Source organism: Anastrepha obliqua, chromosome 5, assembly GCF_027943255.1.
Source record: "Anastrepha obliqua isolate idAnaObli1 chromosome 5, idAnaObli1_1.0, whole genome shotgun sequence".
NCBI lineage: Eukaryota > Metazoa > Arthropoda > Insecta > Diptera > Tephritidae > Anastrepha > Anastrepha obliqua.
In genome coordinates, this window is record NC_072896.1 from 107,606,509 (window position 1) to 107,750,687 (window position 144,179).

The 144,179-nt window shown below is 38.5% G+C and overlaps 12 non-coding genes across 12 annotated transcripts; all 12 read right to left on the bottom strand.

Annotated features, from left to right (window-relative positions):
• Positions 1-24,779: 24,779 nt before the first annotated feature.
• Positions 24,780-24,850, bottom strand: Trnag-gcc (transfer RNA glycine (anticodon GCC)). The gene has a single exon. It is a non-coding gene; the product is annotated as a tRNA-Gly (tRNA).
• Positions 24,851-35,686: 10,836 nt separating this feature from the next.
• Positions 35,687-35,757, bottom strand: Trnag-gcc (transfer RNA glycine (anticodon GCC)). The gene has a single exon. It is a non-coding gene; the product is annotated as a tRNA-Gly (tRNA).
• Positions 35,758-36,854: 1,097 nt separating this feature from the next.
• On the bottom strand, positions 36,855-36,925 carry Trnag-gcc (transfer RNA glycine (anticodon GCC)). The gene has a single exon. It is a non-coding gene; the product is annotated as a tRNA-Gly (tRNA).
• A 259-nt stretch (positions 36,926-37,184) lies between these two features.
• On the bottom strand, positions 37,185-37,255 carry Trnag-gcc (transfer RNA glycine (anticodon GCC)). The gene has a single exon. It is a non-coding gene; the product is annotated as a tRNA-Gly (tRNA).
• Positions 37,256-37,554: 299 nt separating this feature from the next.
• Trnag-gcc (transfer RNA glycine (anticodon GCC)) lies at positions 37,555-37,625 on the bottom strand. The gene has a single exon. It is a non-coding gene; the product is annotated as a tRNA-Gly (tRNA).
• An 8,666-nt stretch (positions 37,626-46,291) lies between these two features.
• Positions 46,292-46,362, bottom strand: Trnag-gcc (transfer RNA glycine (anticodon GCC)). The gene has a single exon. It is a non-coding gene; the product is annotated as a tRNA-Gly (tRNA).
• Positions 46,363-47,054: 692 nt separating this feature from the next.
• On the bottom strand, positions 47,055-47,125 carry Trnag-gcc (transfer RNA glycine (anticodon GCC)). Its single transcript has one exon. It is a non-coding gene; the product is annotated as a tRNA-Gly (tRNA).
• A 3,877-nt stretch (positions 47,126-51,002) lies between these two features.
• Positions 51,003-51,073, bottom strand: Trnag-gcc (transfer RNA glycine (anticodon GCC)). Its single transcript has one exon. It is a non-coding gene; the product is annotated as a tRNA-Gly (tRNA).
• An 11,531-nt stretch (positions 51,074-62,604) lies between these two features.
• Trnag-gcc (transfer RNA glycine (anticodon GCC)) lies at positions 62,605-62,675 on the bottom strand. The gene has a single exon. It is a non-coding gene; the product is annotated as a tRNA-Gly (tRNA).
• A 244-nt stretch (positions 62,676-62,919) lies between these two features.
• On the bottom strand, positions 62,920-62,990 carry Trnag-gcc (transfer RNA glycine (anticodon GCC)). The gene has a single exon. It is a non-coding gene; the product is annotated as a tRNA-Gly (tRNA).
• Positions 62,991-67,357: 4,367 nt separating this feature from the next.
• Positions 67,358-67,428, bottom strand: Trnag-gcc (transfer RNA glycine (anticodon GCC)). Its single transcript has one exon. It is a non-coding gene; the product is annotated as a tRNA-Gly (tRNA).
• Positions 67,429-67,677: 249 nt separating this feature from the next.
• On the bottom strand, positions 67,678-67,748 carry Trnag-gcc (transfer RNA glycine (anticodon GCC)). The gene has a single exon. It is a non-coding gene; the product is annotated as a tRNA-Gly (tRNA).
• Positions 67,749-144,179: the final 76,431 nt, after the last annotated feature.

Consider the following 144,179-nt stretch of genomic DNA (forward strand, 5'->3'; position numbering starts at 1 on the left):
TCTTTAACTTTTAGTTGAATTTTCAAGCTTTAATTTGATATAAGTCTTAATGCGGTGCTCAGCGGTGCAATATATTTTCTAGTCCTTTGAAAATGATAAATGTTCATTTTTTTGGGCTGTATATATGCTACATGCAACTTTTTTCCATTTTTTAGGAATTTATTTTTTTTGTCATTTTTAATAAAGAAAAATGGTTTTTACGAATTGCATTTTTAGAAATGTTGTGTGATGTTTCATATGTAAATAACAAGCATTCAAATATAGCACTTTGAACTCCCATATTTCAAGTATGTTGTCATACCTTAACTTTGACATACTGTGTAAAGAAAAATAATAAAGATTATGGTCTAAAATTTTAAAACAACAATTCTTAATTAGTTGTTAATAAATTTTGAAAATTTTATGCAAATCGAACGATGTGAAAAAAATTGATTTATGGCCGCAGTCTACATGAAAAGTTCCCACTGTGCGACGTATCGAATGTGTCCCATAAATAGTAAGTAGTAACACCGTATTTCAGCATAAAATTATCTCTAAAGCTAAATGGCTGTTTCAGAAAATGTCGGCTGTGACCCTTGTAAATGGTTTAATTACGTTGTAGTTGTTTTAGCAGATTAAATTTGCAACTTCTTGTGTTTTCGATTTCTGGCAAAAATTTGTGTACAACACTTTTCTAATTCATAAAAATCGTAAACATCGCTTTGTTTTCTGACTAAAAACGACGTGGTGTTCTTGTCTTGGTTCATTCGGAGCTCCCCACTCACTCGCCTGATGTCTGGATTGCGTGTCGTACTCATAAACCTACGCCTCGCCTCCAGTAATGATGCGGTTGATAAATGTTGGGCCAAATTCAGACTTAGAAATCATGTCTTTGGCGTAATAAACACGGTCCCTTTTTTGCGTGAAATTCAGGTCCTTTGCTAGTTTTGCAGCAACACGGTGCCAGCCCAAATCATTAATTACAATATCCTGAACGGATCCATGAGCAATGTTCAAGCCCACTGGCAGCTCTCTGTTGGTCAGTTTGCGCTTATTGATCAACTTTTCTTTCACTGTATTGATGTTCTCATCAGTTTTCGATGGCGACGACCTGACACGTCGTTGGTCATTTTCGGTGGACTCAAGTTTTCTCCTGAAGCGTACAACTCGTAAACGACTGTTTTCTTTAGAGCATCAATGGGAGGCTAACCATAGGAAATAAAACAATAGAAAGAGTAAAAAACTTCAAATGCTTAGGTGTCTAGCTGAACCACCAATGGGGAAATGTTAATGAAATATGCGGTAGAATAGAAAATGCTAGAACGGTCTTCATAAAGATTAGTAAAATTCTAACGCGCCGGAACTTACCAACTAAGTTAAGAACACGATTTTTAAAAAATCTACATAAGTAGACAAGCATGCCCACGTTTATATGGATGCGAAGCCTGGACGATAAAAACTTGAAGCATACACCGACTACGAGGGGTGCCTTTTATATTTCGGGATTTGGCAACCCTGGTGTTGCAATCTGGCAACTGACAGCTGTATCGCAAAGTTTGACATTTTTTGGCTTTTACGTACTCAGAACGTTTTGAAATACCAGCGCTATTTGTGTTGTTTATAGTAACTTAAAAGATTCATCTGGGTCCAAAAATGGAATTAAATCGTGAACATTTTCGTGCGATTATTTTTTACAACTTTCGACGTGGATTAACTCAGAAACATTGCATGGATGAACTTAATTCATTTTTTGGCGATGAAGCTCCATCAAGGACCAGTGTTTATCGATGGTATGGTGAATTCAATCGTGGTTGTAGTTCACTCCAAGACGAATTTCGTGAAGGTCGTCCAAAATCAGTTGTTGTTCCGAAAACCATTTATGCTGTGCGCGAACTGATATTGCAAGATCGTCATGTGACCTATCGTGAGATTGAGACAATCTTAGGCATTAGTGGGACCAGCATACATTCAATATAGCATAAACATTTGACTGTCAAAAAAATTTTTTCGCGTTGGATCCCACACAATTTGTCAATCGCTCGTGTCGATTGGTCGAAGGAAATGCTCAAAAAATACGATCGCGGTGCGTCGAAACACGTCTATGACATCGTGACCGGTGATGAATCATGGATTTACGCGTATGAGCCCGAAAGTAAACAGCAGTCGACTGTATGGGTGTTTCAAGATGAGCCAAATCCAACAAAATTTGTTCGCGCACGAAGCACTTCCAAGCAAATAGTCGCCTGTTTTTTCGGAAAAACTGGGCATGTCGCAACCGTACCACTAGAACAACGCAGAATAGTAAATTCTGAGTGGTACACAACCATTAGTTTGCCAGTTGTCTTCCAAGAAATTAGGAAAACCAATCGCCAAAAACGGATCACTCTTCACCAGGACAATGCGAGCTCTCACACATCGGCTCAAACAACTGCATTTTAGAGCACCCAAAGCATCGAATTAATGGGTCATCCGCCGTATAGTCCTGACTTGGCACCGAATGACTTCTTTTAATTCCCGTACGTAAAAAACAAACTGAGAGGTCAACGTTTTTCGACACCTGAAGAAGCGGTTGCGGCATTCAGAATGCATGTTTCGGAGGTACCTCATTCAGAGTGGCAAAAGTGCTTCGACAATTGGTTCAAATGCATGCAAAAGTGTATAGATCTTCATGGAGAATATTTTGAAAAACAATAAAGTGATTTTCGGTGATTAAAATTTGTTTTTGTTCTCTAATCCCGACATATAAAAGGCACCCCTCGTAGAAGCCTTCGAAATGTGGTGCTATTGAAAAATGAAGACAGTAAGCTAGACTGTTAAAATATCAAATGACATTATGCTAAGTAGGATGCAAACTTCAAGGAATATAAAGAGAAAAAAGACGCTCATTTCGGACATATTAAAAGAGCTACCAAAAACGATTTTTTACCACTGCTATTACGAGCAAAAATTGTAGTACCAAGGAGAATTGGCAAGAAAAAGAAAATGACTTGTTTGGGCAACAACGAAGAGTGGACAGATCTCAAAACAATTTAGAACTAACAGAGCAAGCGAGAAATAGACACAAATTTAAATTCCCTTGACAGCCGGTTCTACGTTACCGAAGTCACCTGACTTCATGTATATCCGTCGAAGGAGTGTAACTCCAGCAGCATTCCCCAATATTTAGGGACAATGTTTATGCTTTTACAACAACAACAAGCCACAATTTGAATGATATCGTTAATAATATGACCTTACAAGCGTATGACGAAGATCAAATTAACTTTAATATGCAAAGTCAAACATCCGGCATGGATACGGCGACCAAGAAGAAGAATATTCAGAATATAATGGCATATTTTAGGCGCTTAAAATAAGTGTTTAAGAGCATAATTTGGGCTAGATCATTCCTATTAGTTGTGATAACTTGGAAATTGTGAAGCACTTTCAATCATCATAAACGTCATTCGCGACAGCCAACAGGTGCTTCTTGATAACAACAGGCAATTGAAAGACAAATTCACTCTTCTGTTATGAAATGTATCGTCAAATTAAGTCTATAAGTGAAATGTGGCAGCAAACGCAGCCCAATCGATGATTTTCTTGGTAAGAAAAGTGAAGGGGCAGTATTCAATGCTGGCAATTGTTGATTGCTTTGTTGGTCAGGTTGCTAGGTGCATGCGTATGAGGTGTTGCATTTGTTGTCTGCGCAGTTTGTGAAACTCATTATGGCAGCAATATATTTTTGCTGCAAAACTCCCTACGACTTGCAGCTTGCTGCTGCAAGCACCACCGACTTCATTTCAAATTAACCTCTGCAGCCTTTCAACAATTGGCCCTAAAACGCGCCTCACCAACCGCTGCATTGCCTGCCACCAGTTAGTTGTTGGTTGCTTGGCTGATTGTCTTTGCAGGCTGCCAGCTGAAGGTGCCTAATGCCCGAAGGTTCTCAAAGTTCATCATTAATTTCGTCTGCGTAGCGTCGGCATTAAAAAAAAACACAAAACAGAATAAAGTATAAAAGAGTGTTTAAGTGTGTAAATGTGTATGTTTATGTGTATGTGTGTGTGTGGGTATGTGAAGTGAAAAGCCTGCTATCATTCTGGGACTTGGACTGCTGCACACTTTTGACAGATTTGTACAGCAGACTTTTGGCGCCTACAGTGTAATAATTCTTATAAGGTTTTTGTTAACCTTTTTTTATAACTTATTTTGTATGCCGTAGTTGTTATGCTCGTCTGTATGATATTTGTTGTTTTATAGTTTGTTGTCGTGTTGAATTTTTTATATACAATTTAATTATATTTTACATACTGACGATGTAAGTTCGTGTGTTTGAAATATTTTAACATAACCGCATATGCGGGCATGTATGTACTTAGGTATTATTGTGGATATGTATGGGTACGTGTTATGTATGGGACGTACTTGACTTTTGCGCATGCGCAGCTTTTACTGTCCTTTGGGGCATACATCTTTTGACAGCGTTCTTAAAATATTTTCAACAGTCTATCTGTTGGGCAGTTAAATGCCTAAAAAGTTGGGTATTGATGTACCTTCTGCTCAAATATGAACGAGACGTTATCAATAAAACGGTCCGCGGATGACATATGGCAAAAATAAATTTTTTATTTTTTTGTAGGACTGTTATAAGCTTACATGGCAAATTTCAGCGTGATATGTCACATAGTTTGTTTTCTGTGCTACTGTAAACAAGTCAAGCTCGAGTGTGTTCTTCGAATTTAACGATGGAAATTCAAGTTGAACAAAGAATTTGTTTGAAATTTTGTTATTCCAATAAAATTTCGGCTTCAGACGCCTTAAAAATGTTGCAGACAACCTATGGGGACTCTTCTCTATCACGTGCACGTGTTTTCCAGTGGTACAAATCGTTCAAAGAGGGCCGTACATCAACCCAAAAAACCACGCCAAAGTCGCTCAAAAATTAAGGGGTTAGGTGGGTTTCAGAGGTTGAAAAAAGAAGATTTTGACTATTTTTTTTTTTAGTATATAAAATCATATATTTTATTTAAGCAATTCACTGTATCTAAGATACATATATAAACAGTATTTTGTGAAATTTTTATTTAAAAATTTCGAAAACTCAGCCGTTGGTACCTCATCTTCCTTGACGTCTCAAAAAAAAAAAAAATGCTCTTGCCGTGGACAGCATAGCTCATTATTGGTTCATCTATAATCAGAAAACCAAACGGATTTCGTTAGTACACGGATAAATCTCGTTGTTGTACGAAGGAAAAAAAAATTAAAATTTGAATTTATGACAGGCTTTGAACCAAAAAACACATTTTTTAGTGAAATTTTCGACATACATTGGCTAAAAAAAAATTGTTGTAATTAACAAAAAAAAAATCCTTCGTTCAATAACTAGATAATGTTATTTCAAAGATTTGTATAAAATTTGAACTAAATCGCTTGATAACTTTTCGAGATATCGTGTCCACCGACTTAAAAAATGGAGTTTTGAGATAAACACGTGTACGAGCGAAGCGCTCAACTAACGTGGTCTAATGGGCGGAACTTCTGAAGGGTCTATCTATTAGAATTTTACTCGGATTGACTTAAAATTTTAGGAGAGTATTTTAAACATACTGTACTATTTAATGAGACAAAAAAACAAAATTCGATTTTTTGAAATTTTCAAACCCACCTAACCCCTTAAGGTTATGCTGAGTGTTTTTTTCGATTACGAAGGTGTGGTGCACTCGGAGTTCCTTCCGCAAGGCCGATCGGTTAACGCTGAATATTATTTAGACGTTTTAAAGCGTTTGCGCGAGAACATTCGTCTTAAAAGGAAGGAATTGTGGGACAACAAGTCATGGTTCTTGCATCACGATAATGCAATAGCTCACACATAACGTTTTGTTCGCGATTATTTGAACAAAAATAATGTTAATATCGTGCCGCAAGCACCGTATTCGCCTGATATGGCTCCATGTGACTTTTTCCTGTTTCCCAAGCTCAAGTTGCCGCTCCGTGGAAAACATTTTGAGACAATTGAAGTCATAAAAGAGAATTCGAAGAACACACTCGAGCTTGACTTGTTTACAGTAGCACAGAAAACAAACTATGTGGCATATCACGCTGAAATTTGCGATGTAAGCTTATAACAGTCCTACCAAAAAACAAAAAATTTATTTTTCCCATATGTCATCCGCGGACCGTTTTATTGATAACGTCTCGTTCATATTTGAGCAAAAGGTCTTTGTGGCTGTTGTGTGAATTCACACATACATGCATAGATGTGGATGTAAGCACAGATATATTTTTCTCCAATTTACGGCTGAAGGTGTTAAGAAATTACGGATACAGTTAAGCGCTTTGAAATGGTCGTTTCGCATGCACTTCAGTAAAGAGATATTTAGAAAAAGAGTTTATTTAAAATAATTAACCGGCCAGTGACTTACAAAAGTGTTCACAAAAACTCGTATTTTTCACAATGCTTATTTTTTATTTACGGAAAACAAAAGAGAGAAAACTCTTTTTTGTATAATTTTTAACTTCCAAATTCTCTAGTGGGGTTGGGATCCATTAGTTTGCGTGGTGAAAAGATTTCAGTGGTCTAGCCGAGATCATACCGTTAACCGGCTCTCACCGAATTTGAAAGAATAAAAAAAAAGAAAAATATCAACGCAGCTGTTCCTCCGTGGCCGTTTGAACAATGACTGATTAGACAAGTGTGTAAATACATGTGAAATGAGCGGTAAGAACTCTGCTGCCGAGCCCCTGGTAACGTGACAACCGAAGTTACTAGGTTGTTCAATCAGTCTTGCGCTTCAATAAGAAAGCAGAATTTTATGGTTTGAAATACACTTTATTATTCAGTATAGTCTTCATGAACATCAATACACTTCTGCCAACGAGATTCCAATTTATGTATTCCATCTCTGAAGTGAGAATCTGAAAGGGCTGCAAAATACGCCTCCACAGCTTTTATGACCTCTTAATTTGATGAAAAACTCTTTCCATGTATGAAATTTTTAGGGTTGGAAGTAGTTGGAAGTTGCTAGGGGCCAAATTTGGTGAATACAATGGATGCTCCAACAATTCGAACTTTAATTCATGGATTTTAGCCATTGTCAAAATGCTCTTGTGACACGGTGCATTGTCCTGATGAAAAATAAATTTGCAAACTGGGTATTTTTTCACGAATTTTTTCCTTCAGCTGGTCTAAAAGATTACATTAATATTCAGAATTTATTGTTTTACCAGTTTGCAAGTAATCCACAAACTAAATTCGTTTCGCATCCCACCTTCTTGATCGACTTCTGGACACGAACTCGTTTGAGAGTCGAAGAATCTGGTTCACACCACTCCTTAGCCTCTTGTTTGATTTAGTATCATTGTGATAGACCGAAATCTCATCCATATTAATGGATCGATGCACAAAATCCATTGCATCCTTTCCAGAATGCTCTAAATGTTGCTGCATAAGTCGCTGCCGAATGTGGTTTTGTTCCATTGTTAGCGAATGCGGCATCCATTGCGCACACAGCTTTCTGAAACCCAATACTTCAGTCAAAATATTGCTTACAATGTCCCATGAGATGCCTAGAGCTTCTACTAAATCTCCTTCAATTACTCGACGGTTTTCCAATACGATATCCTGTATTTTCTCTACAACTTCTGGTGTTGTTGCTGTTTTGAACGTCCTTGACGTGGACCGTCTTCAAGGCTTGTACGACTACGTTTAGTCCTTATACACTTGCAACATTCGTTCATAAAATTTCTTTGCTTTTAAACCTTCCAAAAATAAAAATTCAATTACGGCAGGATACTTGATTTTTTCCATTGTAGAAAATACTATGTCACGTCGACACTAATTGGCTTGTAAACAAAGAGCGAATTGACAAATTGAAACAAAACTTCACATACGTTTCATAACAAAACAAAAATGCATGCTATTAACACACCTTCTCTTATCGAACCGCAAAATTTATTGAACAACCTAGTACTCTCGCAATTTTGTTTTTCACCATAGCTGATGGCCTAACTTGGTAATCTATCATCCTTGATTAATTTGGACTCATACTCAGAATACGCAACCAAATATGCGATATCAGAGATATAGACTTAAGCTCAAGGTCTACTGAGTTTGTTATGACAACTAAAATAAGAAGAAGAATACTTAACATAATTTTGCTCAAAAGATTTGTCCTCGATAGTATGAAAACGTTGTATTGAAGTGTTGTTTAATATTCTTCTTTAATAAAATTATTGCATAATATTTTGCCTAGCCAAATCTTAGTATTATTTCCTAGAGGCGCTCTCAGCATTATCGCGGATAAGTTCAATACTTCAATGTCCAAACAATGTCTCAGAACAAGCTGTCAATTTCACTTCGAAGGTATACAACCTCTTCTAAATTGAAAGATCTTTTTTTTGCCTTGTATATTTATGGAGTTACACCCGACATCTTGAGGATCTGAACTTCGCCGATGAGGTCTGCCTCCTTTCGCACAAACTCACTGGCATACAACCGAAGGCCTGGTGGAATTTGTCGAGGCTTCTGCTACCTCCGTTGCACTATTACGGCAGACGGCGAAGCAGATTATGTCAACTGCCGGCTGAACAAAGCAAGGGCGGCGTTCGAGTTCACAAATCTCCAGGCGCAGTACACTGCGAATATTCAGCTCATGTGTGGTTGTGTGGTCATCTGTGAATATTCTGAATATTCTGGCCGAACACCATCAGCAACAACGCGCTGTGGAGGTTAACGAATTAGGACCCCACCCTATGGCAAATCAAACGCAGAAAGTGGCGATGGGTAGCTCACACGCTTAGCAGGTTGAGAGAGGCTGCAGGTGAACAAAACTGTTGCTACCTGTCATATCCAACCGACTGTTGCAGATCCTCCAGTCATTAAGCGCGGAAGGGACTGCAGACAGCTGGTTGGACTGTTGACGGGCCACTTTCTGTAGGCGAAGCACATGGAAAAGTTGGGCATCTCAGACAGTGCACTCTGCTCAGCATGTGGGAGGAGGATGAGACGGCCTTCGCGTCTGTGCGTCTGGCCGGCCTTCGCTCGAATTAGGCTTCTTGAGGTCTTTGGCACTTACGTGTTAAGAAGCGACCTGCTTGGCTCCTGGGCTCCTTGGCACCACAAGATCTACTCAGATTTCTTCGGAGGTCGGGTAGATTTAAAGAAAATTAATAAGTGAGCCCGAGTGCAGTACAATGGACTTAATGTTGGCTGAGTGCTGTACTTGCTAGTTTGGGCCGACAAAAAAAAATAATAGCATCACGAGAATGGCAGTGGACTGGAACCCACAAGCGAGCAGAGGACGCTGTCGGCCAAAGAATACTTGGAAAAAGTCGCTGCTGCGCGAGCTGAGATGCCGTCATCACACGGAACGGAGCAAAAATAATAGCCCAGAACCGTGTACGATGGAAGAGTCTTGTCGAGGCCCTATGCTTCCGAACGGAGAGAACAAGGAAAAGAAATATAAATAAAATATTATAACCATCATTAAATGGCATTTAAATTTCATAGAGGCAGTGATTTCCCATCCAAAGAGATTTCAATGTAAGTACGCATTCAAAAATTATATCCAAAGTCTATTCGTATTTCTCTCGCAGCAAATGTAAATATTTTATGTCCTCCATCATAATTACGCCTTCCCGCTAAACAATTCCGGTAGCATTTATTATCGCACGGAAAATTACTTTGTAGCTCTGCTACTGTGCAAATATGAGTACACTTAACGCGCTTGTGACTTTATATGGTCTCGAGAGCTCGTCTGTCGCAAATCATCTCCATCAAAGTGCCTACTGTTATCTTCCCATACAAAGTAATAAAATGCGTTGCCTTTTCAGGGCTACCCGCTTACAACGACGCAGCCATTATCGTTTCTGTTGCACACACATACACACACACACTAATGCCGTTCAAATAATGATTGGCCGCTATGAAGCGAAGTAGTGAGCATCGCCATTTGGCTTTCCACTTCCCTGCTTTTTGCGCATGCGTACACGTTCTAAGTAAGCACTCCTTTGCTGTCGTTTTCTCCTTTTTTGTTGTTGCTATTAAATGAGCTGGCTGGCTTGTGGTGAAGCTTCTGTGCCGCATCTGATGCATTAGCAGCCGTGTGACAGTGGCAATTGTAGCCTGCCTCATGGCCGTAATATGGTCATAATATCTCAAAGTAGCCATAAATGGCACACACACACAAACCGCACAAATTCTCTATGCCGCGCGCAACCATATTTAGTTTGAGTTATGTTAGAAGAATGCTTTATAGTTAAAATGTTGCCTAGAAAGAGACCCAAGAATTAGTAGTTGGTAAAGTTATTTATTTTACAACAAATGCAATTAAGGAATTTCCTTAATAAGTTTGATTGGAAATGTTGTGATTTGGTTAGAACAATGAGAGCCATTAAAAGCCAAATCCATAAGCTGCAAGCTGGGTTTATTCACTACAATGTGTAATGCGGCTTATATTTGTAGGGATAGAGAAAAAATGTGGCACAATCCCGATCCACTGTTTCAATTGTAAATCTCATAACAAATTTTGCCATTACATTCCTAAAGATCTACTTATAGACTGTTAAGACGTGGGTACTTACTCGTTTTTTTTTTGTCTGGCCAAACAACAAGTACAAATTATGTTCATTGTACTGCACTCGGGTTCACTTATTAATTTTCTTTAAATCTACCCGACCTCCGAAGAAATCTGAGTAGATCTTGTGGTGCCAAGGAGCCAAGTAGGTCGCTTCTTAACACGTAAGTGCCAAAGACCTCAAGAGGCCTGATTCGAGCAAAGGCCGGGCAGACGCACAGAAAGTGGTACGCCATCTCATCCTCCTCCCACATACTGAGCAGAGTGCACTGTCTGAGATGCCTACCTTTTCCATGTGCTTCGCCCATAGAGAGTGGCCTGTCATCAGTCCAACCAGCTGTCTGCAGTCCCTTCCGCGCTTAAGGGGGACCCTCATTTATCGGGTCAAAAAAATCGATTTTTTGGAAATAATTTTAATCTATTCTACAACTATTTAAGAATATACTTTCAAAATTTCAAGTCGATATCTGTATTTTTGAAGGAGTGACAAAATTTTTAACAGGACGCGACGGGTGGCCTGATCGCCTGTATGCAAAACTTTAAACGCGTTTTTCTCGAAACATCATTTTTCGATTTTGTGTACACAATTGAGAACGCTGTATTGAACCAATCAGGCTTTACAATAGCTCATTTTAAAGATAATTAAATTGTTTTCAATGTGACATTAAGTGTTTTTTTAAAAAAAAAGATTTTCATATTTTTTTGTAATTTTAAAGTCAATTTTTATGCATGAAAAATCACTTTTAATATAAAACTGGGTAAAAAATATCAATTTCGACATTTTTTTTAAATCAAAATGTCACATCGAAGGTATTATCCTAAAGTTTTAAAAAAAATTTGGTTTTTTTATTTCAGAAAAAAATTCAGAGCGCTAGAATGTACACAGATAGAATGAGGTGCCATGGACGAGGTGTATATTTCCATACTTAAAATGTTTTTTTTCTTCTCCGAAAATTTTTGTAGACAGTCAAGACATTTATTAAAGTACTTTATGAATTACAAAACGTTTGAAGTTATTTTACCTGAGAAAAAAATTCCCAAAAATGATGCATTTTTCGAACGTCTAAATGAGGGTCCCCCCTTAATGACAGGAGGATCTGCGACAGTCGGTTGGATATGACAGGTAGCAACAGTTTTGTTCACCTGCAGCCTCTCTCAGCCTGCCAAGCTCGCTTGTGGGTTGAAGTAACCTGTTTGCTAACCGTGACAGAAGTGAGGCCAACTTCCTTGGTTCGGAGCCCATTCTAGCTAAAGAGCCAGAGGTCTCGTTTCCCGCGTTACCAACGTGCCCCGGGACCCATGGACCCATGTTATTGCTCGTACTAACTACGCTTTCGTTTCATCAGCGGTTCAATGGGCGGTCGTATGAACCGAGATTTGGTCGATTTATATGTATGTGAGCCACCTTGTTTGCAGCTCAAAGCTTGGATGAGTGTCCCGAGCTAGTCAGCTAAGAAAGGAATAATAGTAGCATTTAGATAATATGGCGCAACTATTCGCCATGTGGCCCTATGTTTCAACTGGGAACTCTAGGAATCGATGATGATGATGAACTATCCGCTTTAAAAAAAGAATATTCTCTATAATTTGAAGTTCAATACCGCATCGAACTCGCTTATGTTATGATCCCTAAAAATAGTGTTCATCCAAGTCTTATATATATCGTACCCAGGCTTGTCCTTCACAAAAAAATCTACTAATGTTTCCAAAACAAGCATTTGGTCGATTTCTGCGGTCTTCAGGTTATCGTTAATATAGGGACATGATTCCCATCTGAGTCATACCTGGTTTTTCGAGTCGAGGTACTCTTTTTCTCAAGACAGGAGTTTGTAATGAATACATTCAAGCTTTACTTAGCTAGTCTAGAAGTATAAAATGTCGCTAAAAGATGAGAATGCACCTAAAGCATTACAGAGATACACTCTTCACAAGAACTATCCGCTGTTTGCGTAGGCGATGGGTTTTAAGTTTTATACATTATATCGACATTACCGATAAAACTACGATAGAAGCACCAAGTTCAGGCATCCGTGGGCATGAGAAGAATAAGTTAGGTTAGACGAGCTGCTCTTAAAAATAATTCACTTGGTATCCACAAAGGCGTATTGTGGTGCCCTAGAGAGTTGTCGCAAATTCCATCCGAATACATCTCCAAACCATCCCGATAATCTCCTCTAGTGAGACTATGCCTTCTTCATATTTTCGAAGAAGTGATTTTCCACAAGCACACAGGAAGTGCTGAAAGGATTCTCGCTCTTTCTCTTTACGTAGCTCCAAACTTAACATTCATTTGGCCAATAGTCTACCGCCGCGTTTACACTCTTGTGAGAAGTTGCATATTCGTTTCTTGCCGGGGATAAGTTTTGGGTTCTCTGTTTATTGCGTTTTGCCAAAGTTAACGCGATACTGATTGCCATATTAGTATAGTTACCTATTGTTTCAGCCTTGCCCTCAACTTGTGAAAACCGATTGCTCAATAGTGCTTATATGCTTGACGTTGATTCCTCAAGTCCTACCTCGCACACTCATCTGCTTCCTCATTTCGTTAAATTTCTTTCCATGGCCGGAACCCAGTTCACATTGGCGCTGTATTGTATCGAAGAGATTGCAGTGATCTTCGAAATTTTTGAATACATTTCAAATTAGTCATTGCCTAGAGGGGGAGGGGTTTGAAGGACCGATGCCAACCATGCCAATTATCTATACAATAGGCTTGAAGACACGTTGCGGTAATCTTAAATTTTTTTAAAAGCTGCTCTCAACAATTTTTGTTAGGAGAAATCGCCAGATCCTATTCCGCTGCCCCTTTCCGAACTGTCTTTGAAGATAAATCTCGTAATTTCTTGGAACGATTGAGAACTTTTCTTGATCGAAGTTGTGATCTAAGGTCAATCTCCGTAAGCTGTTAGCCTCAGCATTTACCTTCCACCCCTGATTTTTTTTAAGACAGTGGCATGGCATGTTTTTTTGAGTTCGTCAAGTCATTTTCTATAGAATTTGGCACTCTAAATCGAAATCTGGCAAAAAACAAACTCGGCCCATCACGTCAAATTTTCGGGAAAGTAGAGGTGGGATTTGTCGAAAGCTTCTGCTACCTCGGCTACACTATCACGGCAGACGGCGAAGCAGATAAAGATGGCAACTGCCGGCTAAACAAAGCAAGGGCGACATTCGGGCGAATGAATACGGCATGGGGGAGTTCGCAAATCTTCAGGCGCACTAAACTGTGAATATTCAGCTCTTGTGTGAAATCAGTATTGTTGTACGGATCTCGCAAGGGAGCAGAGGTCGCGTTCGGCCAAATATCACTTGGCGAAGGTCGATGTTATGAAAGCTAGCAGATTCCACCAACGCATGGGACGGCCCAAAAACAACAGTCCAGAAGCGTGTACGATGGTAGAGTCTTGTCGGAGCACTATGCTCCCGAATGGAGTGAACAAGGATATTAAAAGAAGGGATTGAAGGTCACAAAATTTCACCTTTTTTGGCATTGCTGAAGATAGTCAATATACGAGGCTACGAATTTAATATTTTGCGCCCAATAATTAAAACATAGTAAAATAATATGAAAATGGTTTCATTGTTTTTCGAATATTCTCCTTTGAAGACTGTACACTTCTGCATTCGCTTGAATCAATTTTCAAAGCACTTTTGCCACTCACAAGTGGATACCTCCAAAACGAGCAAAGGTTTCAGCAGCTTCCTCAGGCGTTGAAAAATGTTGATCTCGCATTTTTTTTTTTTGATGTTCGGGAACAAAAAAAAAATCATTGGGTGCCAAATCAGTGCTGTTAGGTGGATAATCCACTCATTCGATATTTTGAGTGCTCAAAAACTCATTTGTGAGAGCCGATAAGTGAGAGCTCGCATTGGCTTGGGGAAGGATGAGTTGTTTTCGGCGGTTGGTTTTCCTTAATTCTCCGAACATTTTTTTAGCAAACATATAATTGTGGAACTCTCAGAATTGACTATTTTAAGTTTCTGTAGTGAACCTAATTTTCCGAAAAAGAGCCGACCATTTGTTTTGAGGTGATACTTTCGCGGAAGCAATGGTTCACCCCGAACTGTGATGCTATGATGATGCACGAACTGAAAGAAACGCATTTAACGCAACGCATTAATAGGTGCGATTTGCTAAAGAAACGACTGAGAACTGGCGACGAAAAATGGGTTGTTTACAACAATATCAAGCGGAAAAGATCGTGGAGCAGGCCAGGTGAACCTACTCAAACAACATCAAAAGCTGATATTGATCAAAAGAAGGTTTTGTTATCAGTTTGGTGGGATTACAAAGGAATTGCCTACTTTGAACTCTTACCACCCAATTGAACGATCATTGAACAACTAACGAAATAAAACAATGCAATTGAATAAAAGTGGCCGCCGTAGCCGAATGGGTTGGTGCGTGACTACCATTCGGAATTCAGTTGAAACACCAAAATGGAGAAAAAGTTTTTTCTAATAGCGGTCGCCCCTCGGCAGGCAATGGCAAACCTCCGAGTGTATTTCTGCCATGAAAAAGCTCCTCATAAAAATATCTGCCGTTCGTAGTCGGCTTGAAACTGTAGGTCCCTCCATTTGTGGAACAACATCAAGACGCACACCACAAATAAGAGGAGGAGCTCGGTCAAACACCCAAAAAGGGTGTACGCGCCAATTATATATATATTAGGCCGGGTCGATTTGTGGGGAGGCAAAAAAATCGCCCATTGCTCTGTGAAAATCATATTCTAGGGATCAAAATAAGAAACTTTGCCGAAGGAACCATACCTCTAAAACGAATTCTGATGTCCCCCAATTTGGGTCGAACTTTTTGTTTCTTTTCTATAACTCACTTAAATTAATTTTTTCATTTACGTATGTTCTGACTAAATAAATTTCTTAAGAGAAAAAATAGATATTATTATAAATAAATAATAAATAGTATTATAAATAAATAAAAATAAAGAAAAAGCATAGCCATTTAGCTGATTTTTTCATGTAAAGGCCAAAAATGGTGATACTCGTATTTTGAAATGGGGCACATCAGAATTCGTTTTAGAGGTATGGTTCCTTCGGCAAAGTTTCTTATTTTGATCCATAGAATACGATTTTCACAGAGCAATGAGCGATTTTTAAATCGACCCGCCCTAATATATATATATATAGTTGAAGAAAAGCGGCACGAATTGACAAATCGAAAAAGTATTGTATTCCACCATGACAATGCAAGACCACACACATCTTTGGCCACAAATTGGCAAAAATTATTGGAGCTTGGTTGGGATGTTTATCCACATCCACCATATAGTCCTGACCTTGCACCATCTCATTACTTTTTGTTTCGATCTTTACAAAACTCCTTGAATGGTAAAAATTTCAATAATGACGATGATGTCAAATCGTACCTGATTCAGTTTTTTGCTAATAAAAAACCAGAAGCTTTATGAGCGTGGGATTATGATGCTGCCTGAAAGATGGCAAAAGATCATTGATCAAAATGGGCAATACATTACATAATAAAGTTATTTAGTTCCATGAAAAAATTGTCTTTGATTTGCTAAAAAAAAAATCGCAATTACTTATTTGCTAATCCAATATAAAAGGCAAACCTTCTATGGACATACCTCGTCGTTTATTTTCAATTTTATTCAAATTTATTTATTTTTTATTTATTTCAAACAACAAGTAAAATTCGTTTTCTGGCGCGCGCCAAGCTGGTTCTGTTATAAGGTTTTTTTTTTTTTGTGTTTTATGAATTTTATATTTCTTGTAAGTTTTGTCTTGTCATTGGAAGCAACGAACATTTTACATGATTTATATTTCTTAACATATTTATATACTCTATACTTTTATCTACAAAAGTCCACTGCGCTTTGAAAGTTATTGCGTTTTCTGTTTTTGCAACTCTCTATATGGTCATAAATTAGCATTTTTATCTAATATGATTTATTAGCAATTTTATGCGTTCAATATAAATGCAAGCAAATTGGTGATGCAAGTTAACTATCCATGTATGCATGTGTGTATATGCACACATACATACGGCTACGGCATATGCCAAAACACCTATGTATTGGCCAAGTGATCAGTCAAACTCTCAATGGCGTTCGGGTAAATGTTTTATGTGCCCATTGCGTTTTGCGTGAAGTCTGGGATTCTGTCAGGCGACTCAATATAATATAATGCAATACATGCACAATACATGCGCACATATTGTATGTGTGCATACGGGTGCATTCATATTTATTACTTAGACGCTCGGTGATAAAAGTTTCTCTCTTTTGTCCATTCAGTTTTATTTTTGCTCAGTTGAGTTTTCGCGTGCTTTCCCCACTTTTCCAACGAGTTTACTTCACTTGCAGAGATGATTTTGCTAAGTGTAAAGTGCTATTAAATTGTCATAATTTCGCTTATAAATTTGTCATGGGAACGCATTTACCCGCGATAGTCATCTGACTATGAAAACATGCTTCCAAATGCTTAGACAAGTGATTAAAAAGATTTATTAGTCAATTTTTTAAACGGCACTCTTGAGACTGACAAACTGACGTTGGGTAAATATTTAAACTGAACAGAAAGTTAAATAAAAAAATTGAAGAATTATAAAATGCTTAAGTTGATCACTTTTTAAGGTTAAGTACAATAGAATAACCGGCAACCGTAAAATGCGAAGGAGCATTTCTTTAAGGGGTTAGGGGTAGTCAGAATTTTCAAAAAATTTATAAAATGTATAATATCTTAAAAATATTGTGTGAAAATTTGAAGTGAATCCGACAAATACTTTTCGCGTTACTCAACAGTTAACAAAGGGCGCTCGGGCCCTCGATAGCAAAACTTTAAATGATTTCTCAAAACTATGTTTTTTGAACTGGTGATCACTGTATAGTATCTCAAAAACCGCTTGGTAGATTTGAATAAAATTCATACTGCTTTTGAAAAATATAAAAAACTCGTGCGTGATCGAAGGATTTTTTTTTCAAAAATTTCGATTTGTTTAATTTTAATTAATAATTAATAATAATAATTTGTTAATTTTAATTAATTGTCGGTTTTTTTCTCGAAAATCTGAAAAATATTTCCTGAGGCCGTTATATATTGGCACAAGATTATCTATTATTAAAACTATTTGCTCTTGTCCGAGTGATTTTAGATGAATCTCCAAGGACTTGTGATAAGCACCGCAAGGGACTTCTGGAGAAACGGGCTCCACATAAACAGCGATAACTTTTACAATTTAATTTTTTTTTTAATTTTGCTTAAGTCAAGTCGAAACATGATGTATTAATGCTATGTTTTTATTTTTGTAAAATAGCAAAAAAATTAAAGCAAAAAAACTTATTGAAAATCATCGTTTTTTCGGACCTCTGCCTACCCCTACCCCTTAAGTAGGAACCTTATAATTATGCATACAACAACCATTTTTGAAGGGCCTTCACGAAATTCATCCTGGAAATGTGGTATTGCAATGCACTTCTCTCTCGATAAGCCACGTCGAAAATCGTAATAAATCATCGCACGAAAATTTTCACGAACTAATTCCATCTTTTGAGCGAGGTGAATTTTTCAACTCACTGAAAAACGAACAAACAAAGCTCGTGAGTGAAAATCGTTTATGTAAGTTTATGCCACAAAATACCAACCTTTGCGATACAAATATCGAATTATAACTCATTACACGTACAGTGACTCACAGCTTATTTGATGCTGTTAATACTTTTTTAGAAAAAACAAACTGACTCGATGTTTATTAAATTTAAATAAAAAAATGTATGTATGTGAATGTACTGTTTACCACTGCAGAAAGAACAATAACAAAAACAAAGCTTGCTGAAAAAATATAGAAACAAATAGTTTTCTCATCAAAATGTCCTCCAGCTTAAATGATGCATATTTTTACATTTTCTCTGAGAATGCAATAACGGTGAAATGTATTTTTTTTTTGTTTAGCTTAGCGTCTTAAGGCGACAGATACCTGTAAACGGCCATAATTTCCCTGATTTTCACTAAAATTATTTAAAATGAAGAAGTCAATTATATTTTTCTCAAAATTGGCATACTGTTTATTTATACATTAAAATAATATAATTTTTTTGTATTTATTTTAATCATTTAAAATGGCGGATGTATACTCAATTCTTCGAAAGTCGCAGCGGGGCTTCTCAATTGGCGGGCATTGTAGCATCGGCGTCAGTGACCTGAATACAGAAAATCAAAAAATTTTTTGTTTATTAATGTCATAATTTCTATATGAATTAAAAATAATTGAAAAAAAGAAATTCGCGGAATAAAATGCTTAAAAAAAATGAATTTTGAGGGTATTTTTTTACTATTTTTGCTTCGAAAAAATTATTTTTTCGAAAAATTTTGGAAAGCTTGAAACACAACGAAAGTTATATCATAAAAAAGATATGTGCAAAATTTCAGGGAGATCTGTCAATAACTTTTCGAGTTATCGTGTACGTCAACTCGAAAAATATAGTTTTGAGAAAAACGCGTCTAAAGTTTGAATGCATGAAAATACCTCTCCCAGCGCTCGAAGGCAAAGAATAGAGTCGTCACGATTGACGATCTATAATATATATTAAGAAATACTTAAATTTACGTTCTAAAAGTTTTTTGACATATTCTTAAAGGATTATATTAAGGGAGGGGTCTAGGGTTTGAGCATTTTTTTTAATGAATTTTTGAGACTTTGCTTTAGAGATATGAATAGTGAAAATGTATTTAAACTTTTTGTACATTATAAAGCATCATTTCAACAATATTGTACTAAATTTTTGTAAGAAAATATCGGGAAATAAGCCGATGAGGTAACTTTTCCGAAAACGCCTTTTCCAAAAGGTGATTTGCGGTGACTATCGTATCTAGTTGTAGAATCACTTGAAATAAAAAAAACAGAATTATTTGGTTAAATTATCACCAAAACCTCCCCCCCACTGGCTCCGATTTTTTTTATTTTTTATTTTTACGTTGCCAGCGCGTTTTTGAAGCAAAAAGTGCGATTTTCACTGATTTTTTCGCTGTATAAGTGGAAACCGCCCTTAATGTAAAACAAAAAAGTGAAAAATCTCTCAGTGGGGGGGGAGGTATTTTATATATAGAAGTTGTATACCAAATTTGAAAAGGATCGGTTAAATATTGTTGAAGTTCTAATAGTCACGGACTTTGAAAAAGTGGTTTCGAGAAAAACGTAACGCTCCGCTCCAAACGCTCGCAGCTGTCGCAGAGGAGTGGGGACAAAAACGTCTATAACTCCAAAAGTTTTGCTCCGATTGAGCTGAAATTTTGGGACAATATTTTTGAGATGATTTACTATAAGAAAAAGCTATTTCCAAAAAATCGATTTTTTGAAAGTGAAACCCTAGACCCCTCCCTTAACATTTTATGAAAAAAAAAATTTTTTTTTCGAAATTTTACAGGTATCTGTCCCCTTAAGTCATTCTCAAAAAATGTATGTAAAGAAGAGTTGAAAAAATTTAAATTTTTTAAAATGGGGAAATAGGGCAAAAGCCAACGTAAAATTGCAGAAATTGTTGCTATTAGTTCCTCAACTGTCCAGCACATTATAGAAAGGTTTCACCATGAAAACAGGATAGACGATAAGGGCAGATCTGCGCCAAATAAAATACTTACTGATGCAGATAAGAAGTCGATTGCTCCCAAAGTTAACGCGATTTAAGCGCTCCAAAATTAACGAAGGAAGTCGAAAAATATGTAGGCAAAATCTGTAACCCTGAAATTGTTCGTAGAGTTCTGCGCGAAGAAAATTTTCATTGAATAAGCCGTTGATTAATGGTCGTAATAGAAAAAATAATAAATAGAGTTTTGCAGACAACATTTGAACAAAGACATTTCGTTCTGGAAGTCTGTTGTTTTTGCGGCTGAAAGCAAATTTAACCTTTTCAGGTCTGATGGTAAGTCCTGCGATGAGGGAAAACCAAACCCCGCACTTCAACCATGTAATTTGCGCTCTACAGTTTAACAGGGCGGGGGCAGTGTGATGGGATGGGGTTGTATCTGGATCTGCTAAAAGATAATTTAGTGTTAAGTGCCGATAAAATTGCCATTAGGTATTCCTTTAGGTTCTACCAAGACAACGATCCCAATCATACGTCTGGTATTGTAAAAACTTGGCTTATCTGGAACTGCCCATATGTGGTACAGACACCTGCACAGAGTCAAGGTCTCAAAATCAAAAGGGATACCCCACTAAGTATCGAAATATTAATGTGTTTATGTTTTTTGGATACTTTTAATTTAGTACTTCATTTAAGCTGGGACCTCAAAACTGTAACTGAATTATTTTAATTTGCCATATCTTTCTTATGAAGAAAATTTTTCTTTTATTTTTGTTAATAAATAAAACATGTTATTTAACAATAAAAAAATATATAAGATTTTTTTGTGTAATGGAAATACCATAAAATATATTTGATACTTTAATCATTTTTTTTGTTTTTGCTGCGTCAAATAAGCTGTGAGTCACTGTGGTGTTGCAAATTGCCATATAAAAATCCTCGTATTAATATTATATATTTAAAATATTAGCAGCAGAACTGCTCCCATAGCAGGCCTGTAAAATTTTTATTTTCTTTTCTGAGGATGTTTTCCCAAAATGTTTCATTCTAACCCAGCAAAGTGTTTTATTTGATGTAACTGCATCGATAATGAAAAATGTAGTACGAGTCCGTATCGCTATCTCTGCCGTCGAGGTTCCTTTTCCATATATCTATAATTTTAATAGCTTTTCGTCACTCCTCAATTAACATTTTCCCGTAATTTGAAGAAAAAAACTTGATTGAGAGAAATCCATTGAATGGTTCGCCATACGCCATCTGCGTATTGCCTGCAGTTAATTGCCCTCTTCCGGTTTATTTCTTATTCTAACCAGTTTCCTGGTTTGTTGCTCCATAACAGCAGTAACCTAATCGAGTTTCGATTAAACCAACTCCCTCCAACTCATCAATATTTCTTTCAAATATTGCTTTTCCATTTATGCATTTTTTTGTGAGCACACGTCCATGCCGTTTTGTCCTTTTCCAGGCAATTCATTAATCTTTTCAAAATCAATATCCATCCATTATCGGCACACAAATTTGGACTTTTACATTCTACTCATTTGCATTTTAATACAAAATTTTTCGCACTTTAAAAGTTATGTTATTTACGTTAAACGCAAAATAGCGAATTATAATTTATTGCCCATAACTCACATAAACTACAACTTAAAAAAAAAAAATGTTTATAATTGACTAGTATTTGTACGGCGATTATTTAAACGCTAAATGTGAGCTTTAATACAGCATTTACAGTGCTGTGAAAAATCTTTGTAACCTTTTGTTCTCTTAGATCCCAGAGATGTACGGATGAATGAAAATGAGGTTTGCACTTCGACTTTATCGTCTTGTTGTGCCCTCAAACTCATCCAAACATAGTTTCCTTAATAAATTTAAGGCAGAGCTGGGTTGGTCTGAGCGTATGTGCCGCTTTTGACCGATATGTCTCAACCTTCTTCGCGCTATAGTGACACATTCCGGAAGAAGTTGTGCTGGAGTCTTCGGGCACTGGTCGCAGAAATCGAATTATTAACTATTCAGTGGACCATATCCCATTCCTCCAATCCTGTGCAGATTACTACGCAATGTGTAGATAGCCAGAGATGGTTTCTTATCGTAGAATTTGCGTAGATGTTTCGAAAATTTAACAGAGACTACTCAAATTCAAGAGTTCGCCGTAAATACAGGACGAGTATTGGATTTGTGTGAATTGTGTAGACTTTGGATTGGAAGAGTGGTTGGATCGATGGTCCATTCGTTGGAAATTTAAAGTTGATACAACTCGCATCAAGTATTCACTTTCGCTAACAAGCAAAAACCCATAAATCTTCCACGAAATCTCGCTCTTGAACTGTAAAAGAGCAGAGAAGATGTTGTAGTCGTACTTTGGTAGTCCGAAGTAGTACTTTTTGATAAGAGATCTTCTCTGTTGGATTTCAAGGTTTACATTATAAGTTGTTGTTGTTATAGCTGCTCACTAAGCCCTGCCAGTGCGGTGTGGTCGCAGATCGTCATCGTCTAACTCATCCAATGGCAGGCCCAGGAAACGTGCTGTTTTGACAAGTTGGATCCAGAGGGAGAGGGGTGTTAGGTGAGTGGGTTTTAGGGGGTATGTGAATAGGTAGTTAGTATTGTGCTACTATATCCCGACCGCAATTGAGTCAAAGTTAACATTCTTGGTGCTTTTTCGTGTTGATTCCCAAGTAAACGAGATCCTCTATTACGTCAAAATTGCAACTGTTAACAGTGGCATTATCGCCAAAGTGTGAATGCATGGACTGTTTGTTTGATGACAGCGGTTATTAGGGGTCCTGTTCTTGTTCGACTCCAACTCCCTCGCTTCGCAGCTTTATCAAGTTTAGAAAAGACAGTACAAACGAAGTAACGCGCTGAGACCGTTGACATTATCGTCGGCGTCCGAAAATAATTGTACGCTCTCGACAGTCGGTTCTACGACACCGGACCGACCCGGCTTTATATCGGACCAAAGGATAGCACTCGAACAGCATACCCTGAGCATGTAGTGGAATGTTTATGCTGCTACAACAATAACAGCAATTACACGCTCTTTCGAAATATGGCATCAGAGCTCATTTTTTCTGCGGCTCATTTAATCTTTTCACTATTTGATTAAATAAGTCATTTTAAGGAGTCACTCTGTGTGAAATTTCGCTTGGCATCAATGAGTTCGGAGAGGTCCTTCACACAAGATGGTGTTCTGTGTGGCATTGCTCAACTAAATTTTCCACAACCGCATTAGTTTTGTGGGGATGCAAAATTCGGAAAGCATGGAATTTGTACCGTAAACTGATTTAAAATTAACAATAAGCCGCTTCGGCTACATCTTTGCGCGCCTTTTCCAAGTGGAGTACTGTGAATGGATTTATTAGCTCTAAAGTTAGCGATATTAAGAGATGGTAGGGTCAACTCTATGGAGAATGGTGCCGTATGTGGAAGTCTACACAAGTAAACTTGAGAGTGGCCAGGACGATTATTCTTATTATTACAGGACACAACCCATGGGATCAGCAAATGACCACCATTGGAATCATTGAGGACCCGATTTGCATTTCTTACTTGGAGAAAGCGGAGAGCATTGAGCTTTTTCTCTGTGAGTGTCCAACATTTGCTAGAGCAAAGCCATGAATTTTGAGTTCGATATCATGAGAATGATTAAAATTCGTTCTCTCAAATTGGAGGATACTTTCAGATTTGCCAAAGAATCTGGAAAATACTGACAGAAACTAGCTAGCTCTGTCTCTCTCTATTCTATCCTATTTTGTCTCTCTGCTACAGCTCTTCTTTCCTCCTGGACTATCAACCCTTTTACTTTCCAGAGCTTCGAATACAATGGGCTTTTTAGCCTAAGTGTTTTAAGAGTTTACCATTATTCTTTTGGTGCTTCTTGGCTCGCCTTTTTTAAATTTCAATTTCAAAACTCTCTAGTACGGCCTTCTGCGGTTTTGCACAATACTGTAAATGCAATGTACCTAATTTATTTGTACTGGACGATTACGTAGTTGTTTTGCGTTTAAGCGCGTGCTTTCTAACCACCACAAAATACATACATACTTGCATACATATTTATAGTATAGTGCAGTATATTAACTGCGTCATTAACATGTTTACCACCATCACAAACATCCATCCTTTACATATTTCGATTGTAACCGCAATTGCTCAAGCTGCTGCAGCCTCTAAAGTGCTTGCGCTTGCCAAGTGGTTAGTCGCTTGATTTGTCTTTAATACAATGTCAGTTAGTTAAGTTGGTCTACTTAGTTGTTGTTATTGGGTTATTGCAACTGCTGTACAGGCTACGAGTCATAGCTGGCTACCAGCCTGTCAGCCCACTTGGCAAAGTGGTTTTAGCTGTTTTCTGTTTGCTGTGGCTTGCATACAAACTGACAATGATTTACGGACATAATCAATGTTAATTTGATCAATTTTCATTGATGCTCGTACATGACATTTTTGTTGTCATTTAACAAAACAAGCGGCGATCGATCGAATGAGTCAGTCTCGTTGTAATGCATATCAAAATGGAATAATTAACATTTAAAAAGGATATTGAATTACTTGCCTCAGGGTGATTTTATGATGGCAGGGTGATAAATGTTGTTGTTTTTTTATTGAACAAAAAAAACAAAAACACTAAAAAATATTAATTGAACAAAAAATATATTGGAGAACTAAAAAAAATTTGCATTGCATCGGCCGGGAATCGAACCCGGGCCGCCCGCGTGGCAGGCGAGCATTCTACCACTGAACCACCGATGCTACATATTTTATATACCGTTATTCAACAGCTGTTAATAAGAGAGTGAGGTAGCAACAAACAATGAGTAGGCAAAAGCAACATATTTAACACACGCACAGTGAAGACGTTGCTGTTGTTGCTAGCAGCTAATCTAAAAATAGATACCTATTTTAATTATCGCTATGGACAGCGCTTATTGCGTGTGAAGAGAGATGGGATTGGCTGTTATTCCTGCGCAGAAATTGTTGGTAGTAATTATGTTATAAGTGTATGTATGTACAGGGTGTCCAGTGACAGCATTAGGTTTACAATTTAAAGTTTCTTCCTAAACGCTGGATGTATGAGCGGGCGAGGATCGCGTTAGCTTTGTTATGAGTGATGAAAAATTAATTGACTTAGTGGAAAATTATCCGTGTTTTTACGACAAAATGCAAATGCTGTCATTAATTTTATTTCAATATCAGCTGTTTAGGGTTACGGCATGACTAATCGACAAATACTGCAATGTTGCGGCTATGGTTATGATAACGGCTATGGCGTTATGGCTGCGGCACCTTGCAGGTTTAGTCACGATGCGGCAGTGAACGGGTGAACAACGAACGTCGCAATCGAAACGTATTTCAAGGCCAATGAGTCGTGGTCAATATTCGACATTAACGTAAAGCCCCAAATGAAAATTTGATTTGTTGATAGGTTCGCAAATTCTGGGCAACAAGCTCGGTGGAAAACAGTCCTGATGTCATCCGGACATCGCACTACAAGTTTGCTCGGAAATCCATGTCAATCCGTGCACAAGTAAGCGGCTGCCTTTGAACATGAAATATTGACGAAAAATCTCAGACTTCACACTTTCAAAATTCAAATCGTGCAAGCGCTTAGGCCTAACGATTACAATTTGCAAAAAAGTTGCTGTGAGACAATGTTGGAGCGATTTCGGACGGTAAACACTATCTTTTGGAGTGTTGAAGCCCATTTTCTTTTAAATGGAAGTGTAAGGAAGCAAAATTACCGTTATTGGGCACCTAAAGGACAGAATCCACTAGTAAAACATCAGCACCCACTTCACAGTGCCTAAATGATGGGTTGGTGAGCATTGTCAAGCAGTGGAATAATTGGACCTTTTCGCTGTTTTGGAAAATCGTGGAGGGCAAGCATTTTCCGTGAACGTTGTCTCTTATTTGCGCATGCTGAACGATTATTTTCTGCCAAATATGAGAAAACATCCATCCTTCAGTACACACATCTTGGTTTCGACCATAGAGACAATGTCGCTACTGCGACATTTCTTCCCTAACAAACTGATAAGCCGTTTCGGTGACATACCCTGGGTGGCCAGGTCGCTTGATCTTACGCCTTTGAACTTTTTTTTTGTGAGCTTACCTCAAAAGTAAAGTCTATGAAACAAACCCAACGACCCTCTCAGCACTAAAATAAAATATCTTTTTCGAGGTTAATGGCATCCCGACATCACTTCTTCAGCGAGTGGCGTAGAGTACAGAGACCAAATTTCTAGAGTGTAACGGACGTAACAATTAACATTTAGAGGAAATAATTGAAAAAAAAACAAAAAATCTGCTCTTGTCTCTTTTATTATAACTACGAGTATTGAAATAAACTCTTATCATTAGTAATTATTTCCAATTTAGCTTTTTATTCCTAATTCTGCCACCGCACACCCTGTACTTCATAGTTATTACAGTTAATGCTAACTTATTGTGGATGTGAATGTGCTTATTATGTTTTTTTTAGTGAAGGGGGAAATACTACTTCTTGTTCTCGTTCACTATTGTTCACATAGCTTCAGTTTTTTATCCAATGGATTTAGGAGTAATGAAGCGATTATTGATTTCTATGGCATCGATATCGTACCTTAGCACACCGAGCTATTTGATTTATAGCGACGATAGTTCGTTGGTGGCTTCGATAACTCTAAGGTGATTTTCATGGTAACAAAAAAAATCAGAAGGTATGGTGAAGATCAGAGCGCTAACCGGCTACCTGCGAGTTTAAAAGAATCGGCTGAATGGCTGACGTCGTCGAGGTCGAAAAAACTGAGATTGCTTTGGTGATATACGAAGAAAGTCAACGTAGCTTTCGCTAATGTTGCCTCGTTGCCATCTGAACAACGACTGGTTGGACGAGTGTGTGAATACGTGTCAACCCTAAAATACCTATCGGGCCGCTACGAGGTTCTAGCGAAAAAAAATGCACGCCAGCGGGCAATGCAAGATACCGCGTGGCCACGAAATGAGATATTAAAAAATATAAAAACAAAAATACTATCGCTTGTCACTCGTTATAACCTACAGGGTGAACGATATGAGGTGTTACCTATTCAAAACACCTTTTTTATGTGTGAAATTAGTTTTTATTGATTTCAAAGACAAAATTGTTCAAAAATTATTACAATTTTAACATATATTCACTTTAGCTCGATATGACCACATTTTGCCTTGACTATAGCCTTCAAACGGTCAAAAAATGTGTTGAATGCTGCACGAATGTGGTCTTGAGTTATTTTGACCCATTCTCGTATAATCCCTTTTTTCAGTGCATCCATACTGGCATATTTTTTAGTCCTCACCTTGCTCTCCAAAATAGACCAGATGGAATAGTCCATCGGATTTGCGTCTGGCGAATTCGAAAGCCATTGTGTGGACGAAATGAAGTGTTGAACATGATTTTTTAACCATTCTTGGTTCACACGAGCTTTAAGAGACGGTGCCGAGTCTTGTTGGAACGTCCATGGTCTACGACCGAAATGTTTGCGTGTCCACGGCTCTAAAGCAGCTTCTAAAATATTTTCCCGATAATAAGTCGCGTTCACTTCGACACCAGGCTCGATAAAAACGATTGGAGAGCGTCCATCAGCGGTCACTGCGGCCCAAACCATTACTTGCGATGGGAAATTGCTTCGAGTGGCCATACGTAGGCTCAAATTCTCGTATGAGCGTTCGGTCAAGTAAACACGATCGTTTTGAGTGTTTATTTTATTATTTTAACTGCTCAATCGGGAAATTTTTTTCATCAGAAAACACAATGTTAGGAAATTCGCCACGTTTGTGCAAGCGCAACAACTCCTTTGCTCTTTTGCACCGAACTTTATTTGCTCGGGTGAAAGATCGTGTGCTTTTTGGAACTTGTAAGCCTTGACCTTGAGCTCATTTTTCAATATGCGTCGAATGCTGTCTTGCGATATTTTCAGTTCTTTGGCCATTTTTCTTCCACTTCGACGTGGATTTCGTTCAAGTCGAGCCTTCACTTTCCGAACCATTTCTGGCGTTGTTGCGATCTTTTTTGGTCCACCTCCATAGCGTTTTGCAATGCTACCAGTATCATTGTAACGTTTTATAGTGCGATATTTTCCAGCCAAATATAACGCAATCACACTATTACGTTTGAATTCCATCACAGAAAAAAAAAATCAACAAAACTGAGACGCAAATGCTTTTGATGGCTTATAAACAATATATTGAACTGTCATTAGAACAATTTTGACGTTGATGTCATGAGCTGTTTTACAGATACAAGCAGTGTGAAGTTGGTAACACTTCATATCGTTCACCCTGTACATTTTTTTTTTAATAAATACATATGTAGATATCTCCAAATTTTACAATTTAGGGAGCGTAAAAACTGCCTTAATTCAAAACTTTCTCTCTTTTATAAAACAAATATAATTCAGGCTAGTCTTGAAAAATATTTTTTTATGAATGACGCCATGAGCTTCTTGTGTGCAAATCTCATTTTTGGCACAAATATCAGTTACGATCTTAGGTTAGGTTGTAATGGTTGCCCAGAGGGTAGGGCCCACTTGGACGAAATAGTTTGGTTCGTCCTTTGTGATACCATTGAAGGACAAAGAGGGGGGAGGAAGGGAAGGGATGGGGAGTGGTGAGTGTTTGTAGACTACGAACGGTGACTAGTCCGCGGTTGTGTTAACCTCATTATGCTGCTGATGTAGTTCATCAGATTTTTGTTATCAACACCTGCTATATCAGCAGGCGCAGAAAAGAAGTGAGAACCAAGATATTTGAATCTTAGTCCCGCGAAGGCTGGGCAGCTTAGGAGCAGGTGCTGAGATGATTCCACCTCATCCTCCATACAGCTGACGCAAAAAGGACTCGTAGTAATTCCGAGTCTCACGGCATGTGTACCTCGCGGACAGTGCCCCGTGATGATGCCCACGAAATTTGAGAGATGACATTTTGTCATCCCCAGGATATCCCTCGAGCGCCTCCTATCCAAACGTGGCCAGAAGGACTTCGCGACCCTACACGTTCGTGTACTTGCCCAGCGTTCGCTAAGTTGGTGCATAGCCCATCCTTCCAGGAGTAGAGCGCAGGTTGTCAAGGGGATCCCGATCCTCTCCAGTTGCCTCACAGGTCCCCTGTCTGGCCAGCTCGTCGGCTTCGCAGTTTCCTGCAATGTCACTGTGACCAGGTACCCAAATTATCTTAATATCGAAGAATTCTGATGCAATCGAGAGTGAGACCAGGTATTCCCTGACCAGCTTCGAATGCACCATAATAGAGCCTAGAGCCCTAATGGCCGCTTGGCTATCGGAGTAAATATTTACCTTTTTAGCAGTTATTACGCAAGTAAGTAGCCAGTTAGCTGCTTCTTTAATTGCGGCCAACTCTGCTTGGAACACACTACAGTGATCCGGTAGCCTGAATTTGAGTTTGATGGGGAGCTCTTTGCAGAATACTCCTCCTCCAACCCTACCATCCAATTTCGAGCCATCCGTGAACAGGTTAACGAGGCCCTGTCCCCAGGTGTTGCCCCCGCTCCACTCCTCCCTTGGTGGAATATAGGTGGAGAAAGTTCCGCTTGGACTTAGCGAAGGCACACACTGGTCCGTCGACGAGGGGATGAACTCAAAGTTTCTGAGGATGCTTGAGTGCCCATATGTGAGGTTGAGCTTATAGCCCAAGCCCCTCAGTCTGATTGCGGTACGAGCAGCGGCAATTCTGCCGGCGATGTCTATGGGTACCACATTTAACATTACATTAAGCGCCAGAGTAGGAGTAGTTCGAAGCGCCCCACTGATTCCAATGAGAGCAGACCTCTGGACTCTCTCTAGCATTTTAACTGATGTCGTCCACTCCAGTGAGTTCCACCAGACAGTGACTCCATATAACAAAATTGGCTTTATTATGGTATTGTAGAGCCAGAATACAACTCTGGGCGAGAGACCCCACCTTTTGCCAATTGCGCCTTTGCACCCATACAAGGCGATTGTTGCCTTCCTTACTCTCTCTTCAATGTTGGGCTTCCACGTCAGCTTGCTGTCAAGTATTAGACCTAGGTACTTCACCTTGTCAGAAAGCACCAGCGGAGCGCCCTCCATCGAGGGGAGTTGAGCTCTGGGTATTTTATATTTCCTCGTAAATAGGACGAGCTCCGTCTTAAGAGGATTCACCGATAAGCCGCAATCTGCTGCCCATCGAACAACTACGTTCAGATATCCCTGCATTAAATCGTACAGGGTATCTATAAACTTTCCTCTAACAATTAATGCCACATCATCCGCGTAGGCAATCACCCTACAGTTACGATGTTTTGCAGTTGAAACGGCGATATGCCTAAAAAATTCCTGTTAATATCTATTACCAGTATTTCTTAGCCGCAAATATATCTTTACTTTTTCTTAGGGCGGCATAGTAAATTCATAACTTTCAAGCCCATTTTCTTGAATTTTTTTTTTAGTTATGACGTTCTTCCGTCAAACGAGCGATGTCATAAAAACATATCGAAAGCAAAATCCCGAGAAAATAAAGCAATCCCGCTTTCGTGCGCATCAATTGCATGTAGAAAACACACACACACCCTTTCTTACAGTCACTCATTGAAAGCTAATGAAAAGGGATTTGAAAATTGCTTAAAAAAAGCAAAATTTAAAATGAACTCACGCAAAAAAAAACAACAACTTCGAAGCAGCTTAAGGTCATAAAAAGCAGATTTTATACGAGTTCCAAATTTTTATGTTTTTTTTTGTATTTTTACTGCCGTGACATTTCCTTTGCCATAAATATGGAAATTAAAATCAAATACTCGTTGTTGTTGCTATCCGCTAAGCGGATTTCTCGTCTACCGCATCAAATAAAAATGTTGGGGCGGATTTCGTTAAACTCATTTTTAATGCGACATTTTATTACTTTATTTAAAGTTTTTTTCTGTCGATTCTTAGTTATGACGCTTAAAAGTTTTTTTGCATAAATACGCAATTAAAAATCAAATTTATTGCTTTCTTCGCTTTGATTTTGTTTAATACTTTTGTGCGCGAATGCTTACTGTACTGTCATAATTTTGATATATTTAGAAAATATTTCGTAATTGGATTACAAAATAAAACAAAAATTAGATAAACTAAAAAAATTAGATAAACTAAATGCAAATCTTTAATATAAAGTTTTTCTTATATGGCAATGCCCTAAAATTGTAAGACATCTAGTGTCAGTCTTTTTTCAAAATCTAAATTTGCATTTTATCATGATGGAAAGAATAATGAGATGGCGCCTATCGTGGTTCCGTTACTTTGCTCTCAGCGAATTTGACAACTAGTTACGTGATTTTAGCTCCAGTATGGCCAGATTACCATTTTCGTAACTTGATTTAGCATTTTCTTTTGTTATTTAGTCTCAGAGTTTTAGTTCTTTCTTCCTGACATTTTTCTAGCCTGTTCTAAATAAAATGTAATGTTTATAATTTTGTAAAATATACATTTTTTTATAATTATTTAAATAATTCACTCAGTTTTATTTAGCTTTACTTTTTTTTAACATCTGGTCCCATTGCCCGCGATTGCAGGTGTGGTTGGTGTTCTTCTGCTTTCGGCAGTCAAATCTCTCTCTCGCTACTGCAGTGTTGCCTAGTTTTGGATATAAAAACGCACCAAAATGCCCATTTAAATAAAATAAAACACCAAATTTTTATTGAATCACTTAAAGAACTTTGTATGCGTAACAAATTGTCTTTAGAATGTTCTTTTTTTTTAATAAATGTGTTATGCCTATGTACAATTTAATTTATGGTTTTTTTTTTTGTTAAGCGAGACTCTTTTGTTAAGAGAACGACTTATTTGCTATATTTGAGGTTATGTAACTAGATAAGGTAAAAAATGTCAGAATGGTTTCATTAGTATTTTATGGTATTTTGTTGCTTATTTTTACAATGAATACACCTCTTGATGCCCTATGCCCCACTAAGGATTGATGGCCGGAAGAAACGATTACACCTCTATGGTTTTAATCCGCGCTCAGTGAATTCAAACGCCTTTTAAAATGTGTAAAAAGGTTTTCAATCTTAAAAAGAGTTGAGAGGAGGGCATTTAATGTTCTTGCATAACCTTAAAAGGAGCAAAAAATTAAATTCACACTTTCAAAATATCAAATTTTATAAGAACCAACTAATTTTCATTAGCACTTTATTGCGAAGAGCAAATGGTTGGCAATACTGCACAACTTGGAAAAACGTGACGTCACGTTCTCTCTGATGGGCGCAATCTTCTTTCTATCATTCTTGAAATTTTATAATAGGATTGCCTTTGCCTATAAAAAGCCTGCGCGCTCTTGGAAAGGACACATTCCGTTTGGTAATCAGCGGTGAGAAGAGCTTAGGTGCTTGCCAATGACTACCTTAGCAGTGTGGACAGCATTGGCTCGCGCAGTTTACTAAACGCATTTGTTTGTTTTAAGTTTTCCGGCGTTTTTATTACGGTTAAAAATACAAGAGTTATATTTTATAATAAATTAAATTTTATTTTATAATGAAATAAATACAACTTTACAATTATTATTTTGACTGTAAATAATATTTTTTCACTCAATATCGATCGCTAAAAAAAATATTGAGAAAAGAATTTAAATAAAATTCTTGCATGCAATATTATATTTATATTTATATAAAAACTTTATCCTATGATTTATTTACAAAAAAAATATAATATTTTTTATAGGAACCCCGAAAACGTCCGAAAATTAAAAAAAATTTAAAACAGAATATTTTTCTCTATTTTCATTTTTGGTATAATTTTTTTAACATTTTTGACGAAATATTAAAAGAGGATATTAAATAATATTGATCTGTAAGCGTTTTATACCAAATTTACGGAAAGGAACATTTTTTCCTTTGCAATTCAAATACCGACCATACAAGGTGAAGTCCAAAATAAACAAGACTGAGCTAAAATAGAAACGATAGAAGCTTTGTTCTGATAACTTCGAGTTTATTTATTCAAAATAGTCCCCTCGAAAAGCTTTTCGAAAGAGTGTTTCAGGTCATTGACCGAAATGTCCTTCAGTATGCCGGTGCAAGCCTTTTGATTGGCATCTATGGACGTAAAACGTTTTCCTTTCATGGCCAAATGCTATTTTCCGAATAGGTAGAAGTTATAGGGAACCATATCAGGCGTATACGGTGAGTGATTGATGGTTAAAATGCGATTTCTAGTCAAAAAATCAGTCACAAGAGTGGATCGATGAGATGATGCATTATCATGCAATAAGCGCCAGCTTCCTCCTTCGCGGTATTCAGGGCGAAGTCGGCGAATGCGATACAATTAGCGCTTCAAAACGCCAAGATAGAAAATTTTATTGACGGTTTGGCTCGTTGGCACGAACTCCTTGTGAACAATTCCCTTGAAATCGTAAAAACAAATGAGCACCGACTGGATTTTTGACTTCTCCAAATGCGATGTTTTGGGTGGTGGCTCGTCTGGGGCCTTTCATTTGGCACTTTGACGCTTAGTTTCAGGTTCATGTTGGAAACACTACATTTTATCACCAGTTACAATTTAACAGTTGTAAGGGGAGTTCTCGTCTTTTCTCGCCTCTTTAATGAGGTCTTTCGAATGCCTGAGCAATTTTTGGGCCTCAGTTCACTTGTGCGGAATGAAACGTGCACAGACCTTTCGTAAGCCTAAATGATAAATTAGAATGCAATAAACCGATGTTTTGGAGATATCCAACTCCGATTCCATGAATTTCGGTTCATTTTTCATAACTTTACAAACAGTTTTGATAGAGTTTTCGCTGATTACTGATTTTGGGCTTCCGTATGTTCATTGTCATTTATATCCTCACAACCATCTCTGAAACTTGCAAACCACTCATGAACTCTGGCACGAGATAGACAATCATCACCATAAACTTTTTTCATCAATTCAAATGTTTCGGCAAAGTTTTACCGATTTTAAAACAAAATTTGATATTAGCTCTTTGTTCGAAACTCATTTTTGTACCGAAGACACAAACCACAAACATACTGACACTTTAGACGCAATAACTTCGCTTTCACTGAACCGAATGTCACCAAGCTTTCACTAGAAGTTATGTTTTAAAACAAATTAAATCATATATTATAAAGGGTGTTTTTTTTAGAGGTTAGGTTTTCAAGATGAAATAAAGCGTATATAATTTAATGTTATGGCCAAGAATTTAGCTTTATTATAAAGATAAGGGTTTGCCATTATGTTTTAAAAATGATTTCGGGCAACTGGCCGCCGCGGCTGGCTCGAATAAATTCCAGCCGAGGGGCCCAATTTTCGACCACTTTTTGCAGCAATTGGGGCCGTATGTCAGCAATAACGCGCCGAATATTCTCTTCCAAGACGTCAATCGTCTCGGGCTTATCTGCGTTGAAAAGCGACTTCACATAGCCCCACAAGAAATAGTCCAGCAGTGTTATATCGCACGATCTTGGAGGCCACGCCACAGGTCCACGGCGCGAGATAGTGCGCTCACCAAAAGTTTCCTTCAATAAATCGATTGTTGCGTTGGCTGTATAGCATGTAGCGCCGTCTTGTTGGAACCAAAGGTCGTCCACATCAACATCGTCCAATTCAGGCACGAAAAAGTCATTAATCATGGCTCTATAGCGCTCTCCATTGACTGTAACATTATGGCCGGCTTCATTTTTAAAGAAATATGGACCAATGATTCCCTCTGCCCATAGAGCACACCAAACAGTGACTTTTTGAGAATGTAACGGCGTCTCAGCAATAGCTTGTGGATTATGTTCACTCCAAATGCGACAATTTTGCTTATTGACATACCCATTCAACCAAAAGTGAGCTTCATCGCTGAACAAAATTTTCTTCGATGCGTCGCGCGAACCGAACCATTATTTTCGTAATAAATTTACACGATTTGCAAACGTTGTTCAGGTGTAAGTCTATTAATTATGAAATGGCAAACCAAACTGAGCATAAATCAAGTGACAGCTGTCAAAAATACCATCTACGAAAAAAGTAGTGCCAACTTGAAAACCTAACCTCTAAAAAAACACCCTTTACATTGACACAAAAAATATAAAGAAGACTTACTTGCACTCTTTGCGAAAACGTTTCGAAAAATTTAAAAAAATGCCATATCTTCGGAGTACTCGAATTCAGGCAGCTCACTGTCGCTCAGTCTTAAATGGGTGTTGCTGGAATCATGTTGCGCGGTGTTTTCACGTCGTCAACTGGGTACTTCTTCCGTGAAATGCAATGCACTTTGTATGGAATTTGACAGCCATTTCACATGCAACGCCAACTTAGCACTATGCTTTAGAAATAAAATCTATCAATGGGCCTCTTTTTTCGCCAACACTTAGCAAGTGGCGAATAGATGACGCAAATTGACATATGTTGGCAACGCGGGAAGAGAACTGCCTTAAATTGCATGTGCTGGTACGGCAGTGCGGCCTAATCAGCTATAGCCATACTCGCTAACGGCGAATCATACACGATTACTTTGTTGTTGCTTTCGCATGCAAATTTTTCGTCACATCGAGCATAGAAATAGCAATCGGAGAAATGATAGAAGAGTCCTACTATATCAATAAATATATCTACTTCGTTAAAATAGAGTTGCATCGGCCGGGAATCGAACCCGGGCCGCCCGCGTGGCAGGCGAGCATTCTACCACTGAACCACCGATGCTTTTTTAAAAACACTATTTTTAAACAAAAAATTTATAATTTGATTTATAAAAAATTAAAAGATTAAAAAATTAAGTTGCTGTATGAATTGTTTAAATGATATAGGAATCAAATTTGACCAATTAAAAAATTAGCCCGCACAAATTTTTGAAGTGAAACGTCTTAGGCGTCGATGGACGAGCGGGAATGGAGAGAAAAATTTCAAGGCCATGCAACGTTTTGGGCATTTTCGTTCCGCGAGAGAGAAAAAAGATATAACGTAAAGGAAAAGGAGAGAGCGAGCTATACCTTATACATATATTATATATCTTAGATACACTTTAGGCTATTTTTCCTGAGTTTTACCTTGTGATTGCTAACTTCTAGTGAGAAATAACACTGCCTACTTTATGGCGCTTGTTTGTTCGTGCAAACTTGTAGGAAATATATTTTTAGTGACTACTTTTTGGCATTATATTTCCTTGCTTCCTACTGTTTGGTCCAAATTTTTTCGGTGTATTTTTTGTGGTGTTTTTGTTATTTCCGTTTCCTGGCTAGAGCTTGAGCGTACCATAAAGTGCTATCCAATCCGGCGTCGGATTTATTGTTATTGCCTTGCTGTAATTGTGCCGTTGCTGCGGTCCTGCAATGGCTGTGTTTGTGCGGGTGATAAACGCTCGGAGTAGTACGCGTTGTTGCCACGGTTTGTGTCCGGCGTTGACCTATACTGATCGACCCTTCTCTGTTTTTTGTAAATTTTGTATATTTGTATTCTTTGCAAATGTTGTCACTTTATTTAGATATATATCCACTCTCATTTTCTCTCGGGTCTCTCTCTCATTCTCGCTCGGGTCTCTCCCTCTTTATTTGTTTGCCTTGAAAGTTTCACTTCTGTTATGTGTACTATGCTGCACGCACTTTTTCTTTTTATTTGGGAAAAAAATTTATTCTTTGTTTTTGGGGAAAAATTATATTTTCCTTGTTTATTGTTTTTTTAGTTAAAGTACTTCTTATTTCGAATTTTTATTTTTTCTTTAGTTGCCCACACATGACATGGTATATTTTCTGTTTGTATCGAGGCCCAAGCTTTTTATTTCGTTTTCATAAAAAAATTGTAATTGCATCGGCCGGGAATCGAACCCGGGCCGCCCGCGTGGCAGGCGAGCATTCTACCACTGAACCACCGATGCTATGTTAAATACCTAGTTTTTTATATAAAAAAATGATCGTTTTAGTTTATAAAAAAACCAAAAAATTAACAAATCGGCCTCTTGGATCGATTGAAAAATTAAAAAGTGCCACTTAAAATAATTACCGCGTATTCAAGAAGCTTAGTGATGATGGCTTTTCAATCTGAATAATCATTTATTTTCCTAACTTAACCACGCCCACTATTTTGTGGATACCTCGAACCCTATGTTAATTAATTTTCATTAAAAAAATTGTAATTGCATCGGCCGGGAATCGAACCCGGGCCGCCCGCGTGGCAGGCGAGCATTCTACCACTGAACCACCGATGCTCGTTACAAAATTTGATTTCAGTAAATTTAATAATTCTCATTTGAATGTTTTTTGTAAAAATTTATGCACTAATCGTTCATAAATATTAAAAATAATAAATAATCATTTAAAATATTTATCAATTCCATTATGCTATTGCAGCTGCAGATAAGCAGCTTTTCCATACGGATTGCGTTCCATCTGCCCACCATTCAATTTGACACGCCTGCGTTATGTTCATTTAAGAAAACTAACTACATAATACAAATAATTTTTTTAGTTTTTGTGCACTGTTTAGTTTTTATAAAAAATTTATCATTGCATCGGCCGGGAATCGAACCCGGGCCGCCCGCGTGGCAGGCGAGCATTCTACCACTGAACCACCGATGCTGGATAAATGAATTGGCCATTTCTTTGTTCATCTGTGTAAATAACTTTGGTAAAGTGAATGTAAATTCCGGAAAAATTGTTCATACAAAATATATTTACGCTCATATTCGATGCATCTTCTGCGTGTGTGAGTCGTAAAACCCGTTTAAGCGCAGAAGCTGCATAGATTGAGAAAAGTCTTGGCTGTGTTTAAGCGAGACTTACTGTTACGTATGCAGTGAGTTTAGCTATGTCATGGGTTTGAATGTGTGAGTATATAAAATATTTGCTGCTATTTAAAGCCCAAATATAAGCATCTCTTCTAAGAGTTCAATAAAATAAAAAATAAGAACTCAATTTCTCTTTTAGAAAGAGCAAACATTTCCAGTACACTCATTAGCGTGACAGCCTTGGTTTGGCTTCTCAGCACCCCACCCTATAAACTCAAGCACCCAAAACGTTGTTTACGGCTTCTCTCAACTATTCGTCGTACGATTCTAACCTCAATCCCAGATGCAGTAGTTTTGTTTGTCAATTTAGTCACCGATTTTTTCTTCTTCTTATCGACACAAATACGATGGTCACACTATGATAACCAACACTCCCAGTTGACCTTACCTAAGCGGAAGATACAGGGTGGGCCATATATCGTTTGCTTTTTGAACCACCTATTTTTTTGAGAATGGTAACACAAATGACATGTCAAATGTGTTCATAATTTACTTAAAGGTTTGAAATTTACGAAATGGGACGCTATACGCTTGAACAAAATTGGGAAATATTGAAAACCTATTTCCGAAGTGGAGAGTCTTCTTCTTCCTTTCTGATTTTTACATTGGTGGCTACGTCAATAAGCGAAATTGTCGGAGTTGGGGCTCAGAAAATCCACACGTTACTGTAGAGAAGCAAATGCATCCACAACAAGTCACTGTTTGGTGCGGTTTTTAGTCTGGCGGCATCATCGGGCAATATTTTTCGAAAATGAGCGAGTAGCCGCGGTTACAGTAAATGGCGAGCGTTACCATGACATGCTCAACGAGTTTTTGTTTCCAAAAATTGAAGATGATGACATGGACGACATTTGGTTTGAACAGGACGGTGCAACTTGTGACACTGTCAAAGTTACACTCGAACTTTTGTCTACCGTTTTTGAATTCCGATATCAATTGGCCGCTTCGGAGCTGTGATTTAAGCCCGTTGGACTTTTTTTGTGGGGAGCCTTTAAGGAAAAATGCTATGCGAACCATCCAAAAAAGTTTCAAAAAATATTGATTAGTTTTTTTTTTATAGCCGATTCAAAAAAGCAAATTTTACATGGCCCACCCTGTATATTACAAAACAAAAAAACAAAAAGATGGGTTTTAGACAGATTTCCTAATGAAATCTGGGTCGCTCCTTTATACAAGTGTGGCTATAGTGTTAGTTTAGGGATCTTGTGTAACAATCCAAGGCGGAAAATATTAGTCTTCCTTTGGTTTTGTTTTTTTTTTTCATAAATATTCATACATACTATATGTCTGAATATATCATCTACTCACAATATTTTGATGAGATCTCCCAACATTCAGCTCTGCGAAGCTCAATATATTCTAATAGAAGATTTTTCAAGCACCTTTCATCTCTAGAGCTCCTCTTTAAGGGGGTAGTAGGGTTTAGCGCCAACAAAAAAAAACTTTTTTTTTGAATTTTTTACAGAAATATGGCTTAAAATACTTTAATAAAATCAGTTGCATGTTATTGTACATCTTTTCAATAAGTTTTTAAAAAATATTAATAATAAAATATTGACAAATAAGCCCATGACAGAGTTTTTTTGGAGATATGTTTTTCGAGAGGTGCTCTGCGGTGCCAATCGGCATTCGTCGTAGAATCATCTGAAACTAATATAAAAAAGTCGAATTTTTCAGTTAAAGTATGACGTAATGCTCCCCCTACATTAATAAAATTTTTTTTTTTTCATTTTTGTAGTTTTGGTGGCAAAAAAACGTAAAACGAGCATTTTTGGCGAAAAATTTCGCCATATTTGTAAGTGAAAAACAACCTTAAAAAAATAAATAAAAAAAACAGTGGGGGGGGGGGGGGGGTGGGGGAGGTATTTTTAATTTAGAAAACGTGTGCCAAATTTGAAAAGAATGGGTTGAATAGTTTCGGAGTTGTGATTGGCACCGACTTTTAAGAAGTCGTTTCGGGAAAAACGCGTTTGAAAAAATGACTCTGAAAAATTATCGATGCTCCGCATTCGAGGTAGAGTGCCTACAAAGGCTATAACTTTGAGAGTTCTGCTCCGATCCACTTAAAATTTTGACACAACATTCTTGAAATGATTTACCATAAGATGAGTGAAGAAAAAAAATTTCGATTTTGTGACCCTACCAAGGTTTAAAGTTTGATTCCGAATCATTACAAAGCGAAGTTACTAGGTGAAAGAAGCGTTTCCAGGGCAGTTGGTTCTATGTTACCGGAACGACTCGGATTTATATTCGGCCAAGGACTGTCACTTCAGCAGCGTTCCCCGTACATGTGCGTGGAATATTTTTGTACATCGGCCGAAAGCCTCCGATGCTAGCGCTGCACTACTTTTAGTTTGTATAATAATTTTATTGTTATGTAAACCTTTATAAAATAAAATAAAAATAAATTTTTTTACAAAAACAACTACGACTATCAAAGTAGCAGATGGCGGAGGGCTGAATAGCTTAGAATTCAAAGAAATGTGTAATTAGTGAAGGAAACCGACGGAATTTAGGGCTCTAGATTTAGTTGATTGGAGTATTTCTATATTTCTAACTTTCCTGTAAGTTGCATGCGAAGCCTTGGCTATCAAGAATATCTGAGATTTCTCTTTTGTAAGAAGGTAAATATATCGTTAGCTTTCCTACTAGAGATCAATGGGGAGCTCGGTAAGAACTTTCTACCCCGACGGCTCCAAGACTGAAAATCGTACTAGAGCTGAATGGTTGGAATGGGAAATGGTACTAGAGTTGGATGGCATTTTTAGTAATGCGTCAGATGCTTTACTGCTTTAAGTATAATAATAACGGTATTTTACAAAACTTAAAGTAGCAGGGTGGATAATTGGCGAAAGGTTTAAGCAGTCAAACTAAAGGCATTCGAAATGGCCTGCACCACCAAAAATAATACAGAAATGTAAGTTGAGCCTAAACATCCACATGGGTGCTGGGGCACTGTGGTATTTAAGGCAACAATGTGGTTAATTAACTGGCCAACTGTGGTTTGTGAGAGCGTACAATTGCACTGGAACAAACTTTAGAGTCAAGCACAGCGGGAACAATCGGGTCCATGAAAGTTTTTATTAGCTCATGAGAGCCGTTGTAGTAGTGCCGAAACTTACAAAAGAAATCATGTCTCGCTTCAAAAAGCACGAGCAGGCTGGGGAGCAAAATTTCTTCTCAGGCAGAGACAAGTCTGCTGTACCAATTATAGGTCACAATCCATGAACGATTCCCTGCGTAAATTTGGCTTTCATCAAACTCAGATGGTATATTTTTGGATCGGATGCATTGAGAATGGGCCAGCTACATTCTCTTCTCCGCAACAAAGTGTTAAGATTTTTAAAAGAATAGGCAATATTGCCTGAGTGCTTGGAAAATTTCCGGCATATTTGAATTTTTAGGTTACAAACTGTAGGCTGCTGCACTGACTAGTCTCTCCATTTGAAGAGATGGTGCGCGATCACTTGGCTGGTGGTACACTGCAGTGTTTTCCAGGCGAAATCAGCCGCAATTAAGGAAACAGTGGATTGGTTGCTTGCTTCTGCAATTACTTTAAAGAATGCAATATCTACTCCGACAGCTAAGTGGCAATTAGGGTGTTGAGCTCGGGAATGCTTGACTTTTCTCTCGATTGCATCGGAATACTTCGATATTGCGCTTATTTGGGTTCCCGGTCACAGCGGCATAGAGGGAAACTGCTGGGCTGATGAGGTGGCTAGACAGGGGGGACCCTGAAGACGGTTTCACCGCAGAATGAGAGGACTGGGGTTTCCTTGAGAGCCTGGTCTGTTACTGGGAAGAAGGGCCTCACGTCAACTCAGCGAGCGCTGGACTAGTGCGCAAACGTACAAAGTCGCGAGATCTTTCTGGCCACGGATAGATCGGGGGCCGTCGAGGGTACTTCAGAGGTTAACAAGGCCGCAGCTCTCGAATTTGCTAGGTACCCACACGGGAGATTGTCCGTTAGGTGTCCATGCGGTGAGCGATGGGATTGCTCAACGCAGCCGCTTTATCTTTATTCGCTGCACCATGTCTGTGTCGTCGTAGAACTCTTGCAGCGAGACTATGTTTTAACTCTTATTTCCCAACTACACCTGAGTTCCGTTGACATCAGCTACCACTATGGATTGAATTCTACTGGATCCCCCTCCTTCGGGAGTTTCTTGTGAAAATGTATGTGCACATACACACATACATAAATATGTACTTTTGCCATTATGATCTATTGTACTAAGACTTTCGCTCTCCTTAATTTAAAGTGGAAAACGGAAATTCGGAACATGAAACTTGCATTAGCTTGAGGTGCTTGCAACAAAACAAGTGTAAAAATATTTCCATTACCTTAACAAGTATTTACAATATTACAACAAGCAGAAGGAGTTTTGCCCAGCCAGTTAAGTTTAACCTGCGGAAAAGTAAACAAGACTGCTGCAGTGGGGCAGTGGATGCATAACGTGCCACAAAATATTTACAACACATGCATATGTATGTATGCATGGGCAACACAATAAATAAAAGTTGAAGCTTGTGAACGTTATGCTAAAAAAAAAAAAACAAAAACAACATAGTAAACTTAAAACAGCGCATACTTCAACGATTGGCAACAATAATAAAAATATTCGCGCAAGCGCGAAACTCACATTGAACATCAAAAGAAGCCGACGCGACCAACACCACAAAATAGTTCTGGCCATATGAGCACCACAAACAATCCCTACATAATCCGATGCTTAAACCGCTCTGAACTCGTTAAGCGGCACAGCCTGGCTTTTGTGGCTGGCGAAGTCAATACTCTCCTCAAATACACACACACACATACACATTGTATATGTATATGTCCACAGCATAATTGAGTGTGACACCGGCACGAAAGGTGTGCCCGCCAACAAAAACTGTGTGTGTCCCGTTGGTTAGTTGGGATTGAGGGGGAATGTCATGTGGAACTCGTTATGAAGAAGAACGCTTGACTACCTTTCGGGAGGTGTATATGTATGTAGTTGACTCAATACGGATTTAGTTGGCCATAAATTTTGATATTTGATGTTGCAATAAGTAACTTTGGTGAGCTGATTCTACAATGTAAAATTGACGAGGAGTTGGAAGGAAATGCATAAATAAATTTGGGAAAGAATGTTGTTCTTTGGAAAGATACTATGAAAAAGCGGTACATTGTACGTTCAATAGGAAAAGGAGTGAAGGTCTTAAACTCAAGACGAACAAGTTCAGAACAAAGCTAGTTTCCGTGGAGTTCTTTAACGAGCCTTCGGTGAAGTTTGGTCAATATATCGATTTATACTCTCAAAAACCTTACTTACTTACCTACTTTGTTGGCCGTAAAAACCCGTTACCGAGTTACAGCCTGCCAACTAATGTCTTGCCAGGTGTCTGTCTTTCGCACACCTTTTTCAATGTCCTGAGTCAAGAGAAGCCAGGCCAATTCAATTTGATCCTTCCACAGAACACGAGGATGTCATCTTCGCCATCGATCGCCAATGCCGTTTCAAACACCTTCTTCGCCGGACCAGTTCCTTCCATACGGACGACATGACCCATCCCCCGAAATCGCTGCATGGTGGCACGCTTGACTATCTCAATATCTCTGCAAACCTCATACAGTTCGTGGTTCATTCGAATACGGCAACGTGATCTTTGCGAGCAGGTCCAAATATTTTGCGAAGTACTTTCCTAGTAACTCCTCCTAACTCCAAGAGTGGCTGTATCTGATTGTTTGACTGTACAGGCTTCAGCGCCATAGAGAAGCTCAGAGATGATGAGCGTTTTGTAGAGTGTTGTTTTTGTTCGTCGAGATAGGGCTTACGACCTGACCTTGGAGAAGAGTATTTTGTATTTTAAAAATATTATAAGATAAGTTGGGGTAATCAGATACATCTCGCTAAAAATCGCGACACTCGAAACAAAGGTTAGTTTTACAGAAACGGGCACAGGATATAAAATAAGGGTCGTTAAAAAAAAACAACAAAAAACAAACGAAATGTGTGAACGCGAACCATCTTTAAGAATAATTCCCACGACAGTCAGCGACAACAACAACGCCTATCAAAGAAGCAGGTGGTACGGTGCTGAATAGTTTAATACCTTTCAAGGAAATTAATGAATATTCTAAAAGACCGACGGAATTAAGATCTCTAGATTTACTAATGGGGCGCTCAAAATTTGATGGTTGGAGTATTTCTGTATTTCTAACCTTCCTGTCAGTTGCATGCGAAGACATGGCTATCAAGAATTTCTGAGCTCTCTCTTTTGGAAGAAAGTGTACCGTTAGCTTTCTTACAAGGTACCAATACAGAGATCTGGACACTCTCTTTAGGAGCTCGGTGTGAACTTTCTACATCGACGATTCCAAGACTGAAAATGGTACTAGAGCTGGATGAATGGAATGGAAAAAATTGGTGATATAAAAAAACAAAACAACAAAACAAAAAACGAAAAATTGGAACGCAAATCAATTAATCGACACGTCTTGGATCTTTAAGATTAGTTATTGTAAGGAAAATCAAGAAAGAGAGAAAATATTAGTAGGGTCCCTTCACCTAGAAGATGTGTGCATCTTAAGAGCCTTTCATATCGTTCACCTCAAATGAGCTGGTGATTAATTTGTGTAAGGCGCGATATAATAAACCTTTAAATGTTTAAGTCTTCACCTTCAAAACTTTCCGGATGAATATTCTATGGCCATCTCGATCTGGTATACAACTTGTAGCAGCCAGTTGATGCCGGTTGAAAAAACAGCTGGCAATTTAAGGAAGGATTTCCTTATTTTCCTTTCATTTATTCATCCTTCGTGTGCCCACCTTATACCTATTGCCTTTGGACCTGCTAAGACTGCAGAGATGCTCAGGATTCAGTGGAAATTGAGCTGTTACCACATTCCTGAGAGTATGCATACTACCCGGAACTACTACACCCAGAACAGAAGCTCTTCCTTTTTTAGCCAAGACCCTCTAACACCTGGTTTTAGAAATACGTCCTCCGTCTCGCGTACATTTTTCGCACACTATTGATAAATAGTGATATGTGGATGCAGGAAAAGGCTTGTCGGAAATTCAATGCTGAGATTTGATTAGAAAACTAGAGCTGCCAGCTGCTAGAGAAAATGCATTCCGTCTAATCACACGTTGGTCTAAGACAGCTGCGCATACCAGTTTTGAATAAGATATCATTGGGAGACGGTTCCCTTTCATTTTATTGAACCTTAGAAGACTGTTGCATTGTTATTTCTAGCGAATAATAGGGGCATAAGTGAGTAACAATTTGCGGAACTCTACGTCGAGTTTTGAGTTTGAGCTCCACGAAGCTCCTCTTCCTATACAAGTCTCCTTTGTGCCCAACGTTTTGAAATAATAGGAAATAAGTATCGTATCTCAAGTGTTCTCCGAGTATTTTAGTTCCTTGTAGTTTGCACTGTATTCACTCACTGTATTCAAATACCAAGAATTATGTTAAGCGACCCGCTAGCCAACAACGAAACCCGTCGAAAAAACTTGAGGGCTATCGAAAAAAGAACAGAGATTCAGATTCTTTGTATTTTTTTTATCCTTAGAATTAATGATGAATTAAAGAAAGGTTGCCATTAGGTATGGTTTTACATTGAAAAAGGGCCCTAAAATGATGTCAGAGATTCTCAATTCAACTTATCACCAGGGGGCTATTCAAATTTTCGAACTGAACGAGCTAGAGTTAAAGTACGCTGAAGGCATTAAAAGGAATTTCGGTCGTAAAGTGGCATATCGGCTATAAATGCGAAGGGTGTAGGTTAGATCTCCACTTTGCAGGTGAAATATTTGGTTGATTGAGGTAAATAGTAGAAAATCTTCGAGTGCATTTGTTCGGGAAAGAAATCTTTTCATAAAAGCCAATTGACATTCCAAGACGACAAAACTTTTCATGGTTTCATGTGTAGAAAAAATTTAAGGTACTCTTCTTGATCATCTAGGCTTTCAAATATAGAGATGTGCAATTTTACGCTGCCTCCGAACCGCAGCAATTTTTTCATGGCATAAGTACACCCCGAGATTAGCTTACACAATTAGGACCAACCGACTCAGCAGCCGATCGTAAATCAATTATTAAAAATCTTATGTTTCGCCTTCGGCAAAAAAGTCTGAAGTTTGGCTTTCTTTGGCTGTCTGTTTGTTCAAAAATTTCGTTTTTAGCTTTTGTAAAATTTTGTGAATAGTGGCATCAAAAGCTCACATTTTCTGTTAATAAAAGTGCTTAGTAATATTTACCCACTTCTCGAGTGTGGCCCTAAAAGCTAGTGATCAGCCATTGTGTGTTTTGGGTCAGGTCTATACAGATAGTACCGCCACAAGGTCAAAGTGCCGATTAGTTGTGCTATTTGTTGTGCACTCTTAATGCGTTTGGTCCGGCTTCGGCTCTAAAAACCAATTCGCGTTTGATCACTGCTTTATGATATAACGAAAATATACTTTCTGCATCGGCCGGGAATCGAACCCGGGCCGCCCGCGTGGCAGGCGAGCATTCTACCACTGAACCACCGATGCATGTACTCTGATGAAACAATTTTGTTTACTTAAAAGTCATAAAACGCGAATATGAAATGCTGCTTAGACTCGCAAGCGTAGCATAAAATTTAGTAATGAAGTTTCACGAAGCAACGTTGCCTTTTTTCACCAAGCTCACTTTAGGTGCATACGGTCATTCTTCAATATTTCATTGTTGTTGGTCCGCCACAAATGCAAATGCTTGTAATCTGTTACATTAACTTAAGTATATTCTCGACCACCTGTTGTGATTGCGGCATTGCCAAGTGTCACGGCATCATCAACTCCTAATCCTAAAGGCCTCACATGCGCAAGACGTCAAACTTCTTCTGCTTCTGCTTTACTGTTTAATTAGTTTTTAAATGGGACAAGTCTCGGTTATTACAGAAATTACACTCAAATGCGAGTATTATTGCCAACTATCCGATTAACTAAACTCAACGAAACTACCATTGGAGTGAGACAATTTTTTATGGCTTTAACTAGTTTTTGAACTGCCAATTGCTAATTGCTGCTGGGTGATTTTAAGAGCTTTGAACTTGCAGACTTAATGTGAAATTTAACATTGCACGAAGGAGAGGAAACACAAATTTTCTTAATTGCATTTATTTATTTTATATATTATAAATATAAATTAGTAGTCGGTTTATGGAAATTAATGATGAGTAAAGATGAAGAAAAAAAAGTTTAGTTGCATCGGCCGGGAATCGAACCCGGGCCGCCCGCGTGGCAGGCGAGCATTCTACCACTGAACCACCGATGCTTGATGATTCGAATTAATGCTTGTCGAAATTTGTTACTAAAAGATTAAATTGCAATGAAGTGCAATCGAGATCCTCATAAACGTACAAATACTTTACGGATTGAATGGACGAGCAAAGTTTTTCATTAATATGGGCCTAATACAGGGTGGCTGATGAATTTTGCTACATTAAGAAACTCAAATAACTTTTTTTTTAGTGTATGGAATTCATTTTTTTTTTTTTTTCAAGTTGAAGGTCATTAAATTTTATTAAATGTAGCTTAAGTAGTTTTAAAAATAATTGAATTTAAATGCCCCCCATGCTCGTTGACACAAGTGCGGCATCTTAGTAAAAAGTTGTTCATTGCTGCTTTGAGAGTTGCGACAGGAATAGCCGCAATTGTTGCCCGAATGGATTGTTTTAGTTCATCCAAATTTGTTGGCTTTGTTTTATAAACTTCTTGTTTACATAAACCCCACAAGAAAAAGTCAGGCGACCTGGGGGGCCAACGAAATTCGGAGTTTCTTGAAATCAGTTTATTGGGAAATTTTCGTCGCAACTCTGTCATAACAGTCTTGGCTATGTGAGACGTTGCCCCATCTTGTTGAAACCACTCAGAGTTGAAAGGAATTCTCTTTCGGCGTAGTTCTGGATAGAAAAATTCTTTCAGCATTTTCAAATAACGGTCTCCAGTAACCGTAACGGTGTGACCATTTTCTTCAAAAAAATAAGGCCCGACAATACAGCGTGAAGAAACCGCACACCACACTGTCACGCGAAGAGGATGCAATTCCGTCTCGTGGAGTATCTGTGGGTTAGAAGTACTCCATATTCGACAATTTTGTTTGTTCACATTGCCGTTTAAATCGAAATGGGCCTCATTAGACATGAAAAGGCAGTTTAACATGTTTTGGTCTTCTTCCACCATTTGCAGGTATCTTCTGGCAAAATTCCAAGCGAATCGGCAAGTCTGCTGCATTCAGTTTGTTAACCATTTGAATTTTGTAGGGAAATAAGTCTAAATCTTTGTGCATTATTGTTTGCAAAGACTGTCGGCTGACACCAAGTTGAGCAGATAAGCTTCTTGTTGAAACCCTTGGATCGCTTTGTATAGCTGCAGCTACAGCAGCGATCGTTTCCTCCGTCCGAACTGGTGGGTTTCGATGATAAGGCCTTCTTGCGACTGTTCCTTGCTCAGCAAAATTATTCACCAGTCTCATTATGGTCCATCTGCTCGGGGGATTGCCGCCAAACATCCGCCTGTACTCTCTCTGTACCAAAACTACGGACTCCAGTGCGTGATAGCGGCGGACTATCCAAATTCTTGTTTGCGTGTCCCAGTTATCCATTTTAATAAATTTTAAAGATCAATCTGCAAATTAAAACAAAAATGGAACAGATAACTTAAAAAGAAAAAAAGTTATTCAATTTTTTTTTGGTAGCGGCTTTCATCACCCACCCTGTATTTCGAACTTAAATAACTATGCCCCACTATCATAAGAAAAGAATATCACGCCGTCTGTGGTCGGAAGCAGTGAAGTCTGGAGAATATGGCAGGTGATGTAAGACCTCCAATTTCCGTGTGTCTAAGTGTGACGTGTTAACGTATGACGATGAAAATATCTGACGAAGCGTCCCTTGGAGAGTGCGAGAGAAAGATTCTGCGAGTGCGAGAAAAAGACCTTCGTACGTTGGCAACGGCGAATAACGCAGGCGATGGAAAGATGAGTTGTATGAGCTTTACGACGACATAGACATAGCGCAGCGAATAATGTCGTCCGAATGGATACAAACGCTCCGGCTTCGAAAGTATTCGATGCGGTACCAGCTGGTGGTAGCTGAGGAAGAGGCTTTATAAGGCCTTCTCTGTCAAAATCGCATAAGCGATTATCGCGCCAATCAAGAAGAAGAAGGAGTATGACTTCAACACGATTTGACGATTATTTTTTCTTGTCTGATACTATTGCTGTTCTTCCTCCACTGTACGACTCCAACGCATTAACGCGTTCAATAGCGGTTCCCTGTGAGGGTTTTACTCGGAGCTCGTAGCCATAATATACCGAGCTGATCTCACAAAGTACTCGATTTTTTTTTATATGACAGAAAAAGCCTTTCACCGTCAACAAAAAAAAAAAAAAAAAAAAAAAAACAAAACAAAAAATTTGGCAAGAATCAACGGTATTGTGTGGTGACTTGAAACTTGCGCTAAAATTTAAAGGGCTCTAAAACTGCATATCCAGAAAAATTCTAAAATTTCTGATTAGAAATTTGAAAGTTTTGATGGAATTTTGAAAGATGTTGCCGGAAATCGCAGGGTTATGAAATAGTAGTGCTGGGTTGTTTTTGCTTAATGGGCTGGAGGGGAATCTTGCTGGAAGATCCCAAGTTCTCTATTGGGTAGAGTACTGCTCAACTGCTTCACCACGCCTTCCAAGACATCCTCGTGGTACATTTTTGCCTCGGTCTTAACTCCTTTTTCGCGCAGAAATGAAGAGATGTAACGCCTTTACAAGACACTCCCTACCAAACCATTCCGGAGGCTGGATGGTGGCCACGCTGAACCCTTGGAACAACATTTTTTGCGTTCAACAGAGAAAATTTTCTCATCTGTGAAAAGAATAGTTTCAAGACCCTTGTCCGCGAGCCAACGAAGTAGCTGCTTGCATCTGTCGAGTCTAACTTTCTTCAAGCGCGTTGTCAAAAGATGGGCAGTTGAGCGACGGAAGGTTTTCATGTGAAGATCATCTCTAATTAGTCTTGACATGGATCTGGTTGCTACATTTATTTCTCGGATATGATTTTCTGTTTTCTAAGGTGATTTCTGCGAATTCTTCACGAACGGCACTGCGCTGGTTCGAACCACGCGAGAACGACCACTTCTTTTTCTGTCTGTCACCTCAGACATTTGGGAAAAACGATTGATCGAGCGGACATTCTCGAAGTATTAAGTTTTTCCAGCAATTCGTAAATTTCACTTGTCACAGAATTTATGGCAAGACTAAGTATTTAATAAAAAATTTGTTGCAGCAAAGTTTTCTACTTAAATTTTGTTTAGTTAAGTTTGTGTGATGTATGACATGGTGCTTTTTGATTTTGCTTTCTTAATGCTTCACCTTTAAGGGGTAACACCACTGTACACGCGTAAAATAAACACGATTTTTAAAGAATTTTTTTGTATAGAAGGAAAGGGGAAACAATCACTCTGATTTGGGAAGTTATTACTTATATACTAAAAAACAAAACAACAAAGTTTGATCGAAAAATTTTACAAAATGGCGGCATTGGAGACATTTTTGTAATGTGGTTTCTCTTGAAGGAGCTCCGCGGCACGCAGCACAGAGGGTGCAAATTTTAATCTGGAACAAAGAAACATTTTTTTTCTTAATCTAGATAAGAATAGCTAGAGAAACACGTAGGGGATTTAAAAAATATTTATTTTTGTGGAATTAGCAAGCATTTGAAGGAAAAAACTCTATTTTGGACTAAAAAAACGGCACTTAAATAATTATAACAATCGTTTAAATTAATCTATCGAAAATCCCCTACGCTCTTCTCTTAAGAAGGTTATTATACAGACGTAGTGAAAAACCTGATTAAAAATATTTAAAATTGTTTGAGTTATGCTGCGTGCCAATTTCAGAAAACGTGTTTTGAGAAAAACGCATTTAAAGTTTGGAAATTTGGAGAAGTCGTTAGGTAGCAGTCACTAACGCTTGGTTAAAAGCTTAAAATATTTATGAAATAGACTTCGGTAACGTATAAAACTTTTTGTTCTGTATTTTAGAAGGTTCAAAGAATTTTTTAAGCTTATAAAAAAAAAATCAATTCTTTGAAATTTCTACAGTGGTGTTACCCCTTAAATTTTTAACAGTTCGTTAACATAAAAAATTATATTTATGCATCGGCCGGGAATCGAACCCGGGCCGCCCGCGTGGCAGGCGAGCATTCTACCACTGAACCACCGATGCTTATTGTTTAATATTTTCATTGCACAAACCGAAAGAAGGCCAGCTGTCTTAAAGATGTTCGACGGCTTTGGCAATAATCTCCAAATTGACTGAGTGATTCACGCGTTCATTGAAGTTGTTGTCTATACTAAACAAACAAACAAAAATATATAGCAAACTATTAAGTTATTAAAATTGCAAATAAATGCTTCGTGATACTTTTTCTGAGCTATGTGGCAGATCTTCTTCTTGATTGGTGCGATAACCGGTCAATTGCTTTTGGATAAGTTTAACAAAGCGCACCAGTCTTCTCTCTCTTATACTAACCGGCGCCTGTTAGGCACACCAAGTCGCCATTGCCAGCGAAACAAAAATCTTCCGCAGAATCTTTCTCTCAAACACTCTAAGTGACGCCTCATCGGGTGTTGTCATCAGCTAAGCTTCTGCGCCATACGTTACGACGGGCGTGATGAGAGCCTTATAGAGTGTTAGTTTTGTTTGTCGAGAGAGTTCTTTACTACTCAATTGCCTATGTACTTAGTCCAACGTAGCACTTGTGGGCAAGAGAGAGATTCTACGTTAGATTTCAAGGCTGATCTTGTTAACGCTGTTAACGCTGGTTCCTATGTAAACGAAGTCTCTTACAACCTCGAAATCATAACTGTCAACAATGACTGTTTGTTTGATGACAGGAGGTACTTTGTTTTGTGTTCATTCACCACCAGATCCATTCCCTTCGCTTCTTTATCCAGTTTGGAAAAAGCGGAATTAACAGCGACGCTGACGATGTCAATTTGGTCTGCATACGCCTCGCACAAGGTTCGAGAAAATCGTCGGGAAAGGAGTCCAAAACCTTGAATTGAGAATAAATATCTTAGATATGACACATTAGCATATGTTTGGAATTTGCTGAAAAAGTTTAAATTTTGAATCGCGCTCATCGATCTTATTTTTTCTGACAGAAACAAAAAAATAATTTGAGCAATCTTGGACCCAAACTTTATTGAAAACTTGCGAAGGATATTTTCCTTTAGTAGAAAAATGGATAGTTGAGAGGAGATGGAGCGGGAAACAGATTGCAGTCTTTAGTAACAGTCAGGCTGCACCGAAGGCCCTGATGCACGCAAAGCAAACCTCAAAGTTTGTGCAAGAATGTAAGAAGCGGCTTAATTCTGTTGCAAGACGGAACAAGCTTGTACTTGTATGGTTTCCAAGACACCGCGGTGTTCAAGGGAATGAACTTGCCGACTGATTGGCCGAGTGCGGATCAGCGATTACTCCACAGGGACGAGAATCAATAATCGGAATCAGTTCTACAGGAATCATGAATTGGATCAGCGATTAGGTATGCAATTTACATAAAGAGCGATGGTCTGGTCTTGAGCGCTGTAGGACTGCAAAATGTTTTGTGACAAGTTCGAACAGAAAACTGTCGAACTTTCTTCTAAAACTTGGTAGAAAAAAGTTCTGTTGATGGTCGGTATTATTACAGGACACAACCCGTGGGGTCAGCATATGACCACCCTTGAAATCATTGAGGACCCGACTTGCCTGTCTTGGTTGGAGGAGGCGCATGGTACTGAGCATTTTCTCTGTGATTGTCCTGCTCTTGCTAGAGGAAGGCTATGAATTTTAGACGGAATTTTGAGAATGAGTAAAATTCGTTTTCTCAAACTAGAGGATATTTTCAGATTTGCCATAGAATCTGGAAAATTCGCACAAGACTAGCTATGTCTGTCTTTATTATATGCTATCTTTTTCTCTCTGTCACTTCTCTCCTTTCCTCCTTTACTCTCTACCTTTTACTTCGCTTCGAATACTATGGGCTTCTTAGCCTGAGTGTTTTAGAAGTTACCAAATCTGTCAGTGCTTCTTCGCTCGCCTTTTTCAAATTTCAAATTTCAAATTTCAATTTCACTCTTTGCATAATGACCTCTAGGCAAACCTTATCAGACTACAAATACGCCCGTGTCATATTTCTTACCTTCGAATGCTTTTCGAATACAGCAGGCCATTCTATGCACCTGGTCTTTGGCACAATGCCGTACTGAAACTGAGGTATTGTTTGGTTTCTACTTTTAATCAAGCCATTATAGTTTTATTTATTTGGAAAACATACGTAACCATTGGCAATTTTGGTGTTTCCTCGTAAATTTTGCATCTTCTTTTACTTTAAACTTCCTTTTTCTTTCATTTTATATTGCGCCGCTTGCCGACTGCTGCCGGCAATAAAGTAGTTGAATTTACAATAATTTCAAACCACAACATTAAATTTAAAAATCAGGACTTTCAATTAAATGTGGTTTTAATGATGTCTCCAGCTGTGTGGCAAAAGGTGTCGCTTTAATGACTTTCTTAACCGCGTGAGAACAGCACTCTTTGCACTCTCTGTCTTCTTCTCCTTCAATTCTGAGGAGGTTCAGTCTGCATTGTTGTGCGGGTTTGAAGCATACAAAAGGAAAATAACATTTTAGTCACTCTGCTCGCATTAACTTCTCAAATTTATTAGTACCCATGCGACATTCTAAGAAGAGAGCGATAACATTTGTGGTGTGGTATTAGTGGTACTCATGTTTGAAGTGATAAATGTTATCACATCTCTTATGTGTGTATGTAAGTGTGCACGTAGCTCATGTTTGTATATTTATGAGATTTAGAGAATTTGACTCTTGTAATCTATATTTATAAGTGGTATTTAACATGTGCATTATAACGGTTTCGTAAGTTCAGTTGTAGATTTTAACGCTTGGTTTTGTTTTACTATTTAAAAGGCATGTGGCCCCATTCTTTAGTATCTCCTACAAATGTGAGTACTTAATCTCTTGGGGCATAACATCGAACTTAATATTTGACATGTTGTCGCGCTGCAACCCTTTGGGAGAATGTCTACAAAAATAATCTACTTTGACGATATCTGCATATTTTGGCGCTATTCGTTATATTTTTACATACAGTGGCTACCGAAATTTAAAAAAAAAATTGTTTTTTGTTTCTTTTATTTAGAAGTTATATACAGTTAGAATTTTCAAAAAATCGATTTTTTTTTCCAAATGTACATATGTTTATACATACAGAAAATTTAATATCGTTCCGGTGAGTATTTTCGAAGTTATACGCAAATTTTAAAAGGCGTTCCTATCCTATGTAAAGTGCTTTTCAAACTTTAAACGCGTTTTTTCTCAAAATGGTGTTTTCAAAGTCAGTAACCAACATTACTCGAAAATGGCTAAACCGATTAGTCTCAAATTTTAGCACGAACTTCTTAAATATATTTTTTAGTAGTTAATCGAAGATTTTTTCTCACCGGTAAATATTTTTTTATAAACAATATAAGGTCGAAATTTTAGTCAAAAATCCATTTTTTGCTATTTTGAGAAACCAACATTTTGTCAAAAAAAAATTTATTTTGCTTATTCCTTCGATTAATTGCTAGATTTAACATTACTTTAACGAAATCTGTTAGGTTTTTTAATTTCAGAGGATCCAGTTCAGAGATATAGAGGTCACCGCAAAACGTCTTTTTTGAGATCAGCTGTAGCTCCCTTCCAAATAAATATTTTTATTAATACTAAGTCTTAAAATACAGCTAAATGATAACAAAATATGTGTACAAATTTTTAGATCAATAAATTTATAAGTTTTCTCCGAAAAATTTCTGGAAAATTCGCTTTTCTTCGGCCATCTTCCTGTTAAGGTTGGCGCTCGGGGTTGCTTAGTGTGATCCTTGCAGTCTATGGCCAGGCATGAGTTTGTAGCTCTGTAGCGACTGAGTTACAAAAACAAAGAAGATTCTGAGCCTAAGAGGACACATGGGAGGTCTTGATAGATTTAGGCTTTCTTGCCCAAAAGTAGATAAGGGCAAGCCTGATAAGAGTACTAATTGGTATCGGATTTTTTACCCACTGCCATGCGAGGTATAGGCTGATCCGGTAGCCTGATTTTGAGCTTGATAAGGAGCTCCACGCTGAACACTCTTCCACGAATCTTACTGTCCACTCACGACCGGTGGTTCCGTATGGTCTAGACTCACCAAATGTGTCTCCAAGGGCGCTCATCTTTCCGTTGATACAATTACGAACTGGATGAATTGATTCAAAATGGAAACGTAATACAATACGCTTTATAAAAGTCAAAAATTCAGATGGCTGGGGCACATGTACAGAATGCCCCAGTGGATTGCTGCCAGACCACAGATAGGTGGGATGATAGAGGGAGACTAAACAAACGCTAGATTGATGAGGTCACAGCCGACTTGCAGAAACTTAGAACGAGTGACGGAGGGATACTAAGCTCGATTTTTCTGGATTATACTTTTTAAACTGCAATAGTTTATCATTTTGGCAGCCGCCTCCTTTGCATTTAGGTTTGGACTAAGTTTCGTACAGAAAATTTTTTCGATGCGAAAAAGTTTTTTGTACGCTTAGCGCTGTGGATTGGTACAATTTTCCTGTTGACACGTCTAAGACTCAACGTGAAAGTCTTCGGCAAAATTCAACAAAGCATCATCCAAGACTTGTACGAAACATCCTGCGTTCATTTTCAGTGAAATAAAAGAAATTGGGGTCTGGTCACGGCAGCTAAAAGCAGCCCAGGTCATAAAGAAAGTTAGCGTGGAAGTTTCAGCTATGACAATCATGAGGCCCATTTACATACAAATTTGGTTTCATCGCTAAAAATCATTCATCATTCCAGAACTTGTGTAGCTATCGGCGAATTCAAGACGAGCTGCTTTTCGACGAGGTGTAAGTTTCGGTTTAGCCAGTCGATTTTGATATTTTAATTTGAATCTTCACACAAAATTTTCTGGATTCTCCTCTTCATAACATTGAGAAAATAATTTGGTTATGTCTGAGGCTTTTATTGACAGCCAACCGTCTTTTCTCTCTCTTGCACCCATTGTTAATTTGAGGTTTTGGAACAATTCTTTTAATTTCTCCGTATCCATCGGGACTTTTTTTGGATGGCTTTTTATTTCTTTAGCTGAGACTCTCGATTCACTGTAAGCTATGAAGAATCCTAGCACACTCCTCAGCAGATAATTGCGTTTCTCTGCATGTAACGGGGCTTTAAGCAAAAGATTAAATAATTTAAAACTACCGCAGGTTTGTGGGTACGTTATAAAATACGAGAAAAAGGGGGAAAAGTATGTCAGGAAAAAATATGCGGTTATTTTAGAAGAAAAGTCAAGATATAGGTTTGTCTCATGGTGAAAAGAATTCAGAAGGTGTGGCCAAGATCAAACCGTTAATAGACTCCTAGCGAATTTGAAAGAATCAGCTGAATGGCTGACGTCACCTGGGTCATGAAAGCGGTTTGTTTACGAAAAAACTGAGATTGTATTGGTCATGTACGAAAAAAGGCAACGCAACCTTCGCTTTGTTGCTCTCCAACGACTCATTGGACGAGCGTGTGAATGCGTGTAAAATGAGCGGGCAGAATTTGGCTGCCGTGTACACGGTGACGTCATGGTGAAACGATTTTTAGAGGTGGTCTATATAACAGACTTTTATTCGGTTCTGAGCGAATTTGATAGAATCGGCTGACGTCACTTGGGATATGTTAAGAGGGGAGCCTGGTTTATAAGGTCAAAAAAATCAATTTTTTTTCGTTTTAAGCGATTCCTAATATATTTCAAAATATTCACACAAAGTTACAGAGCCTAATTCTCAATATTTCCGTAGATACAAAGCCAAAGGTAGGCGAGCGTTAGGTAGTTACGCTGTGACCGGACAGCTATAGTACAAACTTTATCTTCTTTTCTCGACTTTTCATTTTTATGATTTCTTTGAGTTGGCGTACATGAATGAAAAAAAACGAATGAACCTTTTGAAATGAATCATAGCTTGTTCCCTTCAGTATTAAATTCTCTCTTATTTAAACTAATAAAATAGATAAAAAAAATTGTCAAGATTTTTATACGAAGTTGAAGTGAATTTTTTTTTTATAGAAGGCATTTTTTTCTTTAAAACCTCCAAAAAGTAGAAATTTTGGAATTTTTCTCAGTTTTCTTAGTTCATCTAGAATAAAAAATCATGATAATTAGAAATCCATTTGAATTTTTTGCTTTAGATAATAATTACGAGCTGTATCTTGTACGCCAGCTGGAAACTCCAGCGTTGCAGCGCTCTTCTAATTTCTATGTTAAACATTTTTTTCAACTTATTTTAACCAGTACAAAAATTTGTTTATACTTTTTAAATGTTCATTAAAAGATAGAAAAAACTTTGCAGTGCTAAATTAATTTTTTCCTTAAAAAAAAAAAATCGCAAAGAGATGCAATTTTTAGACCTCATAAACCAGGCTCCCCCCTCAAACAAAATTTAGCTTGTGTTAGTGATATACGAATGCCATGGCTCTATCATTGGCTGAATTTTTTTGTATATCTCTAACACAAGCTACATTTTGTTAAACCTATCCCAATTGTCGGGAGCCGCAGCCCCTCAACATTTTTTTTTTCACTACAGCTGTCAAGCAAACCTTGAAATCTATCATTCTTGTGGTGACGTGACAGCCGCAGTTGCGCGCACAATTTAATTTTTCACCAACGCAAATTGGGCAAACCAGGTAATCTAGCATCCTTGGGTTTGTCTCGTATAGCTATTTCGCTTGCACTAATGAGGGAGTAGTCCAACAGAGGTTTCCGAGGGATACTTTTATTTAAATTTTGAATTCAAGTCATTTAGCCGTACAAGGATCATAAAATTTCATCTACGTAGTATTAAAATAAAAAATTTTTAAAAATCGTGAAATCATTTTAATTCTAGGATTCACTATGCGTACTTACCGGCTACATTGATAACCAAAACACAAGTGTGGATATACGGGTCTTTGTTGTGGTTTCTGGTTTCGAATGGCTGCTTCAAGCAACTGTCTTGATTGTTGGCTGATTACTGCGCTCAGCTGCGCAACTGTCGCCCTTACCGTGCTTCTTACTGTCGCTTCTTGTCTTCTCTACATATTCATGTATTTTTTTCTGCCCAGCTTTGATTCCTGTTCACAGCTTGTGTTTATGACTCCACTCGGGGTACACAGCCGCTTGCTGTTATTCGTTGAGTTGTATGCCGTTTGTGTCTTTATCTTGAATGCGGGTAATAAAATTGTAATAAAATCGATTTTTATGCGTTGATATAAGTGAAACATATAATTTATGGCGTACTTAGTCGAATGTGACTTTAAGCGTTTCGGTTCTTTTGCTTTTTTATGTTTTTCTTGTTGTTATTGTTTTTTTAATTTTTTTCTTTTCAAATTTTTTTTTATGCTGTTTTTGTCAGTTCGCCTTTTCGGTGAAGTTCAATGGGTCAATGCAGTTCATTTGTAGTGCGATAACTGAAAATATTTTGAAAGCGTCAAGTGTGGTGTGTTGAAATGTGGATTTGTTGTTGTTTGTTTTTTTTTTTTTTTTTTACTTCCAACCGAGATACTGTTCGAACATATTCCGATCACATGCCGAATTTCACTGCATGCTGATGTTCCACTCGCTATTTCTCCTTCCTCTCTCTCTTTTCAACATATTTTCACCTCCTTGCGGTTTTTCGTTAATTTTCGTGCAGACGGAAGTCGAAATTCGACAGCATTTTAATTAAAAATCACACAATTTTAACACTAACATAGCTTTCTTCTTTTTTAATTGGTGCGGCGCGCGTACCTTTTCACAGTGACACTCACACACACGCACACACTCACATACTTGTTTCTCTGTCAGATCATCTTTGGCATAGCTGATGAGCGCTCCAAGGCGTACAATCCGCAAAGTGTGCATACTAACTTATGTGTGTGTGTGTGTGTGTGTGTATTTGAGCATAATTGCTTCTGTGTGCATACTCTTTTGTGTACGTACGTATGTATATGTACTTGCGCTCGAAAATATTCCACCTTGGGGCTCACCACTTACCTTTTTACAACGTGTTAGCAAGGAACGCGCCCCAGACAGGCGACGAAGTGGCGACACGTTGTCCGTCTGCTGGCCGTTCTTCCCCTCCACTTAACTTTCAACTCGTCACCCTCTCAATGCAACAAAAACAGCCAGTCAAACTCAACGACCAACCGACCGACAACAACAACAAACCAGACTGTTAGGTTCTTACGGTTGTGAAGACAAACGATCTTCGAAAATGTGGCACAGTGCCCAGGATTCAATGCGAATTCATATTGTATTGGATACGTCGTGTGCTAGTGTGCATCTCCTGTTGCAACATTGCCATTGCTGGGCTTAATTTGAATCGTTTGTCTTGCTCGCTTCTTGGCTTTGCCGGCCTTCTGGGTCTCAGTTTGTCGTATGCACGGCTGACTTTATTTCTTCAAGATTTGTACTTATTCTTCCCAATGTTTTTGTTGCTCTTGTTTTTTTGTTCTTGTGCTTGTGTATTTCGTATTTGCTTGGACTGTTTGGACTTGTTTTTCCGTGCTTACAATTAATTCAGGTGGCGCTTAGTTTGAGCGTTGCTTGTGCTTGGATTGCGTGGCCTCACAGCATCCTGCTGCTGTTGTAATCAAAGTGTTTGTTGCCCGGGAGTGTGGCAAGTACATGTGGTAAGACATTTCAAGACAAGTGAACAGGTTCTTCGCGTTACACACGCTCATATCGATGTGCATAAATATGTGTACGTACTCGCATGCGATGTCACGAAAGTCTTAACGACTGATTGCTTGCCACTGTGGAGGAAATTTTTTCGCTGCGAAGTGCTGCTGATAGCGCCATGTCGCAGACAAACCCGACTGTTGAGTACTATTGAGATTAATGTCAAAAGGTTTTTAATTTAATTAGATAATTTCTTAAAGGCATTTTAAGCAGTCGTCGTGCCGTGTAATGTAGTAAGTTCGACTCATTTGCTCTTCTTGGCTTTTCAATTATTTTTAAATAATGTTTAAATGGATTGTAATTAATCATTTTCTCTTTTTCTCTTTGCAGGTAAGTTTATTACGGGAAAATATTTTCAATTGACTCACTTCGTGCACACACATACACACATACATAGTGAAGCTCGAGTAGGGGTAAGTGTGGAACCAAAGTGAAGTGAAGAACGTGGCATGTCACCATGAATTTTGACGGTTAATGTGCGATTGCGATTATGAAAATGAAAATAATTAAGCCATGCATAGTAATATCTTATTTACCTTTTGAATACACAGTGCAACAGATTGAAACAAATTTTAATCCCTGGTGTAGGATACTAAAGGGTAATCAGTGCAGAGGTATCGGATTTCAAATTGAAATAAAAGAAGAAAATTGGAAATTGATTGGACAATCCTTATTATTTTTGTGTAGAAGCATTCATGATATTTATTTTTGAAAGATGTTGGCCGCAATTGCTCCGTAAACACCAATTTTGAATGACTCGCTGGAGGACTTCGGTCGGTTTCTCGTGAATAACTTTAGTAATATTGACTTCCATGTGCCTCAATCGAAGCTGGTTTAACCACAAAGCATTTAGACTTTACATATACATATATATATAATATATATATAACTGGCGCGTACACCCTTTTTGGGTGTTTGGCCGAGCTCCTCCTCCTATTTGTGGTGTGCGTCTTGATGTTGTTCCACAAATGGAGGGACCTACAGTTTCAAACCAGCCAACTCCAAAGGGCATATACATATTTTTAAGAGGAGCTTTTTCATGGCAGAAATACACTCGGAGGTTTACCATTGCCTGCCGAGGGGCGACTGCTATTAGAAAAATCTTTTTCTTAATTTTGGTGTTTACCGAGATTCGAACCGACGTTCTCCCTGGGATTTTCGAATGGTAGTCACCCACCAACCCGCCAACCCATTCCGCTACGGCGACGACTTTACATATCTCCACAAATAACAGTTCAAAGGTGTGATATAACAAGATCTTGGTGGCCAATCCACTGGGCCGAGACGAGAGAAAAGTTGCTCACCGAAATGACGACGGAGTAAATCCATTGTTTAGCGGGTTGTATGGCAAGTAGCGCCGTCTTGTTGGCACAAAATGTTGTGGAGACCCTAGGCTTCAATTTCCGGCATCGTTCATCATGGCGTGCTAGCGTTCACCATTCACTGTTACATTGGCGCCAGCCTCGGCTTTGAAGAAATATGGGCCGATGATTCCTCCAGCCCATAGACCGCAACAAACGGTTGTTTTTAATGGATGTAATGGCTGCTTTTGAATGGTTTCGGGTTGCTCTTCAGCCGAACCACGGCAATTTTGCGTATTGGCGTATCCATTAAGCCAAAAATCAGCCTCATCGCTGTACACCATAAGTTTCCTTGAGCGCGGAATGAACTCTTTTCACAGAGCGTCGATTTTCGGAATGCAATTGTACGATTTGTAAACGTTGTTGAGGCGTAAGTCTTTGCATGATGAAATGTAAATGAATACTGACAAAAATTATGTATTTAGTTTGACAATACTCACGCGTGATCTGTCAAAAACCCCCTATTGGAAAACGTACCTCCAATCTGATCAGCCTTTATTTTCCTGATAGGTTATGGAAAATAAAAGAAAACGTTTACCGCGAAAGTTCTGAGATATTATGGCCAAAACTATAACTGAAAATTTTTGTTCTTGTTTTTTTTTTCTTTTTTTTTGTTTTTCTTTTTTTGTGTGTTGACCGAGTTCCTCTTCCCACTTGTGGCTTGAGTCTTGATGTTTTTCCACATACATATGTTGGGACCTACTGTTTACGCCGCTTCCGAACGGCAAATGGTTTTTTATGAGAAGTTTTTTCATGGCAGAAATACACTCAGAGAGGTTTGCCCCTGCCTGCCGAGGAAACAGTATTAGGAAACACTTTTACTACCATTTGATGTTTCATGCGCAGAGATTTTTTTGTTGAAACTCAGCTTTTTTCCATATAAAAAATGTACTTTGTATTCAAGAAAATGTATGACAATTCAGCCAAAAAAAAAAAAAATTGAAAAATCAACGGTTTTTTGCAGTCACTTGAAACTTGCAATTTCCATGGGACTTCAAAGTTTTAATGAAATTTAAAAAGAATTCTTTTGATGAAATTTAAAACAAATGTTTACAAATTTTGTAACTCTACATTATATTTATTGTTTTTGTTATAGCATAAAAATTATTTTAATATAAAATGGTTTTGTGTCAATAATTTTGCAACAGGATGTGTACAAGAAGGTCTTGTCTGAAAGGGGTACGAAATAATATTGGCTAGGGCAGGTATACAGTGTAACCACCTCTAACGGACACCTTTATTAGGCAGACACTTTGTGTAGGCAAACAATTTTTCCTATTATCAGTCTTAGGTATCGGAACAAATTACCCTCTCTTGGGCGGACACCTCTATTGGACGTACAAAAGTTGTCTGATTGTAAGTGGTCGCCTAAGGGAGGTTTCACTGTACACACATTTGTGTATCAGAAAAATACTATGAGACCCCGGAATTCCCGGATCTCAATAGTTGTTTCATTTTGTTGCACTATTGATTTTTAATTTTATAATTTAATGCATATGGATGTGCTATAAAAGTCTACAGATACAAGCACATTTTAAATATAAATAAATAATAGTAATGAATAGATAGACCTTAGATTTAAGCAGAGCAAAAAGTTGATAAAAAATTATCGTTGCATCGGCCGGGAATCGAACCCGGGCCGCCCGCGTGGCAGGCGAGCATTCTACCACTGAACCACCGATGCTATGTTAAATACCTAGTTTTTTATATAAAAAAATAGTTGTTTCAGTTTATAAAAAAAAACAAAAACTTAACAAATTGGCCTCTTGGATCGACTGAAAAATTAAAAAGTGCCAATGAAAATAATTACCCCATATTCAGGAAGCTTAATGATGGCTTTTTAATCTGAATAATCATTTATTTTCTTAAGTTAGCCACGCCCACCATTTTGTGGATACCTTAATGATTTTTCATCAAAAAACTGTAATTGCATCGGCCGGGAATCGAACCCGGGCCGCCCGCGTGGCAGGCGAGCATTCTACCACTGAACCACCGATGCCTGTTTTTTATTGTAAATAGTTTTTAAACTCGACTGAATAACTTGGCAAATATTTGCAATAATAATTTTTTATTTATTAATTTTTTCTGCTAGCGCTGCGTTTCTTTTTGTTTATTTAACTAATTTATTGGTGTTTAAGCTTTTAAAAAATAAAAAGTAAAAGTAACAATTTATTCATTTATTTACTTTTCTTTAAAACTGAATTACTAAATACGAGGGTGGCTATTATTGTGTTATTGGTGTCCAAACTAACGCAGTGGCTTCATTTAATTTTTCTTACAAAAAGAATCCCACCTGTCGTCAGCAAGCTCCGCTTTCCATACGTCGAGGGTTACAGGAATGAAGTTCCTAGTCAACAGCTGACTAAAGCAGAGCTTTTCATTTTTGACGGAATTAAAGATTTTGCTCCGTTTTGAATTATGCAATTCCAGCGTTTATATTGAATTTTGAGCATAGGACCTCGACGAGACTCTTCCATCGTACACAATTCTGTGCTGTTGTTTTTGCACCGTCCCATGAGATGTCGGCATCTGCTAGTTCGCGCAGCATCGACCTTCTCCAAGTACTTTTTGATCGACCGCGATCTCTGCTCCCTTGCGGGTTCTAGTCAAGTGCCATCCTCGTGATGCTATCTGGTGGTTTTCTGAATGTGTGACCTATCCATTGCCACTTTCTGCGTTTGATTTGCCTAAGAATGGGTTCCTCGTTCGTTAATCTCCACAGTGTGTCGTTACTGATGGTGTTTGGCTGATGATGCGGAGGCATTTGTTGATGAAGGATTGTAGCCTCTTTGTGAGGGTGTTAGAGACCAGCCATGTTTCGCTCTCGTACAACAATACTGCCTTTACGCATGAGTCGAATCTTCGTAGTTTAGTGCGCCTGGAGATTTGCGAACTCTCCCATACCGTATGCATTCGATCTTTTAAGTGCACAAAATTTCTCTTGTAAGAGCTGGCATTGTTTTGGTGAAGAATGATTCGTCTTCGGCGATTTTTAGGTCGGTTGACTCGATTTCTTAATTCTTCGAAAACTTCTGACAAACAAATAGTTTTGTACCCCTCAGAATTGACTGTTTTAAAGATTTTCGGCAGCGTGAAATCCGGTTGGAGAGGTAGATACTTAATCCTTTGTGTCTTTGTCAATTTTACTCTAATGCACTTCAAACTTTCACACAATAATCTTAAGATGTTATAGAATAATTAAAAAAAAACAAAAAATGAAAAAAAAATACCATATTACCCCCTTAAGGTGACCATATGCTTTGAGATGCTTCTTCCACGATGAACTTTTGTTGGATTAGGCTCGCCTTGGAATACCCATACTTTCGACTGCAGTTTTATTTCCATCTCATATGCATAGATCCAAGATTCGTCACCTGTTACGATGTCATGGATGTGCTTCGAACCAGCGCGGCTGAACTTCTTCAGCATTTTTTTTTCACCAATCGACACGAGTCACTTTTGGGACATTACCTAATTATGCTGCATTCTACGAGAGTAATGAATGTATGCTGGTCCCACTAATGCCCAAGAATGTATATATTTTGCGATATGTCACATGAAGATCTTGGGTTAATATTTGACGCTCATCATCGATCGTTTTTCGCGCTACAGCCATTTTTGTGCGACCTTCACTAGATGCATTCTGCAAGGATTGACTGCCATGTTGGAGCTCGTTGTACGAGGGTTTCGCAGAGAGCAGATGTTTGTCAATTACTAATAAAGCAATACAGAAAAAAGTTAGATTCATTTCCTCCATACCTTAAAAGCTGCAGCCATAAGTTTTTAAAGAATGCGCTCAGATTAAGAACCCAATTTCCCCACTGGCATTTCCAGCCACACTTACATGCTCCCGCACTCAAGTCCCGTGTTCTTTTCTTTCGATAACTCTGCTGTCAACCTCGTTTTTCGCGTTAGCAGCATAGCTGGATTCCGAAACCTGGGTCAATATGCGAAACGCAGAGAGGGGGAGCTGTGGCTCTCTGAAAGATAATATTAGGGTTGAGAGAATGCACTCGGGGAACAAAATAAGTTTGAAAAAAAAAAACAGTTTTAGAGCTACGGTTATTGCGGATGGTTAATATTTTGTTTTTGCAAAGAACTCTTCTTTTTATTAGCTTTGAAAATTTCATATTAAAGTAACCTAAATTTGGTTAAGTCCAGAGAATCTATTAACGGGATATCAGCACACTTTCTACACCGACGGATCCAAAACCAGTGATGGAAGCGGATCTGGATGGTACTTAGACGAAGACACTAAGTACTCCTATGCGACAGGACAGATGGCCACGGTATTCCTTACGGAAGTCTATGCCATCTTGAATGTGGCGTACTGGCTAATTGAGAAAAAGTGGCGGGGCAAAAGTATTGGAATTTGTAGTGACAGTCAAGCTGCACTGAAAGCCCTTGCTAACCCACACTGCTCTTCGAAGCTAGTCGGTGAATGTACGACAAAACTGAACAGTGTTGCAAAACACAACAAAGTTAGTCTTATTTGGGTGCCTGGACATTGTGATATTGCAGGGAACGAGTTAGCTGGTAAATTGGCAAATAAAGGATCTGCAATTATGCCATTAGGCCCTGAACCCTTTCTAGGTGTCAATTCCGCATCGATTCAACTATGGAGTGACGACTTCATGAGGTCTACCCATAGAAGATGTTAGTCTGAGTTGAACTCGTGCAGAGCAGCCAAGTGCTTTGTGAAAGAACCAAACAGGAAATTAACGATCTTTCTCCTAAAACTCAGCAGGAAAGGCCTTAGAGTACTGGTGGCACAACGTCTGTGGTCAGCATATGGCTACTATGGGGGTCGTAGACAGAGCGGTATGCCTATCCTGTCTTGAGAATGACGACACTCCAGAGAATTTTATCTGTAGCTGTCCTGTATTTTCCAGAATCAGACTTAGGATATTGGGTTGCGATATACTGAGTATGGATAAAGTTCATACTCTTCCCGATCTCTTAAAATTCATCAATGAATCCAAGAGATTTGTGGAAGAGTGACCTCAAACTAATTGATCCGTCTTACCACCCACTTTTTATCTTTCTTATCTCTATTCTTTCTACTGAAATATATCCGGGTGCAGTACAATGGTCTACTGACTGAGTGCTTGGACTTGTCCCATCCTCCACAAATCTAATCTAACCTAAATTTGTAGTTTCTTGTCCAAGGCTGAATACTTCTATCTGGGATTAGAAGCGGCCCATTTCCTATGTAACTTGCAGTACCACAGCGTCCGTTAATTCTTCATCTTCCCTTGGCTCGAGAGTTGCGTATAGTCTTCATACTTTTTGGTCTATACTGAACTATGTACAGTCTGCCTAATGGCAGCGTAACCTGAAAACTATTTAACCAATTCGTTTCTGCTCCAATCAGCCGTATTTGCCTTGATAACTGTTCGATTGTCCATATTTGTTCAAACATTTTCAAGTTTGGCATCAGGCGATTGTGAAAGCAAATTCAACATTTCAATCCCTTTTTGCTGTTTCCACTCAACATACCTTCGTCGTCGATGCTTGGGATCGTTGTCTTCTTGTAAAATCCAAAGGTGGCTAGTTTTTTCAAAACATCTCCGAAGCTGACAGTATTAATGCTTTTTGTAAATTTTTTCATAAAAACTGCATTCAAATTGGCGGTAAACACAAATGAACGGCCAAATCCTTCTTCGGAGAAGCAGTCCCAAACACGAACCTTAGCTGGTTGCTTAACACTTCGTTGAAGCTGTCGATCAACAGCAGTGCACCAGGGCCGACGTATGCAACTATTCACCCAAAAGGAAAATTCATACGTGAAAATTTCGTTTGTCCAATTCCGTTCTGAATTTTCCTTAGCCCATGCAAGTATTTTTTCAATATGTTCCGTAATTTGAGATCTTTTGGACGTTGAGATCCTTGAATATAGTCTTTGGATACATTAGATCACTTTTCTTTAAAAATGCTTCAGCTTCACGAAATGATAAATTCGGTTTTGTCAAAAACAATTCCATGATTTTCTGATCTTTTTTTGCACCTCGTCCGGGTAAGTCCTCAACGCTTTTAACTTCGGTACACCGTTGCACCCATTTGTTTATGAACGTCTTCGACTTTGGCAAATATTTTGCTGCACATGCACGTGGCATTTTTGGACCTTTAAGATGCGTACATAGGAACACTGGTCACGCTTACATTAGACAGATTGAAAGGCGCCATGCAAAAAATTGTTCATTGCCCTGAGAAGCCAGGAACAACTTTTGGCTGACTATTGTGAGAAAGCAGCCTTCCAGCGCATTAAAATTAAATTGAGCGAATTCATACCTTCAATTTGGAGATGATTCAGTTTCATTGTATGTTTCAAAAGTCTCTATACTAAGCAGCACAAAAAAAGTTGTATGCATCGGCCGGGAATCGAACCCGGGCCGCCCGCGTGGCAGGCGAGCATTCTACCACTGAACCACCGATGCTTTGTTAAAAACATAATTTTTTAAACAAAAAAATTGTAATTTCGTTTCATAAAAAACCAAAAATTGTGAAAAAATTGGCTTATGGATGACTAAAAAATTAACAAAAAAAAGTCAATTAAAATAATTACCGCATATTCATCATTCAGCTTGATGGATTTTTAGTTTGTATTTTTGTATAATATTTTGTTTCTTAAATTAGCCACACCCACCATTAAGTTCTTTATTTAATTTGCATAAAAAAATTGTAATTGCATCGGCCGGGAATCGAACCCGGGCCGCCCGCGTGGCAGGCGAGCATTCTACCACTGAACCACCGATGCTAATTGGCTTTATTGAGAGATTTTCTGGCCAGCCGAAGTTATGTTATGTCAAGTGATATTTTGAAACAAATTTGTATGCTTATTACAAATTTCTTTTCAAGCTGACCCTAAGCATTTTAGCGTGTCAGGCTTATCAGTGCTCACCGAAGGATTTCCGGGTTTCGTTATTATGCATTACAAGCTATTTATTTTATATATTTTTTAATATAAGTCATACATTTAGTTTCTGCAAACCGTGACGTGATAGGGTGTGCACTTTTAGACCCCAGAACCAGCGCGCAAAAATACATCGGAAACTAGTCTCATATCAAAGAAAGTAGTATTATCCAAACTACGAAAAGTTTGGAGTGTCATTACTTTCATGAGAGAACCAACAACGCACACAGGGTGGCTTGCGCTTGCTCAAAATGACACTTGTAAGATTCGTCTACTCATTTTTCAATAGAGTTTCTGTGAGTGTTTGTGAAAAGATATGAGGGCGGGTCAATAAGTCCGTGACTTTTTGTATTTCTGACCTCTTTACTGAATAAGAAATACTGTTCCTGTCAACAGGCATCTGTCAGTTGACTCCTGTCAAAATTTGAACGTGCTGCGTCAGTTAGTTTGTGTTTTACAGCTACCTTTATCAAAGAAGTTATTGAGCCGGTTTTTAAGGCCGTCTTTGTTATCGAACGTAGGAGCCTTCATATGGTTTGACAGGGAGCGGAAAATATGGTAATCGGTCAGTGCAAGGTCCGGAGAATACGGCGGATGCTGAAAGACCTCCCATTCGAGCTCTTGGATTGCGGTTTTGACGACTTGTGGAACATGAGGCCTGGCGTTGTCGGGAAGAAGTGTGGTTTGACCATGTCGATAAAGTGTTTTCAATGGAATAGCCTGATTCACGCGGTGTGGCTGGGCAATGTAGAGCTCCTTGTTGATCGAGGTCTGAAGATCCGCCTTGACTCACGGCTTTGGTGTATCTCCTGAAGCCACCCACTCCTTGCTTTATTTCATATTGATGTACAGGAACCATTTCTCTTTCAATATTAAGAAATAAACGATTCATAAGGCACCAGGAAAATAAACTATTCAGCTCAGATTCACTAGAATTTCTTATTTCAGCATAAATTTTTAGATCATCAGCATAGAGAAGAAAATTTGCAAAGGGAAAACACGAACAGATACCATTAATAAACAAATAACAAAGGTCCAAAAATACTACCCTGAGGTGGCAATAAACTGTTTCGAAGAAACCCCATCAATAACTACTGTGTTGCACATCTTTATCAAATAACATCGAATCCAATGAACACCGAGAAATGCTCATTTAGTTACTAAAATCGCATGGGAGACTTTATTGAAGGCTTTAGAGAAGTCCGCGTATATCGCATCAATTTGGTATCCGCTCTGGTGGAAGCCTGCGTGGCAATCTTCAGAAAAAACTGATAAGTCACTGCGTGATCTTCAGCAAAGAGCTCTCAGCAGACTATCACTTTGGTATAAAAGTCGATGACTTGAAGTATATCCTGAAAAAAACGGAACTGATGCTGTTCAGCAGAAGACATAAAATATTTTTAGAGGGAAAACCCCTTAAAGTAACAGAAAAGCTTTAAATATCTAGTACTCGTATTGGATAGGAAGCTAAATTGGGGGTTCACAGTCGCAGATATACCCCTTCGGAAGACTCATTCGGAAAAAATGGGGTTTGAAACCCAGAATGATACACTGTTTGTACACAGCAGTAATTAGACCAATTCTCTACTACGGTATTGCAATATGGCGGAATGCCCTTGAGAAGGGCGTGAACATTGAAAGAGTTGACACCGTCCAAAGACTTGCATCTGTTCTTATAACCGGTGCAATGTCAAATACATCATCGAAAGCACTGTATGCGATATTAAACTTCCTTCCGGTAGACCTTAAGGCAAGGTTCATTCACTTGAAGTAAATGATTAAACACAGACTATGGCCACGGTAAAATCCTGGATGGCACGTTGGGACTTCCCGGACAGATGATAGCTACATTTTTTCACAAATAGCCAGGCGGCAATAAAACCCCTCACAAAATAGTCGACAACTTCCAAGATAGCCATGAAATGTCGCGCATCCCTTAACGAGATGGCTGATTCATTTCAACTAATGATAACATGGGTTGCTGGCCGTTGTGACATTGCGAGGAACTGCAGAGCCGATGAACTAACGAGATTCGGCACTAAATTGACCGATGAGTACTTAGGCAATGACATAGGCACCCCTTTACCAGGTGTATAAGTTTAAATCCGCTGATTGCTCGTAGATGGCATTAGTGAGCATATCAAGTTACCATAGAAATGCCATATTTTTTTTTGCATGGGTTCGACACCTGTTTACATCAATCACTGCACATCATCAGTGATTTCATACAGCAACACACTTTTTTCCTTGCGTAATCATGTCTAATTTTGTGCCAAAAAAAGAGCATATGCGGGAAGCTCTACTTTTTTGCTTTAATTTGAAGAAATCGGCTGCCGAATCGCATCGAATGCTTGTGGAGGCCTATGGTGACAGTGCATTATCGGAAACAACTTGCAGAGACTGGTTTCGTCGGTTCAAAGACGGCTATTTTGACTTGAGTGACAAGAAGCGTGAAAATCGGCCCAGAAAAGTTGAGGACCATGAATAGCAGGCTCTTTTGGATGAGGATGATACCCAATCGCAAAAAATGCTTGCCGAGCAGTTAGGTGTCACTCAACCAGCCATTTCCATGCGTTTACGTGCCATGGGAAAGGTCCAAAAAGTCGGAAAATGGGTACCCCATGAATTGAACGATAGACAGATGGAGCGACGCCAAAACACATGCGAAATCTTGCTGGCTAGGCATAAAAGAAAGTCGTTCCTGCATCTTGTGGTGACTAGCGATGAAAAGTGGATATACTTTGAGAATCCTAAACGAAAAAAATCATGGGTCGATCCCGGCCAACCATCAACTTCTTCATCAAGACCTAATCGCTTTGGACGCAAGACGATGCTGTGCGTTTGGTGGGATCAGCAGGGTGTCGTTAACTATGAGCTGTTGAAACCTGGTGAAACTGTTAATTCTCATCGCTACCACCAACAACTCATCAAATTGCGCCGTGCTTTGCGTGAAAAAAGGCCTCGTTATGAACAAAGGCATGAGAAGCTGATTTTCCTCCACGACAACGCCCCATCGCACACGTCAAGAATGGTCCAAAACTACTTGGAGACAATCAATTGGGAGGTGCTACCTCATCCCGCTTATTCACCAGACCTGGCCCCTTCGGACTATCATCTGTTTTCATCGATGGGTCACGCGCTCGCCGAACAGCACTTCGATTCGTACGAAGACGTCCGGAAATGGCTTGACGAGTGGTTCGCCTCGAAAGATGAAGAATTCTTTTGGCGTGGTATACACAAATTGCCCGAGAGATGGGAAAAATGTATAGCCAGCGAGGGCAAATACTTTGAATAAATTATTTTTTTGCTTTCTATAAAAAAAATGGGTTTTTTTTTACTAAAAAACAGCGGATTTAAGCTTATACACCTGGTATAAACACGTAAGCTACTTAACTTTGAGGAATTTGTGAGAGCAGCGAATGAAAGATGGCGTTATGGAACCTCCTGCAAAACCGCGCGACAGCTGTGACCGACTCTCAATGCTAAACGCACGGAACTTCTACTAAGAAGAGATAAGCATAGTATTAACGCACTGATTTCACTTATTACGGGGCACTGCCTAATCGGTAGGCATGCCCAAAGAATGGATGTGCAAACACATGACTTCTGCAGAAGTTGTCTAGATGAGGAAGTGGAAGAAATGATCCCGCACCTCCTGTGTCACTGTTCTGCTCTATCCAGACATAGACTCGCCATTTTGGGTAGATAATCTTTTAATGAATTGGAAGATCTCGGCTCTGCCGGAATTAATCCTTTAATGAATTGAAAGATCTCGGCTCTGTCGGAATTAAAGATCTTAAAAATTTTTTGAGAAGTACACATTGGTTTTAGGAGAGATAAGGGCAAGTTCCCGACGCGGCATCACAAAGGGGCATGAGCCTGAGTGTGTCCCAAAGTGGACAAGCGCTTCAACCTAACGTAACCTAGATAAGGTAGATCTGGCAACTACAAAACCAGGTTGTCTAGGGCTAATCAGATGTTTTACGCTAAAATATGAATTTTCTTTGACGAAACATTCAAAAAATTTATATGCAGCAGATAATTTAGAAATTTGTCTGTAATACGCCATATCGCGCTTATTGCCGCTTTTGAAAATTGGAGTGACTGAAGTCATATCTCCTTCATTAGGGCATTTAATTTTTACTCTGAAGATTCTGGTCTTGTCAGATAGTGAAACTCCCATAATTCTCCTTCCTTACTCATTCCTCCGTTTGTTTTTCAATCTAAATTGAAATTCTCGTCCTCTACTCTACTTCCCTCTCTCAACCAATATTCCCACCACAGTGTTCCTGAACTGTAAGTTTTGCTTCAATTAATGAATTTCCCACTGTTTTTTTTAATAGCTAATCCTTCGGTTTACAATTTGCTTTGCACTAATCGAATTACGAAACCCTCTACAGCGAAGCATAATTCCTTTTTTAATCAAATTAAAGACAAACAAAAAAATTCAAAAAATAAAACTTCTTAAATTTTCTCAATAAATCGAATTTATTACGCTTATTTCCTGTCAGTTTCATATTTTGTTGTTTCCTTTTGTATATTTCCACTTTATTTATTCTTTGTGCGCACAATACATTGATTAATACTGACACCATTTATCACGCTACTATCCCGTTTCCAAAGAAGAAATCTGCTATGGAAGTATACACACGCATACATACATACATACATACATACATACATACATACATACATACATAAGTTAAAGCACAAAGCTAAAGAATAAACGGAACGGATTCGATTCAATGTAGCATCGTTGGTTCGTTGGCTGGCTGATTCATTGGCACGGCAGCAGCGCTCACATAAAATCCAATCAAGCGATTGGTTGCGCATGCGCGTGAAGCCTGAACGGGAACAAAAGTTCCAAACAACGATTATGTTGAGCCAGCAAACCACACACACACACATACCCATATACATACCATCAAACTGCTGCAACCAACACAAAAGCCTACAAAATCTTGATGGGGCAAAATGTGAATAAAAAATGAACTCTTGCGAGTGGGAAGTGAAGGTGAATGGGGAAAATGAGCTTCGATGTTGTTTGTTGCTGTTATTGTTGTTCGAAATGGAAGTTTCATTGGAGGTGGAGGAGAATCTGAAATGCATGCAACCACGTTTCAATAGCCAATTTGGAATGTTTTTCTACTACTTCCAATGTTTAGCGCTTGAGTGAGATGCCTGTGCCTCATTGTTGTGGAGGCAAGCAATCCAATTTGACACGCAATCACGTAGAACCAATCGTTTTGGAATTTAGTGCTCGTACTCATACTTGTTTTCTTTCTTTTTTTGTTTTAAGTTTTCCCACCTCTCCTCAATGGCTTAACTGATGCGTTTTTGCCACACTCGAGTGAAAATGTGATTTGCATTTTCGTAGTTACTCAGTTTTGTGCTTATGTTTTGTTGTTTTTCTGTTTTGCTTTTAAATTTTTGGTTTTTTACTTTTTTACTTTTTCTTTAATATTATATTTTACAAGTTGAGTAATCTCCGATTGCGCACGCACAACCTACTCGTAAGCCTCCTGCGCGCATCTTGGCTGTATGAATGAGCCACGTTGACTGACGCTGGACGTGAGGTGGCGGCTGGGTTGTACCCAACAAAGTACGTCCTCTTTATAACAGCAGCGACAGTCGCATTCTAGCAAGTGGACCTCTAGTGTCGCCGTTGCTGTGTACGCGAATGCTACGCCTGCGCGCATTTACCTTATGATTAATGGGGTTTTGTGCTGGCGTCCTTAAACCGCCCGCCTGGGTCCTGCTAAAGCTCGAAAAAAATATATACTCATATTCGATTTGTTGATAAGACGACGAGGTGCACAACGCTGTGCGTCTCATGAATGATGAGCTTCAGTAGCAGCTGTGGGCCGGAACGCAGAGAGGCGCAAGCCAGCGCTTGAAATTGTGGCGCAGTGGCTGGAACTGTGACTGTGATTGTAATTGTGACTGAGGCGTTGGAGTTTGGCTCGCAACCGTCAGACACAATCTCTGCGTGGAAATCTCAAGTGAAGTGAAGCTGACCGTCGTGTCGGTGAATGAGATGCCTAGGCGTTGCTCCTTTCTATACGCCGTCGGGGGGGCGATGAGTATTTACGCCAACCGCGCCAGCTTATTTCGCAAATATATAAAATTATATATATTTATACTTGCTTTTGTGTTCCCATTCTATACTTGGCCATCTACTACGCTTGCTTACCTAACTTTATGCATCCTCTTTACTTCTTCCATCGCACTCTACTACACCCTCATCTTTGCCATTTGCCATTTTTTGCCGTTTTATGGCGGCAAATAATTTATTTGATCACACTTTGAAGGTCTGCTTTGAAGGTGAAGCCGCTGTGCCTCTACTCATTTATTATATGACCTCTGTCGCTTTCAGCCCGCAGCTGGAACTATCCAGTGAGTTGTGTTCCGTTTGGTTGATTTGTGAGGGTTTTATGGAAGATTTATGTCCTCAAATTGAAGGCTGTTTAGGAATTAGGAATAGCGCATTTTTGCATAGCAGAGATGCGAAAATTTGTAGAATGCAGAATTTGTAAGAGGCTAGAAATTCTAAATTTTAGTTCGCACCTTTGCCGATGCGTTCCCAGAAAACTCATGTGGAGGTTTGAATTTATAGAGTTATGTGACCGCAGATCTCGCTATTCTTAAACTTTTTTCTAATTTGGGTGGACTTTACGACCTGGAGAGGCACATCTAAATTGAGACAGGTTTTGAGTTTATTTACTTGTCTTCGCATTGCTACTCTCTTTGGGTGTTTCATAACTGGGTGTGTAATTGTGTACACGTAGAGCTCCTGCTTCGATTTAGGAAGATCCCAGATGGTTTTTGTTTATATGAAAGGTTTTTTCATGACAGAACGCGCTCGAGTGGGTCTCGATGGCCTGTCGAAAAGCGGTTGTCCCTATCATTCGATACATCATGTCCACAGTACGCATCGAACCCGGAACCTGGTAATGGTGCAAGAGAACTCATACAAATTTATGCGTTAGCTTCTCATACAATTTTGTCACACAGTTATTTTTTTTTTGGCTCCTCTCATTATTTGTGATTCCGCCTTTTATTTGCTATTTTCCGACATGTGGGGCTACCTACAGGTTTATGCCGACTCCGACCGGCAGATATTTTTTATGCGAAGCTTTTTCAAGGCAGAAATACACTCGGAGAGGTTTGCCATTGTCTGCCCAGAGACGACCGCAATTAGAAATTACTTTTTCTATCATTTGATGTTTCATGCACGGAGATTCGAACCTACAAACTTCCGAATGGTAGTCACTAACCAACCCAATCGACAAATGCTGTGTAGTTTCGGCAAATGGTAGGTGAAACTGCCAAACTGTCAAGTTTCATCATCCAGGACGAGCTTCAAGGCTCGACGTGATCGAAAGAAGAGAATATGAGATTTTAGATCAATTGAGCTTGTGAAGAGATGATTTAGGTAATGCCTACTTTTTCCACATGCAATAAGGAAACGGATCTCAGGAAGCAACGAAAAGTTTTCTCCAATAACAGATGAACGCGCTGTTGTGATTCTAATTTTGCATCGTTCGCAATGTAATCCTCCATTGGGCACCCGGATCTGACCAGACTTTTACGACTTTGGGCGGGAATTCGACATATTTCTTTTACAGCTACCGACTTGAGCTTCCAGGTAGCTCCCTTAAATTTAATTTTCCGCTGATTTATGAATAAAACTATTAAAAAAAGATCCCTGAACAGGACGAAAAAATACCAGATTGGGGTGCCTAACAGAAGGTTTTGAAAAAGGTGTCCAACGGATACTAATCACCCTAGCTAGGTGTCTCATTGTAGCGTAGTTGTTGTTGTTGTAGCAGCATAGATACTCCCCATACATGAATGCTGCTGTAGTGGCCATCCTCGGCCGGATATAAATCCGGGTTCTTCCGGTAATGTAGAGCCGATTGTGGTGGAAAATGTACCATTGTCGCGTGGACCACTTTCTGACGGATCTGTAGTTTTGTCTGAGGCCTAGGATGGTTTTACATAAAGGATCCATTTTTCTGGACATGAAGAAAACGTAAGAACAGCGTACAGCGAATGTGGTTTTCAGAGTCCCTCCAAAAGAACAGAAGGTTATTAGCTTAAGGTTGTCAGTACAAGATCAATAAGTAAATCGCACCTAATAAATGACTTCAAACCATTTCAAATGTGAAATGTGCCGGCATGGTAACCAGACTTTTATTTCAAATACTACACCAAATAGACGGACCTCCTAGCGAAATTCTGCAATATCAGTATTTTAGTGCCTAGATCACCTCTGTGGGCATAGATTTTTTGAGAGGAAGACCTGCTGAACGCTTTTTCTCTCATCAAGGCCGGTATCATACAAATCCCCATTTGAGACGGAGAGCTCGCACGAACTCTCACTGGGTTTTACACGTAACCCTGTTACCTCGGCTGTAAACTTAAGCTTTGGGGTATATCTGAACACCTTCACTAAGAATTTGTGGCACATTTGGTAGATTTGCCCCATTAGGTGGTGTGACGGGCCAAGAATAGTGGGCGCATAGTAATTGTATCCGATGGCTGACCCGAAGGATGTAACGTAGTGGTTTATCGATATTTGCAGTAAGTACAGATTCTTCCCCATAACTTTGGTTGTCTCGGCAAAGCTCTGATACAGTTCGATACTGTCCAGTACAGTAGAGTAAAATTATATCTGGTACAGGTTCGCGGTTGGTATTGTCGTTTAAAGCCTATAACTGGAACTATACTTTCGGTGGTCTTGGCATTAAATCGTTGAACAGTCAAGGATGTTGCAGAAGAATTGATTTAAACCTTACTAACGCAGGAATTGCGGCATTAACAGTTTAGTTAAAACTTCTGGGCGTATCTACACCTTACATAGCTTTCGCAAATCATATCTACCGATCAATGGACTACCGAAAACTTGATCCTTCTAAAGAAGCGGACACCGCAGCCGAATGGATTGGAGCGTGACTACCATTCGGAAGTACATGTGTTCCAAACCTTGGGTACGAAACATAAAATGATAGAAGAAATTTTTCAAATAGCGGTCGCCTCGCTACATGTACTACAACAAGAAAAACATGGCCGTCGTACAACATCCAGAGGGCGAACTCCCTGTTATGATACTCTCGCCCAAGCATCTCACTTACTGCAACCCTTACAGGTCACAGGAAGGTAGGGGATCATGCAACCAGACTTAACCTTCCTTTCAATCCCATCGGCAGAAGCTCTCAGGCGGAGGAGGTGAAAGAACTTTCCACATTTATGCGAATGCCCAGGATCAGCCAGAGGAAGACTTCGATCTTTTGGTAAGCCTTTAATAAAGCAAATTAATGAAATCTCAGACATAGAGTTAAAAAATGTACTGCTATACGTGGATCTCATGAAATGGGTCCGAAAAAAAGATAAGACGATAACAGTGGTAGTAAAACGGAAGATTACTTCAGTAGAAATACAAAACCACTTCAAAAACAACAAAAATAACAGCAATCGCCCTCATCCGGCAATGGCAAACCTCCAGTTTATTTCTGCCATGGAAAAGCTCTTCATAAAAAACCATTTGCCGTTTGGAGTGGGCTTAAAACTGTGGCCCCTCCATTGGACAAAAGTATCTTGACACACACCGCAAATAGGAGGAGGAGCTCGGCAACATTGCATATAATAATTTCTTCCTCAAATATCATTCCAGCGCTCTTTTGCGCCAATTTTAGTTCTTGTTTCAGTCAAAACGAAATCGGAGACTCGATAGTGAACGCCGGTAAATAAGCGGCATCAGCTGCAGTAATCTGCACCGACTGGGCGACTGGCTACCCTGTATACTTCAGCAGAAAACATTCAGCATCCGCGCCAAGCAGCATTTAGCATTTGCCGTGTGGCGGCACTGGCATCAGCAACGGCATCAACGCCAACTGTTCGTGCCTTCCAATAGTTATCCAGACTACAGCGCCAATCCACCAGGCAGTGGTTAGACGGTGAGCCAACACTGCTGCTGCTGGGCCATTGTAAAACTGACAGCATTGGCGACGTAAAGTCGCGTTTTTGCGCGTCTGCAGCGCAATTCTCGATTCGCGTTTCGCGCATTGCGTTTACCTTTTTCTCGTTCATTATTTTATTTATGCTATTGCCGGGAGGCTGCGAGGTCTCGTTGCTTTTACTTCGCATTTCTCTTTTTCTGGTTTTGTACGCTTTGCTTGATATTTATGAACGAGATTTGAAAAGATTTTAAGATTCATTCTGCGATTCTGTGCAAGCGAAGCGGTGCGGGTTGTGGACACAATGTGAAGGTTGTTACAAAGTATGCGTTCGTATACCTGTGGCACTTCGTATATCTGCTAAGAGAAGGTATGAGAAATGCGCTGGCAAGACATGCTGCTGTTGTTGTTGTTGTTGGTGGTGTTAGCCACTATTGTTGCCGCTGCTACGTACTGCTATGTACGGCTGCTGCTGCGTTTGCTTAGTGCAAAATCGTGTATGACTTTGCATATACAAGTGCATATACCTCGTCCTTTGTATTCGACGCCTGCGGAGCGTAATGCGCATAATCCTCACAATCGCTACCGTCGTCTCGCGGCAGCGTGGCGGCGTATCATTTTTTGACCGGTAGGCGGTTATTCGGACAGTGTGAAATGTGCAACATGTCTCGCTGACGCGTCTACAAATGCAACATGAAATTCCAATTCCTTCAGCTTCTCAATTTTTTTAATACATTTCTGGTGTTTGAGCCTTTTGAAACATTCAAAGCTACCATTAACAACATGTTGCACATTTGTAGTGTGCCTGTGATTTTCTGCTTAGTACTTTACTTTACGTGCTGTACATAAAAATAGATAAGGCATACTTGAAAGGCCAAGTGTGTTTTTAATTGAGGGGTGTGCTGTATGGTTGGCAGCTAATGAAGATTACACATTGCAACAAAAAAAAAAAAAAAAAAATCTGCGGCAATAATTTTGTTAATGGTTTTCATTAGCACTTGTATTATATATATTGAGTATGAAATTACATTTTTTGAATTGACTCTGGTTCTTGAGATAAACGCAAAATTAAAAATTACTAAAAAAATTTAAAGTGCCCTCCTACAGTTGCACTAATTTGATTAAACCTAACTACGGTTTCGTTATCTGTTTGCATATTTAAGTACAACACTTTCACTTATTTGCTGTTAGACTCAGAAGTTATCAGTTAGTGTCATTTTTCAGTTTTAAAGAGATTGTTGTCTCAAAAATATGAGTTCGTCACGAAAACCTTGTGTTAACGATTGCAACAGTTTTTGTTATATATGTGGCAAATTTTGTTCGCAAAAGCAAAGAAAACAGGTCACAGAGTTTGTGAAATAACCTACCAAGCATACTTTGGGATAAAGTATGTACAAAAGAATAAATATTGGGTGCCCAATATTGTGTGTAAGTCTTGTGTAGAATCTTTGCGATACTGGAGTACCGATGATGTGGAATGAGCCAACGAATCATTTTAATGACTGTTATTTCTGTGCAGTAAAAGTGAAAGGTACAAACCGTTTTAAGAAACGGAATTGGGTTTATCCTAATATTAAATCAGTTAGACCCCCAGTATTGCACAGTGACAATTTATCAATTCCTGTGTTTACAGGACCATCTTCTGCTAACTGTAATGACATTGAAATGTTAGAGAATTCTGACAATCAAGCAAGCAGCAGTGAAAGCGAGTTCGAAGAAAGTAGTTGTATGAAACAAGGATTTTCGCAAGCAGAGCTTAGCGATTTGGTTCGTGATTTAAATTTATCAAAAAAATCTGCCGAAATTCTTGCTTCAAGACTAAAAGAAAAACAATGTCTTCAACTTGGCGTTACCATCACATTCTTTAGGATCAGAGAGCAAGAACTTCTTCCTTTCTTTCAAGAAGAATACAAGCTTGTATTTTGTAACAATGTTTCTGGTCTGTTAAATTGTATGGGGCATCCTGAATATAATCCTGAACATTGGAGACTTTTTATAGAAAGCTCAAAAAGAAGTCTGAAATGTGTATTGCTGCACAATGGAAATAAATTTGCTTCGGTTCCGATTGGTCATTCAACGAAACTAAAAGAAGAATACCAAAATATTAAAATTGTTTTAGAAAAGATTTCATACGCACAACATCAATGGTCAGTATGTGTGGACTTAAAGATGGTGAATTTTTTATTAGGTCAGCAAGGTGGGTATACTAAATACCCCTGTTTCCTATGTCTATGGGATAGTCGCGCAAAAAAAGAACATTGGACTAGAAAGGTTTGGCCTTTGAGAGAAAATATGGAAGTAGGAAAAGCAAATGTGGTTCATGAACCACTGATAAGCCGAGAAAATATTCATCTTCCACCACTTCACATCAAGCTTGGGCTAATGAAACAGTTTATCAAAGCCCTTGATAAGACCGGTGACTGTTTTAAATATGTGTGTCAAAAATTTCCGTCTTTAAGTATGGAAAAATTAAAAGCAGGTGTCTTTGATGGGCCGCAGATCCGTACTCTTATAAAAGACATTGAATTTATAAACCATATGTCACAAATTGAATCTAAAGCATGGCTAAGCTTTGTCTTAGTAGTCAAAAATTTTTTGGGGAATCATAGGGCACCAGATTACCAAAAACTAGTTTAGGAGCTAATATGAGCATTAAATTGCATTTCCTTCGTAGCCATTTGGACAAATTCCCGAAAAACTTGGGCGATTATAATGAGGAACAGGGAGAACGGTTCCACCAGGATATAAAAATAATGGAAGAAAGGTACCAAGGTCGATGGGACTGCCACATGATGGCAGACTACTGCTGGACCTTATTAAGGGATTGTCTTAAGCAAAACCATAACAGAAAAGCCAACAGAAAAACTTTTTTGTAATGTTTTTAAATTATTTAAGTTAACTGCAAATATATATTTTTGTTTTTGTATAATTTTTAATAAAATATATATATAAAAATATTTTTTTAGTGCATATTGGTATTTTAATACTGTTTTTTTCAGTGAAATAGATAATAGTTTTTATCTCAAAAACTAGAGTCAATTTGAGAAATCTAAAATTTTTCTAATATTCAGCACACTAGTCTCACACAGAATTGACTTAAACCAACCCTGCCGCAAAATGACTGTTCCCCAGTGTTATCAAATAATCATTAACGAAAATTTAGGTAACAATTAGATCATGATGGCATAGTTTAAATTGGGTGGTAGACTTCCACTTAAAAATAAACCACTCTGTACTCCTTAGGCCTATCTCTAAATATGGCTTAAGAACCATTCCAAATATCATAAAACTTTCTGCGCGACTTGTGCCTAAACATCCGGAGTGAATGAGTTTACCTCTTCGTTATTTCTTCGAATTAGCACCCAAATTGTCTCCAAAGAAGGCGGGCTTTGAGGAAGCGAGGCCTATCATACGTATCATTAATTAGCTGTATATTCTATTCTATTCTGTCACATTGGCTTACTTAACATCGATTTTGATATTTAGTAGTGCTAACCTCTAAAAGTATACTGTCGAAATTTCAAGACATTCGGTTTATTATTAACCAAGTTACAATGCTTTAAGTGACGCTACTTTTGCTATTTTTAAAAACAATGAATTCAAAGCAATTTCGTGTGTTGATTTATCATTGTTTTCTTATGAAAAAAAAAATACCGTTGAGGCAAAGCAATGACTCGATAAACGCTATCCGGACTCTACTCCATCGGAAACAACCATCAAACGATGGTATGCTGACTTTAAACGTGGCCGTACAGACACCGATGATGCTGAACGTCCTGGTCGTCCGAATGAGGCAGTTACTCCAGAAAATATTGAAAGAACCCTCAAAATCATCCTGGGCAATCGCAAAGTGAAGTTGCAAGAGATTGAGAGAGATATCCTGCAGATATCAAAAGGCAGTGCGTTCACTTTTTTGCACGAACATTTTGGTATGAAAAAGCTATTGTCGAAATGGGTGCCGCGTTTGCTCACGCCGGAACAAAAACAACAGCAAATTGATGATTCAAATCGCACTTTGGACATTATCAAGCGGGATAAGTCTGAGTTTTTGCGTCGATATGTGACAATAAAGGAAACATGGATGAAACATGCGTCGACTACTACTACACACCAGAGTCGAAACGGCAGTCATCTGAGTGAACTGGATCCGGTGAAAGCGGTCCAGAGCGACCAAAGACGCAACATTCAGCTGGAAAGGTTATGGCATCGGTATTTTGGGATTCGCATGGTATAATTTTCATTAAATATTTGGAAAAAGGTGAAACAATTGATTCGGATTATCACTGTGAATTTTGGAACAACTGAAGGAGAAAATCGCAGAAAATTGGCCCCATTTGAAGAAGTAAAAAAATCCTTCACCAAGAGAATGCACCGTGTCACAAATCGATGAAAAGATGGTCAAATTGAACGAATTACCTTTCGCATTACTTCCCCACCCACCGTATAGTCGACAGATCTGGCCCCCAGCGACTACTGGCTATTTTCAGACGTCAAAACGTGCTCCGGGGAATGAAATTTCAATCAAATGAGGAAGTTATCGCTAAAACTGAAGCATATTTTGAGGCCAAAGATAAATCGTTCTACAAAATAGGCATAGAAAAGCTACAAACTCGTTGGAATGATTGTATGATCGCCAAAGGGGACTACATTGATGAATAAAGAAGAATTTTTGAAAAAAAAATGTATTTTCTTATCCAGGCCCGGGACTTAATGACCGATGTTATGCGAACATTTTTGTATAACAGTGAGAATTTTCATGTTGGACGTGACAGAAGTTTTGTTCCGTGAACAGAAAGTTTGTAGTTCTGCGTTGGAAAGATCAGGCGGAGAAGAACTTGACCTCACTTGATGTGCCCAACTGGCGCCGGTTAGTACGAGAAAGAAACGACTAGCGCGCTTGGTTAAACTCGGCCAAAATTACGTAAGCGGTTATTGCGCCAATCGAGGAGAAGAAGAAGAGGGAGTTTGTAGACGCCTAGGTTTAGGTGGACAGATTCTTCCGTGTAGCAGAACAAAAGAATACTACGACTTGAAAGGTTTTACGTATGCGCATAATACGTCCCCGAATGCCCAAGACATCATAATGAATATATTCTATGTGATGCTCGAGTTCCTAATGCTTAGCGGTTTAACTATACCGGAGCTCAAGTGTTTTAGGCTCTCACGGTCCCACAACATTCGGTTCTACGTTACCGCGACGATTTATATTCAGTAAAGGACTGTCACTCCAGCAGCATTCTCCGTACATTTATCGGGAATGGCTTCGCTGCTACAACAACAATAACAACAAGAAGCTCCGTCTACTGTCGGGACAAAGCCGACAATCTGTTTCATAAGTTACACTTAAGCTCTGTCTTACCGTCGCTTTTCTAAAGCTCTTATTATTCCGCTCTAAGTTTGCCTACTCGGGTAGGTGCGTGACTACCATTCGTAAGTGCGCAGGTTCAAATCTCAGTGCATGAAACACTAAATGATAGAAAACGCTTTTTCTAATAGCGCTCGCCCTCGGCAGGTAATGACAAACCTCCGAGTGTACTTCTGAAGCTCCTCATAAAAAACCATCTGCGTTCGGAGTCGGTTTTAAACTGTAGTTCCCTCCATTTGTGCAACGACACCAAGACATACGCCACAAATAGGAGAAACAGCTCGGCCAAACATCCAAAAAGGGGGGTTGTGAGGTACTCAGCACAACATGTTTGCGCATTTCACTGCCAGAAACTGCTTCAATGTAAATTTTCGAATAAAGAAAACTATTGTGCGACCGTCGTTAAGGTTAAGTATATGCAGAAAGCTGGATATTCGCGGCAGCGAGCAAGCTTCTGGAGTGCTATGGTTAGTTCTTTCCAGGCTAGAGGTGTAAAAGACGCTCCAAAACACGGAACTAATTTGTAAAACTTTTCGTGCGATGGTTTATTACGATTTTCGATGTGAATTGTCGAGAGAGGAGTGTCAACTTCCTTCGACTTGCGGCGTTGAATCAGCATTCTTACCCTACGTTAGTACAACGAGTTCCTACGTGGCCGCCGATCCTTGCAGCATGAATTGCGTGAAGACCGAAACGTGTTTAATTTAAACAAAACTGTTCGCGGAAGAAATACCTCAAAGCAAATGGTCGCTTGTTGTTTTTCAAAAAAATCTGCTGATATCGTAACTGTTCCACTAGAGAAACTTGAAACAATCAATTATGAATGTCAACCATTTGATTGTCAGAAGTTTTCGGAGAATTAAGGAAAACCAACTTTCGAAGACGTATCATCATTCACCAAGACAATGCGAGCTCTCGCCTATCGGCTCTCACAAAAGAGTTTTTGAGCACTCAAAATATCGAATTAATGGGCAATCCGCCTAACAGCACTGATTTTTCACCTAATGATTTCTTTTTTTCCGGAACATAGAAAAATGAGGTCAACGTTTTTCAACGCCTGAAGAAGCTGTTGAAACCTTTCCACAACTCGTTTTGCAGGTGATTGGCAAAGGTGCTTTGAAAATTGGTTCAAGCGCATGCAGAAGTGTACGAATATTGACTAGAAGAGAATATTTTGAAAAACAATAAAGCCATTTTCATTATTATTCTACTATGCTTTCATTATTGAGCGCAAAATATAGAAGGCAATCGCCTTAAGGGGTAAGAGGTAGTTAGAGGCCCGAAAAAATGATTATTTTCTATAATTTTTTTTTTGCTAGTCAGTTGCTTTATTTTACAAAAATAAAAACAAAGCATTAATAATAATAATAATCTATACTAATATTATAAAGAGGAAAACTTTGTTTGTTTGTTTGTTTGTTTGTTTGTAACGAATAGGCTCAAAAACTACTGGACCGATTTTAAAAATTCTTTCACCATTCGAAAACTACATTATCCACGAGTAACATGGATTACATTTTATTTTGGAAAAAAATAGGGTTCCGTAAGATATTTGGATTTTTCGGACACAAACTGAAAAAAATCTTATATATAAAATAAAGTCAACTTTTTGTGTGTGTTCGCTAACCGGCGGTGTCTGCACCGAATTAAACCAAACTTACACACATTGTTAAGAAGGTATTGAAGATGGTTTCCGTATAGTTTGGATACCTATTGGTGGATAGGGCTCGAGATATAGGTCAAAACGTGGACCCGGGTAACCTTCGGATGTATATGTACAATATGGGTATCAAATGGAAGCTGTTAGTGAATGCTTTAGTTCAGAGTATTTTTCATGCCGCTACGTGACTGGGGTCTCGAGATATAGGTCAAAACGTGGACCCGGGTAACCTTTGGCTGTGTATGTACAATATGGGTATCAAATGAAAGCTGTTGATAAGTGCTTTAATACGGGGTAATTTTCATACCTATTGATGACTAGGGTCTCGAAATATATGCCAAAACGTGGACCCGCCGTGTCTTTGCACCGAATTAAACCAAACTTACACACATTGTTAAGGAGGTATTGAAAATGGTTTCCGTATAGTTTGGATACCTATTGGTAGATAGGGTCTCGAGATATAGGTCAAAACGTGGACCCGGGTAACCTTCGGATGTATATGTACAATATGGGTATCAAATGGAAGCTGTTGGTGAATGCTTTAGTTCAGAGTATTTCCATCCGCTCCGTGACTAGGGTCTCGAGATAGAGACCAAAACGTGGACCCTAGAATGTGTTTGTACAATATGGATATCAAATGAAAGCTGTTGATAAGTGCTTTAATACGGGGTAATTTTAATACTTATTGATGACTAGGGTCTCGAAATATATGCCAAAACGTGGACCCGCCGTGTCTTTGAACCGAATTAAACCAAACGTACACACATTGTTAAGTAGGTATTGACGATGATTTCCGTATAGTTTGGATACCTATTGGTAGATAGGGTCTCGAGATATAGGTCAAAACGTGGACCCGGGTAACCTTCGGATGTATATGTACAATATGGATATCAAATTGAAGCTGTTGGTGAATGCCTTAGTACAGAGTATTTTTCATGCCGCTACGTGACTGGGGTCTCGAGATATAGGTCAAAACGTGGACCCGGGTAACCTTTGGCTGTGTATGTACAATATGGGTATCAAATGAAAGCTGTTGATAAGTGCTTTAATACGGGGTAATTTTCATACCTATTGATGACTAGGGTCTCGAAATATATGCCAAAACGTGGACCCGCCGTGTCTTTGCACCGAATTAAACCAAACTTATGCACATTGTTAAGTAAGTATTGAAAATGGGTTTCGTAAAGTTTGGTTGTAATTCGGAGCAGTGGCAACGGGTACAGCGTTCTTTTGAGCCAGCCATAATGTCGCTTACTTTTTTAACGCTTGGGGCGGAACTGAACTGTCAAATTGACAGTGTGAGTTACAATGTGTCAATATTTCTTTCTGATTTGGATGGCATAAGGAAAAAACGTAAGTGCAACATGTAAAAATTGTTTGTGAATTTTTTTGGAGTGGATTTTGGAACAGTGAATAATTTCTTACGAAATTTGAGAATTTAATATGAAATGAAATTATGAATGAAATTATGTGTTCGTGGAAAAAACAATTTTTTTCGTTTTTTTTTGAAAAATATAAATGGATAATGGTTAAAAAAGCTCCAATGCTTAATAAAACATATAAATTGAAACGAAAAATTCATGGATGATCAGGAAAAAAGACGATTGTTTCTTAGTTATTCATATGCGTTGATTTGAAATTTAAAAACAATCTTCCTTTTTCCTCTTTTCCTTTTTTCAATTTATATTTTATATTTACTCAAAAACAAATAGAAAAACAAAAAATATTATTTATGCCAAAGCGCTTGAATAAAGAATAAAGAAATAAATAATATGAAAACCATATATTTTCTGTTCTAAACCATATCTATTCTATTTTAGTGTGCCCAGCGAAGGGGGTCGGGTTTGCTAGTAATAAATAAAATTAATCATGTTTCGACTTGACTTTAGCAAAATTTCAAAAAAAAAATTAGTAATTGTAAAAGTTATCGCTGTTTGGCCTCAGGAAATATTTTTCGGACTTTCGAGAAAAAAACCGACAATTCATTGTTTAAAAAAATCGAAATTAAAAAAAAATCCTTCGATCAGGCAAGGGTTTTTTATGTTTTTTCAAAAGCAGTACACATTTTATTTAAATGTACCAAGTGGTTTTTCAGTTACAGTGATCTCCAGTTCAAAAAACATAGTTTTGAGGAAAACGCATTTAACCCTTTCGGTACGAAACTCTTTACGCAGTAGTAGATTTCGCTTAATGCAAAAAAGGAGTTGTTTGGGCACCAAATAAAATTTATTTGGTGTCGAAAGGGACGTGGGATAAGACGCTGACTGGGGACCATCCGGGATGTTATGCGGTACATATGTGTACCAACCGTCCTACAAAACATACTAGACCATATTTTTTCTTACAATAATAAAACGAAATAATTCATTTATTTTGCATGTAAATAATACACAAAATTAGTAATTTTATAAATAATCAAACAATTAGTGATCAAATACATAGATGGTAAAGCAAAGCATATATAATAATTTTAAACAAAATTATGTGTGAAATGATGCAAAGCAAAACTTGCGCAAGGGAACTTAGCACATATTGTTTTTGTACGTGTCTGTTTTTTTGTTTGCTGCAACTAATACAACGCCGTCGTGTATCACCTTCAATAGGTAGATGTTTCTGTCCTGTAACCCGACGTACTGGTCCTGGCCCTACTGACCTAGGAACAGCTATGAGTGTCTCTGCCAAGGTCACCAAAAACGATTTGAAAGGCATTTTCCCCTTCTAAGTTCATCATAAATTATCCAAGCGTTTACGGCTGCCATCATAAGAAAGCGGTAAAAAAACCTTCTTCCACCATTTATCCGACTTCCGATCATATTCGTAAAGTCCACTCATTTGATTGGCTAAATCGACACCTCCCATAATTTGACAAAAAAATTGAATTGTGTTTGGACATGACACTTGGATTTTTTCCCCTGTTTTTAAAGTTTTTGTAACAAACGTCATGCCTGGTTCATGGCAATTACTTATTACCAAAACCTCCTTCGTGTCCTGCCATTTTACGCATAAAAGACCTGATGATGTACTTTTGAATTCTGCTTCTCCTCGCTCAAGTTTCTTACTTGTAATCTCGGGAACGATTTCTCTGTTACGCATTGTAGTACCAACGGCTGGATAAGGTAAAGTATTTAACAGATTAACTGATGTGAAAAAGCGATCGAAACACAAAGTAACATCAATTCTTGTACGTGTATGAAAAATGTCACCAATACTTGCTGTGCGAGGTATATCTGATGAAATTTTGCAATTACGGGAGTTGCTTGCAGTTCGCTTAGGAACAAAATCTTCCGGAGACATCCAGTCAAAATTTTCATCGTGTGGTTGGTAACGGTCTAATGTGTTTGTATCGAATTCATTTATATCCTCTATATCCTCGTTTATGTTGTCATTATCTAAGTCTTCCGAACTGGAAGAGCTTGACTTATAGTTTTCGCTTGGAACAAAGTTATCAGAGCTTCCGGATGAAAAGTCTTCCAAATCGCTGTAACTTTCATCTTGCTCCTCCAACAACTTACGTATATCGTCCTGGTTCATATTACTGACTAAATCCTGTGTGGAATCTATTAAAAATAAGCTGTATTCACCGGACTACTGGTACTAATATTTACCACTTAAGAAGACTACTGGTACACTGAACAAAGAAATCAATTTTTTGCGCAAATGATTTAAAACTGTTTTGTGGTCAATGTTTAGCTCCTGGGCGATGCTACGACTACTAACATGCCGGTCAATTTCCATTATTTCTGTGATTTTGTTGACATTTTCGACATTTCCACTGGCTACTAAGTACTTCGGCTCAGTTTACAAAGATTAAAAAAAATTATTATGCACTTATTGAAAGCTAGCTTCAATTTCCTTTGCCTCACGAGTACCATTCACAAGGTGAATGACGTCCTGCAACATGTTGCTCAACATCTTCTTGGACTATTTTAGTAACTATTGGGTTCTCACTTCTGCAGTTATTCAATATCTGCGCTTTTCTTTTTTTTTTAATTTTATATTTTCCTCAATAAATAAATATTTGCCGTGTTTAATCGCACATACAACACTTAATCAATATATCAATAAAAATAATATTTATCCGTGCTTGTTCGAATTGTTGTTGCTAGAAAAATAAATATAGATTCAGGTTTTATTACTTAATGCTTATTGCTTATCGAAGTAGAATATCTTTATTGTAAGCAAACAAATTGACTAAAGGAAATTGCTCTTTAGCAGAAAAAATAAAAAAAAAAAAACAAAAAAAAACAGCAACAAGAAAAAAGAGGTACAATCGAATTGCTTCTACATATATGTATATCCATGAAGTGCCTACTCAAGTCATAACTTAAACGAAAAATATTATTAATTTTTAAGTTTATTTTCTGTGAATTACTGTGGTGAATTTATTGCTTCAAAATTATCGCGTACTGATACCCAAGTGCTTTCTATATAAACTGAGTCTTTATTCTTAAATATTATTGGACTTGTAATTTAGCTTAAATTCACAAGAATTTCCAATGCTTTGACACACCCAAATGTGATTATAGAAAGTTATTGTTGTTGAATTTTCTCCTTTTACCCCCAATGTTTGCTGCGTTTCTAATTAAAAAGAAAAACTTGCACTGTGTGCTTTTTCTCTCTCTCTCCCCCCCATCATGTGTATGTATGCATGTATGTGTGCATGTATGCGTTCGAGTACTTCAAATATTAAAGTGATCTTTATCGCCTGTCACATTCATGACATTATCACATAATTTTGTTACAAAAATTAAAACGCAATTGTCAAATAAACTCACATACACACATGCGCCCATACACGCAGAGGTTCATGCTTCAAAGAGTAGCTTTGGTTCACACACCTCGCCTTACCACACAAATTGCAGTCAGTCACAATATTTGTTGCTACAATGAAATTATAGAATTTTTTATGCAGTTGCACCCTGTTCTCTGCGCATATAGCACACAAATAAGTATATATATATATGTGTGTGTGTGTTTATACTCCGCATGTGTGACACATTTCATTGCTCCTCTTGCGAGTGCAATATCATTACCGTGCCTTTGTTGTGTTATGAAGTCGCTATGCAGTTAATCGTCAAAACATGATTTTGAGGTTAAGTGGCAATTGATCGATAAAAATTTATGATTACTGCGATCGTTGACAATATAATGTTGCAATATTTACATATGTATGTGTGCTATTCCATTCACGATTTTATTATTTAAGTGTCTTATAAATATTGATGTTGTTAGTGCAACTAATTGTCTTACGATTGAACAACGAATTATATTTTCCATAAATAAATAGGCTAAACTAATGCCGCGTGGTGTTACGTTAGGATAGGTTAGCTAGGTTGCTTGTCTAAGACACTAGGTGACCCTAAGGCCCATTGTGATACCTGCATTTGATTTCCATCCCCTAAGTTGCTTAAACCAATTAGATCTTTTTAAGAAAGTAACACCAGTCCCTCCAGTGAGACATTTTGCAAATTTCCCAGGTCTTCAAAGAAATAATCGCCAAGATATTTGGCACGGTTTCTTTGAAGTGGAGGACACGCACAGAGGAGGTGTTGTACTGACTCAATTTCTTCTTCATCTCCACAGCTCCTGCAGAAGTCATTGTGAGATACACCCTGGCTAGGGTGCCAATAGTGCAGTGACCCGTTATATCATCTGTGAAGACGCTGGTATTTGCTCTGTTGAACCCAAGCAGACACTTTGGCCTTTTAAGATTCAGTTTTGGCCAGAACGCTTTGCAGACCCTACAGTTAGTAGTCAGAGACTATTTTCTATTGGTTTCCGCGATCACGCTCAAGTCAATCACAGCGTATAGGTGGCGTTGGTGATATTTCGAAAAATGTAATTTGCGGTAAAATTTGGTTCATACTCGGAATGTGAGATTAAGTCCTCTCTGGTCCTTGAGTGTATCGAGAAAATGAATCTGTTAAAAACGCACAATCGTAATTGGCTGATTTGTGTCCCAGAACACAGGGGTCTAACTCGGAATGAAGTAGCGCACGCATTGGCAAGAAAGGATGCGGCTTCGTCATCAAGGAGAAGCTTAGGAGTGAAGAGCTAAAGCCAAGGGTGGTTAGCTGGCATCAAACTGTGGGGCTACGTCAAGTGAAGTCCGCATTGGGGGATACAACTAAGAGATTTTTAAAAGCTCATAACCTTCTCCAAGGGTAAACTGAGAATCTTCACGGCCATTGCAGACTGCGCAGTCATCTGCACATGATCGGGATATGGTCCACTGATTCTTGTCGTTTCTGCGACCAATTCAAGGAGACTCCAGCACACCTTCTTCTCGAATGTGACGCTATAGCGCGGAGAAGGTTGAGATATCTCGGCCATTTACAGCCACAAGAAATGCATATACGCTCCGTCCAACTCAGGTCTATCCTGTGTTTACTAAGGGAACTGGGTCTGGATGAGGCACTGTGCAAGTAGAGGGCACAAGAAACCACAAGGTTGAAGTGCAAGCCTCCAATAAATCTGACACCTAACGTTTACAAATTTTCTAACGAACAGTAGCGCAAATCCTCAGATGAGCCACTTTCCTCTTAGTACAAACCACGGTAGCTACTCTAAAGGCTATGAATTGAAGGTATGCACATGGAATATCCGATACCTTAATAGAGAAAGTGCCCTAACACGACTAATTGATATTGTTGTAAGAGCAGAGGCCGGCATAACCCTCGCCCAAGTGATATAACGAGAATTTAAGCAAACTCTCTGGATGACCTAACCTATAAATGGCGCTTACATTCTTTGACATACGCTTGGCCGACTTGTACTGTGCGACTTGACTTTGGCCCACGACTTGACATTAGAGGGAACTACAGTTTGCTGTCGCATTCAAACGGCAAATAGTTTTTATGAGAAGAGTTCTCATGGTAGAAAAACACTCGCAGGTTTGCCATTGTCTGTCGAGGGCGACCACTTTAGAAAAAACCTTCGAGTTGTGTACCACAGTGAGACTCCAGCCTGGGTTCTACCAAGTGGCAGTCCACACAAACCCACTCCGCTCCGGCGGCCATATCTACTACGGCTACCATCTAAAGCAGTACAAATTCGGAGACTGATTTGAGGTGATAGAAGCAATTCGGCACTAGCGCTTTGCCATAATCCTCATGAGATGCCTGAACATCTTACTAATTTTCGCTACACGATGGGTGACGAGACCAAAAATAGCTTCTAAAAGCACTGCCCCCTCACTATATCGAAATTGTGCTTGGTCACTTCTAACCAAATGTATCATAAAAAGAAGTAACCTTTAGTTTCACAGTCAGAGAATTCAGAATGCAGAGCTAAACTTCCGCTAACGAGTTAGGATAGTGGCATTCGCTTGAAACAAGGTAGTCTGTAGAGCCAAATTTTGGTTTAAAAAGTTCCATAAAAAGACCGCAACGAAAAAATTATCATGTTTCGATGGGTGGAAAGCATGCTTTCAGTGTTCTAGATATATATGGTTTTGCTGACAGGCTTACGATTCTTCAAAATAGTTGAACAAAATAGAGGAATTAGACAGTAGAAAGAACAAAAGAGATAAAGGACACTTTAAAGTTAGGAATAGCCCATCGATTAGTAAAAACTACTGTCATCACTTAATCACTATCATCATAAGGGAAGCTCTACGTCGGGAAGCTGATACAAAACAACCCGCACAGCTGAAGAGAAGTCACTGACTAAAAAGCCGCGATACGCTACAATCGGGTACAACCCAAATTCTACTGAGTGTTGAGAAAGTAGTACTTAAAAAGCTTAAAATAAACGAGTAACAGAGCTTGAAATGTTGGTTGTCAGAAGAAACAAACTGCAACCTGAGGGCAGATGTTAGCGTTGCCGACCAGTTTTCCCAATCCATTTTTCCCAAAACTTTTTTCCCAATGCTTACTTTTCCCAAAGGCAAATGTTCCCAAATTTTTTCATCCAAACTGTTTTTCCCAAGAGTTTTTTCCCAAAAGTCATTTTTCCCAAAACTTTTGTTCCCAATAAAATAAATTCTTTAGAGGAGTTCTACGCAAAAATACGGTGGATTGCGTAGCCGGAGTCGGACTGATGAGGGTTATTTTTTTTAAGCGCGGCCGAAGGCCGCCCACGCAAAAAGGAGTTCTACGCAAAAATACGGTGGATTGCGTAGCTGGAGTTGGACTGATGAGGGTTATTTTTTTGAAGCGCGGCCGAAAAGGAGTTCTACGCAAAAAAAAAAACAAGTTTGGGAAAAATAGGATTTTAATTGAATTGGGAAAAATGGTTTTGGGAAAATTGGTTTGGGAGTTATTTTATTGGGAACAAAAGTTTTGGGAAAAATGACTTTTGGGAAAAATGGATTGGGAAAAGTGTACGGTAACCGATGTTAGTAATATCAGCCTTAAAATCCCATGAATGAAGAATTTCTCTTGCTAACAAGCGCTACTTTGGACTAAGTATGCAACTTAGGAGCAAATTATTGTCTCGATGCATGAAAACAACCCGCTGTAAATCTCTCGCCATTAAAACATCAAGTGACACAGCCATTTGACATCGCCCAAAATCCTTCTAGCTGTTACAGCGAAAAATAATGATTGCTGTTTTGAAGTTCTTTAGAAAGAAAGTTGACTGCTATGAGACTTTAATCAGATAGATTGAGAAAATTGGGTGTAGAAAGAACGAAGTGACTTAGTGACAGGATAGGATCTTTCTTAATAAGTCTCTGTTCCTGGTTGCCCAAGAGACTTTCAGCCTATCTAATAAATGCTGAGAGCATTTCAGCTTCGGTTGACGAACTCGCAGTGCTTAGATGTTGGATTATACTGGAGTTGAAGTGTTTGTACCAGGTTTGTACATTCCTCGACGTTCCTTGGAATTAGGCATTCCACAAACGTCATTACATCGTATTTTGCATAAAAATTTGGGTCTTAAGGTTTATAAAGTCCAGTTAACACAAGAACTCAAGCCGACCGATCATCAACAACGTCGTGCCTTTGCTAATTGGGTCGTTGAAATGTATGAAAATGATCCGGAACTCCATCGAAAAATCATCTTAAGTGATGAGGCGCATTTCCACACCGGTGGCTTCATCAACAAGCAAAATTGTCGGATCTGGGGCTCAGAAAATCTAGGAGTTATTGTTGAAAAGCCTCTCTAACCTCATCGAGTGACTGTTTGGTGCGGTTTATGGTCCGGCGGAGTCATTGTATCTTACTTTTTCGAAAATGATGGCTTTTACGGTCAATGGATAGCGCTATCGAGAGATGACTAACAATTTTTTATGGCGGGAATTGGATGCTATTGATCGGGACAACGTTTATTTTCAACAAGACCGCGCTACGTGCCACACAAGCAACGAAACCATTGATCTTTTCGGGAATAACACCGCTTATTGGAAAACCCTTTATTAAGTTATTAAAAAAGGTGACATCAAATTCCGCAGACTGCTTATTTTTTTAACCAGAAGCAAGACGGCAATAATATCTCAGCTTCTGCACTTACTGGGCCTGGGTACTGCGATGTTTTCTTCTTCTTGAAACTGAAAAGGCTCCTGAAAAAACACAGATTTTTTGAGATTTATTTGCTCAATATAGCGTTCCTCGAAGAACTCAAGACCATAGCAAAAAGCGTATACCAGAAGTGCTCCGATGATTGAAGAAAGGCCAAGTGTATTCTAGCCCATCGGTCTTTCTCTTCCGCCTCACCCCTTCATAATGGTATCACAAAGGACGAATCTTTCTTCGTCCAAGTGTGCCCATTCCCTGGGCAACCACACCGACCTAACCTAACTTATAGCTGGAAGAAGGATAACTTTGAAGATGGTCAAAAAAAAAAAAATTTGTTTCATCGCATTTGTTTTAATGAACCTCTTATGTTATACCTGCTACCTCTCTCTCATCTATCTTCGACCCGCCTGTGTATCCATCACAACAATTGAAATCAAGGGGAGACCTTAACTTAAAACAAAAGGTTTGCGTTACGTAATCAAAGAAACATTTAAAAAATTAAATTTATTCCAATCATGTAATATGCAACATATTAAAGTCAAAGCAATAACAAATGAATAGCTAACACGTCAAAAAAAAAAAAAATACTCGTACATTCACGTTTCTTCGTAGTAAAAGGCTTTACTATTCCAAAAAGCAGACACACCTGCCTACCTACAATACGAGCGAGTAATTAAAAATAGTACGACCATTCTCGCAACTTCTCCATGTTCTCCATGCGCCTTTATTGGTTTTTTCTCTTCTTAGACAATCATTTCATTTATTTCTTTTTAATTAAATGACATGTCCTCAGTTCGATGACACACTTGTGTGCTACCACTGCCGCCGTCATCGGCGATCAAAGAGTCTCGTTCGTACAACCAACCAATCGGCCGTCTGCCGGTTTGGCCGTCGTTGATGTTTGATTGTCCAGATCGCGGTTGATTGTGTCTCTGATAAGAGCGTACAAGGGCAGGGCAGACGAAGTGTAAACTTTTTTGTTTTTGTTTTTGTTTTTGTAAGGGTTTGCCATGTTGCTCAATACGTTTTTGTTGCTTGTTGGCCTGCCTCCGCTTGTACATTTGAATTATTTAATTTAATTTTATGCCTTTTTGCTTGTGTTGAATGTTCCCTTGCTATGTAGCAGAGCAATAAAAATGAAAATAATAATAATTTATTAAACTCTTGCGGGTAGAGGAACGTAAAATGTGGCAAATGACAGGCGCAGGAATCTTATTTATTTGGGGTACCTGTGCGTTTTTCGTTTGTTGCGGCCAGTTTCACCGCCAGGTGAATCAAAACAGAAATACTTCGTTGTGCCTACATAAATATTGTTGAGACACAAGAATTCGTTGCCGATTCTTTCTGGTTGTGTTTGCGGGCATTTCTTTATTCTATGCGGCAGTTACTTGAGACTGTTTTTTTTTTCTCCAATTAAAATGTGTACGTAAAAATTTGTGTTGTTGATCTGTTGAGTATTGCCATTATAAAATTTTTAATTAAATAAAAACAAAAATAATAAGAAATATGTGTCAACTTTATACGCAATCCAGTTTTGTGTTTCGCTCTTTGCGCCAAAGGTTTGCGTTTTTATCCTTTCTAAGTGCAGCTAATTTCTCAGTTGTCTTCTTATACGACCCACGTAATCTTCTCAGCTCGATCTGCCTCTTTTTTTGTCCTTAAATTTGTTTTTGTTATGCTGTAGCTCCTTTAGTCGCTTGTCTGCTTGCCACTCGTTTAATCTGAAGGGAAATGTAATCTTCTTAAAGTTTTAGTGGCTGTGGTCGTCATGGGCAGTCGCATTGTCAACTTAAAGGCTGCTTTAGTTCCACTTTAGCAGAGTGCACCGGCACCTGCGTTCCTTGGAGTGTTGCATGGACTTGCTTTGATTTCATAAAATGTGCAACAAAAATATTTTATGTACAGTTCAATATAAAAGCTTCACTCAATAAGTTTCATATGCATAAATAGGGAAAACGTGATTTGCCCACAATGCGAGCGACTGTGAAACCTTTCACTTGAAGCACATATATACCTACGTATACGCATGCATATATACCTACATTCTGTCAAAAAAGTACCAGCTATTGATAAAATACCATTTGTCGTTCGAAGTGTAAGACGAGCGCCAAAAATAAGAGGAAGAGCTCGGCTAAACACCTAACAGAAGTGTACGCGCCATTAAATTAAAAAAAAAAATTTTTTATTAGTAAAATAACACTGTGGAACAAATTCAGGTTAGCAAAAATTAGGTCCATTCTGAGAGTGGCGGGTGAAAATAGAGGCGAAATTAGAAGACCCGTATCGCGGCGTTTTTTTATGTTAGTTCGAATATTTTTTTAATCGGCCTTCGAAGTTTGAAATCGGAGCCGATTTTCGGTATATTGTTTCATAAGTACCACAAAAATTTTCGAAATCAATTTTTTCAAAAATTGTAATTGTTACACAGGTCTATGCAATAATTTGGCTTTTACAGATTGAAAAAATATATTATCAATTAGTCGACGAGTTATAGCCAAAAAACCATATAAACAATTTTGCTCCGATTTCGAACTTCGAAGGCCGATTAAAAAAATATTCGAACTAACATAAAAAAACGCCGCGATACGGGTCTTCTAATTTCGCCTCTATTTTCACCCGCCACTCTCAGAATGGACCTAATTTTTGCTAACCTGAATTTGTTGCACAGTATTATTTGACTTTTTTACATTCAGTTTCATGTTCGGAAAATGAATTTTTAGTAAAAATAAACAAAATAAACTATGAAAAGAAGCTATTTTTCTTGTTGCGGTCACAAAATCGAAATTTTTTTTCTTCACTCATCTTATAGTAAATCATTTCAAGAATGTTGTGTCAAAATTTTAAGTGGGTCGGAGCAGAACTCTCAAAGTTATAGCCTTTGTAGGCACTCTACCTCGAATGCGGAGCATCGATAATTTCTCAGAGTTATTTTTTCAAACGCGTTTTTCCCGAAACGACTTCTTAAAAGTCGGTGCCAATCACAACTCCGAAACTATTCAACCGATTCTTTTCAAATTTGGCACACGTTTTCTAAATCAAAAATACCTCCCCCCTACACTGTTTTTTTTTTTTATTTTTTTTTTAAGGTTGTTTTTCACTTACAAATATGGCGAAATTTTTCGCCAAAAATGCTCGTTTTACGTTTTTTTGCCACCAAAACTACAAAAATGAAAAAAAAAAAAATGTTATTAATGTAGGGGGGAGCATTACGTCATACTTTAACTGAAAAATTCGACTTTTTTAGTTTCACATGATTCTACGACGAATGCCGATTGGCACCGCAGAGCACCTCTCGAAAAACATATCTCCAAAAAAACTCTGTCATGGGCTTATTTGTCAATATTTTATTATTAATATTTTTTAAAAACTTATTGAAAAGATGTACAATAACATGCAACTGATTTTATTAAAGTATCTTAAGCCATATTTCTGTAAAAAATTCAAAAAAAAAGTGTTTTTTTTTAGCGCTAAACCCTACCCTCCCCCCCTTAAGAAACTCAAATAACTTTTTTTTAGTGTATGGAATTCATTTATTTTTTTTCAAGTTGAAGGTCATTAAATTTTATTAAATGTAGCTTAACTAGTTTTAAAAATAATTGAACGCAATTGTTGCCCGAATGGATTGTTTTAGTTCATCCAAATTTGTTGGCTTTGTTTTATAAACTTCTTGTTTACATAAACCCCACAAGAAAAAGTCAGGTGCAGTAAGGTCAGGCGACCTGGGGTGCCAACGAAATTTGGAGTTTCTTGAAATCAGTTTATTGGGAAATTTTCGTCGCAACTCTGTCATAACAGTCTGGGCTATGTGAGACGTTGCCCCATCTTATTGAAACCACACAGAGTTGAAAGGAATTCTCTTTCGGCGTAGTTCTGGATAGAAAAATTCTTTCAGCATTTTCAAATAACGGTCTCCAGTAACCGTAACGGTGTGACCATTTTCTTCAAAAAAATAAGGCCCGACAATACAGCGTGAAGAAACCGCACACCACACTGTCACGCGAAGAGGATGCAATTTCGTCTCGTGGAGTATCTGTGGGTTAGAAGTACTCCATATTCGACAATTTTGTTTGTTCACATTGCCGTTTAAATCGAAATGGGCCTCATCAGACATGAAAAGGCAGTTTAACATGTTTTGGTCTTCTTCCACCATTTGCAGGATCTTCTGGCAAAATTCCAAGCGAATCGGCAAGTCTGCTGCATTCAGTTTGTTAACCATTTGAATTTTGTAGGGAAATAAGTCTAAATCTTTGTGCATTATTGTTTGCAAAGACTGTCGGCTGACACCAAGTTGAGCAGATAAGCTTCTTGTTGAAACCCTTGGATTGCTTTGTATAGCTGCAGCTACAGCAGCGATCGTTTCCTCCGTCCGAACTGGTGGGTTTCGATGATAAGGCCTTCTTGCGACTGTTCCTTGCTCAGCAAAATTATTCACCAGTCTCATTATGGTCCATCTGCTCGGGGGATCGCCGCCAAACATCCGCCTGTACTCTCTCTGTACCAAAACTTCGGACTCCAGTGCGTGATAGCGGCGGACTATGCAAATTCTTGTTTGCGTGTCCCAGTTATCCATTTTAATAAATTCTAAAGATCAATCTGCAAATTAAAACAAAAATGGAACAGATAACTTAAAAAGAAAAAAAGTTATTCAATTTTTTTTTGGTAGCGGCTTTCATCAGCCACCCTGTATGTACCTTTAATACTTAAATCAATGCCACTTTTTAAATGAATTCAAATATTTGTAAAAGGTTTTCTATGAATCATAAGGAATTACATGTACAGATCAGGATACAGTAATAAAAAATATTATATATAGTAAAAAGAAAGATATGGTAAAAAAAGTTATAGGAGTCAGAGTTTTATAGAATCATCTTTGTAACGAAATATGTTCAGCCTATTTTTGGCACAGCGGCCGCGGTAGCTGGCTTCTTCATGACAACCATTCGGTAGGTCCGGGTTTAAAGCGAAGCTTCATTTCTTTTTTTATTTATCTAACACGTAACCAAAAGCTATTTTACAGTGCTTGAACTTATGACTACTAAATACTTCAAGTTAAAAAAAATGTTACGATCGCTCAACGTCACGCAATGCAAACCTCCTGGTGCACTTTCGCCATGAAAAACATTTTCATAAAAACATCTGCCGCTCAAAGTCGGTATGGAACTGTAAAAACATTCACTTAAGTATGATAATTTTTCACGACTACTGTGCATGCCTCTACTAAATATTTGTATACTGACAAATCAACAATTCAAATTTCCAACGAGATCTGTCCTAGCCACTACAACTACCAACTTCGTTTGTCTAAAACTGCCATTTCTCAGAAATAACGCAAATTTTAAGTGACTTATGTATGAAACGAGTAGTAGCTCGAGTACCTCTATATGAGAAATACGTGATTCCATTTGATCGTCGTGTCGCCTACGTTACGAATATACAAATACCCCTGCATACCGAAACTCTCACACACATGCACACAACAGGTAGGTCACACGCTTCATAACAGTAGCCAATAGCAGACATATCAAAAACGAACTGGTCTCAGTCTCTCACATCTACTCAGTAATCTGTCACAATATTCATAATAAATCAAACGTCACGTAAACATTTTTATTATTATTATTAAAAGTGTCTGCGAGCTTCCAGTGAAAGAGTGAAAAAGGTTAGTGTGTTGTTGTGCATTTTTAAGCAGCTCAAGCGGGAAAAAACAAAAGAAAACCCATAAAGTTTTGTGTGACAACCATCACTGCTGCTTCCTCTGCGATTTCTGCATGCATGAATGTGTGTATGCCTGAATGTGTGGTATCAGGCATCCTTATCTCAATAATAACCACAGGTTATGGAGTTACGCGTAAACGACAGTAGCCATGGCAGCAGCACCTTTGTTTTTTGATTCAGTACATAGTATGTGTGTATGTATGCATGTATGTATATGTATCGGATTTGAGCTCAGGTAGGACTTGCCATGCACTAACCTTCTTTGAATATGAAAAATTGTTACTTTTTATATTTCTACCTTGGTGGTTTTCTGGTAAATATGTATGTATGTATTTATGTATGTATGAATGCATGAATGTTGTTGTAGGCATGTTTGAGTGTCGGCGCGTGGTATTGGTTGCAGGAAGAAACGAAACCTTATGAATATTTGACCGCAACGAACAGGAGAAGGCAGGAATTTGAAGATTTGAATTTTGGAGGTGTAAAGGATGCATGAAAGGTGATAAATATAAACAAATAAAGTGAGGTAAAAGAAAAAAAATCCGCAAATAATGAAAAGCGTGAATAGTTAGCCGTAAACTGCAGGATACCTTCGAAAATGAAAAGAAGATAAACACAAAAAAAAGAGCTCAAAAATACAGGATTAACAACAAGAAACAAAATAAATAAGAGAAAAAGCAAATAAAGGAAAAAGATATTTGCATACTAGTAAAACTATGAGCAATTCTTCAAACTAGTTGGAAAACATATTCTATCCCTAACAAATCTAATCCCCTATCCATTTCTTTGTATAATTCCCGTTTAATTTTTATTCACTTAAAGTCTCTAAAGAGTAGAAGATCTCTATACTCTCACTGTCCTTTGTTTGTAGTGTAGGAGAAATTGATTGTACATCGCTATTACTGAGCGTTCGGTTTCATATCGCTACTAGCGAGTAGAAGGTTTATACTCTCACTGTATTTTGTTTGTAATGTAGTAGATATGAATTGTTCATCGCTATTACGGAGCCTTCGGTTTCATATCCCTACTGGAGAGTAGAAGGTCTATACTTTCACTGTCCTTTGTTTGTAGTGTAGGAGAAATTTATTGTTGATTGCTATTGCGGAGCGTTCGGTTTCATATCCCTACTTCATATCCCCTACTAGAGAGTAGAAGATCTATGTATAATCTCACTATATTTTGTTTGTAGTGTAGTAGAAATTTATTATCTACTAGAGGAGAGTAGAATTTCTATACTCTCACTGTTTTTTATAGTGTAGTAGAAATTTATGGTTCATCGCTATTACGGTGCATTTGCTTTCATATGCCTACTTTTGTTTTTAGTGTAATTAAAGGAGGAGAAATCGATTAGAGCATTTGCTTTCATAACCCCTAGATCTCTATGCAACATTTACTTATTTCATCTTCAATTGCTTCACATGAATTATGCGCGTAATGCTCCTATTGTCCCGGTACCAAGAGAATTCAATTAGGTCTCGAGTTCTATTCCGCTTGACTTTCGGTGTCAAAGAGGGAATTTTATGAATTTTTTTGTAATTTAATTGTGGATTAAAAAAAGAATTTTTTCACTCATGTAAACGCACTTACATAAAAATTCCCCTCCAAAGGCGATTTCTATAAATAAAAAATATTCACGGAATTTGCACTAATCTTATAACGAGCGAACTAAATGCAAACTTTGTTCAACTTAATAAGGCGCTGAATAAGTATATGCACCACCATCTTTTAATCAAAAATCAACGAAAACAACTTGTGTGGACAGAGAAAAAGAATTCTTGAAACAAACAACATCATCAACCAACAGCAACAGGCTCGACAACAACAGAAGTGCAATAATAATATATGGCTCTCATTATTATCAAGATTGCTTGTATGGGCGATGATAAGATCGCTCGATTAAAAACACCTCGTCAACAGATGCCTACTCACTCGTATTTGAGAGATGCCATGCCAGTGAGCAGCTATTAATGCAGTTCCTGTTGCGTTTATGACAGCGGTAAGAGTGCATACACACACAGGCCCATATAAACACATATAAACTTAAACGTCGAATGTGCGTATGGAAAACACACCAGTTAATAATAATGATAATCGTAATTACATTGACGCCCCGAGGTGATGGTTATAAAAATGCGCCTGTATGCAGTCGGTGTAGAATATGCAGTAGCAGCGGTAGCAACAGTGTGGAGTGATACCCCTTTTTAACCCGCTTGTTAGTTGGTAGTCAGTCGGCTGCCTAATACGAGCACATTTCGTTTTAATTTCAAATTATACGTTTATCTTGCTGCTTTAAGATTACATTAATTCCAATATATAGAATGGACTGCGAATATGCTTTGATGACTTGATGATTGGGGAGTAGTGAGATGTGCGTGATGCAGGAAATTAAAATTGTGCTACTGGATTGGAAGGTGCAGAATTTTTAGCTAATAAAAATAAATCGCATGAATATATTTTAAAACTTTTTTTTATACTTATTGGGTCATTCGTTTGCTACAAATTGTGGAACAGAGCATAGATGATGCTTAAAAAACAGTTTTTTTTTTAATTTTTTCACATCATTAATAAGAATGTCAGGAGCCCGTTCTTTGCATACCAGCCAAGCAAGGCTTTCGATTTTGATTTGCTTTTTTGTTTCAATGTTTTTATGGGTCAGTGGCCGCGCACTTTATATGCACTCAGTGCCCCAAATCAAGTTTTAAGATGTTAGGGGTAGCCAGATGCATGAAAAATAGTAATTTTGATGATATTTTTTATTATATTTTAGAAAGGTAATAATTTGTCGTAGCGAAATGAGTTGGTGCGTGACTAACATTCGGAATTCAGAGAGAACGTAGGTTCGAATCTCGGCGAAACAACAAAAATAAGAACAAGAACAAATAAGTTTTTTCTAATAGCGGTCGCCTCTCGGCAGGCAATGGCAAGCCTCTGAGAGTATTTCTGCCACGAAAAAGCTCCTCATAAAAACCATTTGCAGTTCGGAGTCGGCTTAAAACTGTAGGTCCCTCCATTTGTGGAACAGCATCAAGACGTACACCACAAATGGGAGGAGGATCTCACTTAAACACCTAACAGAAGTGTACCAAGAAGCGCGAACTCCTTTTTTTATAATAATTTGGCATCAGAAAAAATTCGAAGAAAAAAATGTGAATATTCTTATTATTGGAAAAATTTTTTTTTTTAATTAAAGCATTTTTTTAATTAAAATTTTTTTTTTCATTTATTTTTATTTTTATACTTGCAATTAATTAATAATAATTGGCTTCAGCAAATTTTCACAAAAAAAAAAAAAAATATTTTGTTTGAGTTACAGCGAGTTGAGCCTCCTCCGTATATGGAAGGAGTGTTTTGAGGTGACGACCTAAGCTTTCTACAGTTTAAACTAAAATCAATCAAATAAAAAAAAATGTATTGGTCTATTTAGAAAATCGAATACTTAAGCGAAGGTTTTTTTTTCGTAGAAAAGTAGGTCCAACGATGCCACAGAATCCTTATTCGCTCCGCTATGTCGATGTTGTCGTAAAGCTCCGTTCCATCGTCTACGATACTCGCCATCAGCAACGTGCAAAGGTTCAAAAATCGTCCGCAGAATCTTTCTCTCAAACACTCCAAGTGACGCTTCATCGGATATTGTCTTCGTCCAAGCTTCTGCGCTGTTAGAAGGGGGAATGGTGAGAGCCTTGTACAGTGTTAGTTTTGTTTGTTGTGAGCGGACATTGCCTACTTAGTCCCACTTTTCTTAATTATTACCATATTATTTTCTCTTCCTTTTAAAGTAGATCCAAATGTGTTCATGATGACATTCAATTTTGGCGAGCGCTTGGTCCCTGCAGCTCCACCAAATTTAGTTTTATGAGGCAATTAACGCTTACTCTTGCGTGATGCAACGGCTTGGTTAAATATACTATTTAAATCTGGGTCTAGAATATTGTCTAACACTAAATTGCACTAACCCAGGTCGTTCTCTGGCAATGCGGCAAAAAAAACGTCACTGAACGTGGACGTTTCTTTCTCAAGAGGCCTCCTTTTCGTCTTCGTGGTCTCCTTTTCGCCTTCGTATGTAATTTGTGACTGTCACCACTGCTTCAAAGCGTCATTTGCCACTAAAGATTTTTTTATACATTTCTTTATAAAATAAAGTATGGAAATTTCATTATTTCTCAGCATATCACCTGCCGTAATTTTACTTGGCTCGTTTCACCTTTCGTGGCGCAGCTGGAGATCTGCTCTTAATGGTAAGCTTTATCAAAATCTTACTGGTCATATTTCGCGGATAGAGTTTGAGGTTCTCCCAGCGCGCAGTGCGCCGATTTTTGTCTCCTAAAACGTACGAATACGTCGGTTGTGGAGTGATATTTCTGGAGTTTTTAGGTAAATGCTCTCGAAGAATCAATGCAGTGTGGGCTGGTTCATTGAAGGTTTTTGACACCAAACGAGATGTCGCATTTTTCAGGCACAAAAAAACTTTCAAAATAGTCCGAGTGAAATGTCAACAATATGAGTGAAGTCTCAATTTGTCAGCCGCCGAGTTTTGAGCTCAAAATCTTAGATTTTCTTCGCATATCCCCCCATCAGTTGATGTTGAGCCATTAAGGGCAAGTTTCTTATTCAATGCTTTTTCCACTTTCTTTGAATTGCTTGTACCATTCAAAATACTTTTTTTTTGTGCTATGACACGGTAATCGAAGACCTTCTACAGCATTCTCATAGTTTCTGGAAAAAAATGTTGTTCAACAAATAACGGGTGATTTTGTAGCTGTTGGTTTAAACAGCTGACGCACGTTTCGTGTTTTGTTTCACTGTCAAACATCTTCAGTTTGGTGTATAATTTAACCATGAATCGTCTTAAAAACGAACAACGCTTGCAAATCATTGAATTTTATTATAAAAATGCGTGTTCTGTTAAGAAAGTTTAAGATCCACTTTTTTATCGAAAAATTGTGTTCTGCGACGAAGCTCATTTTTGGATCAATGGGTACGTAAGTAAGCAGAATTGTCGATTTTGGAGTGAATATCAGCCAGAAAACTTGCAAGAGCTACCAATGTATCCAGAAAAGGTCACAGTTTGGTGCGGTTTTTGGGCTGGAGGTATCATTGGACCGTACTTCTTCAAAGATGCTGCGAATCGTAACTTTTTTTTGCCCAAAATGCAAGAGGTTGACTTGCATGACATTTGGTTTCAGTAAGACGGTGCCACATGCCACACACCACGCGTAACAATGGACTTGTTGAGAGGCGAGTTCGGTGAACATTTTATTTCAGGTTCGGGACCTGTCAATTGGCCACCCAGATCGTGCGATATAACGCCTTTAGATTATTTTTTGTGGGCTATGTTAAAGCTCATGTCTATTCAGACAAGCCTGCCTCAATTAACGCATTGGGAGACAACATTAAAGCTTTTATATGTGAGATACCGGCCGAAACATTGGAAAGAGTATGCCAAAATTGGACTAAGCGGATGGACCATTTGAAGCGCAGTCGCGATCAACATTTGCATGAAATAATCTTCAAACATTAAATTATATGGACTGTACTATCGATTTAAATACAAATTTCATGCATTTTTCTAAATTTTACGGGTATTTTTTTGAAAAACTTTCCTAAAGCTCTTAGAAGGTAACGCGGTGGCCCTGGGCATATCCATAGCGAGGTTGTCAGCTCAGTCCTTTTGTACGCGGCACCGATCTGGCTTGATGCATTGAACATGAAAAGCTTCTCAAGAAAACGAATAGCCTTCCCTCGGCTACGCGCTTTGCGGACTAACTGCGGCTTCCGTACAATTTCTTACGACTCTTACTTTATCATTGCAAGACTATTCCGGTAAACATTTCGGCAAAAGAAATGAAACCGTCGTGTTCGTAAGGCGTAAACAAATTGCAGCAGAAGAAATACAGCATTCGCTCGCCCACTTGCAGGACCCGTGGAACAGATCACGTATGATTAGATGGGCGCATAAGTTAATATCTATCCTTATGACGTCATTAGAAAGGAACCATGGGGGAACGAACTATCACCCAACTCAATTCCTTTCAGTGCACCTCTCAGTGCACGGAGTATTTAAAAAATATCTCCATTGATTTGGCCATGAAAGTTCACCAAACTGCGCCGGGTGCATGCAGAGTGCAGAAGATGCTGATCACCTCTTCTTTCAATGCCCACGCCATGCTGCCGAAACCTTTGAAATTCTAAGCGGAGAAAATATTGCGGATTTTATGCTGATCTAAGACGCGCGGAGCTTCGTAGGCGTCAACAATAACTAGTAGTCTTTGAGCTAACCGTGTCCCGTGAGGTAATACCTTTTTGGCAGTTCCGCGGGGAGAGTGATAGATTGTGGAGAGGTGTTTAGTACGACGGGGCAGGTGCAGTTTTGCCTTCTCACCGAAAGTCACTCGGTCTTTGAATCAAAACCTCGTTTATGCCAGATTTGCATACAGAGGTGAGGTTTGGCATTACCGACCGATAGCCGACCGTTGTTAGTCACGCACGCACAAACCCACTCTGCCGCTATGGCTGCCGCAGTTGAAAAATAAAACCCAAGGGAATTAAATGTTATTAATTTTTTAGCCAAGCTCTGATAATCTTTATTTCAATGGAAAAACACGTCATGTCGTAATATGAAGTACATGCCCACCTGAACACCTTCAGTTAGGCGTACGGCACTTTTCTCGGTACTTCACCTTGACGCTCAGCAAACCAACCGGCCAGTTCGCATCGCATATTTGCCTGCTCATCTGGTCGACTAGCCGGCTGGTCGGCAGGTTTTATCAATACAGTCAGTAACCTTAAGCCTAATCGATAATTTATTGCGATCGATGTTTTCTGTCGTCCTGCATTGCGTAGTTAACGAGTCGAGCAATACCACCGACCGACCGCAATGCTGAGGCCAGAGCAACAATAAAGAAGGTGCACACGCACAGCTAATCACACACATGAAGACGACGAAGGATGCACTACGCCGCCACCAGCAAAAGCGACTGCACATAACTCAGCCCACATACATAAGTCTGGTGGTATTAAGGGAGCCTGCGCCTGCGTCGCGGCTAGTTAAGCTCAGTTTAGTCGCTCGTCGCTTGCGCAGGCTTTAGTGTGCACCACATTGTGCGGTGTATGTACTTATGTTGTTGGTCAGCCCGCTGCTGGCTCATTGCGAAAGCGACGATACATTCGCTGTGGGTTTTTTGATCTTTAACGTTTTTAACGCGCCTATTTCCGTTTTGTTGCGCCACAACGAACACCGTGGACCGGCATATTAGTGTTGTAATGCTCGCATGTAACTACACACACTCACGTACATACACACATTTGCAGTGATGCTGTGCTATAACTAATGCCGGCTGTCCGCTTTCTGCCAGCTCAGTTAGTTAACCGGCTGGCTGGTTGGCTGGCTGGCAAGCCATTTCATGCCCAGTACCTCGAGATGATCTAAACTTGAATTTCCATTTCTGGGTAACGTACCAGTTGTTAGTGTCGGTTTCGGAGCATTCGTAGAAATATTACATTTTCGTTTATCGGGTATTGCTCATCGTTCTTTCGCTTTTGCTTTGGCTGCCCGTACTTGTGTGGCTGACGACGATTGCCATGCTTGGCGATTGTGCCGCTGGTCGGTTCTGCAGCATTTGACAAGCCAAAAATGCTAATTCGCATTTAAGTTGCAAACTTATGCGCAAACACTGGCAGTTTGCTCCGTTGCGCTGCGCTGCTGTTGCTACAATTCGATACGATCTCTGCGAGCTGTCGTTCATGACTGTTGCAGTTACCTTTTGCGCTGCTTTGGCCACGTTTTGGTGCTTTTGGTGCGGTTCCATTTTTGTGCCACAAACGTGAATATGGCGAGCTGAGCTAAGCAGCGTGCGGAAAGCGGTGAAGACGCAGCTACTAGGTGTACCGTCTACTTAGCTCGTTGCCCTTTTAGGTTTAGTTATAACTACTGCAGCTGTGGCAGAGAGTTCGGTGGTAATCGAAGTTGTACAGTGGGCCGATTTGTGAGAGATGGGAGATGGTCCCATGCTTATGGATTATACATAATTTATACTTGAGGGAAAAGTGGCTATCGTCCCGAGAGGTTTTAACTTCATATCTCAGCTCACCTTTTTTAAAAAGCCTTGCTTGGGATGCCCAAAAATCTTTTTTTAATATTCGAATTTCAAAATTATTTCAATGAAACTTCGGAGTGGGACCAAGCAATTGTTGTGAGGTGGGTAATAAAATTTTTAGAAAATTTTAAAATTAAAAAAAAAAACAAAGTCCATCCACCGAATATTCCAATATTTTTTATATGGAAGAGAATGCAAGAAAAAACAAAAAAACATTCACAAATCAATGCGAATGTTGGACGGAATGGGCTGCATACCCAGAATTTTTCTAAAATTCTAACCAAAATATTTGCAATTTTTATGAAAACTGGTTTTTTTTTAACTTCGTACTAAGTTGAGTTTTTGTTGTAGTCTAACCAAAGTTTTGTGAGACAAAAATTAAAAATTTTTACGGCACTTCAAACTTTCACTTTATTGCTATAAAATTCCACAAAAGTTTTCGAAAAACTCGAAATAAAAAATATAAAAAATTAAACAATTTTTTAAATTAACAAATTTTTTAAAGGGACACAATTTTTCAGAATTTTTAATTTTTCCATATAACTTTAAATAGAGGCGTAACCAATATTCTTATAAAAATGTGGGAATGAATTAAAAAAACATTTTTTTCAATATTTTCTGAAAATTCTGACTAAAGAATTTGATTTTGATTAAAATTTGTTGATTTTTTTTAATTTTTATTAAGTGTGCAACTTTGGGTTAACCAATATTTTTCATAAAAAGATGGAAAAAAATTTAAAAAAAAATTGCAATATTTTCTGAAAATTCTGACTAAAGAATTTGTAATTTTAATTAAAATTTGTTGAATTGTTTTTTCATTTTTTATAAAGTGTGGAACTTTGGGTTAACCATTATTTTTTATGAAAATATGGGAATGAATTACAAAAAAAAAACATTTTTGCTATATTTTCTGAAAATTCTGACTAAAGAATTTGTAATTTTGATTAAAATTTGTTGAATTTTTTTTAAATATTTTATTAAGTGTGCAACTTTGGGTTAACCTGTATTTTGTATAAAATTATGGGAGTGAATTAAACAAAAACAATTTTGCTTTATTTTCTGAAAATTCTGACAAAAGAATTTGTAATTTTCATTAAAATTTGTTGAATTTTTTTTTAATTTTTTATAAACTGTGAAATTTTGGGTTAACCAATATTTTTTATAAAAATATGGAAATAAATTAAAAAAAACCTTTTTTGCTATATTTTCTAAAAATTCTGACTAAAGAATTGTGATTAAAATTTGTTGAATTTTTTTTAATTTTTTATAAAGTGTGAAACTTTGGGTTAACCAATACTTTTCATAAAAATATGGAAATAAATTAAAAAAAAAATGTTTGCAATATTTTCTGAAAATTCTGACTAAAGAATTTGTAATTTTAATTAAAATTTGTTGAATTTTTTTTTTACTTTTTTATTAAATGTGAAACTTTGGGTTAACCAATATTTTTCATAAAAATATGGGAATGAATTTAAAAACAAAAAAACATTTTTGCTGTATTTTCTGAAAATTCTGACTAAAGAATTTGTAATTTTGATTAAAATTTGTTGATTTTTTTTTTTTTTTTATGAACTGCGTAACTTTGGGTTAACCAGTATTTTTTATAAAAATATGAAAATGATTTAAAAAAAATATTAACACATTTTTTATAAAAACTCTGACTACAAAATTTGTAATTTTGCTTTAAAATTTGTTTAATATTTTATAAAAAATTGAAAATAAATTTAAAAAATAATTAACACCTTTTTTCAAGATTTTAAATTTTTCCTAAAAATTCTGACTAAAAAATTTGTTGATTTTTTTTAATTTTTTATACAATAAATAAATAAGACTTTTTATAAATAATTTTTTTTATAAATAAATAAATTTTTTTATAAAAAAAAAAATAATTGCCGAAACTTGCCAAAATGTCGTCTCGGTATTACTGTGGGCAACTCTGTATTATTATTTTGTGTATATTTATTGTTATTATTATTTACATATATTTATAATCATTTATTTTGCAAAGTGTACGCGGCCCACTGTTCGTCTCCTTGATGTTTTGCAAGCAGAGAAACGGCAACGAACAATCGGTCACAACGGTCCATGACACCAGTATGGACATGCATACTAATACTAATATGCAGACAAATACGTGTGTGCATATGTGTGCACGTGCAGCATTTCGCGCTGCCTACAAGTGTGAACTAATGATTCCTTGGGATCGATAAGCAGCCGACCCTGCTGCATGCTGCTGTTGGCTGTTGGCTGTTGACTGCTAACAGCCGACTGTTGCCCGTCGTCAATAGTTAAGGTTTGTAATGGATAGATGGACGTGTCTGCATACATACCTACGCCGGGCAATATTCGTGTTGCCAACATAAAAAGGATAATAATCATAATGATGGTCGACTGGCAGCTGTGGCGACTGAGCTTCGAAGGAGCGAACAGACAGAGACTGAAGAAAACGAAAAACACAAAAGTACAAAACTGCAAACGTAAACGAGCAGAACAGAAAGCACAAAACAGGAAATTTATGCGACTGCAACGAATGGAATGGAAATCTTGAAATGTGCATCTTTGTCGAAATACTTTTGCCTGTATGTGTATGTTTGGTCGGCTCATGGTGGAATTGGATATGGATGAATGGTTGGGTGGATGGATGGATAAGCATGAAATCGAATAGCACTGACTGGGAAATAGGAATAAGCACGAGGAGAATTGAGAATTGCTTGCTGGCCGGTTGATGCCATTGTGTTGCACAAGTGCTGCAAATTTCTTTTAATAAGACGCTTGACGCCTTGAATAGCCTGCAGCGAGTCGGCGGCAGGGCTCGGACAGCAATGCTTTTGTGCATGTGGATGTGTGATAGCTGTTTGGTACAGCGGTTGAGCATATCAAAATTGCTGATTATATGCTGCTGATTGTTTCCGAAATTGCAGGCCACGGCTTAAGCATAACACAACACAACACGGCGCGGCACAGCACAGCGAGGGGCTGCAGGAAAACTTAATGAGGCAGAAAATTATTGAAGGTTGAGAGGCGTGAAAATTGGTTATTAAAGAGGTAGGAAGCCGATATTAGTTGTAAAATTCGGTTGAATTGAGTAGTGGCGGATTTGTGTTTTTGAATATGAAATAAATTTTCTACAAAATAGAGGGTTTTGAATTCATGCTTCACTGCCTGCCACTTAACAGTGTTTTTTTTTTTAATTTTTGTTTTTTACTTCATCTTATCTCGCCAATCTCATTCAATTTGAAATCAAAATTTCACTTGAAGGCATATTTGAAATTTTAATTCGTTCTTCAATACGGCACAAATGCGCAAAGCAAAGCCAACAAAAAAACACAACAAAACAAAACAAAGGTCCCACATGGGTGCGACTTGCAACACTTCTGCTTTTCACACGTCAAAAACGTACGCTGCTGGGCGCAAAGTGGCATCCGCCCCGCTGCAATTTCAATTTCGGCTGGCTACCTTTAACGGCAATCGGCAATTCAACGCATTGCCTTGCGCAGGTCTTCGGTGCTACCAACCCCACATACGCCGGCCTTCAATCAACGCGTACAGTACGCGCTGAGCGCTGCGTTGCTAAAGCGCGCTGTTCTCCAGAGATTTGCAGTATTTTGTGCAATTTTTTATGTGTCCATTGTTGTGTCGTCTCGTCTCACGTCCAACTCGTCGTCGCATATGCATTTATTCGTTAGGCTGTGGCACATCCATTTTTGTACTCGTCTTTATATGCTGCTGAAACTGATGCTGTCGCTGTATGCCATACGCGTTCACGCATAAATAGCCAACCAATCGAGCCCAATCCTATACAACACAATCCACATATGGCTGGATGCTTATTTGTTGCATTTTTGCTAAGGAAGTGGTTTATTATTTTTGTCGCCGACTAACAGCGACACACATACACACATACATACATACATACATACATACATATATTCAGAACAAGATTCACCATCGCTGCAGTGCCTTCTATGTTATGCCATCGTTGGCTTTGTCGTCGACGTCGTCTTTATTTTCAATCATGCATTCGATATGGCTGTGCTGATTTGCACGACATCCTCTGTTGCAATAACACTCGCACTCGTACCCATTGCTTTGGTATTACATTGCATTTTTAGCATTTTTTGCTCATGTGTTGGTATGGGCAGAAATTAATGAAACATCTGAAAATGGGGAGAATGTAAGGGACGTGTTTTTTCCCAATTCCAAGCATTCATTTGTATTTTGATGTACGTTAGCCTAGCCATAGTTGGTGAAGGTATCCAATTGCTGCATTCCAGCCCTTAAAGAAAGTCGAGGAGGCAAAGAATGTTTGCTTGCATGCTTACTCAAGCGCAATTAGGCCAGTTGGTGATTTTGAGAGACTTTCGAAAATTATTTCCTTTGCACGAAATCGACTCACTTCCTTGGATTTCAAATTATTTTCATGTTGTTTGAAGAGAGGATGTTCTTATGTAGCTCTGCGAAATTAGATTGTCTGTCTGCATTGAGATAAAAAAAAATCTCTTGTTGGCTAAATTTTTGTGTTTTTCGTGAATTTTTTCAACAAGGAAGAAATAATCAGAAATTGTTTAAACTTGGAGGGTATTTTATTCATATTTTTAAGTACACTTTTAAATTTTTTCAAGCTATTTCCGCCGGGAATAGTGGCGTTAGAGCGTGCTGTTCATGGACGATCGTCATCCGAGTATCTGGCTGGTGGACATTCCTGAAGTTGTAATTTTTCTTTGTAATCAACAACATTTTTTTTTCATTCCTAAGAATATAAACCTAATTTTGATAAAATAATATTGAATATTGCATGTTTTTGAGGCGCTTGAACACAATGCCATTTTTTTCTTATAATACTTTTTCCGCTGTTTTGCTTAAAAAAATATTTTTAATGATAATATAATCCAAGAATTAGGTTCATATAAATTAGAATTGAGTAAAGAACACTCCCCAAAAATTTCATAACGATTGGCCGATAACTTTTTGAGCTATAGTGTCCACCAGTTGAAAAAAGTCGTTTCGAGAAAAGCGCTCTTCTAACTACCGCGCGCTACGATGCCGAACTGACGGGCGGTCACTTAAGTGCTCATAGAATCGGGAATAATGCAAATTTCCTTTTAAAATTTTTACCACATATTCTTCAAACGGTTTTCAAAAACGGTAGCCAAAAGTTCGAGTGTAACTTTGGCAGTGTGACAAGTTGCACCGTCCTGTTCAAGCGTATAGCGTCCCATTTCGTAAAGGTCAAACCTTTAAGTAAATTATGAACACATTTGACATGTAATTTGTGTTACCATTCTCAAAAAAATAGGTGGTTCAAAAAGCAAACGCTATATGGCCCACCCACTAACAATTTATGCAATAAGAAAATTTCGATCTTTTGATCAGTCTAAACTGGTTTCCCCCCTTAATGCGTGATCCACTCACTCGAATCCATTTTGCCAAATTGAGTACCACAACTGGCAATAATAATGACCTGAAGGTGAAAATAGTCAACAGAGTAAAAGTGGAAAATCTTAGTCAAAAATACACCTGCTACAAAAAGTCTGCATTCAGATTTTCTTTCTACCATATTCGCAATGTTTGATATGTGAAATCTTTTTCGTAAATTGTTTATGAAAATATAGTTCTTACTATAATAAACCTCCTCTACTAAAAATTCAAACTTTGTTCGAAATTAACTAAAATTGAACAAATTGTCATCAGCATTTCAAATTTGTTGGTTAGAATTTTTAGAAAGTTTCTGTTATTCAGTCTTGCAGCGCAAATTTTAAGTCGCTCAAAAATCGCGTTAATTTTTGAACTTATTTTTAGCATATCATTTTGAGCCTTTTTTTATATAAAAAACTTGACATGCCAAACAAGAATTTAAACAAATAAGGCAACAACAAAAAAACAGTGTATTTTAAAATTCAAACTACCAAATAGCAGGAAAGAAACAGATCAGCTGATATACCGAAGTCACCTTGCACGGATTCACCTTGAGAAAAACTTTTCGCGGCTCTACATTTTTTGCTGAATGATAGTTAACAGCACCAAATTGGTGCAAGCCAAGGCACATATACAAGAGCAGCTGATTCGACTTTTTCTTATAATTTTATCTATTCCCTAAATTGTCACGTTGTGTACTATTTATTTTGTTGTTGTCTAGAGCGTCGTACTCAGAGAACGCCCATTGAGCTCTATGGCCAGCCGACTACTGGTCGATGATAGAATACAAGATTGCGCTTATTAGAAATGCGTGACGTCACGTTGGTGTAGTTGCATGAGAAAAATTGGAAAACTCGAATAAAAATACAAAAAGAAGAAATTACGCAAATAACACGAATAACACGAATAAATTCCCCAAAAGACGAGCTGGTGCGATTACATTAGATTAACCTATAATTGTAATTATATTTTAATAAATAAATAATAATAATAATAAATAATAAATAAATAATAATAATAATAATAATAATAATAATAAATAATAAATAAATAATAATAATAATAAAAAATAAATAAATAATAATAATAATAATAAATAATAAATTGTCCACGTATGACGACTCACAAACACACAACGAGTCCGTTAAATACACTGTGAGCGGAATAGCGCCACCTTTGTATTCTGTACATCGTGAGTGAATTCATGCAATAACAAAATACACGCCGCTGTTGTTTTTGCTCTTCTGCTGTTATCTTGTAAAGTACATGCATTGTTGTAGGCTGGCATGTCACCCGGGCTATTGAACTCAAATGAACGATTCGTAACAGAAATGTAGTACACTCGCACATCCTTCTCTCTCCCACTATCTTTCTCTTCTCTTCCTCAACCACTCACTCTCTGTAAGCTGATCTACAATCTAATACGGCGTTTCCACCAAAAGTAAACACCGTGTTTGCAGGAGTTGTGTTTAGGAGAACTGTCAACTGTTTCCACCGAAATGTGTTTGCAAAGTGTATGGTCTTTGGTATGGTAAGCAGATTTATGATACATTATTTTGCGGCGACAGCACAGCGCGATAGCCCAGCGGCTAGCAATGTGGGCTTCCGATCCGAAATCCTTGGTTCGAATCACAAAAAAATTTTTTTTTTTTATACATTTATTTCATTTTGTTTTATGATATGTTTATGAGCAGATTTTTTTCATGGCAGAAATACACTCGGAGGTTTGCCATTGCCTGCCGAGGGGCGACCGCTATTAGAAAAATGTTTTTATTAATTTTGCTTTCACCGAGATTCGAACCAACGACCTCTCTGTGAATTCCGAATGGTTGCCATGTTTCGATAAGAATGCAATAATAAATGAGGAAAATGAGCAACATTGCCACCACTTAATAATTAAATTAGACGCAAACCCAACAAAACACGCTTTAAATTAGACGCAAACCCACAAAACACGCTTTGAAAGTGAGTTTAGGTATGGAGTTGTGTTTCAATTTTGTATGGGATTTGACAGGAGTTTTGTTTCGTGTTTGCGCTAAGAACACGATAGCGGCAGAGAACACGCTAGCGGCTGCGGTGGAAACTTACTATAAACTTTACCTTTAAATTTGATGATTTGCAGATTGAAGCAAACCAATTTTATGTGGGATTGGCGCGAGACTTCTATGCTGCCAATTCAAGGCAAATGAACGTTTTATTGTCGCTGAGTCACTCTTTTGGCATGCATTTCATTAGCACTTTAAAGTGTCTGTTAAATGATTTTTAAAAGTCAATCGACTCAAACTTTTCTAATTCGCACTCGTCGTGTCTTCAAAGCATTTCATACATCGCTCTATTTAATCGCCCGCAGTCATTCCGCAACAAGTTATTTAACACTTTTTTCTAAGCCTAAGTGGCATTGGATTGGTTAGCTATGGCGATGACTGAACAGAAATTGAGAACTCAACAACAACAAAAAAATAACGAAAAAACAAGAGAGACAAAAACAAAGTCTGCAAACTCGCTTCTACAAAAACAAAATGTCCCTAACTGACAATCACGCAGCTAATTAAAGCGATGATTTTAAATTAAAAAATTTTGCTAAAAACAATAACAAAAACAATCAGTTGAACCAAATCCACAGCTTCGTTTTATAGTAAGCAGGCGAATACAGCTTTCCACAGAAGCGAAGCAACAGCCATGAAACAGAGCAAAGATCGCACGTCGCGACAAAAAACTGGTGTCAATTATTTACGATTTCTTAGCCAACTCTGGCCGAAAAAAAACGCTGCATACAAATTCTTGAAAAGAATTGCTAAGTTGAAGTGCAAGAAAAAGGTCTAAAATTGCATGGAAATAAGTGAGCAAAACAGCAAAACAATGCTTTGCCACTCAAAGCAACGTTGACGCAGAAATCAATTGCAAAAATATTTTGCACGAGATGGCGGCTGGTCGATGAGCAGCGGTATCGGCAGTAGCGTCATGCCACAAATGGTCAAGACCAAAACGGCTACAACGCGTTGGAAATATGGAAAACGAAAATGCTAAAAACTAAACCTGGTCCACGCACCAAAAATGTCAAGCTAACAAGCAAAAAACGCAAAAACGCAAGAGAGCCAAAAAACAAAAAAATAAAAAGCCGCGGCAAATAAGCCAACTAAAGCGAAAAATAAAAGGAATGTTTACAAAAAGTGTAAAGTATATGGAAAGCAACGCAAAAAACAAAAAAAAAACATCAAGCAAAAAAATGAATTCAAAAAGTGAAAAATAAATTAAACGAAATAAAGAGAAAAAATTTGCAGTTGAAATAAATTGAGAAAAAAACTGATGCTTGAGGTGGAAAAAGTCACAGAAGCAACATGAAATGACACAACAGATTAGGGAATATCACCTTCGCACACGCTATGCTATCGAAAAATACAAAAACAAAATTAACTCAAAAGCAACGATATGCACAAAGTTTCGGAATGAAGCAATCCGCCGCGTAGGGAAGGAGGAACAACAGCAGAGACGAGACGGATTCACAACACAGCGAAGCAAAATAATAATAAACTGCGGGTACTGCCAGCATCTCGAAAGCCGTCTCGCTGCCTGTTGTTGTTGTGATTTCAGACGTAGCTGATCGTAGTCGCATTGTTGCATGCAACGTTTCCGTTTTTTGTAAATGTTTTTTAATATATTTTTTAGTTTTCCAATTTGGTTACCATCCGATTGGCGCAAACGATTGGCGACACGAAATCGAATATCCAAGCATCGTCTCTGCGCACCAGCACAGCCTTGCTTCGCACGCCACTGGGGAGATGCAACAATTGATTGCGTTTGTCAGCTTACAGTGAAGGCGTGTGGAATGAAAACCGCAAGCTTGTTGCAAGGGAGGTTAGCGACAATAAAACCAACAACAAATATTCAAAAGACACTGCAAATCATACCTGCTGCTGCTGCGGTTGCTACTTTAACTAAGCAGCAACAACAAGCATTGAATATACAAGGTGGCACAAAAAGCACTCTATCGGAAGATTTATAATTTTTGTGCGTCAATCATATTAGACACTTGAGAACTAGAAAACAAAGGGAATGGGTCTGGTGGTGAACGAGACCAAAACGAAGTACCTCCGTCATCAAACAAACAGTCGACGCATTCGCGTATCGGAACCCACGTCACTATTGAGGGTTATGATTTCGAGGTTGCAAGAGACTTCGTTTATATAGGAGCTAGCATTAACAGCGTTAACAATGTCAGCCTTAAAATCGAACGGAGTATCTCTCTTGCGAACAAGTGCTACTTTGGAAGGAATAGGCAATTGAGTAATAAAATTCTCTTTCGACGAACAAAATTAAAGCTTTAGAAGGCTCTGATCATTCCCGTCCCAACGTATGGCGCAAAACTTGGACTATAACAATATCCAATGAGCGTACGAGAGAAAGATTCTGCGCAAAATTTTTCGACCTTTGCATGTTAGCGAGGGCGAGTATCGCAAGCGAGAGAGCAACGCGCTCTATGAGCTTTATGACGCCATAGACATACGGCAGCGAATAAAAATCGCGCGGCTACGTTGGCTGAGTGGATACAAATGCTCCGGCTCTGAAAGTATTCGAGCGGTGGTAGCAGAGGAAAAGGAAGGCCTCCTCTGCGTTGGAAAGGTCAGGTGAGAAGGACTTGGCTTCACTTAGTGTGTCCAATTGGCACCGGTTAGCACGGAAAAGAAATGGCTGGCGCACTTTGTTAAACTCGGCCAAAATCGCTAAATCGAAAGAAGAAAAAGAACTGGACATCTCCAATATAAGCAAGAACTGAAGCTCGTAAAGGTCAAAATAACGATTTGCATCACTCAAAGTATTTTTTTATTTAGTAAAAAAGTTATTGATAAACAAATTTCATGATTAAGTTTGCGCCACCTTGTACAGACATATGCTTGCAACCAGCCATCGCCAAAAATAATACGAAAAAGAACGATAAAAATCCATTGAAATAAATCGGCAAAAACAATTCGCTTGCATTGACTTCGAAATGGTATTCAACGTTTTCGTTTGTACCACAAGAAACAACAAACAATTGCAATAACAATCGCACCACGCGGTCAGTCGTCTCAACGAATCGTCCGCCCGCCAACACTTTTTGAGAAAATAATCATAGTCACCGAGCAGCCAAAAGACTTATTTGTCTGTACACATGTCTGCTGGGTACATGGGGGCAAATGAAAACAACAGCAACAACAACAAAATCAGTGGAATCGTATGTTGAGCTTATAATGGCAACACCAACAACAAACACAGTGCATTGCAACAACAAGCACAACATGCAACGGGCATCTCGCTACAGCAACACAAATTGTAGTGTTGAACAACATGTTTTCGGTGTGTTTCACTTGTTGTTTCGCTTACATTTTCGATGTAGGCACACCTCTGCCCATGCCGTTGTACTGCTGCGGCTCATATGCACTTGTACGCACTCGCGCATTGGGATGCTTTGGGAGCGGGATTATATCGAGCTGAAGTAATACGTGATTTTGGGTTGTCGGTAGGGTGGAAGGAGTGTTTAATAATTATATTGAGAGATTTCCTCCTTGCTTTCTAGTTACGGACTTGCAGGTGCTTTTGGAGGCCAAAAAAATACAGCATTGCTCAATTTTTTTTTTAACAGAAGCCCATGGCCTCGTCATACTCAGAAAATGCGTGCGACATAGAAGCTATGGCTTTCAGAACACTTAAGTTTGCTTGAGGCAAAACTATGATGTTTGCGTCCCCGAGAGTAGGAACTTTGGATCTGATTACGTGAGTGAATCAAGTCTTCACAGATGGTTAAAAACTGTCAGGTATCAAAAAAGGAGGTTATAAGGATCTGGCGTCTTCTGCAACTCATATTGGGGGCAGCTTGCAAACTACTAAACTACTGCAGCTTTTTTCAAGTCGATATCTATGCAAGTGACGTTTCGAAACCGAAGTTATTTGGAATCTGATATCGTTCTAAGTGGTGACGACAGTTAAAAAATAGATGGTGGTGGTGATGTAGGTACTGTCTGAGTGACACACCCAGACCCAATTAGCACAAAAGATGCCATTTGGATACACCTTTTGTAGAACCGCTGCTTTTTATTAGTCGAGCCATCTTGATTTGACTATGAATCTGCCTATGTCGTTTATTTTCTTTTCTGCAATTGCTTTCAAGGTGGGCATCGAGAATTCTCCCAGCATTCTATATCATAGAGCTCGCGGACTTGGGCATTCACACAGATAGTGAAATACCGTTTCTTTAAATTCTTTTTGATTACAGCTTCTGCATCTATCGTTGTATGGCTATCCCATCTTCCTGGCATGGTCTCCTAAAGGCCAAAGCCGGTTATTTTTGAGGTAACTCTGAATATGTCTGCTCGTTGTTTTCTTAAGAAGTCGGGAGTTCGGAATTTGTTGCAATTGGGCGACGTTAGTTTAGTTATTTTGCAGATTTCCTTGTTAGTCCATCTGTCAACGACCTGCTTCTGAAATAGCGAGAAGATCTGCCTTTTGTGCACTTCTTGGGGACAGCCTCTTTGTAGTGCTTCGAATTTGTTAAAGGATGTCTTAGATTCTGAGACAGACTCTGGCGTCTTCTGAAATTCGTATTGAGAAACGATTACAAACTTTTAGACTGCTGCAATGTGTTTCCAGCTGAGATCTATGCAATTGACATAGTGGCGAATCTAGGAAACATGATGTACCGTGCTGTAGCCGAATGGGTTTGTGAGGCGGTATGACCCGGCTTTTCTCTTAACAGCGGGCGTCTCTCGGCAGGCAATGGCAAACCTCCGAGTGCATTTCTGCCACGAAAAAGCATTTCATAAAAAACTATCTGCCGGTCGGAGGCGCACAAAGCTGTAGATCCCTCCATTTGTGGAACAACATCAAAACCAACAAGACAAATTGCAGGAACTGGTCACAGATCAGAACGTTTTCACTGTTGAAGAAGTTTTTAATAAGCAAAATGACAAACTGGATGTTAAAACTTCTAAACACGCAAAAAATGTTGTTCTAAGGATTCAGCGTGACCACCATCCAGTCTTCGTAATGGCTACATCTCTTCATTTCTGCTTACCAGGAGGATGTCTTAGGATGCGTGGTGACGCTGTTGAGCATTACTCTCTTCAATGGAGAGCGTTGGATCTTCCAGCGAAATTCCGCTCCAGCCCATAAAACAAAAACCACTCATCAGTGGCGAAAAAACAATATTCCTGGGTTCATAGCCGCAGAAGATTGGCCGTCTGGAAGTCCAGATCTGAATCTATTGGACTACAGTTTGTTTTCAGAATCGGAGAACGTGGCCTGTTGAAGACCTCACAGGAATTTGGAAAATCTCGAAACAATCTTTGATTCGAGCAGCTACGTCAATATCTATGGAAATCGTGCATGCTGCAGTAGCTGAATGGCCTAATCGTCTGAAGGTTTGTGTGAAAGCAAACGGTGACCATCTCGAATGAAAATTTAAACTTTTTTTGTAATATTTACATGATTGAATAGAACTAACTTCAGTAAAAAAAGTATTATAATTTCATATCTATAATGGACTTGACTTGTAACAGAACTTATGGCAGCACTAAGTATATACATATGAAGTACAACGATGCTTCAGGCGTAGTGGGATAGGGCTTGACGAGTTCAAGTATACTAGTTTTGTTGGATTTCTTTTCAAATATTAAGGAAAAAAACTAAATTTACACCTCTGCAGAGTATCTGGCACAATCGATGAAGGAAAAGCAAGAAACTTACTGAGTTTCTATCTAACTATTCCTATAGGAGGTGTGGAAGCGGTATAGTACATTCCGCATTTCATGAGCGATTTACCTACTCTTGGAGTAGTTTCCTTTCAGATTTTTGGAGAACAACTTAATCAAGGATCTGAATGGGCAGTATCACTGAGGAGCCGTTCGAAAAGATTTTTTCTATGTACCGCAGAGGACCGCTGTTTCTTAGCTGTATGCGGTACGTGTGGAGGCTACTTCTTTATTATTTAAATATAATTACCACTTTTTAAGAGCAACTCGTCTAGCCTAATCTTACCTTCATATCGAAATTCATTTCTTTATACCCGGATGCACTTCAAATAAATAAATTAATTCATTGTAGTCCAGTTCGCTTGTTAAACGGATTATAAGTTAACCTTCTGCCGAGCTTGCAGATTCCAATAATTTCGATTTTAAGTTGTTGGAGGGATCTAGGCTTATGATAGCTATAAAACTTGTACCTTAGAGGTCCATGTAGTGAAAGATTTTCTAAGACTGAAAATTTTGCGGCATAGTCTGGGCAAATAAATGAAGAATCATATACATATCTTATTACCCATTTGCTTTCATATAGGATTTTTTTTAGGCTTCAGAGAGCTTTGTTTTTGGATTGTCGGGTGCAAGCCCTTTGCAACCTTTTCGGTCAAGATTTAAGCGAAAAGCAGTGCGAACTGTTGCTGTGGCCGACTTGTTGAAGCATCCTTAGTTCCATAGGCGCGCCTCACGGTCGGAAGGATGGTAGGGTGATTAAGTCGAAAGCCCTGAAATAGGTTACTGAATTTGATGCTCCATTTATTTATGTACATATATTTTTATTCGATTTGATTCGATATTCGAAATTAATTTCTCGATGAACTCAAAACTTGAAGCTTTCAGTAAGTTCAGATTTCGTAGGAATTTTATAACATCCGCTAGATGCCGCAGGATAGAGATATTTGGAAAAGCTTACGAAATATCAGCCAATTTGGAATTTTTAAAATTTTTTTATATGAAAGAAAACGCTTAGCAGCGTCTACAAAAAAAAATTACCATAAATCAACAGTATTTTTTACTCACTTGAAACTCATATTTCGGGTTTCAAAACTATGCTGAAAAAATTCTGTTGAAAAATTTCAAAAGTTTCAACTAAAATTTTTTTAAAAAGTTTGAAACTTTGTGTTATAGGGTTTTTGTTGTATAATAGTATGAACTCAGCGGCCACTGTAGCCGAATGGGCTGGTGCGTGACTACCATTCAGGAGTGCGTAGATTCGAATTTTTGTCATAGCGGTTGCACCTCGGCAGGCAATGGCAAATATCCGAGTGTAATTTCTGCCACGAAAAAACTCCATAAATAGGAAATAAACTCCATAAACTCCATAATAGAAAATATAAATAAAAATATTATAGGTAGCTACCCAAATAACCTTACCAGCAAACCAATTTTGCAAAACAATACTACACCACTTAAAAGACCCACATTCTCACAGGTAGTAAAAGGAAACAATCACTCGGAAAACGCTAACATACTACAACAAATATTGGAAAAAATAACGACACAAAACGAGTATATGACTGCACTAGAAAAGAGATTGCAGAAGATCGAAAAAACACTACACCTAGTTGAATAAAAATGACTAAATTTTTAAAAATAATGCTATGGAATGCAAACGGCTTGCTTAAACATCAAAGCGAGCTGGAAATGATTTTAGAAACCGAAAAAATCGACATCTGCCTAATATCTGAGACGCACTTTACCAAGCAGTCATATATCAAATTCAAAAACTACAATACATACCATTCAATTCACCCAAACAACGCCGCACGAGGAGGCGCTGCTATTATTATAAGAAACAATATAAAGCATTACGAAGAAGGCAGCATCTCTATACCTGAATTTCAAGCAATAACCATAACAGTGGAGAGTGATAGGAATTTATCAGTCACTGCAGTCTATAGTCCCCCAAAACATCAGATCAAATGCGACCAATACATAGAGCTAATTAATAGTCACGACAACCGATTTTTAATGGGCGGTGACTTCAATGCGAAGCACACACACTGGGGATCGAGATTAACCACTACAAAAGGTAGAGAATTATGTAAAGCTCTTCAACAGACTGGATGTATAACATTTTCTACTGGGACTCCAACATACTGGCCAACGGATTCACAAAAAATACCCGACCTAATCGATTTTTTCATTGCCAAAAAAATATCAGCTAATTATATCAGCATAGAAAGCGGGTGGGATATGAACTCGGATCATTCTCCAATTTTATTAACATTATATGAAAATGCGCTTATCAAGAAATTGCCATTTACGCTAACAAATAAATATACGGATTGGGAATATTTTAGGAACGTTTTAACCGCGGATAATCACAATGCAGAAATTACCAACACTTCCGATTTAGATGATGAAATATTAAGATTATCTAACCTTATACAACTGGCAGCCTGGAGTAGCACTTCGGAAAAAAAGTTTGTCACATCAGGTCATAAATATACCAAAGATATTAAAGATATGGTCGCAGAAAAACGCAAAATACGAAGACGATGGCAGCAAACAAGATCTCCCTCCAACAAAAAACGACTAAATAAAATCACGAAAGAAATTTCCAGGAAAATAAAAGATTTTAAAAACAGATCTCTGAGTACGTATCTAAAGAGCTTATCGAACGTACGCAGCACTGATTACTCGCTCTGGAAATGTACAAAAAACTTTTCACAGCCAGTAACACAGTACCCACCAATCAAAAAAGAAGACAGTTCTTGGGCCAAAAGCAGTAAAGAAAAAGCTAATGTTTTTGCTGAATACCTCGAGGGCATCTTTAAGCCATATGACACGTCGAGGATAGCCGGAATGCAGCCACTTACCTATGAAACTGATGCCGAAATTCCCTTTGTTACGGATTCCGAATTGCTTGGTGAAATAAATAAACTAAAATCAAAAAAAGCGCCTGGGTATGATCTTATTACTGCTGAAATTTTAAAACAACTTCCTCAATGCACGATATCTAGGTTTACTGAAATAATGAACGCCACATTCAAATTGCACCATATCTCAATATATTGGAAAACTGCTGAAATAATTATGTTTAATAAACCAAGGAAGCCAGCGCATGATGTCACATCTTATCGGCCTATCTCGCTCCTACCAATTATATCAAAACTGATGGAAAAGCTTTTAGCCAAACGTCTCAACATAATTATTAAGCAAAGAAATATAATACCAGTGCATCAATTTGGTTTTCGCACAAAACATTCTACCATCGATCAAGTGCACAGAATTACTCGCATCATTGAAAACGCCTTTGAAGAAAAAAAGATGTGCTCTGCTGTCTTTCTCGACGTGTCTAAAGCCTTTGACAAAGTTTGCCACATTGGGCTCCTCAACAAAATAAATGCGCTTCTACCAATACAATATTATAATGTTCTAAAATCGTACTTATCCGATCGTTTTTTCCGAATAAAATACGAAGACACATATTCCGAACTTAAGGAAATTAAAGCTGGCGTCCCACAGGGCAGCGTGCTGGGGCCCATTCTTTATATTCTTTTTACGTGTGATCTACCTATTGACATAAATTGCTCCACAGCAACTTTTGCTGACGACACAGCCATCTTATCGGTAGGAGAAACTCAGATTGACTCAATCAAAAACCTTCAAATTTATTTAAATAAAATCTCCGAGTGGACCATTAAATGGCGCATAAAACTAAACGAAACAAAATCGGTTCATTTAGACTTCACACAGAAGAAAATCAAATATCTGCCACTACATATAAACGGCGTACAAATCCCGCATCACAACACCGCCAAATACTTAGGTATGACACTAGATACCAAGCTTAGATGGAATGCTCACGTTAAAAAGAAAAGAGAAGAGTTAGATATCAGATTTAGAAATATGTACTGGCTTATGGGCAACCAATCAGCCTTATCCTTATACAATAAAATTCTTTTATATAAGCAGGTGCTTAAACCAATTTGGACATATGGGATCCAGCTATGGGGCTGCTCAAGCTCAACCAACATAAAATCCATACAAAGATTCCAAAATAAGGTACTACGATGCGCTGTTAATGCACCTTGGTACGTCCGTAACACCGATATCGAACGCGACCTTGGCATCGAATCAGTTGCCACTTCGATCAACATCAACGCTAAGTCTCATATGGAAAGACTACGCCAACATGTAAATAGCGAAGCCTCAGCCCTAATTGACCCCGTTAAATGGAAAGAAAGGCTGAAACGAAAAAAACCGCACCAACTCACGCAGTAGCCCATTTCCCTGCAAGCCTGATGCAGAGTATTTTTAAATTTAGTTGTATTGTACAAAATTAAATCCAAATTGTTCGTTAGTTTATAATTTATTAACTAGTTACAATGTAAATAATAATAAAAAAAAAAAAATAAATAGGAAGAGGTGCTCGGCCAAACACCTAACAGAGTTGTACGCAGCAATTATTTATTTATTTTTATTTATGAACTACATTTTTAGAGAAAAATAGTGGCATGTTTATAACTTTGCAATTTGATGTTACCTGTCATGTCCGACAGCTGGTTGGACTGATGACAGGCCACTCTCTATGGGCGAAGCACATGGAAAAGGTAGGCATCTCAGACAATGCACTCTGTCCAGCATGTGGAGAGGAGGATGAGACGGCGATCCACTTTCTGTACGTCCGCCCGGCCTTCGATCTAATCAGGCTTGAGGTCTTTGGCATTGATGTGTTAAGAAGCGACCACCTTGGCTCCTTGGTACCACAGGATCTCGTCAGATTTCTTCGGAGGTCGAGTGGACTTAAAGAAAATTAATAAGTGAACCCGAGTGCAGTACAATGGATTTAATGTTATCTGAGTGCTGTACTGGCTAGTTTGTCTCGACAAAAAAAAACCAAAAAGGTCGTATAAATTAAATAATAGTGGTTAGGTCAAGTGCAAATGGCACCTGAGTTGAAATGTGTAAAAATTTGGTTCATTTTCTGAATTTATATTACTTCCTTCGACGCATGTCGGAATTCCTCTTAAATGTTTTGTATCTTAATCACCTGGCGAAGAAATGCAGCATTCCATTTAAAATAAATATTTTTATTGCTTCCGCAATTCAACTTATCAACCAAACCACCAAAACAATACAAAATTTGCGTGTAAAAGAATTAAAAAGCAAAGTATTGCAAATAAACCGTAAGTTCGTCCACATTCCAGAAAGTCAAATATGTACACAAAAGCCAAGGCAAATGTTTGCCTAAGCAATTGTAAACTGTGCAGTCTGCAATTCTGCAAGGAAATACATGCAAAAATTACCAACAAAAATGCGCACAAGAATTTTCTTCTATCACAATAAATCATTAATACACTGGCTTAGGGGAGGCAGGGGAGGTCAAAAAGAGGTGCAGAAAGTATTAGGGGGCGCAACAAAGTTTCCTGGCTTGGCACATATTTGTTGCCAGCGACTCATGTGCTATTTTGATTATTTCTTTTTATATAAATTTTTTTACTAAATAAAAAAAATGATTTTGAATGATGGCAAAACTTTATTTTGAACTTGAAGCGTCCTATAGCTTGTTTGTTTGCGTGCTGCAGCTGTCTAGTTCACAAGTGTCAAATGTGATTGACGTATGACGCCACTTGTAAATATATTAAATTTTCATATAGGGTGATTAATTTTGCGCCACCTAGTATACAGGATGCATGCGGTAGTTGGGACATGCATATATGCATCTGGCTATAACTTCCCGGAACCATTATTTTTATTTTTGCTCTTTTTCCGATAAGGCACGGAGGACTACAACTTAACTCAAGAAATGCAGAGCCATACAGTCACAGTCGTCATATGTGCAAATCACACCGATTTAGAAATCTCTAATTATCTTAAGTGCGCCCATTCATTCGTTTAAAGCTTCGCCGAAAATTGAATGTATCAAGTGACCGCACGGCGATACAGAATCTGTTGCAAAAGGCAAAAAACACGAGGAACGTTTTCACACTGTATGTAGGTAGGTGAAATGGTTGAAGTGCCAGTCTCCTCAAGTAGCACTGAAGCGCCGTTTTGATACCATTATGAGACCTCCAACTGGCTGATATCTACAGCCACCCAGAGCTGTTGATATAATGGAGAAGATTCATGGGATTCGGGTTGGCGCCCTGCCCCAGGCTGTCGAAGAAAGGAGCACCCAGTGATCTTAATCGTCTAGCTGTCAAACCCGGACATTTACAGAGAAAGTGCGCAACAGTCTCCTTCTCTGAAAGGTCCCCCTAGCTTCTGCAAAGGGGGTTAAATTGTAATCCTAGCTTTTCCGCGTGTCCAGTGGCCGGTAAACACAGCTACGAGTTTGGAAATTGAATGGTGAGGAGTCCAAAGTACTTTCTGAGTCCTTGGTATATTGTATTGGGGCCAAAAGGTTTTCAAAATAGCACATGAAGAAATGAAGCTCCATCTTTTCTGCGCTTTCCTCAGAAATAATTTGTGCAGTTCCCCTTTAACAACTGCCAGGGAGATGCCGATGACCAGGTAGGAGGGCTCTTAGGCCAATTCAATCCCCTTCCTGGCAAGCTCATCAGCAATTTCATTTCCCTCTAGGTTCTTATGTCCTGGAACCCAGATCAGAGAAATATTTCCTGCACAGCCAAAAGATTTGATCTCCTCCCTACAGGAGTTTACTAATTTCCTTCTGCACAATGGCGTCGTCCGAGCCTTGATGGCGGCTTGATTATCGGAAAAATGTGAATATCTCCCACGTTCCCTAAGCATTTTGCAGAGAGAGAGATCTGTTCGAAGCTCGGAGAAATATGGTGTTAACTGTCCGAAAATGCTTCCATGTCCCTTGAGAGATTGCCTCCAAAGGCCAATCTCCTTTAACTTGATTGCACTTTGATTCATGGAAAGAGCTTAAAAGTCGATGGAAAGAAAGTGCAAAAGGGTATTTAGGGCAGCACTGGGGCAAGTTTTACATGCTTCGGTGATGCCAATGCATGCAGTCCTTAATATCCTCCCCAGTTTAGTAATATTGTAGCCTTTCCTAAGAGCTTCCTACCCAACCTGGCATTCATACATTAAAATTGGCAAAATCACTGCGTTGTACATCCACAGCACGACCTGCGGCTTGAATCCCCATTTTTTACCGAACATAGATTTGCAGGAGTAGAAGGCTATATTGGCCTTCATTGTGCTGACACTGTCCGATCAGAATCAATGAGAGCCCGTGCGAAGAAACTTAATCTTTCTGAGAGTCTCTTATCCGTCGAGTTGTCCATAGAGATCTCCATGAAGATCAAATCAATGAGAGCCCTTGAGAGGCAGCTTAATGTTTCCAAGGGCTTTAACCGTTGAGTTGTCCATGAAGATCTATATACGATATAAATCTTACGTTATGTGCAAAAGACAGTTTATGTCAAAGCAAACTTACAACACTTTGAAGCGTCTGAGATGTTATGGTTTTTTTCTGACCAAACAAATTTTGACCAGAACCAAAGACCATCTATTGTCATGCACAAGCAGTTTCCAGCCATTGATATCGTTTTTGGTGTTGTCAGCCACAAAGGACATGTCATGCCACCCTACTTCTTTACTAATGGATTTCGCGTGAGTTCTGCTGCATATATCTCGAGGTACTAGATACAGTAGCTAAATCCTGTATTGATGGAGTACGCGGTGACAACACATACATCTTACAGCAAGACTCTGTTCCTTCACACAAAGTGATGGCCCAACACAAGATTGGATGGCTGAAAATTTTCACGACCACATAACAACGAACTTCTGGTCGTCTAACTCCCCAGACCTAAGTTCTCTGCATTACTACCTAGAGGGCGTAGTTGGACGTGAAACCAATAAGCATCCTCATAACACCATTTCTTCTCTGAAGGCAGCAATCATTACTCTTAGAATGTATATGAATAAAAAGCATTTGATTCGGAGATATTGTTTATCTTTCGATGACGAATTGAAGAATCCTTTTATGAGACCACCTCCACTTTTTAACAAAACTCTCTAAAACACCATACAGACATACATAGATCATGAACTGCCAAACGGTAGCGAGATGAAAAATACTCTGGTAATCATCCTGGTGTTGTTATGTTTTTAAGTATTTATTTCTCTCCTCATCATTCACCGTACTTTTCGATCATCTCACGCGCATAAGTTGATGACATATTTATTTATTTGTTGCAGTGAACGAGATTGCGTTGTTTTTGCAAAATTTATTTGCTTACCCAACAGTATCTTTGATTGCGGCATTTAGGCGTAGAGGCCAAAAGCGCTGCGGGTAGTCGTTGGAAAATGTATAGGGCGGCTAAAGGGTGATGCTGGTCAGATTAGTCATGGAGCGATACTCAGTTGAACAACGCATGAAACTGATCCAAGAGTTGTATGAAAACTGTCGTTTTGCAAGAGATGCATTTTGCGCATTGCATCATGAGCGATGAAACTCAATTTCACCTAAAAACAGATTGGGGTATTGTAAGACGTTGATTTGTCGACCTTTGGTAAAATTTGCTTGGTTACTCTGAGTGAGTTCTATTGCTCAGTTTCACTAAAAACCAGTAGATGGAAAAACAAATGGGTCGCCCGCATATTAGGCAACATCCATTACGTGTAAATTGATCATTTTCTTTGCTAGCTCTTCCTCTTTCAAGGCTGCTTCTTTGAGAGCCGATAGTGCCTGCGTATATGTAATAGATGTGGGGCGCTTAGCGGCTAGCTTGGTTAGAGTCTTGCTGCATACATTCGTTACCTTCTCGAGCCGAAAAGCGCCTATTTTACAGTTGAAATGCAGTCTGAAATTTAGTGCAATGGTCAAGTAAATAGTCTAAGGTTTAAGTGTTAGGTGACGGCTCTTCTGAAGGAATTCGATGAAATTGAAAATTTGAATAGGTTGAGCCAAGGAGCACCAAGAGATTTGGTGGTTCCGAAAACACTCAGACTAAAAACGCCCATTGTATTTAGAGCTCTGGAAAGAGGGTAGATAGTCAAGGAGGGAAGGAGAAAAGTATCAGAGATAGAGATGGGAAAGAATAGAGACAGAGATAAAGGTAGTTAGTTAGTCCTGTGAGAATTTTCCAAATTCTTTGGCAAATCTGTAAATATCCTCCAGTTTTAGAGAACGAATTTTACTCGTTCTCATGACATCTTAACCCAAAGCTCGTAGCCTTGCTCTAGCAAAGGTAGGATACTCCCAGAGAAACTGCTCAGTGCTATCCGCCTCCTCCAAGCAAGACAGACACATTGGGTCCTCAATGACTCCAATGGTGGTCATATGCTGACCGCATGCGTTGTGTCCTGCAATAATACCGACCATTAACCGAACGTTTTTTTACCAAGTTTTAAGAAAAAAGTTCAACAGTTTTCTGTTCGGACTTGTCAGAAAACACTTTGCAGTTCTGCAGCGTTCTAGACCGGAAGGAATTCCATTGTTTACCTTATTTTTCTTATTTGTTATGTATTGAGATGTAAAATATTACAAATATAATAAAATTTTATAACAGAAAAATTACAGTGTAATTAATAAATAATAAAGGTAAAAAACTACAATAAAATCCTTGTGAGAAAAGGCATTTCTCATTTGATCTTCTAGGGGACTCTTATTTTGTATATGATTTACCAGGCGCATCGTGTTCTATTTCGAAAATACTATGGTCTCAATACGATATAAACAGAACGTTTAAGGTGATGGGAATCCGCCGCCATTCAATTTCCAAACTCATCGCGGTGTTCACTGGTCACTGGGTAATCGGTACTCATGCTGAGAAGCTTGGAATTCCGTACAACCCCTATTGCAGAAGCTTTGGGGATCCTGCAGAGAAAGAGACTGTTGAACACTTTCTCTGCAAATGTCCGGCCCTGGTGGCTAGGCGCTTGAGATTCCTTAGCGTACCCTTTGGGGATGGCTTGAAGAAATTCTCCAGCCTAGACCACTTTTTGGTCCTCCACTACATCAACTGCACTTGATGGCTGCAGATGGTTTTATCTTCCCTAAATTTTTTCGCAGGTAGTAGTCCAAATTATGGTATCAAAACGGCACGTAAGTGCTACTTGTAGTGTACTTGGGGTACTCTTGCCATCTAACCTACCTACCTACCAGGCGCATAAATCCTTGGATGGATGCCTGATAGAACTTCTCCATTTGCCAGTGTGTGGCACAAATGGAGAGCCGCACAGTTCTAGGCTGCCTTTGAACGCCACATAGTTCTTGCGAATATTTTTTGTGATGTTAAAAAAAGCTTCTTGAGAGTTCGTTAAAATGATTATTCTGTACAACTCTTCTTTCTTGGGACCACAATCTCATCACCAGTACCTTTTCAAATCTGCGGAAGTGAGCACTAAAAGCGCAAGAACTAAAGCGCTTATGCCATATTACAGTGTTAAATCGATAAACAGTACAACAAAAATTACTCACATTCACGTCACCAGTTTTGGAAGTAGAAAAAATGCGAGGTTCACTACCGCCTGAATTTCCTTTTTTCATATGATTTGATTCGTGCTTTTTTTATCGAATTCATAACAATCTACGAAATAGCCTATAACCAAATGCAAAAAGCAAAAACAAAAGCGTTGGAGTCAAAGTTTAGATATGCATTTGCTGCATAGCTCCGTTTCGGTGGAAAAATCCTACCTGCATTTTCTAATGTAAATATGTATGTGTGTATGTGTGTACTCGCCTGCATCTACTTGGTGGTTGCATTGCGCGCTGCGTGTTGCCACACGAATTTTCATGAAACGTTTAACAAAATGAACAAAAGAAAAGCTCTTAAATGCAGTCTGCTGCACCGCGGGATATCCACAGCACAACGATCGGCCGCCCGCCTCGCCTATTTATATCTACGTACAGCCATACACACACACACAGTTTTTGCTGCTTGGCTCCGATAGCCATGCTGAACCTCGTGACTTATGTCTGTTGCTACGCTGTAACAACTGCAGTCACCGCAGCAGCTAAGTGTTGTTGCTGATGGCTTAAATTATGAATTAGTACGCTGAGTGAGTTTTGTACTGACTGTGAACTGTGCAGTTATTTGATCCAGCCACGTTAGCTGCTACCGAGTGCGCGACTGCCGATAGCACTGCGCGCTCTACTGTAGCGGCGATAGACTGACCGACCGCGCGAGTGTCCGCCCGACCGCCCTCGCAGCGCAAGTACTCGTACTAAACGCAGTTTGGCGGCGCGTAAATTGCCCAGCAAGCGCATGGAAGTTGCTATTGCAGCTTGGCGAAAATTGCGGCTGCCGCTGATTTTTTATAGTCGTTGCTGCTGCTGCTGCTGACTTTTTATAGTCGTTGCTGACTTTTTATAGTTATTGCTGTTGTTGCTTCTATTTATTATTACCGCTACTACTGCTGTTTTTTGCTGTTAATGATTTGCCGTGTTTTTGCGTTTTTTTTTATTTCTTCCCACAAAAGTGGAAATTCGTGTCGCTACCATGCGGGCATATTGAAAATTGTTTTGGTGTGAATTTTTATGTAGCCCGCAAGAAACGGCTACTTCGCCAACCGACCGTCATTGTAATGATTGGAAATTCGAGTATTTAATATAAATTAATGGTTAGAATTTTCGGCAGCACTCCTAAATACCTTTGAACTCTGAATGCAACTTTTTGTAAAAGTAAGAATAAAGGAATTATTGTTTTTTTTACACTCTCGAATGACTGACAAATGAATGAAGAAAAACAAGAGTGAGAATTTATTGCTCTAATTTAAATGCCATTCGGAATATTAGTCATTTTCAAGTATAATCGTTTTATTGCAAATAAAATAACCTACTAATTTGAGCTTGAAAAAAAGTCTGAAATCATAATTTGCATGGAGAATCGGTCAAAAATCAATCAATGAACTTTTTATATGGAATGGAGTCTGGTGAAAAGTGCGAGAGGTCAGCGCTTCATGGAGTAGACTGGTTCTAATATTGAAATTGAAATTTGAATAGGTCGAGCCAAGGAGCACCAAGAGATTTGATGGCTCCTAAAACATTCAAGCTAAAAAGCCCGTTGTACGAGGTGTGTTCAAAAAGTATCGCGAATTTTGTGTTTTTTTTTTCAAAAATTATTTATTTATTCATTAATATCTATTTTGTCCCCCTCAAAGTAGTCCCCATGAGATATTATGCACTTGTGCCAACGTTTTTTCCAATCTTCGAAGCACTTTTTTTTATCTTGTTCAGCTCCTCCTTCGATGCCGTCCTTATCTCGTCAATTGTAACGTAGCGTCGTCCTTTCATGAGCCTTTTCAGTTTCGGGAACAAGAAAAAGACACAGAGGGACAGATCTGGGGAAAACGGTGGCTGTGGCATCATTAGTATGTTGTTTTTGGCCAAAAAGTCGCGCACAAGCAACGATGTGTGAGCAGGGGCGTTATCGTGATGCAAGAGCCAAATTTTTGTTCTTCCACAAATCCGGGCGTTTCTGGCGGATAGCTTCCCGCAAATTGCGCATAACTTGCAGGTACTTTTCCTTATTGACCGTTTTACCCTGTGGCAAGAACTCATGATGCACAACGCCGCGACCGAACTTGGCGCGCTTTTTTCGGTCTTGGTTCGTGCGGCTGCTTCCATTGAGATGATTGAGCTTTGGTTTCCACGTCATAACCATAAGCCCACACCAGTTATGACCCTCTGCAGCAAATTTGGGTCGTCGCGGACAGAGTCCAACATCTCATTAGCAATGTTCATGCGATGCTGCTTTTGGTCGAAATTGAGCAATTTTGGTACGAATTTTGCGGCGACCCGTCTCATGCCCAAATTATTAAAAAAAATCGAATGGCACGAGTCCTCAGCAACTTCTCTAATGGTGATTCGACGATTGGCCAATACCTTTTTTTCACTTCTTCAACTTTTTCGTCTGTTGTTGAAGTGCTCGGGCGTCCGGCACGCTTTTCGTCGTTCACATCTTCTCGGCCTTCTGAGAACATTTTGTACCACCGATAAACGTTTGTTTGGTTCAAAGTAGCTTCTCCGTACGATACAGTCAACATTCGGAATGCATTCGCGCACTTAATTTCGTTTTTCACACAAAACTTGATATAGGTTCTTTGATCCATCTTTTTGAATAGGTCAAAATCGAAGACGAGCCGAAACACGTGCAGGCAAAGCAACTGTCAACAATTAACTGAACATTCAAAATGGCCAAACTCGTCGGCATGAATGAGAGACATGAGTACCAAAATATCGCCACAAAAAAATCCAAATTCGAATATACGCAATCTGCGAAAATTCAAAATTCGCGATACTTTTTGAACACACCTCGTATTTAGAGTTCTGGAAAGAGGGTAGATAGTGAAGGAGGGAAGAAGAAAATCATTTCAGAAAGAGATAGGAAAGAATAGAGACAGGGGGTTCTCATATTAGTTTGGGGAAAAAGAAATCCATCCATACATAGTGACTGTAGTGGTCGATATCTCGTAAAGTATCGATCAACATTTTAAAGTTTATGCTCGTAGTCAAGGTGACATTTCATACTAAAAAAAAATCTTTTGCAGTTTTTTGTTTGTTCCATTCAGTTGTGAGTTACAGGGTGTTAACATTGGAAAGTAACAAAGAGAAACTTCGACACATTTTATTGTGTTTCTTTGATGAAGAGGAAAGTTCAAGCTAAGCCGCTGAAATTGTGTATGGTGTTTATGGTGCCGATACTGTAACAGCTAATTACGTGCAATTTTGGTTTCTTCGTTTCCGTTCAGGCATTTTTGTTAAAGAAAATGTCGATATGTCGAAAATGTCGATAAAATTACAGTAATAATCAAAGTTAACCGACAAGTTAGTCGTCGTGGTATCGCCTAAGAGCTAAAGATCGACCATAAAATGGTTTTAAACCAGATAATAAAACGACTTGTGGCTTGACACGTTAACTTTGAACGTCCTCGGGCCCGGGTCGTTAGTGCGTCCTAACCATCGAAGCCTTTGAGATTTAATGTGTTTAACGATTTCTTCTGCGCGGCATAAGCTCAATAACTCATCGTTCTAGCGTGTTCGGTACGTTCCATCGTAGTAGCGTGTGGGGCTGAACCCACTTCGGAGCACTTTTCGCTCGAACAGAAGGCGTTTTCGCACAATATTCTCGTATGTGACCCATTCCCCATTTTTCTTTTTTTAGAAATGGGTCGTATATGACAATTATGTGCGAAAACCATCATCGTCAAAGCGTGATGAGGCAGCTCAAACGCTGATCAAACCAGAACTAACGGTCAGGAAGGTTCTACTGCGTATTTAGTGGGACTTGAAAGGAACCATTCATTATGAGCTGTTCCTTCGGTATGGTCAAACACTAATTTCGGATCTCTACTGTCAACAACTGGACGGTTTGAAGCTAGCGATTGGCCAGAAACGGTCAGACTTAGCCAACAAAAGAGGTGTTGTGTTCCAACAAGGCAACACAAGGCCACGCCCATCTGACTCGCCAAAAGCTCCGGAAACTTGGTTGGGAAATTTTAATGCATTCATCTATAGTCCAGACCTGGCACCACCCGATTACCACCTTTTCTCTCATTGCAAAACTTTCTGAGTGATAAGAAATGCGTATCAAGAGAAGATTGCGAAAATCGATTACTAAAGTTTTACGCCAATGAAGTCCAAGCTCTCTATGAGAGAGGCATTATGAAGCTACCTTTAGCAAATAGCAAATTGGCAAATCGCAAAACGGTGCATATTTCACCCATATCGGACCATCCGGAACATTCTAAATAAAGTTTTGAATTTTACGCAAAAATAATGGATTTCTTTTTCTCCAAATTAAAATTTTCCATTTTAACTTATTTCTGGCGTTTAAGTTAAGTCTTGAGCTTTGGTGTATTAAGAGACTTATAGCAAATTTCATGACAAATATAGGTACATATCTGTGGCACATATTAACCGTTATCTCCCTCCGTTATGAGTATATTTTGCGCTTTCCACAAAAGAGACAAAAAAGTCCCATTAATTGAAGAGTTAGAGGGCTAAAATGTTCCACAAAAATATTCCCCGTTGTCTTTTACATAGAACTGCTAAAATACAAAAGTTAAATATTTAAACATTTTTTCCATTCGCACATTTTAAGAAATCACAGAGTGCGAATATAATACTAAAGTGGCGCCATTCCAGTACCGCTACTTTTGTTTTGGCGAATTTGACAGAATCGGCTGTTTTTGGTGACTGAGTGATTATTCTTCTTCTTCTTTATTGGCGCGATAACCGCTTAATAGCATTGACAGACGGCGGCGTTAAGCCGAATTACCCGGGCAGTTAATCCGCTTAAAATTGTAGTATGACAGACGATTGTTCCGCGGATTAGCGAACAGCTGATTTGTTTATTGGATAGTGCTTATGCTATGCCTATTGTGCTCATCTTATTGTTTCAGAATATTAATACTGCAATGATATTTTTAAGTCTTGTTCTTTTATTTAATAGTTTGATTATATTTCAGTGTTGCCATCGAAAATTCCCCTAATCCGCTGAAATTACTTGAATTAAGTCTAGTAATTACTCCAGATTAGTTGCTCTGAACTTCTGAGATAATTTCAGACTAAGTCGTTAATCCCAATTAATGCCAGCGTCTGTCTATTCTAAAAGCGATTTGACCGAGTTTAACACAGTTCGCAGTCGCTTTCTCGTGCTATCCGGCGCCAGTTGGACACACCTAGGGAAGCCAAGTACATCTTCAGCGCAGAGGAAGCCTTCCTCTTTCTCTGCTACTATCAGCTGGTACCGCATCGAGTACCTACTTCCAGAGCTGGAGTGTTTATATCCATTCGGATGGCATGACCCAGTCAACGAAGCCGTTGGATCTTTATTCGCTGCGCTTTGCTTATGTTGTAAAGCTCATACAGCTCATCGTTTCATCGTCTGCGATAATCGCCTTCGGCAAAGTTCTTATCATCAAATACTTCCAGGGCTGCCTCATCGTATATTGTCATCATCTAAGCTTATGCGCCGTACGTTAGGATGGGCGTGATGAAAGCCTTATAGAGTGTTAGCTTAGTACGTCAAGAGCGTACTTTACTACTCAATTGTCTACTAAGTCCAAAGTTGCTCTTGTTGGCAAGACAGATTCCCCGTTGGAATTAAGGCGTTAGGGGTAGTCAAAGGCCCGAAAAAAATGATAATTTTCAATATTTTTTTTTTGCTGTTAATTGCTTTATTTTTCAAAAATATAAACAAAGCATTAATACATCGTGTTTCAACTTGACTTTAGCAAAATTTCAAAAACAAAAATCAATAATTGTAAAAGTTATCGCTGTTTGTGTGGAGCCCGTTTCTCCAGAAGTCCCTTGCGGTGATCATCAAAAGTCCTTTGAGATTCACTTAAAATCAATCAGACAATAGAAATTACTTTTATTAACAGATAGTTTTGTGCCTGATTTAAGGTTTTTTTCAAAATTAACAATATGGCGGCCTCAGGAAATATTTTTCAGATTTTCGAGAAAAAAACCAACAATTAATTGTTAAAAAAAATCGAAATTTTTGGAAAAAAAATCTTAGACACGAGTTCTTTATGTTTTTCAAAAGTAGTATAAATTTTATTGAAATCTACCAAGCAGTTTTTAAGTTACAGTGATCACCAGTTCCAAAAAACATGAGAAAAAGTTTTGCTATCGATTTATTTAGAGTTATACGATTTATTTAATTACTTACACTGTGTCATCTATGTGGGCCATATAATAGTTCCTTAGCCGTCATAGCAGTTTCCAAAATAACGATTTGTTGTTGCCTACGTAGCATTCTAGCTTCTCGAGTGTTATCGTTAGTTCGAGCGCTCCGGAGCGCCCGAGCGCCCTTTATTAATTGTTGAATAACTCGAAAAGTATTTGTCGGATTCACTTCACAAATTCAAATTTTCACACAATATTTTTAAGATATTATACATACTTTAAGAAAATGGAAAAATCAAAAATCCAATTTTTTGAAAATTCTTACTACCCTTAACCCCTCAAGACTGACATTATTATCGGTCTTAATGCTAATGGTTCCTAAATAAACGAAATTATTAGGTAATCAAATACTTCAATGCAGTCTTTCTACCCAAACTTTTCATCACTGACAACCCTTGATTCTCCTCTAACAAATTTTTAAAATGTTTTTTTCGCGCACTAAATTCTAAATTTGTGCTGTCGCCACCGCTTTGTCACCCCTTCACTAGATCACCTCATTTATGGTATGTACCAAGCGCACACCACATCTTACATTTCGTTAAATGAGCAGAGCCAACTGCAGTGGATCAGCACCAAATTGAAGATTTCCTGTAGAGACAACAAATTGTCAGTAGATTTAAGTGAATTAAGCGAAGGAGGAGGTGCGCGCACCGAGTGACTCCCATGAGACAACAACCACCATCACCACGACTATTATCAGCACATCACAAAGTGAAATATTTAATTCCGAAAGAGCCTAAACAGTAGTGATAAAGTGACAATTTCTTGAAATGAGGCGATGGAAAAATTTTCATGCACAATTGAATAATGTCGCCTATTCATGGGATGACATCCTACGCCGCGTCTTTCCTATAAACAATTCAATTCACTGTAATGGGACGAAGGAAGGCGATTTTTGTGTGAAAAGTGAAACGAAAATGAAGCGTCGTGAATGAGCAAATCAAATTGAATTGCTGAAAAGTGACTTTAAAATGTGGCCGCAGTGGTGAAATACGAGCACACGACTAGCTATTTGGAGGCTATGTGTGTGGTTATGTTTGTGTGCAATAGAATAATGATTTTATTTTTTTTTTTTTGGATAAGTGAAAGAAAATGAACTGCTGACAGCGGACAAGCGTTGAGCTTTACTTGGGCACTAAATTATTTGTAATACAACACCGCAAACGCTGAAGTTGGCAAAAAGATGCTGTAGACACAGCTACGCATCTTAAATGAGTGGCATAAATAAATGGAAAGGAATAAATTGAGTGAGAAGAAATAATAATAAATAAATAAGTGAAATTGACACATGCAGTTGTAGAGCAACAAAAGCGAGGAGGCGTAGAATGGATGCCCAAACCAAAGCAGCAAAAAAAAAAACCAAAAACAAACACAAACTGCTGTTGAAGAAGTGTCAACGCAGCTGAAGGCATTTCAATAGTTTAACAGATAAAAGCCAGATGAACGTTGAAGGGTGAAGATGAGCGTTGACGGGTGCAGAGCAAAGCGTTGGCGCGCATTTCGATAACTAAGCAAATCAGTGCACTCAAACCCACATCAAACACACACTCAAGTGACAGCATAATAATGACGCCCTGGCGGTTACAATAACAAAGCCAAAGTGATCCGATCGCCTAACGTACGAACTCAAAACGATCATGACAGCAGCATACGAGTACAAGCAAGAAATAATAAGATTGTCAAGTGAAGCTGATGATATGGGCTGGATGAAATAAACAGGAAAAAAAACAACACTTCGTTAGCGAATAGTTTGAGAGGCTTTGAGAGAATGCAAAGAATGATTTGGTGTTTGGGGCAAAACAGAAAAAATAATTTAATAATTTCTAGAGCCGGCGTAAGTACTTTTCAAATTGGTGGTGCTGAATTGGTTTAAGCAAAATTTTGTAGCTTTCTGGGAATTTAAGGGGAGTTGTTTTTTTGTAAGGATACATTTTAAAAATGTGTCGAAATTGGCACCTTAACGAAGGTTGCGAAACTATAGTCACATAAAAAAATAAAAAAAAAAAACAACCAAAGGCCGCGGTTGGATCACTTACGGTGCCATTGCAGAAGTGACAAAACTTTGAAGGGAATTCAGCGAATTGAAACCCGCTTCATTTGATCCTAATACAAATAGGAATTTGAAATATCGAAGGCTGTTTTAAAAAATTACTGAGTATATAGAAAATTAAAGAATGGAAAAAAGAAAAGAAATCAAGTTTTTGCTATAGCTACGATTATAGACGAAATTTGTCAATGAAAGAAAATCGCTTTTATTATTTATTAAAGGACTTTCGAAAGTAGCGCCTAGATGTGAAAAATAATAAATTAAGGGGTATAAAGAATTTTCAAAAATCGGATTTTGCTTACATTTTCTTAAAGTAGAATATCTTAAAAATATTGTGTGAAAATTTGAATTTGTGAAGTGAATCCGACAAATATTTTTCGATATATTCAACAATTAGCAAAGGGCGCTTCGGAGCAGATAGCAAAACTTTAAATGCGTTTTTCTCAAAACTATGTTTTTTGAACTGGTGATCGGTGTAACTTATAAACCGCTTGATAGATTTCAATAAAATTTATACTACTGCAAAAAAAAAACTGATCGAAGGATTTTTTTCAAAATTTCGATTTTTTTTATACAATTAATTGCCGGTTTTTTCTCGAAAATCTGAAAAATGTTTTTTGAGGCCGCCATATTGTTAATTAAAAAAAAATCAAGCTTCGATCAGGCGCACGATTTTCGATTAATAAAACTATTTTCTCCTGTCCGACTGATTTTATATGAATCTGCAAGGACTTGTGATGATCACCGCAAAGAGACTTCTAGAGAAACAGGCTCCACACAAACAGCGATAACTTTTACAATTATAATGTCTTTTTGAAAATTTTGCTAAAGTCAAGACGAAACATGATGAATTAATGATATGTTTTAGTTTTTCTAAAATAAAGCAACTGACTAGCAAAAAAAAAATGATTGAAAATCATAATTTTTTCGGGCCTCTGACTACCCCTAACCTCTTAATAATTGGCGCGTACACCCTTTTTGGGTGTTTGGTCGAGCTCCTCCTCCTATTTGTAGGGTGCGTCTTGATGTTGTTCCACGAATGGAGGGACCTACAGTTTTAAGCGGACTCTATCTGAACAACAACTGTTCTCACGAGTGTGTGAATACATGTGAAATGACCGTGCTGAACTCGGCTGCCGCATCCCCAAGTGACGTGGCAATCCAAGTTCCCCTCACAATTTTCTTTTTCACCATAGTTAAAGAGCAAACGTAGGGAATTTATCATCATTGATATTAATGGCCAGGTGGGACTGTAAAAGGGGCCCCAGAGCTGGAAAAAATCAATTTATAAATACAAGTTTTGATTTCTAAACTTAAAAAAAATTATATGTATTTTTCATAATTTTTTTTCTTCTCTTTTTCAGGTAAGTGAACAATTTCAATTCTTCATATCTGGAACGGAAAAGGTGAAATCGTCCTGGGACTTATACATAACTATAATACTCACGGAAAATTTTAATAAGTATACCATAATTTTATTCTCATATTAATTCTTTTAATTACTCAAGTTGACAGACTTATCCAGTGTATCTAATGAACGACTCGTGTGCTGGCGATTTCTGCTCCGAACGGAAATCCGTATCTTACCCGTACTCATTCGCGAGTGTTGTGACTTTAATGATTTTGCAATTCAAAGACCTTTTATTAAATTTGTCTTCTGACCTGAATGTTTTCACTCAAATTTATCGATGAGCAATTTTTAAATTGATTTTTCCTCTACTCCTGCTGACTTTTCGGCGTTTAACCACCACTCACTGACCCACGGCTTCAGTCGGTTCAGAATGACTCGCAATGCCTACTGCTCACGATGTTTGTACACGTACATACATATAAAGGACATGATTTGGTACATGAACTTTATGATAATTATTTCGTATACCGAGGATTCGCACCAGCTCCTTAGGAGGGGGCAATTGTAGGTTTTCCTGCTCTAGTAGGTACGAGTCCAGGATTCTGTGGCTCCTGTGGCCTAATGCCTCACAGTTGGTGATTAAGTGTTCCATAGACTCCTCTTTATCACAGCAGAACTTGCATAATTTTGTACTAGATAAGTACTCTAAGTGAGTAGTTTTAAACCATTTAAATATGTTTTCACCCCTCACGAAGCGATCGATTGAGTTTCTAGTTTTTTTGGTCATGAGTTAGCCACCTATTCAAGAATCCGGTACTAAAAGCTATGGAGTTTCTGGTAATGCGCAGACTCACTTTGGTTGACACTCGGTAAACGGGTGATGGGGAATATAAGGTTTCTGCCGGAAGTACCAACAGGGTACTTATGTACTTATGACGCATAACAATGTATGTAGAAGCCAGTCAGAACTTTCTATGGCGAATTCAGCGCACGTTAACATCATTTTTTCTTTGCGTTTTTGTTTTTTTCTGTTTTGGGTAGGAGGTTAAAATCAAAATGTCTGAAACATTATCAAAGGCACCGTCGCACCAGTGGTGTGTCGGACATGCTCCCTCTAACACTATAACATTCCTCCTCCTGGACTGATTTCCACCCTGATGGGGCACTGTAAGTATTTCATCAAGCTGGAGCCGCGTTTATGTTTATTGACACAACCAGGAACTAGCGTCCAGGTCCCTCTCTTGTAGACCTATGGAGATCTTACTCCATCGCTGGTATCCACTCCTCCCACTGTTTGATAGGTGGTTCTGTAGGAAGTGGAACATCGAAAAAATTGCGATAGCGCAGTATTTACGAACTATCGTCTTGTCTTCTGACTGTTGTTATTATGAGTGATTGACTCAAATGTCAACGTTTGTCGTGCTCCTGTCCAGAAACAGTTCATCTCCATATCGTATTTGCAACTGTACCTTCTGCTGCGGAGTCTTGCGCTCCCATTCAATGAATTGAAGTCGTACCATTATTTTTTCAGCAAACGCTCGAACATCTTTTGACGTGTAATCTAACCTAACTTGCATATACAGTGAAACGTCTTTTGGGCGGACACTCACCGTCAATCAGCATTGGTCCGTCCAAGAGAGGTGTCGCATCAAAAGAGGGCACCTTCTTTCGATATAAAAGAAAAATTCCCGCTCGAGGTAGGCATCCGGCTGATGGAGGTGTTCTATATAAATGCAAGGTAGCGCAAATTTGATCATACAAATTTATTATGGAATAGCTTGCTTTTCTAATAAATAAATAAAAATTATTTTGAGTGGTTAGGTTAGGTAAGGTTAGCCTCGTTGGCAACAAGCCACGCATAGACCGTTTGGTCCCTAGGGATACCAGATGGATACCTCATGATGTAAACATCGTGTAGGATGTCAGCGCTTTTGGCGAATCTAAGCAGCGCTGGGAGATACGCTTTTGAGACGTCCTCCAGGCCCTCAAACAATGGGGCTCCCAGGCATTTTAAACGCCTTTGTAATAATGCCGGTCAAATGCACAGAAGGTGTTCTAAAGTTTCCTCAACATCCTCTCTGCATTTCCTGCATTTGTCCGTGTTAGCAATCCCTATCTTGTACCTACGCATATGCAGCCAATAGATTATGACCTGTTAGCATACCTATGATAGTTCTGCAATCCTTTCGCGAGAGCGTAAGTACGAATTGAGTCAGTTTTTTGTCTGTAGTTCTACACATGCCTTTGCTGTTTTGCATGTGGTTAGATTAGTCCACCTAGCTTCCACTCACCTTTTCATGTAGTCGTCCATTTCATTGTATATTGTGTTTAGCGGTTTTGGTATGTCGTTCTCTTGTTCAAAAGGTAGTCTAACAGCACTTTTTGCTATCTCATCTACTATTTCGTTCCCCATAATGCCTTTGTGACCAGGCACCCAATAGATATGCAGCCTACTGTTTGCGGCTAGCCTTTCTATAGCCTCCCTGCTCCGTCGAACATTTTTGGACTTAATACAATATGAGCTTATTGCTTTTATTGCTGCTTGACCCGTATATATTGTATTAATTGTTGAGTTCTTTCTTGTTCTAGTGTAGGCTAGTTCCGCGGCTTTCCCTACAGCAAAAACTTCCGCTTGGAAAATACTGCTGGGGTCTGGCAGCTTGATAGGCTGCCTTATCCCTAGTTTCGAGCAGTAAATACCCGCTCCCACTCAATCTGAAGTTTTAGAGCCGTCTGTATAGATGTAAAATGTTCTATGGCCAAGCCTCATGCCTTTGTGCCATCCCTCCTCTTCAATTGTAGCGCGAAACCTTCTCTCCCAACTAAAGTACGGAGTCATGTGGTCTGTGCAACCTGAGCTTCACTTTCCTATTGAGCTG